The sequence below is a fragment of the Talpa europaea genome, assembly GCF_964194135.1.
Source record: "Talpa europaea genome assembly, chromosome: 4".
NCBI lineage: Eukaryota > Metazoa > Chordata > Mammalia > Eulipotyphla > Talpidae > Talpa > Talpa europaea.
In genome coordinates, this window is record NC_140070.1 from 100,761,775 (window position 1) to 100,879,037 (window position 117,263).

Consider the following 117,263-nt stretch of genomic DNA (forward strand, 5'->3'; position numbering starts at 1 on the left):
TGTCATTTCTTCTGACAAAATAACTACATAGTTTTCCTTTAAAATATGTTAAAAATTAGGGGCCTCCCTGGTGGCACAAGGGACTAAGCACACCACTATGAAGCTATCCACAGCCTCTGCAGCACCAGCCTGATCCCTCCTCCAGCCAGGGAGCTACCTCTCCTGTCTCACCGGTTGCTCCCCTTGGCAGTGTATTTCACTCAGTCTACCTGTTCTGTTCCCCACTCTGACTCTGGTGAATCCTCTGGAGTACAGCACCTCTGGCCTGTACTCCAGTTCTTGTATGCATAAATAAATATTTAAAAAATAAAATATGTTAAAAATTAGAGATAACAGGCAGGAATTGACTTCTAGTTACATAAGTTGGCAACAATTCCTCATGTCACCTTTAAGGAAATCTGTTCTCAGCAGACCCCAACATAATGGATGTTAACTGGCTTAATTATGATCATTTTGTAATATATACATCTATGGAATTATTATGTTGTACACCTGCAAATGAAATAATTGTATATGTCAACAATATCTCATTAAAAGATAAATAAATAAGTAGGTCTCAACAAGCCTAATCTCAAAGAAAAAACTCAGAGATTGACAGTCATTTCAATACCAGAAAATCTTAGGGTCTCTATTTGAAATTCCTACCCGTAGGCTCCCCCAACTAGAGATTTTTATTTCAAAGGCCTGAGATGGAGCCAGGGAATCCACATTTTCAATAGTAACCCAGGTAAGTTTGAGAAACGACCGTTCACTGATGGCTTAAACAATAAAAGGCAAATCACATTGACTTGCTGTGTAAGTCCCCACTTCGAATAAAAAATCTTCAAAGAGATATGGTTAGTTCTCAAATCATTTACAAGCATCTTTGGGAAAAGCACACCTTAGCTCAGCTTAATATTATTCCAAATACTTGTATCAAGTGCCATATAATATAAAGTTTTGCTGTCTCTCCCCCCATATTCCTTAGTCAAGAGTTCCGTTCTCTTTAGCAGGTGACTTCATCTGATCAATAGGTAGCTCTCCTCTCTTTGCATGGGGTTTAAAGGTTAACCCTGTTCTAGAAGATAAAGAGATAAAACCGTGGTACACTAACGCGTTATCTCCTCCGCCTAGATTCAGTTTCCAAGAATCCTGACCAGCCCGGTCTGCCTACAGCATACTCCACTCCTCTTTTATGATCCTCTTCCGCTACTACTTCCCCAAAGAGGTGGGGAGGTCACCTGGTGCCCAGGCAGCCTTCAGGTCCTCCTCCCTCACCTGCTTTCACACACTTTGCAACCTGGCTCACGCCCACTCCTCGTTGATTAACCTTTCGCGTGTGCCTGCAGTAGAGCATTGATAAGTCCTTTTAAGCGCGCGGGTGAGGACCCACAGTCAGGCACCCCGTTTTGTATCGGGGCTGCCCCATAACAATCTCTTCTGAGACTACCAACCCACAGCCTTTTTCTCAATCCCAATTCTCTACAGATAATAATCAACAGACACTGGCTTCTTTCTAAAGCCCCCTCAAGACAGGTGTCCCAGAAGTTCTTTCAGATCCAGGTGACTCTCACAACTTGTCAGGCCCCGCAGGCCAAGCCCCCAGGCTGGGATGAGGTGGTCAGTTTCCTAGCAGAAACCTCGGGCCCAGACGGCATCAGGAGGAAGGTCTTTCTTCACGTCGCAGCGCCCGGCGGGGAGAAAGGTACTGGGGTGGGGGGAGGGCGTCAAGAGGCCTCAGGGGTGACCCCAGGATCTCTCCCTACGTGGCAGCAGCTCGCCCGGCTCCCCCACGGGCAGCAGGGGGTGCGCCGCGGTGGCGCCGGCACCTGGGCCGGTGTCTCCCGCCAGCACGGCCTTCGCAGGCCCCTAGCCCTGCCGCTCGGTTCGGGCAGGACCGCTCCACCGAGGCCGGCTGCGTCGGCCCCACGCGCGCCGGGCCCCAGCCCAGGGGCAGACCCAGAATTGAAAGGCCGGGGCGCCGACACCGCCAGGCCGGGCGTACTCACCCAGGCGCAGCGGCGGCGAGCCCCGCCGGGAGAAAGTGAAGGCAGCAAGAAGTGGTCGCCGGGCCCGCCCCTGCCGCCCGGAGGCCCCCAAGGGCCGGCTCCGCCCCCCGCCCACCCCGCGGTCTCCTCGGCTCCGCCCTGGGGCGGGTCCGCCGGTGGCTGCGCAGCCTGGAGCTCAGCCCCGGGCCAGAGCGACCCACCCGCGCGAGGAGGCGGCGCCCGGAGGGGCAGGACGCGTGGACAGCGTGGCCTAGGGAAGGTCTTAGCTGCGTGTCAGCACTGCGCGAGGGGCTGGGCTCTTTCCAAACTCATGCCATTGGCAGCAACGTGGATGGAGCTGGAAGGGGTCATGCTCAGTAAAATAAGCCAGAAAAAAAAAAGAAAAATACCGGATGGTTTTACTTATAGGAGGAATGTAGAGGATCCAAATAAGGGATCAGGGGGGAAAAAAAGTAATTATTAATAAAGTAAAAATCAAAATCAACAGGCAACTATAAACCAGAGACATTTTGAGGATCAAAACCGGCGTTGCAGGGGCTCCCTGGTGGCACAAGGGGTTAAGACGCAACCTATGAAGCTACCCACAGCCACTGCAGCATGAGTTCGATCCCAGGCCGGCCAGGGAGCTACCCACATGGCGCAGCAGACCTCTCCTGACTAGCCCGCTGCTCCTCTCAGCAGTGTACATTGGTCAGTCTGCCTGTTCTGATCCCCGCTCTGTCTCTGGGGAATCCTCTCAATCCCCGCATCTCTGGCCTGTACCCCAGCTCTTGTATGCATAGATAAATAAATCTTTAAAATAATAAAAAAAAAAACAAGCGTGGCAAGAACACAGACTATGGTGATGGTACGCGGGTGAATTGGTGGTGGGAATTTCACGGAGACAATAACCGAAATGAGAAAGCACAAATTGTACAAAAATGAAGAACAATGTGAAAAATATATAAATAAAAAAATCTATATATATTAAAAAAATCCAAATTGCATCCCCGTAAATGCTCACAAATATTTGTGAAGAAGATACAATCCTTCCCGTTTGGCGCAGTAGAAAACCGAGGCTTTAGAGGGCGATAAACTTACCTTACATCACCCTGTGAGGTTTTCAGCTTTCTCAACCCCATAATGCACCAAGTTACCGGGCTTCCTCACTTCGCCAGACTACTGAAAATACTGGCCGAAAAACTGTGACAAAGCCGTTTTTCTTTAAAGGTGTGTTTACAGAGAGTCAAGACAGAATCATACATTAAAATTTAAGTGAAAAATCATGGCGGGCTCTGCTTAGCACGCAAGGTAGATAGCTCCACCCACGGGGTAGTAATAGATTTCCAAGAACCACCCCATCTGAAAAGGGGCAAACCATAGGAAGAACAGGTGCTGGGGTTATGAAGCACTAAGCAAGAGTCTGGGCTGTGCTGAGGTTAGCGGAAGGTCTGTGCTGGCACTGCGATCTAAGATCAAAGCAGACAGCAAACCTGAGCTCTCCGCATCAAACCCTCAGCAAACCCGAAAGCCAGAAGAGCACAAAACAGGTGCTATGTCACCAGCATCTGAGCAAAAGCACAGAAACTCACTCTGGAGAAGAGTCTCACTGTAGTCCCAAGGAAAATGAAATTTAAAAATAAAAACTATCAATCACAGGAGGCCACACAAAAAATGATAGCAGGAATAATACCTAACAGATTTAAACCCTCGAGGATATCAGAAGTTGGAAGTGTTTGACACAAAATACAGAATTTTTTTTTAATTTTTAAAGAAAAATAAATGTCTCTAGAGGTTACCTACCAATTAGGAGAAAGGATAGGAGAAAGGATATCTTTATATTGGAGAAATCTGGCAGACACCACATTCACCAAGTACTCAGTTAATCTCACCTGTATACATATTGATACCACATCTGAGGTGATCCTCTGAGCGCATGACATGGTCGTTACCGTTTTCCTCCCAAGAATGCATACTTGGAATTTAATCATGAGGAAACAACCAAACAAGTCAAAATTAAGGGACATTCTTCAAAAGCAATCCGCTTCAAAAATGTCAATGTCATGAAAGACAAAGAAAAATGGGCAAAAGTTTCTCATTAAAGAAGACTAAGGAGGGTGACCATCTCAGTTCTGGCACTGGTGAAAAGATTGCTCTGAAGTATATTATTGACACAATTAGAAATGAATGTGTACATTGTGGTACATTTAAAAACAACCTTGAATTCTTTGACCTTCTTCTGACTGAGAATGGGTATATATTTCCCTCCATTTGAACCTGGACAGGCTGTGGCTATTGTGACAAATAGCAGAGACTGGAAGTGATGCTATGCTGATTCTGTGTCCAATCTTCCAAGGACAATTTCCACTTCCTCTTCCACAGCACTCCATTTCGTTAAAGCTATTATATGCCTGTTCAGATTTATAGGTAGGGGAAATATATCCCCATTTCATGGTGAGAGGAAAGACAAAGAATTTGAGGCTATTTCTAATCTACTGCATTGTACATATTCATTTTCAATGGTCTCAATAATTGAGAGCATACTATAACCTATTCCCAATCTCAGATCATACATGAAAGAATTTCCTTAGTCTTTGTGCAGGGGTGTCTTTCCCCACCCCCATTCATATGTTGAAGGCATAATTCCCAGAACCTCAGAAATGACAGCATTTGGAGACTGGGCCTTTGAAGAGGTAATTATGTTAAATTAGGATTGTTGTGTTAGTCCTGAATACAATATAACTGCTGACTTTATAAAGAAGGGGAAATTAGGAAACACAACAAAGACAGAAGGATGAGCATGTGAGGGCCTCAGGAGAAGATGGTCTCCTGCAAACCCAGGAGAGAAGCCATAAAGGAACCAAATCTGTTGACACCTTGAATTTATAGCCTCCAGATTGTGAGAAAACAAATTTCTGTTACTTAAATCTTGCAATCTGTGGTATTTTGTTATGGCACCCTTAACAGACTATTACAGTCTCCTTTAATCTGACAGAGTCACCCATAGCTGAGGCTTCAGACATCTTAGAGGAGAGATGAGCCCTCCCCACCGTGCCATATCTGAATTCCTGAATTCCATACCAGAATCATATAATATGATGGTGATAAACTATCATTCCAAGCCTCTGAATTTTGATGTCATTTATAACTTAGCAGTAATCAAAGCAAACTATGTATTATATGGTAATACTCTATTGATCTTAAATTTTTTAAATTCGATCATTATATTAGTTTTATAAAGGCAAATGACTTTGTACTTAAGAATTATTTAATGATGAAGTATCATGATGTTCATAATTTATTTCAAATGATTCAGTTAAAATGTGTGTGGGGCGAGAGATGACACGCACAAATGTGGCAAAACGTTACAGTGGATGAATCTAGACAAAGCATATACAGGTGTTCCTCAAATAATTTTTAAACTTTCCTAAATCTTGACATTTTTCAAAAAAAAGTTGAAATAAAAAAGAGAAAGTATTAAATCCCAGAAAGGAAAAAGCAATGACTAGATTTCCCCTTCTGATAAAGATGAAATCACAGGGATAGATGCACCTCTCCACCTGGAAGGGCTTAAGAAAACAGAGAAAATATATAAAACAACAGTTTTCAAGATAGTCTATATCAGGCAAAAAAGGACAGTGATCTCTGAGAGACAAACAAACATGGTGAGTCCTACAATTGCCCCAGTTTCCTACCTTAAAAGAGTTTCCGAACTATGGCAGGGTGAGGGGTGGAATCAGATAGAGCCTGGCAGATGCCCTGAGTTGAGGAGACAGACCTTGGAATCCACAGAGACTTCTAGACACAGAGGAACTAAGTTAAAAATCAATAAATGAAACATTCTTGGAAAGTCTCCAAATATTTCAAAACTAAACAACACCCTTCTAAATAGCCAAAAGATCAAAGAAGAAATGAAGAGAAATTGAAAAGAATTTTGAACTGGATGAAAATGAAAACAACATATCAAAATTTGTAGATGTTATTAACATAGAACTTAAGTGAGTGCTACATATCTATATTAGAAAATACGTTCTATAATCAATGATTTTGGCCTATTCCCTACAAAATTAGAAAAAGAGGAGCAAATTAAAAGTAAGCAGAAAAAGGAGAACATGATGATCAAAGCAGAAATCAATGAAGTAAGAAAAAAATCAAATAAAGCAAAAGCTGGCTCTTTGAGAAGATCAATAAAATGGATTTTTCTCTGGCTAGACTAATCAGGAAAAAGAGAAAAGACACAAATTATCAATAGCAAGAATTAGAGAGGTGACATCATCACAGATTCTTTAGGCACAAATACAACACATTGAAGAAGAGACTAATATGAATAACTTTTATGCCAATAAATTTCACAATTTAGATAAAATGGACAAAGTCCTTGAAACATATAAATTACCACTGCTCACGCAAGATAAATAGCTCTATACTAAGAAAATTTAAATTATCGTTAAAAGTCTTTTCACACAGAAAACTCCAGGCACAGCTACCAGCAGAAACAATACTAGCTTTACACAAATTAACATTTGTACTAGTACTAATTCTACATAAAGAGAAAGATATTAATTCTATGTAAGATATTTCCAAAAGAAATTGAAGAGGAAGGAGCACTTCCCAACTCATTCGATGAGATCAGCATTACCCCAATACCACGCCCGCACAGAGATTTTACAAGAAATGAAACTATAGACCAATCTCTCTCACAGATGCAAAAGTTCCAAAGAAAATTTTAACAAGGTGAATCCAAGAGTATAAAACAGCATAATACAACATGGCCAAGTAGGGTTCATCTCAAGCATGCAGGGTTAATTAAACATTCAAAAATCAAACCAGGGCCTCCCCGGTGGCGCAGCAGGTTGAGCGCAGCCCTGTGAAGGTGTCCGCATCCTCTGCAGTGCCTCTTCGATTCCCGGCTGGCCAGGGAGATACCCACATGGTGTGGCAGACCTCTCCTGTCTTGCCCACTGCTCCCCTCAGCAGTGTATTTCGGTCCTTCTGCCTGTTCTGCTCCCTGCTCTGTCTCTGGTGAATTCTCTCACCCTCCCTCGCCTCTGGCTTATACCCCAGTGCTTGTATAAATAAATAAATAAATCTTTAAAAAAAAAAATCAAACCATATTAGCAACCCAAAGGAAAAAAAACAGAATCATCTCCAATAGACATAGAAATTTCATTTGACAAAAGCCAATCTCCAATCCTAATAAAAATTCTCAGCAAACATAGAATACAAAGAACCTCCTCAACTTGAGAAAAGACACCGGTGGTTGCTTCTAAAAAGAACTGAATGCCTAAAGGACAAGTGTGAAAGGAAAATTAATACCTTGCTGTGTATCTACTAGTTCCTTTTTAAAGTTACATAGTGTGTCAGTACATTTATGACCTCTTCACACATAAATAAAATACCATATAGCCAAGATCTTTAAGTTCTTACTGATATAGTGAGAAAACCACATGTTGGTTACTTTGAAAGGGAAATTAAAAACTCTAAATGAAACGAAAAAACTGTTTAAGAAACAGCCCTGAAATATGAAATAAACTATAAAATTGATTTGAGCAAGTTATAAACTTGATTTGAGCTAGTTAGAAAGTATAAGAAAGAAGAATCTAGTTGTGTTTGATGCTTGTTTCAGTCTCCTAATAGCTTGGGTTTAGACATGGTAGATTAGTTAATCTTCTGAGCCAATCACTGTATGCTGCAGCAAATAATATCTGCATAAACATAAACAGCAAGCCATAAAAGAATTTGCTAATTTCAATTTTTAGAGTCCATTAATAGATAAAAAGCAGAAAAATTAGTTATAGTTACAGGACAAAATGTAAGTACTATGGGCTTCCAACTCTGCGGCACAAGATCCATCCCTGGCCAGGGAGCAACCCACATGGTGCAGCAGACCTCTCCTGACTCGCCCACTGCTCCCCTCAGCAGTGTATTTTAGTCAATCTGCCCGTTCTGTTCCCTGCTCTGTCTCCGGCGAATCCTCTCACGCTCCCCACACCTCTGGCCAGTACCCAAGCTCTTGTATCCATAAATAAATAAATCTCACCAAATAAAATGTAAGTACTATGGACACTAATATTGTAAATGTGAAGGGAGAGAAGACAGAAATTGGAAGGTAGAGGGGACTAGTAGGTGAAAGAGAGAAAGAGAGGAGAATCTAGGGAGAGGTCAAAAGTATTATGAGGAGGACTCCCCTGGTGGCGCAGGGGGTTGAGCGCCATGCTGTGAAGCTGTCTGCAGCCTCTGTGCGGGGAGGGTCCCACATAGCGCTGCAGACTTCTCCTGTCGCGCCTGCTGCTCCCCTCAGCAGTGTATTTCGTCAGTCTGCCTGTTGTGTTCCCTGCTCTGTCTCTGGTGAATCCTCTCACCCTCCCACACATCTGGCTCATACCCCAGTTCTTGTATAAATGAATAAATAAATCTTTAGAATAAAAGGTATTATGAGGGCTTTATTTTTCTCATACTATTAAGAGTAGTGGGGAATCAAGAGTTACTACCTACATTGATGGAACAAGAATTCAAAGTTTAAGGATAGAAATTAATGATACCCCAAAGAAGAATGGCAAATGTTATCATTAACAAAGCACACGAAGGAGGAAAGAAAGGAAAAGTCGCCCCATGAGATATATTGCTCATCACTTACAGGACAGGGTTAACAGACACTGAATAAGGTAGACACATCCAGAAACAGTGGTATAAGTGTAGAGTTTATAATTATAGTTCTAATCACCAAAAAAAAATTAAAAATCAAATCTTAAAGGTGATTTCCTTAGGGTGGTAAGACAGGTGGGTGAGGGAGAGGTTTGATGAATGAAGCAGGAGACTGACTTTTTTCCTTTTCCATTTAATATCATTTTGTACCTTTTGATTTTTTAAACCAAGTACATATATTACTTTTATAATAGGATTTCTTATCCAGTTTTATAATTTTAGTTTTGCTTCATTTTAGGTTTAAAGCACATGAGGAGAATATAACATGTCTATTTTTAAAGTTTTATGATCTGAGCATTTATGTTTTCCAGATAAAGCTAAGCCACTTCACAGCCTGTCTCTGCACGGTGTTATTTTCCAAAAAAACACTAACCCACATCCAAAAATAACAGAAAGGCAATTTAAATCTTTACTGTAATGCCATGAAAACATCAAAGAGGGATTCCATTCATAATACATAACAAAACCTCTTAAAATCTTCTTTTGCTGCCCCTCTCCCAATATTTCACATCATGTGGTAGCTGCTCCCAAGTGTCTCTCCTCCCTTTCTACAAACTTCTACAAAACATCATCCCTACTCTCCTTAATTCTCCACTTCCCTCTCTTTCCTTGCTGGTCTTTTCTAAGTCTCTGCCCTTTCAAATTTAAATCAAGTTGCCCCTGATGTTCACTTTGTTCCTTACCAGAAGGATATTTCTTCTCAGTCTAGCCTTATTGTAAAGTTATATCTAAAACAAAACCTAATTTCAAAAAAATCTACCCCTAAAATTTGAGGCATATTTCGTGACAAAGCTGCAAACTTCTCTATGTACGCTCCTGAAGAGAGGAGCCAGGTTTTACTCATCTTTGTATTTGCTGAGTCAAAGACATGCTTCACATAGAGTAATGCTTCACACACCAAATGCACATTGTACTGCTGAATTGTAACTCAGAGTAGCTTTTATGGAAGAAAGTGGGGGAGAAGAGGAAGAAAACTCATGTTTATTGGATATCTACCATGGACCTGGCACTAAGCCTTTATGGGGGTGCTATATTAATCAGTGATTCTCAAACAGGAGCAAGAAAAGCAGATATGGAGGAGTGCATGTAGTTTGAAAGACCAACCCCCCCTCCGCCCTCCCCATGTGAAGCAGAGATCCTGTCCATGAGTGCAAGCACAAACATTATGAAACATTCTCATTTTCCTTACCCATAAACACTTTCACAAACAGCAATGTTTCAGAAATACCGCTTGAATTTGAAGTGTGGAGGATTGGGGAGAAAGAGTAAGACTCGTTGCCTGAAATTCTCTGTGTGTGTGTGTGTGTGTGTGTGTGTGTGTGTGTGTGTAAGAGAGAGGGAGAGAAATGAACCTATAATGCATACACACTCCAAGATGCCCACTAGATGGCAAACCCACATCTCAAATGTTAATGATTCCTGGGATGCCCCTTCTGGAAGGCTGAAGCATTTTAATAATTCATGCCAAATTCCTATAAGGCCAAGATATTATACACAGTTTAAGGATTTGTAAATGAAGTCTGTGGTAATGATCTTATAGATAATCTCTAGGGATAGAGTCTTACAGCTTCACAGTTTCTAGAATCTATTATGACTTATTTTCCATGCAAAATGTAGTATTGATACAAATTAATTAAATTCCATTACTAAACCATCTGATTTCATAGGTAAACTTCAAAACTAACTGTGGGACCAAAGTAAGTGACAAGGTCAGGATTTGACTCCACGTGGTTTAACTCCACAAGCTAGGCATTCGGTATTCAGGATGCATTTCCACCTCTCATTGAGGTGAGAGGGAAGAAGTCCAAGAGGAATGCTGGTCTCCTGCCCCTTTGTTTGCTGCCTCCTCTCTGCCCTTCCTTAACCCCCTTCATCACTACCAGACTTAGCTGACACTGCCCTGCTCAAAATCCTCCAGTGGCTCCCCACTCTGCAGTCTCAGCTGTGGACTGGCACAAGCTAGATAGCCCCCAATCTCCTCTGTGCTCAGCCACCTGGACTAACTTCCCATCTCTAAAGAAATTCTGCTCTCACACACCTCTGTGTCTCCAGAAATGCTGTCCTTAGGCCTCCCTTGTGGCGCAGGGATTAACGACAGCGGGCGCCATCAAGCCATTGCAGCACCAGTTTGATTCCCAGCCAGCCAGGGAGCAACCCACATGGCACAGCAGGACATACAGTAAATTTAACTCACTGAGTGTAGTCAGATTTCGCAGACTCTTAAAGATTTCAGCTTTCAGGCCCTGAGGTATAAAAGGGAGAGAACTCCGTCACCAAACTTCTTGCAGAGGTGTGGGAAGGTACGGGGGAGAAGGGGCTTAAACCAAAGAGGGCAACTCAGGGTGCTGCAGGGCTACTACAGCGATGCCACAGAGTTTCCCTTCTCTGGTGCTCCAAGGAAAATCCTTCAGAACATTTGAGTACCTAAGCAGGAGATCCCCAACATCCCATCTTACTATCTTCCTTCATCAGCTGAATTCTCAGTCATTTTTGTAGCTATTTTCCTTGGCCTCCGTCGGCGTTCCTTAATGAAATGAATATTTTTGTATAAAAATGCTTAATGTCCATGCCAGCTAGAGATATAGGCATTTTCTGGGTACTTCACCAAGAGAAACTACTGAAATTATGTAGACTGTTACCAATTTGATCACAAGCAAAAGGGCCTAATACAGGATGAGGAGCTAATAATACTGTGTCTTTTTTTTTTTTAAGATTTATTTATTTATACATACAAGAATTGCGGTACGAGCCAGAGTTGTAGGGGGTGAGAGGATTCACCAGAGACAGAGTGGGGAACAGAACAGGCAGATTGACTGAAATACACTACTGAGGGAAGCAGCAGGCCAGTCAGGAGAGGTCTGCTGTGACATGTGGGTAGCTCCCTGGGCAGAGATTGAACTCGTGCTGCAGTGACTGTGGATAGCTTCATAGGTTGTGTCTTAACCCCTTGCTCCACCAGGGAGGCCCAATAATACTGTGTCTTAACTATGCTGGCTGCATTAGTTTGCTAAGGGTACCCTGACAAAGCATCAAAAACTGGGTGGCTTAAACAATAGAAATTTATTATTTTACAGTCCTGGGAGTGGAAGTCCATGATCAAAGGGTTGGCACGGCTGGTTCCTTTTGAGAGCCCTGAGGAAGAATCTGTTCCAGGCTTCCCTCATGGCTTCTGGCAGTTTCCTGGCAATCCTTGGCATTCCTTGGCTGGTAGAAGTATCACTCCAATCTCTGCAACAGTCTTCACATGGTTTGTCCCTGTGTGTATGTCTGTGTCGAAATTTCCCTTTTTTATGAGGCCACTGTCATATTGGGTCAGGGCCAGCCTGCTCTAGTTTGAACATATCTTCATTAATTACAGCCCAACCCCCTACTTCTAAAAAAGGTCACGTTCTGAAGTACTGGGGGTTAGAACTTGAAAATATGCATTTTAAGGGATACATTCCACTCATAACATTGGCCCTATTTTCTAAAGAAAAATCAGAACACATGCTTTGGCATAATGATTGGCAATGGGGCAGATAGTTTGAAATTAAGACTGGCAAATGTGAAGTTTTAGGGAGGGTCATTTGACAGAGTAAATCCAGGCATATGCATGTTAATCCAAAAAGCTTTAAAACTTCTCTAGGTAGACACCAAATTGAATTAGAACAGAAAACTGAAGCTTTTAAATGTCAGAAGTCAGAGAGGACTTTTCACAAACTTAAAAATGAATGTGAAAAAGATGATAGAGATATATACATCTTATTTTGAAAAAGCGTGCAAGTAAATGAGATTTCTGTATATTTGACTGGACCTTTTAGAATGAGTATGATGAACGTGTATTGAGGATTGAAAAAAGCCAAATGTTCCCTGATATAGATGAGGTTTTTCAAGTGTGATTTTATTACAACGGTACAATTTTCCCACTACCCCCCAGTCACTACAGTCTTGGAAACATATATCCAAAATGTATAACAAGAGAGTCTGCGGTGGCACAATGGGTTTCGTGCCGCCCTGTGAAGTTGTCTGCATCCTCTGCATTGCAGGTTTGATTCCCGGCTGGCCAGGGAGATACCCCCATGGCGCCACAGACCTCTCTTGCCTTGCCCGCTGCTCCCCTCAGCAGTGTCTTTGGTCCATCTGCCTGTTCTGCTCCCCCTTCTGTCTCTGGTGAATTCTCTCACCCTCCCACGCCTCTGGCCTGTACCCCAGTTCATGTATAAATAAATAAATCTTTTAAAAATGTATAACAAAACCAAGAGGAATATATTACCCAATTTGCAAATACTCACGATTTTTAGGGGTATAATTATATATATTGAGGATAGCATATCTGTAACTTATTAAACTCCTGTTTCCAAAATAATTTCTGTATCCTGTATTCCCAAGATAAGAATAAAAGCAGGTTCTGGGATACCTTGCAGAGATGTAAGAAAACGTGAGCCACAATCAGAACTATGTCACAAACGACTCACAGAAGACAATATCTCTTCCATGTTAGAAAACTATGTTTAATAAGAGGCCACCTTACCCTTTCTCAAAAATATTCTAGGTTCTAAGCACTTTAAATATAAAGTAATTCACCTCAAACCAAGTTGGAAGTAGGAAAAATATAAATAAATAAATGAAAATAAAATAAACTTAACATCTTATAAATGTTTTATATGAAACAGGACCAGGTTGAAAAAATGGGAGAAAAAAAAAAAACAACTTAAGAAACTGGATAATGATGGAGGAAACAGGAGAATTGATCAGTAAGAAGATAATAAAAATCATTCTCATTTAGTTATTGGGCACCAACCGAGACGAGGGGGCAAATAAGGGCAGAAGCAGATGAGGAACCCACCAGGTCAGCCTGAGCCACACGGGAGTGGCCAGAGCTGGGGTTCGCCTGGAGCTGCTGGTTCCACCAAACCTGGTTACAACAAATCCAAGGGAGAGAGAGACTGCAGCAGGAAGCCCAGGCACACAGGAGGAGCTGGAATGGAAGGGGAGGAGCTTGCTGAGGTAGATTACCTTGAGGTCTAACAACAACTGGGTATTGGGAAAACAATTTTGTTCAAGAGGGCTATTTATAGGGATGTTTTTCCTCAGCACTCCCTTCCCCCATCTCCTCCCTTTTGTGTTAAAAGGCGCCTGGCAGATTGGTAAAGGGTTACAGGCAATGCACAGGAAACTCTGGAACACAATGAACGGGGAGGGGACAGATCCCCACCCACCTAAGAAAATTACTAGCTCTAGTGTTCAGAGCTTCTGGGGGAGACTGATGGAGCTCAGAAACTATCTCTACTTCTTTTAGTGGTCCTTCTTTCAACCAGAAAGAAGGCAGCCAGCTCCCAGCGGTGCAGAACAGAATAAAATTGGACAGAGAGGCAGAATGAAAGGCAGCAAAACAAAATATGGAGGTTATTGAATCAAATCAGTCAAGTAGCCATCTTTTTTTTTTAGGTTTTTTTTTAAGATTAATTTATTCATGCATACAAGAGCTGGGGTACAGGCCAGAGATGCAGGGAATGAGAGGATTCACCATAGACAGAGTGGGTAGCAGAACAGGTGGATCTATTGAAATACACTGCTGAGGGGAGCAGCAGGCGAGACAGGAGAGGTCTGCTACGCCATTTGGGTTTCTCCCTGGCCGGCCAGGGATTGAACTTGTGCTGCAGAGGCTGTGGATTGCTTCACAGTGGGGTACTTAACCCCTGCGCCACAAGGGAGGTCCCAGCCAAGTCATCTTTTATCCTGAAGACTCTCCTATTCATGAAGAATTCAGATTTTTCTACCCAAAGTGTTAGTCAGTTCAGCTTGGGAAAAAAGATACCGGGTAGGGAATGAGAAAAGAGATCCCAATTGCATTTGCAGAGAGGGGCCTGGGAATCACCTGCTAGGTGCTCAGGACAGACCCAGCCAGGTTTGGGGTGTGCGTGGAGGCGGCCCGATGCTTAAGGACCAGGGCAGCATCTTTCCTTCTGCATCTCTAGACAGAGGCTTCAAGCAAAATGGATCCAAATTCAGCCTCAGAGGCGAAGGCTAGACCTGCACTGATTCAGATGTCCGCATAATAGTGATTCAACTCCTGGCTCTTGGCTCTCCCTCCAGCCTTGTGAAGTCTCTTCTCTAAGAGACTCTAGGAAGGAAGTTCCCGCTGCTGCTTGGCAGCGTCCAGTGTGCCGGTGGAGCGGGACAAGGGGGTGTTGTGCTGCCTCGCTTTGTTCATGGTGTCTGAAATACTGAGGACTCATTTCATGCTGCACTGTGTACTATGGGTCAAATGTCATGACAGTTTTAATAACATCCTGCAGAATACAAATGATCTCCACACTTTCTGAGTTATTGTTCTATGTCTATTGAGGCAAGCTTGGTTTACAACACACTGTATCTTTTAGGGGGATAGGTTTACATCTCCACAGATGTGTGTTACCAAACCACTCCCACCACCACCAATAAATCCTCCACGATGGTCCATTGGACTTCACCTCTCCTCCCCTTCTGGTAGCTTCAGTTCTGCAGTCAATTTTCAAAGAAATCAGAATATAACTGAAGAATTGGTGGGGAGAACCTTATTTCTTAAATCATTTCAAACACTTGTATAGATGCCTCGTGTAATCTCTAGTCCTAATCTCGCAACTTCTACTCAGTCCTACATTTTATGCTATCAAAGCACATTGCCTTCTGAAAGCTTATTTGTAGCTATTAACATATAGAGAAACATGTCTTATATTTCTCCAAAAGTTAGCTTTTAAGCTTACCCTCAATTTTATCAGCTGGAATCATCATGGGTTCTACTCACATCCAGTCTTTTAAATAGTCTGAGGTTCTGAAATAACTGGTAGGATCCCCAATCAGTGCAATATTATTAGAAAAAGTAAGATTTCATTCTTATAATCAAGTCTTTTTCATTTCTACAATCCTCTCACCTTTGACTTTTTCTTCCCCAAAATGCCTACTTAATGGTTGTATGAAGCAACTGAATCACATTCTTAGCTGGGGAGGGAGGCTATAAAGCAGTGTTTCCCAGCAACACATTTATTTAATTACACATTTTTTTGTGCCCTGAGTTATACAGTTTTGCAACTCTAGGCACTGAGAAGGAACTAAAATGTATACACACACACACACAGAGCGAATGAGAGAGAGAGAGAGAGAGAGAGAGAGAGAGAGAGAGAGAGAGAGAGAGAGAGAGAGAGAGAATATATTTATATATAATAATTATGCAATGTCTGTTCTACAACTTTTAAGCTGGGAGTGTGGTCATTAAAGCACCCTTCCACCTCCATTCTTATCACAACTGCTTGCTCTTGGAAGCCCGCTTAGAAACAAAACTGGCTTTTATGGTAGTAGAGATGGTAGAGAAACGGGAAGTCAGCTGATAGTTTCAGGAGTACTGCTGGCAAGGTAATTGCTGTCCCTGCATCTAGGATAGGGAGACTGATTCTGGTTCATCATCCTTTTTTCCCAATCAAGTTGACTCTCTTCCACTCTGTTATGTTCGATTAGATTAGTAATACGGATCTCCCCTAGCCCCACGAGGGATGTTTATTCAACTTCATTTGGACATTGAGAAGCAACAATTTGCAGCATAATTTAAATCGGGGAAAAAAGCACAGGGAAATGCAATACTGGAGCTTGGGATAGAACTTCCTGGAAGCCCTTTTTCTCTCTTATGGTTTTGTAAGCTACAAGCCCAAGGTCAAGATGTCAGCAGGTTTGGCTTCTCCTGAGGTCTCTCTTTGCCTTGCAGGTGGCCACTTTCTTGCATGATTCACATGTTCCTTTCTCTATGGTATATACGCCTAGTGTCTCTGTATTCAAAGCTCCTCTTCACACAAGGCCATCAGTTACACAGGGTTACAACCCATTCTAATATCCTCATTTAATCACTTCTTTAAAGGCCTTATCTCCAAATACAGTTATATTCTGAGGTACTGGAGGTCAGGACTTCATCATATAAATGGAGTGGGGGACACAATCAACCCATAACACCCAACAAGTAGTGACAGCAGTAGCATCTTTAAGTTGGGAGAGGGGTGGCGAGAGCTCAAGAAGAGCTTGAGCTGACACTCTAGTACCCCAGAACATAGTAACCAGGAGGAAGAATATTTAATTAGTCAGGCACTAGGAGAGGAGGGAGAATTCTAAAATTGCTGATTTGCTAACTCTAGTTTTATAGATAAACTGGGTAAAAAAGAAGCGTAGATCACAGTGACATTTACATCCCCCAATACCCCCTTCTCTTTTCTGGCTCTACTTATTTACAGCAGAGATGACTGCTACATCTTGGTGAGTCAGAGAGGCAGATGGCACAATTTGATAGGCAGATAAGATAGATAAGATAGATCATAGGCATCAACTGAACTCTTCTGTAGTAGCACCATAGAGCAAAGTGCTTTTTAGAAAATTTGCACATTGACAATCTGTTAACGGGGTAATTTATGTCATCACCATTAGTCCTCCTGATAATATTCCTGCACTAACTCCAGAAATCCTTGTTTCCTTGGAAATCTTAAGCCTACTGGAAAAACCCTTTGGGACCCAAATATGATTTTCTGCCACAAAAGAAAAAGATACCTTCCAGAAAAAGGTAGACACGTTAGAGTAAGCAAGGAGAAAAAGAAAAAATGATAAGGGAAAGAGATAAGTAGAAAAAGAGAAAGAGAAATAGAAAAAAAGTGTCCAGAACAAAGGCTAGATTTAAGTTCAGCACCTATCACAGGGCATGCTCAGCAAAGAGAAGGGGCGGGGAGCAAATGGGAAAGAGGATGGTTTTCTAGCCTATGTCAGGCTGTCACCATGAATCTTCATTATGTGGCCTGATAAACTGAGCTCTTCCCACCTTCAGGTGTCAATAATTGAGAATTATCAAATAGAGACAAAGAACCACCATGTACAGATTTCAAATAAGTTTTGTTCAATTTATCCAGGCATAATGAATGCCAGTTGGGTGCTCATTATTACCTTGATCCTGAATCCTAAACAAATTTGACCCCAAATTATCATGAAGCAGGGACCAGAAAATCTCAGGCTATTCCAGGTTGAAATTTCTGTAGTTGTTGAGAATATGGGGGATCCTCAGTAAAGCATAGAAGAATCTCAGGGCTGTGTCACTAGTTTTACTGATTCAACTAGGTGGCCCAGTTCACCTCCTGGGTGTGATGGTGCTCAAGGGGTCTGGTACATAGCTAATGTTATACTGTGAAGTGTTTTGAGAATAACAGGTAAATTATTTTTTTCACACTTATCTGGTGGGCTTTATTGTAAGGAAGATTATATTTAATAAAAAATTTATGTAATGCTCTAATTCATATTTGAGTTAGACCTACTGATTACTTAATAGCAATATAAATTTCCTAGATTTTGGTTATTATAATATTCTGGTTACATAAGATACCAACATTTAGGAGAAGGGTATAACAGGAATTCTTTAACTATTTTTTGCAATTTTTTAATAAGCTGTCCTTAGTCAAAATGAAACATTAAAAAGAATATTTTTAAGGATTTAAAAAGGTAATGCACAAGGTTGACAATTTATCCATAATTTGTGCCCTGAGAGCTTGAACCCCAGAAAAAAAAAGTGCTCCTTCAGTCTCTCTCCTTTGCTGACCGAGTGGTGAAACTCACTGTAAGTCAGACGAAATGACAAATATGAATGCTGTTGCCAAAGTAAACTCTTCAAGTTAATAGTAATAATTACAGTCTCATATGGGAATCCTTCTCTGCAAATGGAGCAAGCCAGTATACTAAATACCCCACTGAGTATTCACCAAGTAACTTAGAAATTGTTTTCCTGGCAGTAGGAAAGGAGTCATTGAGGAGTTCTGAGCAAGCCTGCAACAACACGAGCGCTTCACAAAGTTTGATCAGGGCTTGAGCACATAGAATGGAAGAAGTAGGAAGAGAGGGGACTCAGCAAGCCCTAGTAGGTGTTAGTCTAAGAACTGAGTGACTGATCCTCACTGGAGGGGCCTGAAAAGAAAGAAACCCCAAAGAGAGGCATTTTGAAGGGCTCACCAGGCTGGGCGGGACTAGCCTGGAGGTGTGGGAGGAAGGAGAGAAATGAGTCAGTGGTTACTTGAGGATGTCTCGCCAAGATGACTGGGGCAATGTTAGTGTCACTGAGACAGACCGAAAATGGAAGGAAGGTGACATAAAGCATGGGCCACAAACTCAAGTGGCTTCTGAGGCCTGACAGGTGCAAAGGAGGGAGGACAGGCCACGGGGACTGTGAAGCTGGAGGACTTATGTCTTTTCCAGAGGGTGCCTCCAAGGGGGCTGCCACAACTTGGCGCCAGGAGCCCTTCCCATGTGGAAAAGCACTTTCAGTGTTACTAGATCATCTTTTTTTTTTTTCAAGAGAAGCCAGAAATCCAGATTTCTTATGAGAAATCTCTTAACACTTTAATGTTGGCAATTAATTTTTTAAATAATTTAAAGCATGGGCTGTGCCAAACCAACACATCTGTGGCCCAGATTCAACAGGCAGGTCATCAGTTGTAACCTCTGACAAAGAAAGATGGTCAAGGTCAAAGTTCATAAATCACAGATAATGCAGAGGGTGATAAGTGATGATAAAGGGATTCAGTAATTAAAATACAATACATAAGGTTTTTGCCAGCAATTCTGAGCTGTAGGAATGTCCTTATTCTTCAAGCCTACATATGGATTTGAATTTATACAGGAAGTATAATCTAATCCTCAAATGGTTAAATCACAAGAATTTGTGTGCTTATTGTGTGCTGAGTACACAGAAGTCAAGGAATTTCAAATCTAACTGAAGAAGAAAAAACATGCTCTCTTGAAAATTTGAAGCAAGTTATGAACATTCTGTGAGACTCCTTTCTCCACACTACGCTGCAGCAGAATATCAGATCACTTCAATTCGTGGATTCTCCCCCCAAAATTTCTTCCATTGGGCAAACTCCTCAATAGTGTGTGCGTGTGTGTGTGTGCGTGTGTGTGTATGTGTGTGTGCGCGCGTGCTAGAATCTGTAACCAGAAATCTGATTTCCTGGGCATTGAGTCCAAAGAGGCCATCTGTATCTCGGTTTGGGGTACCTGCCCCCACCCCCAAGAGGAGGTGGGGAGTGGCCAGAGAGTAAAACCTCTCCCCATCAGATTTCTCTGTTGGAATTCCTGTCTTTGTTTCTGTCACCCTCTTTAAGTGTTTGTGTAGCACAAGACAGGCACCGAAATAGAAAGTGTCAAAGAGACGATGACAATGAGCATTAAAAACAAGGCAGGACTTTTTTTTTTCAGTCCCACCTAGCACCCTCCATCCCAAAAGCAGCGCGCCTAAACCTTTGGCCTCTTCAAAGAGCTGTCGGTGGGGCAGGAAGCTGGCGGCTGGGACTGTGGGTCTCCCCGCCCCCCAACCCCCCAGAAGAGCCGCGATTTCCTCCCGAGCTGCCCAGTTATCTCTAGAGTCTCAGAACAACTCTCCCAAGAGCGCCTTCTCTCCCCCACCCCGCACTCCTCAACCCACCCACCTACTTCCTCCGGCTCCATACACACACGAGCACAGAGCTGCCAAAAATTTCCACCCTCCGCCCCCCTCCCTGGCTAACTTCCTTCCAGCATTTCCTGAGCTGGATGATCCTAGGATTTGTAAGACAGGAAAAAAAGGAAGGCGTGAGGGCGGGCGGAGAGACAGGATGCTTGTTTTTCGCTTTACCAAAGCCGTCTGAAGGCAGGACCGCGGGCGCTGGGAGACGACCCGCCGCCGCCGCTGGGCTGTCCCCGCGCCCCTCGCAGCTGCCGGTGCCCTGCGCTCTCGTCCCACCCCGGGGCATCTGGAAAGGCAGAAGGGAGAGCTCGCCCTCCCTCTGAAGCAGAGGAAAACACCCGAAGACGCCGCGGGAGCCTGTGAAAGTCCCTGGGACTCCAAGTGAGGAAGTGACACTCCCAAGCCGGGCGCCCGCAGCCGCCAGCTCTGCACGGCCTCCGGCACCGCGGCCCTGGAGCAGCGCGCGGTGGATTCCAGGCTCCGCGCCCGCGCCGGGCTCAGCGCCCCGCGGGGTCCATGCGCACTGCCCCGGGCCCAAGTTCTTCTGGACGCCCATGCGGCCCCCCAGAGCGGCTCTGCAACCAGTGAGCTAACCCGGGAGACCGTCTTCGGCGCGGTGCCAAGCAGAGGGGTGGGGGAGACAGAGGGGCGACCTCTTTGGGACTAACTCATGAAGAACAAGGGTGCCAAGCAGAAGCTGAAACGAAAGGGAGCCGCCAGTGCCTTTGGATGTGACCTGACCGAGTATCTGGAAAGCTCCGGACAGGATGGTAATGTGGCTTCGTCTCTCTCTGGCCCCCCACCCACCCCACCCCCCCCTTTCTTTTTGTTTGAGTGAGAGATGGATTCTCTTGGGATGTGTTAGATTCGGTTCACAAGTTAATGTACTCCAGGCCTGTGAGCGCACTGCACTTTATATAAAAGCACCCACACGATTCCTAAGGTGCACAGCGCTGCCATCTCAACGAGTGTCAGTCAGCCCTTCTGTGGGTCGCACCAGCCGTTAATGGGCGGCGTTGCACAAGTTTAACCGGCTGCCTCTGGAGGGTGGGGGTGGGAGCTCGAGAGGTCGGGATCCTAAACTTTGGCTGTTACAGGGGAGGGATCCTGAATTTTGGATATTGGCTATTGGCTGGACTTGTGGGAGGGTGATCAGGACTTCCCTGGGTACATAATTATGACCGCCTTAGGTGTCCCTTCGGGCTCTCCAATTTCATCTGCTCACATCTTTTTTTATTAATGTGCTGGAAGGCAGGGGGTGCGGTGGATCCTGGCTGGGGGAGTGGTTGCACAAACATTTTCTGAATTTCTGAACAGATGCCAAATATATAGTACCTCCCTCCCTCCCCTTCCCAACCCCCCAGACCCTTTACCTCCTCTTGGCTTTCAGATTAGCATTTGGCTGTCAGACAAGAAGAGTGTTGTAAAAAGGTCAGAGGGCCCCGAATTTTAAATAGTTTAGGGTATGTAAAAAAGCAAAGGAGAGCAGCTCTGTTTTCAAGGTCAGATTGGGGGAATAAAGGAGGGGGGGTGAACTCCTGCAGAGTAGACACAACTTAAACATTTACTGGGTGTAGGGGAAAGAAAACAATTTAGAACACTATAACTGGGTTTGAGGCTAAAAGTTTTTAATCATAGGAAAGTTGAGGAAATTGAGCATTAAATGACTCCTTTTGTAAGGTTGACTGGCCCTGCACTTACCCTGACAAAAAGGCCTTGTCTTCAGAAACTTCAGTGAGAGAGAAAATAGTCCACTATATGGGCTGGGTGTTTATACATAGATCTATATTACAAAGGGGGAAGCTGAAGGGCTGTTTAACTGTGCAGAATAATTCTGCCTCCAGGAAAATAATCTGAAAAACTATTTGATTAGCTCATATCAAATGTGTATCTCAAAAAACAGTACAGTGCTTTTGTTTCATTCCATTTTTTTTTTTTAAAGATTCAGCACCACCTAGTAATTTGCAGTGTGTGATAGTCCTGCAGTGTTGTAGAGTTCAGAGTCTGCTGTATCCTTAAGGACAAATGGGTTGTTATTTCAGAACCTGGAGGACCACAGATTTTAAAACTGCCTCTTTCAAAATTGTGGCAAAACTCAGTCAGTTCATTTAATCTTGTCCGACAATCTGGAGAGGTAGATTTGAAATAAAGATCAATTGAAACGAATTTATCTTGAATGTGAGAGAACTTCAAGTATGCATCTTAAGCATACCTTCAGAAGTTCAGAATGAAATGTTTTCCTCCACCTGTTTTTGCAGGGACTTCAGGTTAGTGAACATTCAGGTTCACTAGGAATGCTTCAGGCTGCCACTTTCCACCATGTGGGTGTCATTCTGGGCCCTCCCTCCCTAGCTACGAGAGTGCACAGGGGCACTTGCCAGCCCTGCCTCATTCTTACAATGTCATAGATCATAGGATGAGTCAAGAATCCCAGGGTTCAGTAAAAGCACCTAAAAGGCAGCCTTAGGCAGCTCTTCTTTTACAACATTTATAGTTTGGCCTTCCTAACAAGTATTTTTTTTAAAGATTTATTTATTTATGCATACAAGTACTGGGGTATAGGCCAGAGGTGTGGGGGGTGAGAGGATTCACCAGAGACAGAGTGGGAAATAGAACATGCAGACTGACTGAAATACACTGCTGAGAGGAGCAGCGGGCAAGACAGGTGAGGTCTCCTGCACTATGTGGATAGCTCCCTGGCTAGGGATCGAACTCGAGCTACAGTGGCTGCACATAACTTCATAGTATGCAGCTTATCCCCTTGCTTCACCAGGGAGGCTCCCTAATAGGTTTGTATGTACATATTTATTGCCATAACACTGGTTTATAACTTCAATGTAAGTGTAAGGTGTACAGCATCGAAACTCAGCTTTTGTGTGCACTACATCATGATCGCTATTCCAAGTCACCATAGAGTTGACACCGTTAGCCATTCTACCCTTCCGCCATATGTTTCATTTGGGGGCAAAAAGGGTTACTGCTCAAAGAAAAAAAAGTTGAAAACCAGTATCCAGTGCTCCCTACCCTAGGGAAGAAGAGAGGAAGCTCAGAGAAGTAAATTGACTGGCTTAAGGTTACACTGTTGATCATGAAGGATGCAGAGGGCCTGGCCTAGCAGGCTCTTCTTCCCTCCCTGACTTCCCTATCTATGTTAACAATCCCCTCTAATGTTTTTTCCCCTAAATTGAAAGCAGACAGCCCTGCACAGGATCAGCAAAGTTTCAAAACTGACATACCTGAATAGTGTTCAGTTTTGAAACGAAAGGAAACTGACCCACTTAGTGATCCACACCCCATTACTGTGCGGTGGGAAGATTAGGCACATATATCCAGCAGCTTATATAAGTGAGAGTAATTAGGATTTCTTTCCCCCACATTTAAAAGTAGTTAGGTAGTTATCTCTCATTTTTGTTTTCATGTAGTATCAATATACAAAGTCAGTGCTATAACAATGTATCCTCCTTATGGACTTTCTAAAAGATGCTCTTAATAGCCAAGGACAGGACTCTACTGCAAGGGAGGAAAAGCCTTTGTCAGCCACTTAGGAAGAGCAGCCCAAAACTCTGCAGGTGACAAGTCAGCATGGTAACCAGGATCCAGAAGCCTGGGGAGGACCTCATAACACTCACATCATGGTTACTAAATTACGAGGTCTAGGCTATTGGGAATGGACTTGAATAGAGAAAGAAAATAGATTCAGGTCTGGGAGCACCAGGGCAGATTTTAGGGAAGCCAAGAGAATCCTGTGCTTGGACAAGAAGTTAAAGTCCAGAGCTACAGTGGAAGAAAAAGCTGGTGACAATCTAAACATGGAGATGCTACATCCCTGAGACTGCACGTAGAAGACCAACGTTGTTCTGTTATTTGCTGTGGCCCAGCCCTCCACCTCTAGTTGGGCAAATCTGACAGGGCAGGGTGTTCAGGTGACAAATAGCTATTCAGTTGAAAGCAGACATTGTTCAGGGCCAGTCGTCATCCTTAATCTTTAGGAAGTTGATAAAAACAGAAGTCCTTTCCCTTAGAAAACACATACACGCACACGTCTTCTATACAGCTTCTGGGGGCATCCACATACATGCTAAGTTCAGAGATGGTCCTCAGCTGCACAGCAGACTGGGGTAAAGGACCACTTTCTTCTTTTGCTTCTTTGACCACTTTTCTCCGGGCTGGTGAGAATACCCATGAAAGGCATGAAGTTGTTTTCTGGCTGGAGTTCCTTCCCTTCCCCTCCAGCACAGTGGTCCCCAGTCCCAGCTCTCCCCTGGGGGCCAGATTACTTTCTCTTCCTGCCTGGAATAGAGGGAGAGGATCATCCCTTCCTCACTGCTGATGCTGGAAATAGTAGTTTTCTTTTTCTTCCTTTTGACCACTAACTGTGAAGGCCCTTGCTTGCAGCTATGTAATGAAAACCACATCATTTTGTCGCTTGCAGTTGGAAGGCTGTGGGTGAGGGCCTGTGAGGCCAGAATGCGCCATGGGCATTTCCTACCTCTCCCGTCTGAGCCCAGAACTCTGAGTCTTCCCACAATATTTACAGTATTTGGAGATGCGGGCCAGGAGTCAAGGACAAGTAAGAGAATGTCACAGGGAAAGCTACATTCTTTCTCTGTGCCCGCCCCAGTTTAAAGGTTGAGGGCTTTCTCACCCTTCTGAACAGTCTTTGTCATTTTGCTCACTCCCGGGTAAAAAGTCATGTTTGCTCCGGCCCAGTGGTTCTCCAAGATGTGGCACGTTTGGATTGCCTGGGGAGTTTTACAAAAAAGGTGATGCCCAGGATCCCTCTCAGACCAATTAAATCAGAATCTCTTGGTGCCTGGGCATGGATATATTTTATAAGCTTCCTAGCTGGTTTTGCTATGTGGGTAGAGATGAAAACCACAGCTTGCAGGGCAGAGGGTTAGGGACCATTCCCCACCCCCACCCCCAATTAAGCAGCCTTGACCATTCAGAATGATCCTCTGAATGTTTGTGAGAACTCTAAGTCTCTTTATCCCTGAAGATTTTTGTCTAGTTCTTATAAGTAAAAAAAAAAATTATATATGTATATGTACATATATGCATAGGTATATATGTATATGATTTGAGGGATCACAGAAGGTTCAGAACAAATAAATGTCCATTACCAAATAGACTTTTAAGCTTGAGAGTAAGATAGCCCTAGCATTTCAAAGCAAAGATAAAGCAATGTAGCTCTTTTAAATTTCTGAGGCTAAGCTGTTCTCTCACTTTGTTGATTCAATTATTTAGCAAATATGGATTAAGGCACCGTGTAGGTGAAACATGCACCCCAGACTCCAGAAATTTACAGCCTAAGGGATGTGAGCAACTTTCAGAAGCCAGTGGTTCAAAATTTAGCTTTGAAGTTAGCTGTCTTAACTGAAGAGTTAACTAAAGGAGAAAATGTGAAAGCTTTTATCTACAATAGAGGAGATACCCAAACATAAATAGAAGCAAAGTCTTAGCAAGGAAAGTAAATATTTTTCTGTTCAAGATAAGAGTTAACACTGAATGGAGAACCAGGACCAGAGCATTCTCTGTGGCTTAGTTATTTCCTTCCCAGAATCTTGCCTGCCACATCGTTATCACACCTTCCCTGGCTAACTCTTGATCCTTTGGACCTCAGCTCCTTCTGGAAACCTTCCCTGATCCTTTGATGGCAGGTGCCTCTGGTACAGGCTCCCATTAGGAGTTCTGGAACCTTAATAGGTAATAGATAGGTATCCTCTATATATATATCCAGCTTCGCTTGTTCTTTGGAGCAAGTTATTTACCACCTCTGGGTCTAATTTCCTCGTTTGTGAAGCAGTTAAGAGGACTGAAATGAAAATAAATGAGTTAATATGAACAAAGCACCTAAGAGAGGGCATGCATTTGGTAAGCTATAGCATAGCTGTTACTATCATGACGCTCTGAACTTGCCCAAGCATCACCACATACCATCCATGACTGAATGAACGAGGCGCCAAGAAGTCAGTAAATGATATGGTCACCAAGTGGGATGGGAGGATTGGTCACCCCACTTTATGGACAGACCAGTTCAGGCATTTCCCAGAGCCAATGGGGAACAGACCATCCCTGTATAGTTGTGAAGAGCAACCTCTCAACCTGAAACTGAAGGGCCCAAAGAAAGATCTGAGAAAGAGACCCAGCCACTCCTGACCAAGAGGGAAGTAAAGAGAAGCCAGGTCCTGGAGGGGGAGTTTGTGCAGATGGAACAGCAACTCCAGGGACTTGAGTTTAAAGGGGCATCCTGCATTCCGGGCTCCAGAGTGAAACAGAATGAATCAAAAGAGGAGAATTAAGACTTTATTTTTTTTAAGATTTATTAAGACTTTTTTTTAAAGATTTATTTATGCATACAAGAACTGGGGTACAGGCCAGAGGTGTGGGGGGTGAGAAGATTCACCAGAGACAGGGTGGGGAACAGAACAGGTAGACTGACTGAAATACACTGCTGAGGGGAGCAGGGGGCTAGACAGGAGAGGTCTGCTGTACCATGTGGGTAGCTCCCTGGTGGAGATTGAACTCATGCTGCAGTGGCTGCAGATAGCTTCATAGGTTGCATTTTAACCCCTTGTGACACCAGGGAGGCCCGAGCATTAAGATTTTAAAGCTGGAATAAACTGACTAGAGGATTTGAAGCTGAACTGTAACTTACTCTGTGTACTCCGGATATGACAAACAGTCCACAAGAGAAGAGAAACTGCTACTTCTACCTACCCATACCCCTCCCTCCTGCCCACTTGCCAGACCTCTGTCAGGCATCCCTTGACCACAGGCAGATCCTCACCCTTCCTTTACCCCTCCCCATTGCCACTGGCAGCTACCTAGTTGCCTTCCAGCCTCAGAAGCCCTGGTGGGGTTGGGACTGCAGAGGAAGCCCACTGCCCTATTGCCCCAGACCTGCATTCGAGTCAAGTGGACCATCTGCTAGGGCAGGAGGGAGCTGGAGGTCTGGCCTCACCCAATTCAGAGAATAGATACTAGCTCTAGATTTTTACTTAAGAGCAACTTTTGATTAAAAACACACACACAGAAAACAAAACGATGAGAACATTAGGTTGCTGGGGGGCAAACGGAAGGCAGAGAGATAAGAGGTCCCTTGGAAGGAGAGGAGGGACCCAGAAATAAGCACTGAGTCCCAAAGCAAAGGGAACTGTGTTGAAACCAAAACACAATTTCCTATAGATGATGCTGAAAACGATGGATAAGTTCCTGATACCTTGGAACTGTAATTTGTTGCTTTAGATACATTCTCTTATTTCCCCCTTAATCCATTCGGCACCTGTGGGCTAGCCTGGAAATCTTTTCTTTGGGAATGGGAAGGAGGGGAGAGGTCCAGAAGTTGATTGACCAAGATAGTTCTGAAGCACTTGCTGGGGACTGTGTGTTCCTGAAAAATCACCTCACTCAGAACATTTCCTGGGATTTTGGAGCTGTGTGTGCGGCTGTGCAGCAGCAGGTGGGAACCGGGAATAGACTGAAAGGTCTAAGACTCAGTTGGGAGCTAGGAAGTGCCCTCAACTCCATTTCCAGTAGATATTGTGGCTAATTATTTTTTCCTTTTTTTTTAAGATTTATTTTATTTATTTATGCATACAAGAGCTGGGGTGTAGTCTAGAGGTGCAGGGGAGATGAGAGGATTCACTAGAAACAGAGTGGGGAACAGAACAGGCAGATCTACTGAAATACACTGCTGAGGGGAGCAGCAGGTGAGACAGGAGAGGTCTGCTGTGCCATGTGGGTATCTCCCTAGCTGGGGATTGAACTTGTGCTGCAGTGGCTGCTGATAAGCTTCGTAGTGCTGAGACTTAACCCCTTGCGCCACCAGGGAGGCCCATGGCTAATTATTTCTTGAACAAAGTCAAACAAAGTCTTGAACAAAGACAGATCTAGTGATCTGTCACTAGACAGATCATTCATGTTGAGCCTACCTGGCTCATTCGAGAACAGACTGATTGAGCTGAGCTGTCTTCCCACCCCTCTTGGGTCTCTGGGTTCAAGGCACTCTGTCCCTTGTGGATCCTTCATAGTGACCTGGAGGCCCAGGAACAGGGAACTACTTGCTTTTATGATTTTTTGTTTTCTATTACTTTTAATTTATTGCTTGCCCTATATTTAAGCCAATATAAGATGATTTCCCACTTATCCCCACCCTTCAAATTTTCTTTTGACCTTCGGGTGCTTAGCTCATCCAGTTTTCTGTGCTATTTCTCCCTATGCTCCAACACAAATGCCACACTTGAATTTCACTGGTCTTGATGTTCTTCCCTCAAAGATTGGCTTCAAGTCGTGCCTGATGACACTTCAGGAATCCAGATAGTGCCCCTAGCCCTCTAATCCCCCATTACTCCTCACCTCAAAAGACAATTCAAGTTAGGGCTTAAAATAAAAAAGTCCTGGAGGAAACAGAATGGATACTGGCTCTAGATTTTTGCTTAAGAGCAATAAAAAAAACCATGACACCATTAGGTTGCTGAGGAGCTAAAAGAAGGAGAGCAGGAAGACAAGCTCTCTAAGGAGAGACGGGACCCAGAAATAATTACTGCTGTCCCAAATCAAGGCCACTTGTTTTTTTTCCTTTTTTTTTTTTTAAAGATTTATTTATTTATGCATACAAAAACTGGGGTACAGGCCAGAGGTGCAGGGAGTGAAAGGATTCACCAGAGACAGAGTGGGGAACAAAACAGGCAGAGTGACTGAAATACACTGCTGAGGGGAGCAGCGGGCAAGACAAGAAAGGTCTACTGCGCCATGTAGGTTGTTCCCTGGCAGGCCAGGGATCAAACTCGTGCTGCAGAGTCTGACGATTGCTTCATAGTGCCATGTTTAACCCCTTGTGCCACCAGGGAGGCCCTGAGAGGGAGGCAATTTAATCTTCATTCTACTTGTTATTCTAACTGACTTTTGTATGTAAATTGATGACAAGATCCAATGAAGAGAAGAGTCTTTGGGTGGCTCAGCAGATTTGGTAGTTCCTCACCCCATGGCCAACACACAGCAGCTGATTGATTGACCCCATTCTCTCCTCAGGAAAGTAATGTTAGCTCCCTTCTAGGAAGCTCAGGACAGGGACATTGCTGATGTGCTGGGATATCAGGAATCCAAGATTGCTTCAGTTCTGCATTAGGGTTCGTAGCTACTCTAGATAGAAACTGACCCAGACTCTGTGCAGGAGTCCAGAAACACGTCTTTTCCCAGAGCCTCACCAGTTACTCCTTGGTATGAACCACATTCTTGGCGGAGCCCCAGAACCAACTGAGTTTCTGGGATCGAGTCTCAGGCACTCTTTGTTCTAGTTCAAGCTTGGCTGATGCATACCAGGCCCTGGTACCACGCCCAGGGCCTGATGCTGGCTCAGAAAGCCTTGGGGGCCCCCCTTCCCTCTTTCCCTGGAGGAAAGGGGTGAATGCCACCCCTCCCCAAAGCAACGTTTATCCACTCTCACTGCTACAGACACCAGAAAACTGTTTGACATATAAATTTGGATTTTGGCAAACTATAAATCTATAGCCTTCGAGTAAAGCAATGAGTTAATTTGTGTAATTATGCATATTTCTTTCCTGGGATTTTTTTCATGTTTTTGCACAGTAGTCATTTTGTTTGGGGCTTTCAATTCCATGAAATATATTTCATGAGTCTAAAAGATGCTAGACACCTTTGAGTTTACAAAGATGCTCTCGAGTTGCTCTGGGTCTAATGGGGACGTAGGGCAGAAAACATCTCAAAGATGCACACAGAAGACCGAACTGAGAGGGTTCTAGAGCACGTGTTAGCAGGATCCTTAACTTGTGGGGCAGCTGAGTGAAAGAGAACCGTCACACAGAGTGCGTTGTTTGTAAATAGGGAAAATCAATGAAACAAAATCATCTGACTGTGAGGAATGACTGAGATATGGGAGAGGAGGCAGCTGGTTCATGCAGACGGGAAACCACATGGTTTTCCCTGACACTTGTAATCGGTCACACCCTCTTGCACCCTGAGGGAGAAGCCACGTAAAATATGGGAAAAGCAGTTGAGAGTGACTTCTACTGGCTTCAGGGTTGTGGATGACAAGTGGGGAGAGCAGGGGCGGGGGGTGACAGAAGCTGTCTTTAGTGTCAGAAGAGTCAGCCAACTCCCAGAGAAAGCAGAAAGGTTGACTCTGACAAGAGTGGCAATTGGTTTGTCTGTGTCTGTGTCTGTGTCTCAGCTGGGGCCTGCAAATGGGGGATTTTGTTAAAAGATATAAATTTAAAATGCTGTTAACTAACAACCCTAATTATGTTTCTCAATTACATCTAGCCATGCAACATAAATGCACCTCCCTGATTTCTCTCCATTAGGTATAGAAAGTTCTGTTTTGTCCATTTTATAAATTAAGACCAACTTAGAGAGGTTAAGTAACTTGCCTAATGCAGCCCAGTCAGGAACTGGGAGAGGCAGGACTCAAACTATGTATGACATTAAATTCCCCTTCCATGGTGTTGTCTCCTCTGGACCCAAACTGCTGTAACTATCTATGGTGGCAATAAAGTCAGGGTCTGCCTGACTTTACCATGCCAAGGAGATAGCATTTAGTAAGACTTAAATAAAACTTCTAGCAATGGAATTCCCATCCCCAGCTTTTCAAAGTAGTGCAACATGTAGTTTCCAAATGGCAGGATTCTAAGCAGAGAGCATGCTCTGTTACCATAAGTAGCCCCTTCCACCACTTCTTTCCCATCTGTTTCCTGCATGCTGAGTATTACTGGGAAACAATGATGTCAACTCTTCCATATAAATCTACACCTCCCTGCTTGTCCCTCCCCTACTACAATGCATATTTTTGTTCCTCTTTCTGGCTTTTGTCTTGCTGTTCTGCTCTTTAAAAGCTCGCGCTTTTGGCGTCAATTGTTGGCTTTCTTTTTAATAAGTTTTAGCTATTTAAGTTTCATTGTGGCCTTCAAAGTGCACATTTTTTTTTGGGTCCATATTTGGAAAATCCTTTGTTTGGCTAATAGCTAGAACATGGGCTCAGTGTGAATGGAGAGGAGCCATTTTATTTCTGGAAAAAGTCAAGCTAGATGTAGGACTCTGAATCAGGCTCAGAGCCACAGACACACACCCTGCTTAAGGGCCCTCAGGGCCTGCATTAAAGCTGTTGGATCCTGGGTACACCTGTTGCTGAAGTTCAAGGATATACACCATCGAGTAATCCATTTCCCTCACCCAAGCCTGGATTTCAAGTGGGGCCTGGTTTCCTCAGTTCCCCTTTCTTTACTACCTCTAAAGACAATTTGATTTTATATGCTGGGTCCAAGAATTCTGGATTTCTCTTTTAAAGCCTGGGGCAGTGAAACACGACTTTTATTGGCCATAAGATTGATTAAAAATGTAATTTTTATGCTTACATTAAATTTCAGAATTCTTAGTTAAATTCAGGGTACTAGTAGAAATACTCCTTGAATTCCATTTTGGACTCCTGGAAACAAAATGCAGCTAATAAAAGATTCAAATGGGCCTTTGCATGGGTCCTGTGGTATCTGGGGCTGTCGAGAATGTGTGATTCTACTAAAGTTGCTCTACAGTTTATAGGCCTGCAAGCTTCAAAGTGTGCCTGTGTGTCAGTATTCTCAGGTCAGTCCTTCAGAGACTCAGCTCTTGTAAGTCTGAGGCAGAGTCCAGAAGCTCATATTTTTAAGATGTGCTCCAGGTGATTCTGAAATCTTGGTCTAGAGATCTCACTTTGAGAAATACCAATTTAGCCCATAGCAAGAACTGCTAAATGAAAACACATGATTTTAATTGTTGTTGTTATACTTTTATATTGCCCAGTTTTTTAACAGTGAATATGTATTTTTACTACTTAAATTGAAAAAATACCTTTAAAAATTGGTATAGAAATGGGGTATCTTGCTTCATTGTATTTTTCATAAGGTGCTTTTGTTCCAATCATATATTTTTTTATTTTTTTAAAGATTTATTTATTTATGCATACAAGAGCTGGGGTACAGGCCAGAGATGCAGGGGGGTGAGAGGATTCACCAGAAACAGTGGGGAGCAGAACAGGCAGACTGACGAAATACACTTCTGAGGGGAGCAGCAGGTGAGACAGGAAAGGTGTGCTTCGCCATATGGGTTTCTCCCTGGCCAGCCAGGGATGGAACTTGTGCTGCAGAGGCTGAGGATTGCTTCACAGTGTGGTGCTTAACCCCTTGTGCCACCAGGAAGGCCCTCCAATTATATTTTTAAAGAAAAATCTTCATAAAGTGTGTTAGTTAACTTTCCTGCCTTAATAGATGAGGTCAGTTAACCTTTCTCACAAGAAGGGAAGGTATCATATGGTTTTTGCTGGTGGACTGCCTGGATTCAAATCCCAGTTTTACCCCATGCTAGTTTTGTGATAATATACAAAACTAACTTTCTTTATCTATAAAGTGGGGATTATGATCATAATAGTACCTATTGCATAGGGCTTGCTATGAGGATTAGATAAATGAGTGCACTCTCTGGAACAGAGTAAACCTTCTATAGTGCTAGCTACAATTATTGTTTCCTTGGTGACTGGAAACCTTACACTGTTTCAGTCTCATTACTCAGAATGTGGTTCCTGAGTCATGCATGCTACAGATGTGGAAGTTGAGAGCGCCTAGAACAAATATTCCATATATCCCTAGGGGCTTCTTTTTTTAAAAAAAATTCTCCTATATACACACAATTGTTAGTTCTCTTTGGTTGAATGCATTAAAATGCTAGTTTTAAGAGCTCTGTTGACAAATGTGTGGTACTGTGGCAAACTTTAAGTTTACATTTTTTTAGTCATTAGAAAAAGCAAAAAACCTAAAAGTAAAACTAAATAGATAAAAATTGGGTAAAAGGTGGTAAAAGGTCATAGTGACAGTCATTCAACCTTCTAATTTCCATCTATATTTCAGGAGAGTTATAAATCTGAAAAAGGAGCCTGTTTCCATCACTGTGGGAACAATATCAAAGTTTTAACAGCCTTTATGACATTTTACACATGTCTATTTCTTTGCTCCATAATCACATTTTGACAGTTGACTGAAAAGGATAGATCTGGCTCAACCTTGACTGTATGAATAGAATCATAAGCTATAGAAAGAGGACAGATCAAGGGATCCACATTATGCTTTGCAGAGGTTGATTCAAGTATGGAAACTCAGTACATTTCCCAGTGCTCCATTTGAAGATGGAAGCATGGCACACAAGTATATTTAGGAAGGTGATGAAGGTGGTGAAGTTGAGACCATTGTTATCTCTCACCTCCAACCGCTGTCATGTGATAGTCACATGACCATCATCAACTTCCTTGAGTAGAAAGAAAATGAATTCCTTGAAGACTGGCACGACCTTCGTTCACCTGTGTGTCTGGTGTCTGTAGAGCTAGTTCCTTTCTGGAGGCCATCTTGTTCCTTGGCTCATGGCCCCTCATCACATCACATTGCTTCTTTTGCTTCCATCCTCACATGGCCTTCTCCTCTCTGATCTACTGCCCCCATAATTACACCACACAATCCAAGATAGTCTCCTCATTTCAAGATCCTGAGTTTGATCACATTTGCAATATCTCTTTTGTCACATAAGGCAACATTCACAAATTCCAGGAATAAGGACATGGGGCTCTTGGGGGCACCATTATTCAACCTATGGAATCTGCTTTCCCCACAATACATGGTTGGTTCAATAAATATTGTTAAATGTGAATGAAGGGAATAGAGTGGTGATTATGGGAACGGAGGCAGAGGGGACATCAACATTTACTTACCATGCACCATGCGAGGGTTGGGACACAGGGATAAACAGGCATTGTCTGTCCCTGTGTGACTCACAATCCCAAGCAGGAGATCACCTCAGTTGATCTTTACACAAACCACAACAGGAAACGAAATACACTAATTATGACTTGGAGGATTGGGATCATGTAAGATCACTGGGATCTAAACTAGGGAAGGGAATATAGTCCAGACAGAGGGAACAGCATAAGCAAAGGCATGGAGGCATATAAAACCATATGGCAGCATCAGCATTCTCAAAAGAACGAAGAGAACAAGGATGAGGTGTGGACTAGACAACCTACTTGCCTGGACTAGGTTTATTTATTTATTTATTTTTAGAACTGGGATACAGGCCAGAGGTGTGGAGAGTGAGAGGATTCACCAGAGACAGAGTGGGGAACAGAATAGGCAGACTGACTGAAATACATTGCTGAGGGGAGCAGCGGGTGAGTCAGGAGGGGTCTGCTGCACCATGTGGGTTGCTCCCTGGCCGGTGATCGAACTCATGCTGCAGTGGCTGTGGATAGCTTCATAGTGCTGCATATTAACCCCTTGCGCGATCAGGGAGGCCCTGGACAAGGTTTAAAGAAACAAATGGGGCCTCCCCTTGTGGTGCAGCAGTTGAGCGCTGGGCTGCGAAGCTGCCCGCAGCCTCTGCGGCGCCAGTTCAATCCCCGGCTGCTGGCAAGGGTCCCACGTGGCACAATGGACCTCTCCTGCTGCCCGCTGCTCTCCTCAGCAGTGTATTTCATCGGTCTGTCTGTTCTGCATCCCGCTCTGGCTCTGGTGAGTTCTCTCACCCTCCCGCGCTTTTGACTGTACCCAGTGCTTGTACAGATAAATAAATAAATCTTTTTTTTCTTTAAAAAGAAATAAATGGTTTATTAATAACCACTCTTAAGTCTTCTAGAGAGGAAAGTGTGATAAAGACAAATATGCCAGTTTAAATTCAAGATTGATAAGGGCAAAAAAGTTTTGAGCCACATTTAAAGCTACTGTGTCCTTTTTGCTATTTTTATTGAGGAAAAAAATTGGACAGAAGTTTAGAAATAAGCTTCCTCCAGGTGGAGAGAAAATGCAGTATCCTGAACAGCTATAACCCAGAGTTTCAGTTTCTTTGATCTATTAATAATGCTAGGAAATTTCATTTTTCTCTGTCTTGTTGATGTTTAATATTTCAAATCTAAGTTTTATTTGAGGAGAAAAAAATCTGCATTGTTCCTTCCTACCTGCCTCCTGGTCATGCTTCTACTCCATCCCATTGCTTTTTCTTCCAGCTTTCTCTTCATCGATGTCATTCCTCCAATTTGAAAAATCACAGAGCAGATACCAGATCCATCGTTTTTGTCAAATCTACTTCTAGGTGCCATTTTGAGCTTGCCTGTGTATACTCCCATTCCACCAGGATGGCTATCCCCACACCAGAACAGCTATTTCCCTAAGCTCCATCTCCTAGGAGAACCTAGGGTTCCTTGGAAATGGGCATCCCTGTCTTGTGCCCACTCTGCTCCTACCAGATTCCAGAACTCACTCCAAGAACTGGAAGTATTTCAGTCTCTGCCTCTCCCCATGCTGATAGGAACTCAAACTGACTGAAAGGCCCAGAAAGGAGCAGGACTGGGGTGCTGGTCAGCTGCTGAGGGGCCCTCCCAAACTTATGTTCACTCTGGACAGTGGTCATCTCCATTATCCCCTCACCAGAATAGCTCTGCTGGCAATACTCTGTCATCCCTTGGTTCTGGGGTGGAAATGACAGGCCTCATGAAAAAACAGTGCAGGACGTGACTTTAAATGAGGAATAAATATCAGCCACAGGTGCAAGCCACCCTCTTATAAAATTATAAGAGTAATTGTAAAGAAAAATTCAAACAATACAAACATTAATAAAGTACAGAGGCCCTTCCCACATCCTTACATCTTTATTTGTCTGGACTGGTTTCATCTAGACCAGTTCTGTCTGGCAGAACTTTCATCAAAGGAGGAAATTTGCTCATCTGCACAGTCCAGTATGGCAGTTAAAAAGCCTTATATGGCTTAAGCTCTTCATGTAGCTAGTGCTAGTGGGGAACTTAACTCTAAACTTCAATTAATTTAAATGTTTACATAGGCACATGTGGCTCATGGTTATTGTCTTGAATAGCACAAAGACCTTTCTCTGTATATATACTAAAAAATATACACATCAAATTATTTTCTTCATTTTTTTCCCTCACAGAGATAAAGCTGTAACTATGTATGTCCTAAAATATGCTGTTTAAAATAATAGTACAGGGGCCTCCCTAGTGGTGCAAGGGGTTAATATCCAGCACTATGGAGCTATCTGCAGCCACTGCAGCATGAGTTCGATCCCCAACCAAGTAGGTGACACACATGGCGTAGCAGACCTCTCCTGACTCCGCTGCTCCCCTCAGCAGTGTATTTCAGTCAATCCACCTGTTCTGTTCCCCACTCTGTCTCTGGTGAATCCTCTCACCGCCCCCCCCCCCCACACCTCTGGCCTGTACCCTAGTTCTTGTATGCATACTAAATAAATCTTTAAAAATTAAAATCAAATAATAGTGTATGCTAGGAAACAATCCATTTTTGTAATTATAGCTCCATCTCACTTTTTAATCTCTGTTAATAGATTTTTTTAAAGTTTAATATTAGATTTTTTTTAAGTTTAATGTTAGATTTTTTTAAAGTTTAATATTATTTTTAAAATCGATACCATAGGGCCTCCCCTGGTGGTGCAGCGGTTGAGCACTGGGCTGTGAAGCTGCTTGCAGCCTCTGCAGCGCCGGTTCGATCCCCGGCCACCGGCGAGGGTCCCACATGGTGCGAGGGACCTCTCCTGCTACGCCCGCTGCTCCCCTCAGCAGTGTACTTCATCACTCTGCCTGTTCCCTGCTCTGGCTCTGGTGAATTCTCTCACCCTCCCGCACTTCTGACTGTACCCAGTGCTTGTATAAATAAATAAATCTTTAAAAAAAATCAGATACCACAGTCCTGTGGTTCAAAAGGTAAAAAGACTAGTGAGCATTTTAAAAAAACTCCTTCCCATCCCTGTGCCCAGCCTCCCTGGTCCTCACCCCAGTAGCATCTAGTGTTAATTTTCTTAGAAATCTTTCCATAGATACTCTGTGTATATACAAGCAAATATATATACTGACCTCCTTATAATACTTTTTATATAGAAATCTTTCCCTTTTCACAAGTTTCTATAAGTCTTCTCTTATTATATAAACACTGATCAGCAGATCTGGTGTTTATAGGCTATGCTGCTTAAGTCAGGCATCATTTTGGCGATTTCTATTATTTGCAACTTACTGAAATAGCAATACTGCTTCCTTTTATTTCTGATGATGGTAGAACTTGCAAGTCCACATGTTCTAATTATACTTTAAACTTATCTGCTAGTCCTCCTGTGGGATGAGGACTAGTCAGTCCATATTATCAGGTGCAGTCTCAACTCTGGACTAAGGCTGAGTCTGGGGGCAGGAGACAGCTAGGATCTGTCTGGCCCACATGTTGGCATATCTGTGGCATCTTGATCACAGAACTGTAGTCATCTGTGCCAATCCTGGCACTGGCCACAGTGGCCCAGGAAGAAAAGCAGGTGAAATGGAGGTGGCAACTTAAACTGGAAAATTATCCTGAAGTTGAACATTGTAAATTTACAGAAACTGTAGCCAGAGAATTATCTTAAAGTAGGATCAGAAACCAGTTTTAGATTCTTGCAGTGGGCAAAAGGAGAATTTTTTTTAAAGATTTATTTATTTATGCATACAAGAACTGGAGTACAGGCCAGAGGTGTGGAGGGTGAGAGGATTCATCAGAGACAGAGTGGGGAACAGAACAGGTGGATTGACTGATATACACTTCTGAGGGGAGCAGCAGGTGAGACAGGAGAGGTCTGCTGCACCATGTGCGTCACCTCCCTGGCTGGGGATCGAACATGTGCTGCAGAGGCTGTGGGTAGTTTCATAGTGCTGTGTCTTAACCCCTTGCACCACCAGGGAGGCCCAAAAGGAGAATTTTTTGATAAGAACATGTTACCAATGTCACTAAGCCCTTCCCTTCAATGACTTCTCAGTGACCTCAAGACAAACATCCACTCCATAAATACCAACAAGGTTTACCATCCTGTCGCACTTATACACCTGCCTCTCCTGCATCCTCACCAGTCAAGCTCTCCCGGCATTTCCCTCATCACACTATCCTCCTTGTAGTTGGTCCAAAGTATTGTGCTCTGTTTGCCTCCAAGCATTTGTACTTGCTCTTCTTTCTGTGAAGATCATTCCCCTTCTTTTTTTTTAGCTCTACCTCCACGTGCCAACTGCAACCCAGCCTTGATGTCTCATCCTCCAGGCAGCTTCCCCAAGCCCTCAGAGGATGGATTAGGTGGCCTCCTGTGCATGCCATTCTACCCTGAATTGTGCCAACCCAGCTCTTTTCACACTAGATGTCCCCTCTTCATCCCTTCCTTAGCCCTGCCTCACGCTCTACTCTAGACGACTCTGGGGAAACGCTGAGACCAGGAACTAACTCTGTCTTCTGGTTCATCACTTTGTCCCTAGCACAATGCTCATAAATATGTGTTGAGTGAGCAGATGGGTCCAGGGATGGACTATACTGTCTTGGGTCTGTGTATGGAGGGGGGAGGGGGACGGGCATGTTCAGCATGAATATTATGCACATGTATGTGCATCCATCATGTATCTGTATTCAATGTGGAGGCTGTGGAGGCCTGAGAGGAATCCACTGGTGGAACTTAGGGTTGAATATTCATTCTATAAATAATCATCATCTGGTCTTAAGTAATTCATCACACTCTCTGAACCTTAATTTCCTTATGTGAAAAATAGGAATGAGAAATGATATAGAATATATGCAACAGGGATTTTAAAATGAGGGATACTGTAATTATCCTGCAGTTTGGACACCTGTGCTCAGGATGGGCTACGTGACCCCAACGGTTGTGTTTACCAATAGCTGTGAATCTGATACCTCCTGGCACTTCCTTGTATACATCACCCACTGCTACACTGTGAGGAAATCAGGAGAGCTGTTTCTTTACCCTCCCACATACCCTGTGCCTCCCCAGCCCTGCCAGCTTCAACCATCCACTACCAGTAGAGCTTGCACAGGGCCTGTAAGCACAGCATGCAGGTACATAGCTGGGGGTCCCCATGGCAACCCCTCTTACTTGTGCCAGTAGCACCTGTGCTAAGGAAAACACAGAGACATTAACTAGAAGGTAATGCGTCACTTTAGAATTAGAAGAATCATTATCCAAATCTCTCATTTAACTCATGGAGAAACTGGGGCTCTGGAGAATAAAGTAATTTGCCTGAGAAGATGCAGCTGGATGACTGGAGTTTTTTTGGCTGTTGGTGGGTGTTGGCCAGAAATAACAGGTCAAAGTGTTTCTCAGAATCTTACAGCATCAGGGATCCCTAAGAGGAAAGAAGAGGCTCAGATGATGGTGCCTTTAGGAGAGAAGGATTCATAGGACTAACTCACAGCTTGCAAGAATTTCTTTTATTATACGACTGGTTAAAAGGATGACATGCATTTACCGGCACAGAAAGATGTCCAACATCAAGTTAAAATGTTTACAAAGCAGCATGCAGAGTATAATTCCTTTTTGGCAACTACATGTATAAGGAAAAGTCAGGAAGAATATCAATGTTTTGTAAATTTACAAGTTTCTCTGGATGGATGTTTTTCTGTATACTTTGCTTGTTTTCTGTATAGTAAGCATATATAATGTTTACCTTTGGGGAAGAGGATAAAATATTTTCAACTTGTAAAAAAAGCACACCTATTTGCTAAATTATTACCATTCTGATTTTATTTTCATCAAACAACTTTTGTCATCTGCAACTTGCTTTCCCAAGCAAGGCCCAGACCCAATTATGAGTTCTATAAACAAATGATTGCATTGCCATTTGACTTGACTTTATAGTCTTCCCCCAGAACTCAATTGTAGAAAACAGATCTTCTCAGATGAACTTGCCAAATTTAGGTTCTGGTTTCACCAACGAGAAGACAAAACCCCACCTGTGATGACTCCACAGAGGCCCAACTTCCCCAACACCCACATCCCTTGAAGTCCTCCTTAAGTCATTAGCTGGGCCCATTAGTCTTTATGGCCACCCCTTGGGGCTTAGGGTAAAGCAGTCTTGGGAACCTTTGACTGTGCATCCTGGAATCTCCAACTTGGGGGGAAAGAGCACTTTGGTTGGAGGTTGTGCAAAAGCTGGCTGGCTGCCCTGGCCACTGAAAGATACCAATAGAGGTGAGAAAGAAATATTTTGGTTTGTGAAAGTCCAAGTTAACAGCAGGACAAAGAACCTGCCAAGAACGGAGAAGGGAGAGAAGAAAGGCACTTAGAGGGAAGAGGTGGGAAAGAAAGGTACTTAGATGGCACCTTACAAAGTGCTTCACCAAATCATCTCATTTGTTTTCCTCAAGTCTGTGAGTTAGAGGAAGCAGGTAATTATCACACTTACTGTACAATGAGGACAGTACTGAGGTTTCCCAAGGCCACAATATCTGTGGCCTTTACTTACTACTCTCTAGGAAACAAGTATGATTAACTTCTCAGTGCAGTGCTGATATGTGTTTGCGAATAATTTTCTCTAAACAGAGTTGTTATTTTAGGACTGGATAAACTTAATACAGCCCATGACAGCCCAACAACCCCCTGTCAGTTCCCTAGGAACCTAAACCTTCTATTTTCACACCCACTGTCCTGCTTCAGCTAGATTCTCAGCTTTGAAGATAAGTAATCAAGTTTCTAGGAAAGAGAGGCATCCCTGACCAGCTGCTGCTTTTCTCTACAACCCCAGGGTTGCAGCGGGCTCCATCAGGGCTCTTGAAATAGTTGCTTGGGGGGGGGCCCATACTTCAATCCTAAGATATTGGACTTGCCTACTTATTCTGAGGGATATTTAAGTACAAATAATCTTAAATCTGTGCTATGCTTTTCCCATAGCAGCAGCTTCTAGAGTAGCCTAGAGGGAGGGCTTTGGATTCCCCCACTCCACTTAAACCAGAACACTCTGCTTTTTTCAGTGCCATTTGTTTTATTCTTTGGGTGAAGTGTATTTAAACAAAAGACTTCATGTTTACCAAAAAAGTTTGAAAACCACTGCTGCTTTTATCAGCCAACCTTCTTTTTGTGTGAACGTTGACCACTCACCCAGCTTTGCCCCTTCCTGACCTCACCGATTCCTCCTTGCTGAGAGCTGTTGCCCTTAGGTTTGCTTGGAAACTTTCCTCTGGGTCATCCAGCTCTTATGTGAGTGTTGTTGTTTGGGGCATCACAAAATGCCTACAGAATAGCACATGCAAAGTTGGTTCTGCGGGAAAAAAAAAAAAAAAAGATAAGCACTGATACATAATGTACTGTTTTATGTTTTATGTGATATATGAAGTTTTCATTTTCAATAGCCACAGAAAAGAAACAAGGCAGAGGTGAAGGTTTGGCATTAACCCAGCTTCTCTAGACCAGTCTGAATAGCTCTTAGAGTTTGGCCATTGTGGGTATATGAGTAACATAGAATAATTTCTGGCATTGTGAGATGCATCCTGATTAGTATGGAAGAGAGGTAAAGAGAAAGGAAGGTGGGTAGGAAGAAAAAGTGGAATTGCAAACTGGTAGAGAAAATAAGTTAGAATTTTTGAAGTATTGCCTTTGCCAATGGCATTTTGTGAGAGTGAGAAAGAAGCCTCAATTTCTTTATCTGTTCTATGAGAATACAAATATTTGCATTCTGGACCTCACAACGATGTTGTGAGGATCAGTTGAAACAATGAACAGGAAAGGGACTTATAGATTTTATTGTTGTTCCCCAGCTGAAGACTGTGTCATCATTTTTTCACTGTTCTTTGAACAGATGGTCTGAGGGATTAGGATCTTTCCCTCTTTCAATTTAATTTTGGAGCTTTGAAACTAAACCCAGCTGTTTTTCTACTACAAAGCTTTCAAATGCTAGGTTTCAGTGGCTTCTCACTGAGTACAATTCAGAAACTATATAAGTTATTTCCACTGGCATTCCTAAGTAACAACTCTTGCTATTAGAATAATTTCAACGTAGCACTAATGACTGAGGGGTTGTACTATTATCTTTATAAAAATATAATCTAATACTTTGAACTTTGCCTTAAATATAACTGTTACTCTGTGCAAATGCAGGTCACAATTGATTTTTCTTGACTCTGACATTACGTAGTAAAATGAGATCAACTACTGATGAACTAATTTAACCCAGTTGCACAGCATCTAAAGAAATGTAGCATCCTCTTTTCTTGGCGATGGCAGCACATTTCCAAATGAGACAGACACTAACTCTACAGATTTAGATATTTTACTTAGACTTTCTAAGACAATTATAATATTTTTACTCTTTCATACTCTTCATTGAATACTGCAGAATCAGTCTCACTTATGATTGTTTTGTGTTAAACAGTCAAATTTCTGTGCAAAAATTAAAAAGTTAAGCTCAGCTTGTATGGAATGTAATAATTCAATGAGCACATATTTCTGGAAAAAACATTTGAGAAGCAGTGAAAACAAGCTGAACTACATTCCAGTACTGGATGGACATCCATCTGTTGGTCCAATGACCTGCCCCCCCCACACACCCTTTTTTCTTTTTACATACAGGTCAGATTGCGCTCAAAAAATGCCATTTCAAAATAAGCAATACTGTAGATCTAGTCTATCCTGGGACTCACTGTTAAAAATTCTTCCCTTCTGCTGCCTTCTTTTGGGCAATACCAAACAAACTTTAACAACTGTGGAACAGATGTTCTGACTAGAGAAGATTCCAAAGTAGGGCTTAAACGTATCCCCAGTGAGAACAAGACAGAGACCACAGAGATTAATCTTCTGGTATGGGTGTTAGAGATAAAAGTACCTTCTGGATTTCATCACATATTTTTTATTAAATGGTCTCTAGAGGTTTTAGTGTTTTGGTTTTTTTCTTTTGTAACAACAGATTCAGAAAGTTGTATTTTGTGAATCCAAGTGCAGTACAAATGCATATATTTGGTGTTTGGATTTTAGGCAAAGTGAACAAAAATGCTTTTTATCCAGCCATTATAATTTTTATTTTTTAAAGATTTATTTTTATTTATTTATTTATACAAGCACTGGGTACAGTCAGAAGCGTGGGAGGGTGAGAGAATTCACCAGAGTCAGAACGGAGAGCAGAGCAGGCAGAATGACGAAGTACACTGCTGAGGGGAGCAGCGGGCGGCAGGAGAGGTCTGCGTGCCATGTGGGACCCTCCCCCGGAGGCTGGGGATCGAACTGGCAATGCAGAGGCTGCGGGCAGCTTTGCAACCCAGCGCTCAATGGCTGCACCACCAGGGAGGCCCAGCCATTATAATTTTTAATGATACCTCTGCTGCCTTTGATTTTGATAGAAGGTATTAAGAAATAGCTGCACATTGTAGACAATGGAAGAAGGTAACATTTCACTGCATTCTACTAGATGCAGAGTACTAAGCAAGACAGTTCCTACCTTCCATCTAGGCACAATGCAGACCTGAACATTGTGCTCCCTATTTCTTTATATAACCAAATATCAGTAGAAACCCAAACCTTGCCCTAGTGCTGAAACATCCTAGTTGGCCTTTAATTAAAAGTCTTGAAAGAATCATAAGTGATCCTAGCGTTCCATCTAGCCCCTGCCATAATTTTTTCAGTGACTAGAAAACAGAGTGATGAGGTTGGGGAGACTAAAGTGTTGTTGGGGGTAGGCAGTAAATCCATGAAGTTCCAGGGTCTAACCCTTAACTTAGTGGGACTTCCCACCTTTCAATAGTCAATAGGAGGGAAAATAACAAAAAGTCCACACATGGTGAGATCACCAAGAGAGGTGAAATCAGCAGAGGTTCTTCCCAAGCAGGGGAAGAGTCCACAGAAGGGAACTGGAAGTACCCAAGACATCCTTAATCCCTGACATAGCTCTGTGTATAATTTCGTAAATTCCACCAATTCACCATCCAGAGAATCCCTTCAATAGATTTCAATCCTGGAACAAGTGCTTTGCCTTCTACTTCACTGTAGGTTTTTATCATAGTTTATGCTCCATAGTTTATGTTTTCCTACTGTATCAGGCATTAGATTATTGGAGGATGCTGCTGGATTTTTCATCCTACCAGGTCCTCACACAACACTAGACAGTTCTCAAACCAGGAGAAATCTGCTTTTGTTAAATAATATATATTTTCTGCTGTCCTGAAGCATCTCCAGGAACACACAGCATGTAGACATGAGGCTTTCTGGATTGTCTCCTCTTCCCTTCCTATAGAATAGGTGAATATCATCATCAAGAGCATGGGTTGAGATGCAAAATACCTTCATCAATAACCTTGGGCCAAACATGAACATGTCAAGTTCGTTTTGCACATCTAAATCTTCATGATTAGAAAATGTTCTCCTCATAAATACAATATATTTCTTGTAAAAGAAATTTTTTCATGATGCCATTACCTCCCCCACTGCTCCCTTACCACTTTCCTAAGAAATTTTATTTATGAATATATTCTTTCTTTTGTCATTGAAAGTTCCATTCCAATCTTCTTCCTTTCCACTCCTGAATCGGCATGACTTTGCCAATCAGTAATCACTTATGATCACATCATTTCCTTTTTGTGTATTCTAAAACTCAGCTATTTTTTCCTCTTCTGGCCCACAGGGGCAAGCCCTTCCCTTTCATTAATATCTTAGACACATAAAAATTGTCCCATCCCCTTTAACTTCCACATACCTTTGTAAATTATGGAAAATTTTTCATTTAATGAAAACCTTTTTCAAGTACATCTTATTTCACTCAAGCCTGATAACTTCCTGTCCAGTGATTTCATATGGTGTCAATATACGTAAATATATAGGTACAGTTTTGGAGTAAATGTTCTATTTAGGAATACAAGCTTAACTTCATTATAGAGAAATTGGGAAATGTGTGTTTTATTTCTATTTTTATTTTTTAAATTTTTAAAAAAGATTTATTTTTTATTTATGCAATAGCTGGGGTACAGGCCAGAGGCGCAGGAGGGTGAGAGGATTCACCAGAGACAGAGCGGGCAGCAGAACAGGCAGATGACCAAAATACATTACTGAGAGGAGCAGCAGGCGAGACCGGAGAGGTCTGCCGCGCCATGTGGGAATCTTCACCGCCAGCCGGGAATCAAACCGGCGCTGCAGAGGCTGCTGACAGCTTCACAGCACAGCGCTCAACCCGCTGCACTACTGGGGAGGCCCAGAAAAGGTGTGTTTTAGAAAGAAAAAAAATACTTGGGGTAATTCTACCACCAAAGATGTTCTTTTTAAATGCTTATTTCTATGTATATTTTCCACATAATAGTGATCGTCACTTAACATTATGACCTCCTCCTCATTACTGAACATTTGAATTGTCTGTCATTTTTTAATATTATAAATAAGGCCACAGTCAATGTTTGAAGGTGTATGGCTCTTTTATTATGCTATTATAGTTCTTGGGATAGTTTTCAGAAATAAAATTACTAGGTTAACGAGTGTACTATTAGGATTTTTTTGGTTGAGAGTGAAGGAGACCTCCATAAGAAGTAAAGAAGGTGGGGCCTCCCTGGTGGCACAAGGGGTTATCTGCAGGCTCTGCAGCATGAGTTTGATCCCCAGCCAGGGAGCTGCCCACATGGTGCAGCGGACCTCTCCTGACTCGCCCGCTGCTTCCCACAGCAGTGTACTGCAGTCAGTCTGCCTGTTCTTTTCCCCACTCTATCTCTGGTGAATCCTCTTCCCTTCCCCCGCATCTCTGGCCTGTACCCCAGCTCTTGTATGCATACCCCAGCTCTTGAATGCATAAATAAATAAATCTTTTTTTTAAATAAAGAAATAAAGAAGGTGGAGGTTATTGATTCATATAAATTAACTTCAGCAAAGGCTAGGAGGGGACTGGCACTGGCTTTAGGAAGCTGAGATCAGAGACTGAAATCTTAACTGTTATTTCCCCTTGTTTCTAGAACGGGGTAATAGCATTTATCTTACAGAGATAAATGGAAGAGGATTCCAAGTGCTGACCCACAGCGACAGTCCTGCACTATCTTACATCTTTTACTTGGAGCCAAGATTTTGTTTATGAACTCGCCTTCCCCAGTGGTTGAGCTTTTCACCCCATTACTCATGGAGGCACCTTTTCTCCTTCTGGCCAACCTGTGTTCCGCATGGGTTTGCGCTCCTCCATTCCACACCCACGCTTGTTTCCACCCCCCTGGCTCTGCCGGACCCTCTCCCACCACAGCCTCCCACCACAGTGCTGAGAGGCCAAGAGGAAAACAAAGGCATCTCTGATGGAGAGAGCGGTCTGGAAGGGCTGGCTGAGAAGGGGAGGTGGGCGGGGGCTCTTCTGCTGAACCCCTCTCTTCACCCCGTTCCCCTCAAAGCCTCTTTGTCAGGGGCCGGGTGTCCTCAGCTTGCACCGCTGTCATTTGCTTGCTGGACTGGGCGCAGGTCAGACCCTGCACCGAGCTGCATGTCTGGGGTGGGGGAGTAACTTGGGGTTCACGCCAAACGCACCGCACTGAGACGGCAGGGGCCGCCCCAATAACCCACTCCTTCATCTGCCCCTCCCTTCCCTTTCCCTCCTCCAGTTCCCATTCCCAGCCCTGCCCCCCTACCCTGGAGGCCTCCCTTTTAGCAAGAGGGACCGAGCACTTGGGTGTCACTGGACCCACTCCGCGGCTTGGTGTCTTCAGCTTGACTATTTTCAAGGCCGCGTTCCCGCTGATCCCTCTCAAAAGAAACGTGACGCCTGCGAGTTTCTCATCCCCTTTTTGACGACGGGAACCCGACACCCTGCGGCTGCGGGAGAGCCCGGGGCCTCCACACTTCCCGGAACGCCCGGGGCAGGTCTGAGTCACCGCGAGCCCGGGCGGACCCCTGGGCTCAGACCGCCCCCACCGTCACCGCAAGCCCGGTCTGGCGCTCACGCTTTTCCCCCGGAGTTGGGGAAGCCCCAGGAGCAGCTAGACGCCCCGACTGCTGGCAGCAGTTCAGGTTGCAGGACACCTGGGAGAAAGTGGGTCCTCACACCCCAGGGCGATGGGTCAGACCCGGCCCACACTGAGCAAGAACAGAGGACAGAGGATCACCCCTGGACACCAAACGGGGGTTTTGTTTGTTTATTAATCACGTCCAGGAAGAAGGGAGACCTGTCTGATAACAGCAAAGGAAGAAAAGAGAGCATACACGGGAAATTGTTTTAGTTGCCTCGTGCAACATACAGTATCAATCAAGAGAGCAAAGCTGGGGGAAACCCCGGTGCTGCCGAGGGCAGGCCTTGCCATCTGGGGTGGGCCACCGCCCTGCATCCCGCCATCCTGGATGGTCTTGGGCAGGTTCTCTGGCAAAAAGGATCTAATCGTTAACAGAAAATGTTCCTAACATCTGTGGGCCATGCCCTTACTTTGACAGTGGTGGTGGGGCAGCTAGAAAGGGGGTGGTTTCGGGGGAGATTAGTTTCACTGTGAAAGGGCTGTTTGTGTTCCCTTCCAGTGTCTTGGCCACATTCTAGTTTATGTTCTGGCTGTAAATACTGTTCACCCCTTCCTTCCAGGGAGGGAGTCAGAGGAGACAGAGAGGGTACACATGAAGGAAAAAGAAAAGTCAGCACCAGGACCCTTTGCACCTGATGCTCTCTTCCTTCAGGTATAAAGTGTGGTGCTCCCTGCCATCCCTGCTTTGTTACCAGGGGATGAAGTGCTTTGGAGTCTAACATGGCAGGACTCTGCTGTCTGTCTCTCTGTGTAATCCTAGGCAAGCTTACTGCTAGAGAGCTTTCCTCTCTTCTTTCTCCCTTTGTAGAATATGGATTCTTCTTTAGCCCCCACCCATCTCCAGGACACTGAATAGCTCTCAACTCATTTCAAACCCTTCTAGCTTTCTAGAATAGTGGCTCATGGATACAGAGACATAGGAAAAATCAGGGCCATATAATATACTTATCCGTATAGGTCATCATAATTTTAAGTTTACATCTGGACTTTCTTGAAAGAAAAAAAACACTTTATACCGATACAATGTTTTTCATGATTTCTCCCCAGCTGTCCATGTTATTATAAATTGATAGTTACTGTTGTTAGTCGATGTTTCCTCTAAGAAAAAATGAAAAAACAATTCTATGTGAGTCCCCCCCCCAAATCTTTTTAAATTGATTTATGAAATCCCAAAATCCTGGGTACCTTTACATCATTGAACATCTCATTCACACTAAGGTCAGTGCCAGGACCTTCTAGTTGCTCCTTGAAAGGGCATTGGTATCTACTCAAAAAACAAAACAAACAAACAAAAAACCTGCCAAAATGAGAACCTCAAAGAATTTCTAAGGAGAGATTAGGGAAAATAGGTTTAGGTAAAGGGGTATGTCTATATTCTCTCTCTATCCAGTGTTTGGACTAAATAAAGGCAGCAGAGTTGTAGCTATTCTTAACTTGTGGAGTTTCGCATTTAGGGTGACTTTTGATGACTACTCTTTTTAGTCAAACAGTGCTCTTGTTTTAGTAAAACAGAGAATTAAGTCTCTTGGACTTTCAGTTTGCAGATCAGCAGAAAGGCTAAATGAAAATGTACTTTTCCTTAAAAAGTAACAAGTTGGTCATATGCGTAAGTGATAAGGACGACTCCTGTCAATAGTGGCATGGTGTGGTGGCTTCCATGGCGCCGTCTTAAATGAGGCCTCATTGATTAATGCTTATTGAATACTCACAGTGTATTTGGTGCTAATCAAAATATTCTCAAGTCAAAGAAAAACACTGCTTTCTGGTAACCAATGGTACAGCAAAGTGTAACTTGAACCATGCCAATCAGCATGGATAAATGTTAGACAGGCATTTTCATCCTTTTGAATGCTAAGATAAAATTATGCTTAAGATTCTTGCTCAGACAGGGGACTGAAGTGATGGTGCACGGGTGCGTTGGTGAAGGAAACTCTATGGGGACTACACCTGAGGGGGGGGGGAAGCAATATTGTTTAAAAATGAACAATGATGTAAAAAAAATTAAAAAATTAAATTTTAAGAAACAATAGCCAAAAAAAAAAAAAAAAGATTCTTGCTCAGATATAGGACTCAGCCTTAGGAAATAAGTATCCTGAGACTACTGAACGGGAAGTCACCTTGGCTTCCATGCACATTAAAACCCTACTATTTTAAAAGCATTTCCACATATGACCTGTTACCATCCCCAAGATACTGTGACTCCACAAGCAGACTGGAGTGATACTGTTGTTCCCCTTTGACAGAGATTTAAGTGGCTAGCCCAAGGCAGCTTACCCGAAGGCCAAAGGCCTTACCATGGGGAAGGGAGTCAGCTCTGTCCGCCTTCTCCCACCTAGCTGTTACCTATTCCTTGCTTTTGGTCTTCGTGACATGAAAGCCTCTAGGAGGCTAAGCACACAGTCCTTGAGCAAAGAGAGGAAAGAGGGAAGGACAGTGTCTTCTTTTGGTGCCACAGGACTAAGAACCCACCTCTAGAAAAAAAATGACCGGGCCTGAGAGCAGGCTGTGTGACAACTAGGGCAAAGCAGTGGGGAGAAGCACTTGAAGGAAATCAGAGAGGCGTGAACAGTAATTCTCAAATTTTGCTGCATGTCAGAATCACCTGGGAAATTTAAAAAAATCTCAGGCTGGTCAGCTCTCACCCCACACTGATTAAATCAGAATCCCTGAGGTGGAACTAGGCACTGGTGTTTTTAAAGGCTCACAGGGTTCTGTGGTATGCAGCCACAGGAGATGTGTGCCTAGACTCAGACTTCAGCATGCATATGAACCTCCTGTGGATCTTGTTGAGATGTGGCTTCCGAGTCAGTAGGCCAAAAGTGAGGCCTGCTACCATTTAGGCTCCAAAATAGAAACCAGTGGATGTTGGTGGTCAGGAAGAGCTCATGAAGAACAGGTTTGGGCTGGGCATAGAAGGCTGTGTCAGCTCTAATACAGAGAAACAGGGGAGAGCATCTGGCCTGTGTGGTGGCTAGAGACATGGAGGTGGGAAGGAACATGTAGGTTGTATGTGGGAGATATTGGCTGGTCCAGTATCACTAAAGAGAAGTTTGCAATGATCTGATGTACAAAATTGAGCTGCTCGGGTTTGACTGCCTGTTGTTTTGAGTGCCCATGTCATCTTTCTTCTTTAAGATCCTATGTGCAGAGTCCTATCTTTTACATCTTTTCTTCACACATTAAGCTAAGCACTCCACAGGTTTTCCAATATGACCGAGGGCTTGCATTTGTACTTGCTATTCCTCTGCTTGGAGTTTTCTTCTGATAGATACTTAGCCTTTGTGACTTTAAACTCAATGGTTACCTACTTAGAGGGGCTAGCACTACTTAATAAAATGTAAAGGGACTTGACCACTTCATTTATTTTTCTTATTTAAATTTTATTTTTATATTCCCCATAGAATTACAACCCCCTTATTTTGACCCCAAGCCCTCCTTTCCCTGCCCCCCCACCCCCCATAGAGTGTCTCTGGTTCACAGTTATTTGTTAATTTTGATTCTTTCTTATAGTTATTCTTTTTCCTAGTCCCTTATTTAGGTTTTCTAGATTCCTGCTATGAGTGAGACCATCTAGTATTTTTCTTTTTCTTTCTGACTTATTTCGCTGAGCATGATCCCTTCCAGCTCCATCCATGTTGCTGCAAATTGCATGTGTTTATCTTTTCTGAAAGCTGAGTGATATTCCATGGTGTCTATGTACCACATCTTCTTGATCCAGTCATCTATTTTTGGGCATTTGGGTTGTTTCCAAAGCTTAGCTATTGTAAACAGTGCTGCTATAAACATAGGGGTGCAGGTGCTCTTTGGAATTGATGTTTCTGTGTCCTTTGGGTAAATACCTAGGAGTGGAATTGCTGGATCATATGGAAGCTCTATGTTTAGTAGGTCCAGAAATTTCCACACAGCTCTCCATAGTGGTTGGACCAGTTTGCACTCCCAGCAACAGTGCAGGAGAGTTCCTTTTTCTCCACAACCTCGCCAACATTTGTTGTTGCTAGTTTTTTTAATATGTGCCATTCTCACTGGTGTGAGATGGTATCTCATTATAGTTTTGATTTGCATTTCCCTGATTGCAAGTGATGTTAAACATTTTTTCATATGCCTGTTGGCCATTTGCATTTCCTCTTCAGAGAAGTTTCTTTTTAGCTCTTCTGCCCATTTTTTTTTACTGGCTTATTTTCTTTGTTTTTTGTTGAGTCTCATCAGCTCTTCGTAGATTTTTGTGATCAGTCCTTTATCATTAGTGTTGTGTGCAAAAATGTTCTCCCAGTCGGTGGGGTTTCTCTTTGTTTTTGTTATTGTCTCTTTTGCTGTGCAGAAGCTCTTTAATTTGATGTCATCCCAGCTGTTGATCTTTGCCTTCACTATCACTGCTTTGGGTGATGTGTCTGTAAAGATGTCTTTGATGTGCATATCATGTAGTGTTTCGCCTATATTTCCTTCTATGTATTTTATGGTTTCAGGTCTTATATCTAGTTCTTTAATCCATTTTGAGTTGGTTTTTGTGTATGGTGTTAGGTAGTAGTCAAACTTCATTCTTTTGCATGTAGCGACTGAGTTTCCCCAGCACCATTTATTGAACAAACTTTGTTTGCTCCAATGCATATTCTTTGCTCCTTTGTCAAAGATTAGTTGACCATAAATCTGTGGGTTTATTTCTGGATTTTCTATTCGATTCCATTTGACCACTTCATTTAAATTAAAACATCCTCTTTCTCTCCCTCACCCTTCCCACACACTTCTTCCTGCTCTATTCTCTTTAATACATGTCACCCTCTGATACATATTTTTGTTTATGTTGTCTGTATTTACTTTTTTATCTTGCTTATGGTCTGTCTTCTCCATTAAAACGCAGCTCCACAGGAGCAGAGGATTTTGTTTGTGTTAGTCACTGCTGCTTCCTCAGTGCCTGAAACAGTATTGGATATATCACAAATATTTATTGAATGAGTGAATGAATGAATGGAATTGAATGTGTATACAATACTATTTCCAAACACAAGTAAATTCAACATTCAGGGGTGGGAGAAACCAAGGGAACCTGTCTAGCTACTGTTCCATTTTAGAAGAGGAAATGATGATAATATTTGATCATTAGGTAGGAAAATTTGGAATAACGTGTTCATAAAAATAAATTACCCTCCCCCATGTCCAACAGATTTGCTATAAAAGCCCTATATAGAAATCTGGGATGATCAAAAAGATTAAATATCTAAAACATTTCCTTTCTTCATGGAAAACTCATAAACCATCAGTGATTAACTTAATATGAAATATTTTTAAATAGAATTGATTCAAGTGAAGGGGAAGTGTCAAGTTCACCAAGTATAGCAGTTTAGATACACACGAGATAGTAGAAAGGGGAAATATAGAATCTGAGAGGACATTTATGATGGTAAATTTATAGATAGATGTGGAAATTGGAGGATGGAAGAGACTTTAAAGGTCATGAGTCCTGATATTTGACTCTTCCTTTGTCACATGAACTCCAGATCCTCCAGTGACGGGAAACCTCACAAAGCAGACCATTCCACCTGTGAGCAGGTCCACACATTGGAAAGCCCTTCTTTCTGTCGAACTATACTTATACTAGCTCTAGAAGTATATATCACCACACTGGGGAATTGTATTTTTCTTCTAGACAGCTTTTCAAATTTTGAAAATATCTATTATATTCCTTCTCCCCATTCACCCCAAATCCTACATGTCACCAGAAACTCCAATTCTTCTCCAAGCCAAATAATCTCAGTTCTTCAGCTTTCCTGACAAGGAAACAAGACATTGTTTAGGTTCAGTTGTCTTCTACGTCAGACTTTTCTGAACATTCCCCTGTTGGTCTGTGCCCCTCTTAAACTGTGTTCCCAAAAGTAGGACATAGTGTTCAGGGGTCAACTATGGAGTACAGAGTGATGTTGTCCTCCTCCTTTCTAGACACTGTACTTCTTGTAATGGAGCCTGAGATATAGCGCCATCTTTGTCAGTTACATCACATTTTTGGACACAAAATATTTCCTGCCTGGTATAATTGGCAAGACAATAAGTTTTGTACCCTTGGAGAAGAAAAAGTGAAAACTGAATGCACATTGTATGGCAATGAAACATTTATAAACTATTTAAAAACTGAACACAGTGCTTCTTTACTACTTTCTTATCTATATTTATTACTGTAATCCTCTGTGTTCTCATTTAGTAAAGGAGATAATAACACCCAATTTTTGGAATAGTTGGGCAGAAAAAGTGAAATGTAAATAGATATCTAGCATGGAATAGATGGCTTAAGTGCTAGCATCTGGGTATAAATAATAATCATTATTATTCCAAGAAATATTTGCTGGACAATTAAATCACCCATGATGTGATTTTGAGGTGATAGCCACCTCGTGTGTCTTGGAAGAAACCTGAAAGTCCTTTGGGAAGGTGGTCTGTCTGAGAATGCAAGTGAATCCAGCATGCAGAGTCCTAAAGGATACCGTGCACTAGAAACTTTAAGGGCCCCTGCCACCTCACTGCCTTTTTGATAGTAGTGGTAGATGGTCAGCAAGCTCATCTTTCTCCACTGCTTACTGTCCAGTGCCACAGCCTGTTGTCATAGTCAGCATGACCAGAGCCACATGCGTGTGCCACATAAACAGCACTGCTGGTCAGTCATCCTGTGTAAAACCCTCACAGCCCACGTGAGTGGGGGAAGCTAAAAGGGAACTTTGGAGAGGTGTTGAATAGGAGAGTAGAACACAGAGAACTTACTGCAATCCTGCTATGCTGGACTGGTTTCTTTCTTTGTGGCCCTCCATGGAGCAAGCAGTTCTGCTCTCTCCAATTCTTTCCCTTCCTTCTCTGCCAGGATCAGAACCTAGCTCCTTCTAGGGGGTCTCCAGTGACAAACAAAGGTCCCTCTCAGAGTTTTCTCCGCCCCCATCCAGCTGTAGCCATGGTTATGGTGGGGAACTTGGAAACAGGACTTGGCCCTCAGACAGAGGATGCCCTGCGCGCCGCGAGCGTGTGCTCATTCCACAGTGGTCGGTGAAAGGACGAACTGTTCTGTGACTGAACCATGAGCGCATTGAGAGGCGCGCTGCAGCGTCCCGGCCGCAGCCAGGGCCAAGCCTCATTGCGAGGGTCCTCATAGGAGCTGAGAAGATGGTAAATGAAGACCCTGTCTGGGTAAACAGAGACACTGATGAAGCTGCAATGGGGAAGAGAAGGAGACTGTGTCAAGGCAAAGAGGTTCTTTGACGATCATCAATGACTCAATCAGCCAGTGGCTTCATAAAGCCGACTGGCATGGTGGATATTTCCATTCAATTGACTGACTGTTCGAACTGATCTACTCTCTCAGTTGGTATTGTGATATACTGAGATAAAAGACAAGAGCTACCAGTAGGGGAAATGTCGGAGATGGGATTGTGTATTTTCCCATTTGCCTCTTCCTATGCTAAATCATTAGAAAAGCAATTGTAGACTTGCAGGACTGCACGAGGGTGGAGCATGGTGTGGCTGGTTCTACTCTTTGCAGGCAGTGCGATGCCAGTAGCTCAGCCCCCTGGCTTTGTAGCTTGACCAGGCGTCTTGCATTCCCTTCCGGAGGCATGACTGTTCTGTGACCCAGTGCAAGCAATGGTCTGTGTTATAGCGGCCAGAAATGGGCAGGGTGTGCCTTCCTTTGCTGGAATAAAAACCAGTGCTCCCGGCCCCCCAGTGGCTTTGACCCTTTTTAGAACTGTTTTGTGGTTTACAGTGTGGCTATGTTCTTTCCACGCTGTCATATTAAACTCTAGTTGTGGAATCAAAAACCGGGATTCTAGGCCTAACTTTCTAAAGCAAGTCACCTCCCCTCGTGGCCGTCCAGTTTCCTTCTCAGCACAGGAAAAAGATGGAGATAGTCTGGAAGTGTCTGGCAGATAGGGCCTCCCATGGATTCTGTGGGGAGAGGCCTTGCTTTCTTTATTTCTTTATCTTTCACCCCTCAGCATGTAGGAGAAACCATTACTAAATGGGCTTTGAAATGCTTTTAAATAGATGGTCGTGCATACAGGTCATGCAGAAACAGATCTGGGCTCTCTATGTACAACATATTTATAAAGTGTGTGCCTTTGAAAGCATCAAAAATAATCTTGACTGTCAAAGTCTCGGCTCACCAGGGCACTTTAAAACTGCTCTGCTTATCAATGGCTCCTTCAGATCCGCCACACTGCACATTCCTGAAGAGGTGGTAGGGCTGGTGGTGGGAGTGAGGTTGTTTATAATTTTTCAGATTAAAATGTCATTGGGTGCGCCTCAGAAACTGCTGACATGTTTCAAATGTCCACTTCTGATGGTCTGCACTTGGTCAAAAGAGTTCAAGGGGGTGCTCAGTTAGGACTTTGGGGTCCACAAATTCTTAGTCTCAGGGTCGCCTTGCTGAATCATTGAATATTATATGAACAGTCCATAGTGGAGATGGGATAAAGATTATAGATTTACCTGGATGATTCTGGAGGAAATTGACCCTTTAATCAGTTTCCTTCCTTGTATATATAGTATTTCTGTTCAAATGTGTTCTGAACTTCGGAACAACTTGAATGAATAAATATGATAGAGGTTAAGGAAAGTGATATTAACTATATTAAGACTTTAAGTTAAAAGATACTTTTACTTTTGGACCTAGCAGCAACAGAGAGGACTCTGACTCCAGGTTGAGTTGGGGGTGGGAGGAGCAGGGAATATGTATATGTACACAATGCCAGGGAACCCTTATAAATAATCCTTAATTCTAGACCAGAGTGAAAATCATCAGAAGCATTCTGAATCTACTGGAAAAAGGAAAACAATTCTAACATAGTCACTATTTCTCCTGGCTCTGTATCTGTCTTTAGGCATAATCACCTTAATTAACCATTTTGAAGAATTTGAGATTTATAAAATATAATTTAATAAAGACCCCAAAATTATAACTGGGTTATAAAAACCAGGATTCTGTTAAGGGTTAATTGACCCCGAAGGGACCTCACAGGGCAGCTAATCTCAGCTGGAATCAGGCAGAAAACCTGGCCTCAGGGGCTCGCCTGGTGACATTCCCTTCCCTGGAGAGTTCCACTTGATGGAGAGACTTCCTGCTGTTGAGTCAAACAGCACTTCTGTCATTTCTATCTCTGGGTCCTGATTTGTTTTCTAGAGCCATGAAGAATATGTATTCACCTCCTTATGCATGAAGCCCTTCAGCTACTTGGAAACAGTCCTTACTTTGCCCCAAGACCTCTTTTCCAGGTTAAACTCCCCTCCTACACCCTCCCCAGCTCCTTCAACCACTTTTCAAATAAGGTGATATTCAGACCCTCTGGCCTCCTCCTCATCCTCTTCTGAGTTCCCTGTATTTTAAGATGAGTTTCCATATTTTTACCCAGCCCTCCAGATATGGTCTGTTTGGGGACCGTACACACACACACGCTCACGCACACACACGTGCCTACATACAATTTCCAGACCCCATGTTTCCATGCACAAGGCCTGGAGGGTTAGCTGGATTGCAGCCTTTTCTCAGTGCTTACTCACATTGTCGAGTAGCAGGCAATTGCCAAGATCTTTGCCTCCAGCTGCCTGGCAGTACAAGGTGCCTTCATAGTGACAATAAGAACCCTTTCACTAGTACCTTCCTCTGTACCAGGAACTGCATTTGAAGTGTGGCAGATGCTATTTAATTCAATCCTCATAGCAACTCGATGAGGCAGATACTGCCATCTTCATTTTCTGCATGAGAACACCGAGGCTCAGTGAAGATAAATAACTTGCCTAAAGTCAGATAGAGAAAGACTAACGGCCAACTTGGAAAGGAGTGTGGGCTCATCAGATTTCCAAGCCCACACTTCCATAACACTATACTGCCTTATCAGAGGTGCTGTTGTTCTATCTTTAAATACTGGACCAAAATAGCCCAACTTAGCATTCTATTTCAAACCAGGAGAGTTTGTTAGAAAGAAAAGACAGTCTTTCCTCCTGCACGAGGGGACTCTATATCCATTAATATTAATATTCCACTTAGGATCTATATATCCACGTCTCTGTCCTAGCTTTTTGGGAAGATATTTATGCTTTTGGGCCTCAGATATTTATGCTTTTGGACTTTTGGCGGTGGCGCAGCGGTTGAGCACTGGGTTGTGAAGCTGCCCGCAGCCTCTGCAGCGCTGGTTCGATCCCCGGCTGCTCCCCGGCCACCGGAGGAGGGTCCCACATGGCGCGCAGACCTCTCCTGCTGCCCACTGCTCCCCTCAGCAGTGTACTTTGGTCCTTCTGCCTGCTCTGCTCCCCGCTCTGGCTCTGGTGAATTCTCTCACCCTCCCGAGCTTCTGACTGTACCCAGTGCTTGTATAAATAAATAATAAATAAATAAATCTTAAAAAAAAAAGATATTTATGCTTTCTAACTACTGTATGTTTCCGTAGCGAGGTGAGGTCAGCAAGTTTTACTGACACATGAAAGGCTCATGTAAAGTGTTTGAAGTTGTCCTGATTCTAATAGACTGGAATTTGGTCACTGTATATATACAAGCTATATTATGTTTTAAATATAATGCTATTTTTTCTGAGCTTTTGTCTTAATACAGTTGATTAGTATTTGCTTTAGAAAATACTGCTACTTCATTATTATTTTGCTGCTATGTCTACCTTTGTAATGCAGCATGCCCGCACTCAATCTTTACCTTTCCAATAATTAGTATCTCTGTTGAGGAAAATGAGCTCAGCGAGGTGAAGCGACTTAGCTCAAGATTCAGAGCCAGAAAGAAGCAGAGCCAGCAGAGGACCTGATTCTGACTCCGACCCCAATGTGCCTCTTTTTTTTTTTTTCTTTCCCCCAATGTGCCTCTTGATAAATAGGGCTTTCCATCAGATCATTACATGTCATTTGTGAGAAGTGGCTTGTGACAGATCTTTTGTGAGGAGTTCAGTATTCAGATAAGGTTGAAATAAACTACCAGTTCTGTTTATTGAAGGTGGAAAACTGACATGGGCAGGTGGAGGAAACATTGCCTCAGGAGGTTTAAATGGCACTGCCTACGTCCCGGTGCGTCCTTGCTATCACTGGCACCCTTCTGGAAGTCAGTGATCAACCTTGGCACATATGAAGCATCGCAGAGAATGCAACCCGGATGGGCCCTAGACAGTGGCAGTACCCAATCTCTTTAAAGACAAGGAAGGATGGAGCCAGATGCCGTGGGGGACTGATGCCCAGCACCCCCTCCCCCACACAGAGTTCGATCGCCCTTCCGGCACCTTGCTGACCTTTCTTACTGGTGTCCCTGACACCTTGTCTCCTGGCTCACCCTCACCTCCTGTTTGGCTTGTCATCTTGGCCCTTTCTCCAGCCCCCACCCTGCCCTTGTGGCCTGGCTCCTTGGCAGTACTCCTGGCAGAACAGACACTTGCGTGACTATTGGTTCCTTTGGCTGGCCTCCCTAATCCCTGCAAGCTCTCTTCCTGAATTCAGACCCTCAACGGAACCCAGACTCCGTTTCTGGAAATATCCAAACAGTAGCTCTCAGTTCCCTGGTGAGATACTCTTGACAAAGGCCAGATTTTCCTATGATTAGGGAGCTTCAGCTTTAGGGTGGTGTGATCTCCTGAAATCATAATTTCTGGGTCCTGCCAACCAGCCAGCTGTAGGTAGGAGGGCTGTATAATTTATCATCCACATTAGAGCACCTTAAGGGGGGGGTGCCTAATAATTTCACCTGCACAACAGGAACAAACAAGGGCCACGCCTGGTCACTTAGAAAACATTTGAGGTTGTAGACAGCCTGACTGTTCACTTAAGACCACAGCATTACAGGGGGCCTCCCCGGTGGCGCAGCGGGTTGAGCGCCACACTGTGAAGCTGTCCACAGCCTCTGCAGTGCAGGTTCGATTCCCAGCCAGCCAGGGAGAAACCCACAGGGCGCAGCAGACCTCTCCTGTCTCGCCCGCTGCTCCCTTCAGCAATGTCTTCGGTCTATCTGCCTGTTCTGCTCCCTGCTCTGTCTCTGGTGAATTCTCTCACTCTCCCGCGCCTCTGACTGTTCCCCAGTTCTTGTATAAATAAATAAATCTTAAAAAAAAAAAGACCACAGCATTACATATACATTTACTGTGGACTGCACCAAGCATGGATTGTATGTGAATTAATTTAATTCTAACAATAATCCTATAGGTATGTTGACCTCATTTTATAGAGGAAGAAACTGAAGCTCAGAGAGTTTAAATAATTCGCTTGAAGCCATACCTAGCAAGTGGTAAGTTTAAACCTCACTTGAAAGCCTTTGTTTTTAATCTCCCTTGGAATCCTGACCATTGTAATAATGGAATCAATAAAAATGAAATCTTTGGTAAAGATAAGGTAAATTTTGTCCCCAAATTAAAAATACGTTATGTTCCTGAGGAACATTGTACATTGATTGCTCGCAAATGCATTTTCCCGAGGAAAAAAACTAAAATGGTGGTTAGGCTGCAAGACCAACCAATAAAAGCCTATGCACTATAATTTCAGATTATAATTTACTCCTCTATGTAATACTGAACTGGAATAGGAGGAAGAAACCACAGGTTTCTACCATAAATCCTTTCACTATTGACTTTGTAACTTGGGGCAAGTTACTTAACCTCTCTGAGCCTCAGTTTCATCAGCAAAATTGAGAAAAATGTGTAGCTTCTAAAGATTGCAAGAATCATCTGATCTCTTGTAAATGCTATACTTCAATAACTACAAAATATATTTAATCTCAAAAAAAAAATAAAGATTGCAAGAATCACAGGAGATAATGTATATAAAAGTCCTTTGAAAATAGCACTTGTAACATTACAAAAACTGACCAGCATTTATAATATTGCCAGAAGGCAAGTCAGATTCCCAAGAACACTAACCCCGGCCCTCAAAGTGGAGACAAAAATCTCTTCGGGGCTGGATGGAGCAGTGGGAGGATGGGTGAGTTTGTCAGGTTTGGCCTATGGGCCTCTGGGGAAACATGCATCCACTCTGTAGCTGGTGGCACTGCAAATGGGGCAAGAGGGAAACAAGGTTGCTGGGGGGAGAAGAGCACATAGGCTCCTGGAGAGAAAAGAAGCATCCATGGCTATAGTTAGAGCTGAACTCTGAGTAGGAGGGGTGTTGAGATAACCTCAGTGACCCACAACTGTGTAATAGGGGCTCTGACTGCTTTTGGGGTTGGAAAGGTCAGCAAACATTCATAGCTGTTGATTTATACTTAACTTATATCTGTGAATTATTCATAGCTTATCAGTTACAGGGCATTCTATATTGGTCAAGTGCACAGAGAATTAGATCCTGTAAAAATAATGGTTTATGAATAAAGTCTATGAAAGATCATTTCTATTGCATTTTTAACGGCTCCCAACCTCCTTCCAAATAGTATCACTTTACTTTTCTATTTACTTTTTTAAATTTAAATTTTATTTTTATATTCCCCATACAATTGCAACCCCCTTATTTTAACCCCAATCCCTCATTTCCCCGTCCCCCACCCCCCCATAGAGTGTCTCTGGTTCATAGTTTTTTGTTGATTTTGATTTTCACTTTCTTATAGTTATTCATTTTCCTGGTCCCTTATTTAAGTTTTCTAGATTCCTGCTATGAGTGAGACCATCCGGTATTTTTCTTTTTCTTTCTGGCTTATTTCGCTGAGCATGATCCCTTCCAGCTCCATCCATGTTGCTGCAAATTGCATGTGTTTATCTTTTTTGAATGCTGAGTAATATTCCATGGTGTATATGTACCACATCTTCTTGATCCAGTCATCTATTTTTGGGCATTTGGGTTGTTTCCAAAGCTTAGCTATTGCAAACAGTGCTGCTATAACATAGGGGTGCAGGTGCTCTTTGGAATTGATGTTTCTGTGTCCTTTGGGTAAATACCTAGGAGTGGAATTGTTGGATCATATGGAAGCTCTATGTTTAGTAGGTCCAGAAATCTCCACACAGCTCTCCATAGTGGTTGGACCAGTTTGCACTCCCACCAACAGTGCAGAAGAGTTCCTTTTTCTCCACAACCTCGCCAACATTTGTTGTTGCTATTTTTTTTAATATGTGCCATTCTCACTGGTGTAAGATGGTATCTCATGGTAGTTTTGATTTGCATTTCCCTGATTACAAGTGATGTTGAACATTTTTTCATATGCCTGTTGGCCATTTGCCTTTCCTCTTCAGAGAAGTTTCTTTTTAGCTCTTCTGCCCATTTTTTGACTGGCTTATTTTCTTTGTTTTGTTGAGTTTCATCGGCTCTTTGTAGATTTTTGTGATCAGTCCTTTATCATTAGTGTTGTGCGCAAAAATGTTCTCCCAGTTGGTGGGGTTTCTCTTTGTTTTGGTTATTGTCTCTTTTGCTGTTTTACTTTTCTATTTAAAATTACATTTAAGTCCCAAATTAAACTTTTCTCTGCACCAAAGCAATTTATAATAGCCAATTGCTAGTAACTTGTGGTGTCAACAGTGATGTTCCCAGTAGGAGAGGCCACCTCGTAAGTCCTAAGTCAGGAGTACAGTGTCTGCAGAGAAGGTAAGCAGAACTATAAAACCAGCCAAGAGTGGGCCTGCTTTTCTTAATCACTATTTGCTGGTAATTCCAACAATGCCAGTGATAAAATATTCTTCCCCTTAAAAAGTCTTTTACTCGGGGCCTCCCTGGTGGTGCAAGGGGTTAAGTACCACACTATGAAGCAATCTTCAGCTTCTGCAGCATGAGTTCAATCCCCAGTTGGCCAGGGCGCAACCCACATGGCACAGTAGACCTCTCCTGTTTTACCCGCTGCTCCCCTCAGCAGTGTATTTCAGTCAGTCTGCCTGTTCTGTTCCTCACTCTGTCTCTGGTGAATCCTCTCACCCCCTGCAACTCTGGCCTGTACCCCAGATCTAGTATGCATAAATAAATAAATCTTAAAAAAAAAAACTTTTACTGGCCTAAGTTCTAAACAACTGCTGCATTTATTGTTGTTTTTTTTAAAAAAGTTTTATGTTCATGTGCCATACAATCCACTTACTTAAAGTGTACAAATCAATGGGTTTTAGTATATCCACAAAGTCGTATAACTCACAATCAATTTTAGAACATTTTGTCACCCTATAAAGAAGCATTGTGCCTACTAGGTGTCACTTCCTATCCTCCCATCTCCCTGCTAGCCCCTCTAGTGCAAGGTAGCCACTAATCTTCTGTCTTTTTAGATTTGCCTATTCTGAATATGTCATAGGAATGAAATCATACAATGTGTGATTTTTTGCGTCTGATTTCTTGCACTTAACAAAGTGCTTTCAAGTCCATCTGTGGCATAGCATGTGTCAGTCAGTCCTTTCTTTTTTATTGTTAGGTAATATTTCATTGTTTGCTTATTCATCAGGAATGCAGGGTTGAGTTGTCTATTTTTTGGCTATTATGAATAACGCTGGTAAGATCGTTCATGTAGATGTTTTTGTGCAGATGTATGTATTTATTTCCCTTGGGTATATATACCTAGGAGTGGAATTCTTGGATCGTGTGTTATGCTGTTATTATGGGTAACAATTTGAAGAACAGTGAATTTTAACAATCTGTACGCAAATATATTTAATATAGTCATACATTTTTACTACTTTTCCTTTAGTAAAAAAACATATTGGTACCATTTTATTACTGATCCTTTAATAAACCTGGTTTTCCACATGGACTTTGACCTGGAGACCTCCACTTGTACAGCTATCCCCAGGTAGATGTTGACCCAACTGCAAATGTTCATTTTAATAATTATTTCATACTGTTTTGAATGATTTGAGTTTTCAAATCATTTCAAATCATTTTCAGCTTCAGTTTGTTTCCAATCCCTGTGATATTACATACTCCCCACATTTATAAAGTAGCTATGAAGAAAGCAATGATAACATACAGGATTACAAACAGGATTTTAGTTATTTATTATATGACTACTTGAGGCTTCTATTTGTGGTTAAAATGTAAAATAATGAAACAATGTATTCACTGCAAGGTATAATATTTTTGTTTCGTAAATGTTCACCCATCTATTATTTACTGAATTTGAATCTTTTTTTAGTAGCTTTTTGATTTGTTTTTTTTTGTTTTTTTTTTTTTACTGGGGTTGCATTGGCTTACAATTATGTGTATGTGATTTAGAGGACTAGATTCACATGTCCTCAGATATTCCACACCTACCATACCACCAAAGCATATTACTTTACATATGAATTTGAAATTTCTTAAAATATACTTTACTTTTCCTTTTAAAGTAAATTGATTTAAAACTACAGAACAAAAAAAAAAAAAAACAAACCCACAATTGTTGTATAACCTTAACATTGTATGCTTATCACTGAAATAATTTCTATTATATAAAGGAAAATTACAAGTTATCTGCTTCAAGAGTCAGATATGGTAGGCATGCCCCTTGTATGACCATGTGCAAGGTGACCAGGTTATACAGGAAATGTTTTTTTTTGTATGCAATGAGCTTGAATTGGTAGAAGAAAATGGGATCAGGCTGGTTTGTCAGTGTGGAAGGAATTTGTGGCTTAGTTATAGGAATACAGAAAGGCCCAGAGTCATAATTTACCTGGGTATGTCAAAACAGAGAAGTGGGAGTTTGGTGAGTTTGAAGAGAAGGATCAACCTGGCCATGGGTCTGGAATAGATATCTATTTAAGACTCCCAAACAAGAACTTTGTGGAGGAGGGTTTAAGTTTCATTATTTCTGCAGCAATATGCAAGATGAATGGGATAACAGAAGATCTCAATCCAAAGCCAAATTTTAAAGTTGTTCAAGTACTTAGACACAAAGCTAATGACATTCTCCTTCAGATGGCAGTTACAGGAATGGAGAGAGAATAAATCAATAGTATATGTGCTGCCAAGGTGAGCACACAAATCCAAAGGGCCGTGTAAAAGCAACATGTGAAATATGTCAATCTTCCCCTAAACTGGCCTATAAATTTAATACAATCTCTTTATAAATCCCAGCAAGGCTTTTTTGTTGACACAGAAAAACTTATTCTAAAGTGTATATGGAAAGGCACAGGCCCTAAAATAGCTAGAATGATCTTGAAAAAGAAGATAGGAAGAATCACTCTGCCCCAAATTAAGGCTTAGTACATAACTATAGTATAACTGCAGTGTGGAATTGGCAAAGGAATAGACACAGATGAGACTGAACAGAGAACTCAGTAGTAGCCCCATGCAAATAATACCCAACTGATTTATTTGACAGAGGTGCTAAAGCAATGCAATGTAGGAAGAACAGCCTTTTCATAAAATGGTGCTGAAGTAACTGGATATCCAAAGGCAAAAAAATGAAACTCAACCTAGACCTCATGCAAAAATTTAACTCAAAATTTGGACTAAAATTCAAACAACAGTATTTTTAGGGGGGGGGAAACAAAGAAAATCTTTGAGATCTGGGAATAGGCAAAGAGTTCTTAGATGTTACATCAAAAGTGTAATTCATAAAGGGAAAACTAATAAATTAGACCTCAACAAAAATAAAAACTTTTGGTTTGCAAAAGACCCTACTGAAGAGGTTAAAAAGACAAGCTACAGAGGGAGAGGATATATTTGTAAACAACATATCTGACTAGTATATAAAGAACTTTCAAACCTCAGCAGTAAAAAACAAAACAAATAGTCCAATTAGAAAATGGGCTAAAGACATGAGCAGATATTTCATTAAGAGGATGTAGAAATGGAGAGGCACCTGAAAAGATATTCACCATCTTTAACCATTAGAAAAATGCAAATTAAAACACAATAAGATACATATCACATGATCCTTTCCAATTTTGATGAGCCACACATTTATGGCACACATTGAGGGTCTAGTGACAACTGAATAGCTTAGTCAGCTACTTCTTAAAGGTGAATTGTTCTCATTCTATTATATAAATTAAGAGTTCTAGCAGTACTCTCCAAATTTGGGGATCCACAAAGGTCTCCAGAGGCATCTCTCCCAAATGCCACATATAATTCTAGTAGGATTTAGTGACCAATTAAATACTGAAGTAGCCCTAATATCTATGAAAACTGGCACCGCATGACCCTATTGGGAGTTAAGCAGCAGCAGCTACATGGGTGAACAGAGCCTGGGTCACTTACTGGCCATGTGATAAGACAAGAGACCTCTTTTTTTGAGACTCATTTTCCTCCTGGAAATGATAATGATAATTCTTACCTTACAGGATCCTGTGAAGATCAGCCCAAAAACCATGGTTGTGAGGTACCCAGTGAGTTCTCAGAGGGGGTATAGATGTTGTTTTAGCACACAAGTCAAGGCTGCCATCCCTAGGAAGAATTTAAGTGTCTTTTTTCTGGAGCAGTTTAATTCTGTTTACTGTAAGGCCAAGAATATCAGAGGCAATCCCCAAATTATTATTCTGCCTTGCTTTCCTCTTAGGTTCTAATGCTTATCCAAGCACATATCTCAGTTGAAAACCCCATTCCTGATATTATGTAACAACCAGAAATCTGTGCACAAGATGGTCCTGCAACCTCTCAAGGGTGTCCCAGATGTCCTCTCACTTTCTGACATGAGAAAGGAGTTCTGGGCACTACTGGAATGTTTACCTAATCCATACCAGACCGCACATCACAGCTTATACCCAACCTGATCCTCACCACTTTTTTCTTAAGATGGTGATTATTTCATTTTTTTTTTTTCATATTCATTGTCACAATCCTCAAAATAAAGTCCCTCTATGTTTCACAGCCTGATGTGCTGTGGGGTGTGTGTGTGTGTGTGTGTGTGTACCAGAATGTGTTGTAACTGTATGTCCTTTGAAAAAGCAGTTCTCTCCTAGGCCAGCAACTTTAAGGATTTTCAGTGCATCCTCATCCAGCTCAAGCAATGCTCTGCTAAAAACAGACTGAGGTCATTCATGTGTAAATGGAAACACACCAAAAAAAAAAAAAATTAATACCAAATGTACATCAAGATCAAAAGAAAAAATAAATTTCTCAATGGAATACTCAGAGCTATGCAGAGATCGTTGGTTACTGCTGGTTCACATAAAATTGAAGGTCAGGGAATGTTTCAGTAAGGTTCTTAAAAAGGCAGGGACCAGTCAGAGGCTCTGATTTGAGAATCCCACAAAGATGATTTCCCAAAAAGCCAGCTGAATCCTGAATTACGCTGGGAATATATTCACCCAAACACTGTAATAATTGTAAAATACAAATAGAAGCACAAAGCCTGTGGAAATTGGGACATGTAACCCAAACATTGTCATTTAAAAACATAGAAAATTGGGCCTCCGCGGTGGCGCAGTGGTTGAGCGCTGGGTTGCGAAGCTGCCCGCAGCCTCTGCAGCACCGGTTCGATCCCCGGCTGCTCCCCGGCCACTGGAGGAGGGTCTCACATGGCGCGCAGACCTCTCCTGCCGCCCGCTGCTCCCCTCAGCAGTGTACTTCGGTCCTTCTGCCTGTTCTGTTCCCTGCTCTGGCTCTGGTGAATTCTCTCACACTCCCGCGCTTCTGACTGTACCCAGTGCTTGTATAAATAAATATATAAATCTTTAAAAAAAAAAAAAGAATATTATTAAAAAAATAAAAAATAAAAACATAGAAAATTTTGTAATGAAATAAATAGCCATAAAATATTGATTGCAAGTTACATTTTGATGAATTTTAAAAATCAAAAGAATTATGAAAATATGATTGTCCTGATAACTATTGTCAAGCAGGTCTATGGAGGTGTGGCTCCTATGGTCTACACAGATTTCACACAATCAGTCATGCAACCATTCAGAAAGTAGTTATCAAGCGCCTAGTAAAGTCAAGGTGAATTCTAAAGAATAACAGCATAGTGAACTGGTTAAGAATGAGATTACCACAGTAGGGATATACAAAATGTTCATCTTTGATTTTAATATGGGTTGAAATGACAATGAGATATCATCTCATATATGTGAGAATACCACACATTAAAAAGACCCCCAACAGTAAGTGCTGGAGAGGATGTGGAGAAAGAGGAACCATGTGTAGTGCCAGGAATTGGGTACCAATATGGAATTTTATCTTTCAAAGAGATACTGTGTCTCGAAAAATCTGCAACTGAAGGGGAAGCTGGAAGCTACATAGAATAATTAGAAAAGACTACATTATTTGGGTAGTTTTTAGAGTTTATGACATGGAACTATAAATGTCAGTGTCCCTGGGTTTCATGGGAAATCACATATGGGGTGTGATTTAAGGTGACCAGACATTGTGGTGACAGGCTGGACATGACCCCCTACCCTTTTAAGGGAAGGCTGGAGAAGAAGCTGCATTGAATGAGATTTAAAATGCAATGTTTTATTCTTAAGCAATCTATCTCTCATTGCAGGCTCTTTGGCAGCTAGTTAAAATTCCATGCAAATCATTTTAAAATAAAGAGGGCTGGTGTGCTCTCCAACTGGAGTGTGCAGGCTTCTGAATATAACTCAGTGTCATTTTCTAATAAGATGAGTGAGAATTGGTGCTGACCAAACTCTGGGGTTTAAAAGAATTCAGAAATAGTAGTTGATCCATCCCTATGACAGGTAATGTGTCACCTTTGAAAACAAATTCACTCCAAGCAGATGTGCTCATGGTATAAAGAAACTCTACTATTACAATATATAATCATCTTAGCTTTCTTCTAAATGTATGCGGAGCATGATAAATTAGTGAATGAAGATAGTTAAATGTTTATTGAAAACATCTATCTTTACTTATTTTATTTTTTAAATAAAGATTTATTTATTTATGCATACAAGAGCTGGGGTATAGGCCAGAGATGCAGGGGGTGAGAGGATCCACCAGAGACAGAGTGGGGAACAGAACAGGCAGATTGACTGAAATACACTGCTGAGGGGAGCAGCGGGGAGAGGTCTGCTGTGCCATGTAGATTTCTCCCTGGCCAGCCGGGGATCGAACACGTGCAGAGGCTGTGGATTGCTTCATAGTGCGGTGCTTAATCTCTTGCACCACCAGGGAGGCCCTATCATTATTTATTTTATGGTATGTTGAATGGTTTATTGCCTTGTGACTTCTGTTAATACTGAGGTAGATCAACTATGGTTCCTTTCCCCAGAAGTTGACAATCTACTCAGGAGAGAGCAAGGGAAAGTTTACATAGCAATGTTATAACTGGTATGTTAAAGAAAAACTCCATTGTTCAGGGCATGGTGCTGGGAACTAGGAACAGGACAGCAGTCAAACAATACTGGACATAAGGATCCAGACATGATAGAGGACCAAAGTCCATTGGGACAATAATCACAATAAAAAAACACCCACGGGAAATAATTCCTCTACATTGGGAGAAACTTTCTTGGGTGGTCAAATTTTTTAGGTGACATAGAAATTGTCTATTGATTTTAAAAGTACTTTTATGTATCTCCCACCAAAAGTACATTGTTGGGATAATTTCTGAAGTATCAAAAAAAGCACAAACAAGTATCTATTGACTAGCAGGTTATTGTTTAAATGGATAATATGGAATTTACTTCACCGAGAAAGACTTATTTGCTGCAACTAATATATAATATGTGCTCAATAAAATCCAGCTGTTTGGTTTTTAAAAAAGAATGGGATTACCAGTTTTAGAGACTCAGTTTAAATATGGGCTCCACCACTTGCTAACTGAATAATGTTCTGCAAGAGGAAGTAGACCTCTCTCAACCCTGGGTTACCAAGGTGACTCTGTCAATAGAGAATGAATCCTCCCTGTAAGTCCCCCAAGTCTCCTCAACCAGTCCAGCCTGCATACCTGTCTGTTCCACCAGGACCCCTAGCCCAAGGTCACCCCCAGTTCTCTCTGCATGTCCCCAGTGTCTGCTACTTCCATCTCTCTTCGGGGAATTTAAGCTGGGACAATCAATTGCAAGCCTGCACCCTCTTTAAGTAAGAGCCATGAGGTCTTTAAAACAAATAAAGCCCTCCTCCTTGCTGAAGATCAGCTACTCACTTTTTAGAAGAAGAAAGCAAAATTGTAGATGAGAATTAGCCTCTGGCAGCTGATTCTCTCTTCTCTCTCTCCAGAAAGGTATTAAACTTAACAGCCTGGCAGCTGTAGAATGAACAAGAAAAAGCTCTTCCTGACATTTTTGTTCTACCCACAATTTAACTACATGGAATTGAACTAACTAGATTGTAAGCTGAGGTCATGGGCAGTGCTTATAAGTATATGATACTTCTTTGAATTCCAAAAGTATGGTAAGGTGTTCTACATATGGGATCTAGTAAACATACTTAATTGGATTTGACTGCTTAAGGGCATGCCTCAGCTTAAATACTTTAAATTACTTCTGACACCAACATGTTAGTCTGGGACAGAGAAAGAAATCCTAGGTGCTTCAACTGTAATCTTCAAAATTGGACAGACAGGAAATCTCATCACTTTCCAGTTACTTCTGTTCCATTTTTTCAGTCTATCTCCAACTCCAAGGCTTTATCACTGTCAACTGGGTGACCTTGGGTAGGTCCTAGAACTTCCTGGAGACAATTTCCTGACACTGAATCAAGCAGATTTAACAAGATGACCTTAAGTACCCTTCTCCTTCTGCCATTCCAGAATTCCATCATTCTGGTTGCTCAACCAGTGGAGAGAAGGAATAGAGTATTGAGTAAATGTTTGGGTGTGGGGATGGGACAGCTGGGAAGGAGAAAATAGATATGGAGTTGGGAAGGAAAAGAGCAGTGGAGACAAAAGATACACTTTGCAGTCCCTCCAAAGGCTTGCTTTGTCCTCAATAAGATGACATCCTCTTGTGAGATCCTATATGGGATCCAGTTGTGGCCCGCACATCTGACCAGCTTTTCCTTTCGCTCACACATCCATGGGACAAATGCTAGATTGTAAGCTGAGTTCTTGGGCACTATCTATAAACTGAGTAAGATAGACATAGCTTCTAGTGGAAAAAAGCAGATGTTTAGAAACACAAAAACAAAAGCCACTCCATTACTCATTAACTGTGTGCTGTTATAACAAGTGCTCTCTGTAACTGTGTTCCTATGTAACAAGTACTCTCTCCTCTGTGGGTCAGGGAAAGCTTTCCAAAAGAAGGGATATGTGTCTCCCCAGTGCCTCCCAGAAGGAGGCACAGTTTTTCCCAGAAGGTCCCTCTGTCTCTTGTTGCCTCCTCCATATAATTGATTCTGACATATCTTTGAAAACAATTTCTTGCCATCACTTACCTCATGGAAGCTTTGCAGTGGCCTTCTTGTGTGAAAGCTTTAGTAGAGGTTCAGTCTCCATTCAGAGATGCTTCTAGGCTGCTGCTTCCAGAACAAGCTGTTGCTTTCTGGTACCCAGAGTGCACAGGGATATTCCTGACTCCTTCCCGACTCCTCCTGTGTAACCAAGAGAAGGGGTCAGAGCTTGAGATTTACCATTTAAAAGCTGCCCATCCCTAGGTTACCCTTGGATTGAATCTGGCCATCGACATTTTCTATTGCAAACAGCACACAGCCAGAAAATTCCAATTCTGAAACGGATAAGGAAAAGCCTAGGAGAATAAAAGTTAGAAATCAAAAGCAAAAGTGAGCTGTTTGACAACCCAAATGCCCAAAAATAGATGACTGGATCAAGAAGATGTGGTACATATACACAATGGAATATTACTCAGGAATCAAAAAAGATAAACTAATGCCATTTGCAGCAACATGGATGGAGCTAGAAGGGATCATCATCAGCGAAATAAGCCAGAAAGAAAAAGAAAAATACCGGATGGTCTTACTCATAGCAGGAATTTAGAAAACCTAAATAAGGATCAGGAAAAAGACTAATTATAATAAAATCAAAATCAAATTCAACAAGCAACTATAAACGAGAGATACACTATGGGGGTGAGAAGGGAGTAGGATCAAAACAAGGGTGGTGGGAATTTTACAGGGACTATAACCAAGATGAAAATGCATACATTGTACAAAAATGAAAAATGATGTAAAAAAAATTTTTTTTAAAAAGTGAGCTGTTTGATACTTAGCTCCTCTAACCCTAGAAATAAGGTGTCTAAGCAGTAAACTAGCATTTCTTTACTAGTTGTTTATATCCTTTATATTATTTATGTCTGTCTTCTCCTCTTAAAAAGTTCCAAAAATTTGACAATAATCCTTTGTGCTATTAACCTAAAAATTTAGAAGGCCAGCCATTAAAAAAGGTAAAGCACATTTATTTGGGATCAAAAAATTGCATTTCGAGGAGCACAGATTTGGGTAGAAATACAAAACGTGTCCCGAGAAGGGACAAAGTCAGAGTTGTTTTTTTTATCATAATGTGAAATGGTCAGGTGGAGGCGGTCACAAGGTTAAAGTTCACTTTTATTAGTCCTTTCATACAATATATTCTCTTTCCCTGGGCTTCTTGGAAAGTTGGCAGTTTAACCAAGTTCCCTTAAGGTAATTGCCTGAAAATGACTTCTGGTTCCATTTTTAAATGCCCCCATTCATGCCAACTTTTCACAGTGCCATCTTCAGCATGGAGCCTTAGTCCTGGTGGTGAAAATTATTTGTAGAGACTGCATTGAGAACAGGGGTGTAATAGTTGTGAGAGTGAACAGGTTTGGATAATTACAATATCCGCCTTTGAGAGAATCCTGATTTTTCTTGGGAGACACTTCAGAAAAATCTAAGTCATTTTTGAGCTGAAAGACCTCATGATAAAAGCTTGAATATCATTATCCCTTGCTGTTTTAACAAACCCCACATTGCTACTAGTTTTTGCCTGATTTGACAAAAAGGATAGTATATTCCTACAAAGGTAAAGGAGAAGTCTCTCTGTAATAGCATATCTTTTCGTTGGGGTGTGTCAGTGATTCAGAGAGAAAGCTGGGGGAGCAGGGAGTGTTACTCTCCAAAGTATTCTGCATCATATCCCTCAACTGTGTTCCCTGGGGCTGCAAAACAAACTCACAGAAATTAGGATATCTTAATTTGCATCATAAAAATAGTGTCCAGAATTCTAGACAAATCAGCAGAGCTCTGTGCCTTGCTGGGAATTTATTCTATTTGAGGTTACAGGAAAAGTGCTGGGAGTGGTGCATTTCAGTTGGAAGGAGAAAGCAAAAGCATGAGAGGTAGTCTTCAGGGAATGGTGGGGAGTTTGATGGAACTAGGGAGCTGGTGTTGGGGGAGTGATCGGTCACAAAGAACCCAGCGTGCCTTGCTAGGGACCTGGATTCTGCATTTTCCTTAAGCTGCTGGGAACCTTACACCAATATTTGAGAGCCTCCAAGAGGCAGTTTTCCAGGCAAGCCTCCCTGTGTTGATTTCAGCCATTGAAAATGGTCATCTCTTCAAGCCCCAGGTCCACTGGTAAATTCTGTGTATGTAGCTGTGTAGTTTTTTTGTTTGTTTGTTTGTTTGTTTGTTGAAGATTTATTTATTTATTTATTTATTTATTTATTTATTTATTTATTTATTATGTCTGAACTGGGGTACAGGCCAGAGATTTGGGGAGGGTGAGAGGATTCACCAGAGACAGAGTGGGGAACAGAACAGGCAGACTGACCAAAGTACACTGCTGAGGGGAGCAGCGGGCGAGTCAGGAGAGGTCTGTGGGCCATGTGGGTAGCTCCCTGGCCGGGGATTGAACTCATGCTGCAGCGGCTGCGGATAGCTTCATAGGTTGTGTCTTAACTCCTTGTGCCACCAGGGAGGCCCGGTAGCTGTATGGTCTTAAAGCATGAACACCAAAGAGGTTTCAAGTGCTTGTAGACAGAGTGAGATTTGATGACTTTTTTCCTTTTGTTCATCTATATTTAATTTTGTTTTTACTTGCAGTACATGTATAATAAGAAAAAAAAAAGTTAACCAAATATATTTAGTGAGCACCCAGCACTTGAAGCACTGAATGAGCTCATGGAAGAAATGAGTTACCCAAAAAGGGTTACATACTGCAGGGAAGTGCTGTTGTTTTCAGCAGGAAAAAGAGGCCTTGTAACAACAGGAAGCGTTGGGAGGCCACATGGTACCCAGGCTTCCAAGCAAAGCGATTCTGGAAACAATGGCTGCCTGTGGCTCGGGAATATTGGGCAGGAAATGAAAGGATGCTGGGGGCGGGGGTGCAGTGAGGAGCTGATAAGAGCTACCTGGCTGTTCTTCGAATTGACCCAGCCAGCCACGGAAGAAGTTGCTTTTTCTAAATGCTCCTCATCTTTCATCAACAAAATTGATTTAAAAAAAAAACAAAACAGTAAAATGAAAAGGACCCATGGTGCCATAGGTCTGGAAACCATTAGGAAACTGAGCTGCCTGGGGAACCCAGAGGGTACAATAAGCAAAAGAAGGTTATTTCTCACTCTAAGGGCATGGTCACATCAGTCGGGGGAACTGCAGATGAACTCAGCACCAGTCAAAGCTAAGTCCCTGGAGGACTCCAGCCTCCATAATAATAAAAATAGCATTGGGGTTAATAGAAGTCCAGCCATACCAAAGGACATGTATAAACCTTCTGAGACTGAAGTTTATATTTATTTAATACAAATTTCCGTTCATCAGGGTGGGGCAAGTTGTGGAGTCATTAGCAAAAACAAAACTAACAAACAAGAAATAATGCTCATGTTTTGCTTTGGAGGACCTAGATGCAAAGCAGAACCAGTAGGAGTGAGGGCCTCAACATGTGCAGGTAGAATTCACACCTTCCTTCTTAGCTTCAAGAGAGGCTTTACCTCCCCCAATTCATCCAGGAAGTTGACAGGTTATGGGCTATTACACCTGGAAGAAACATTAGCAATCCTTTAGATCCATAACTGCTTCTAGCACATGGCCTTTTTTTTTTTTTTTTTTTTTTTTTGCTTGAGAACACATAGCTCCTGTTGCTTTAACTCACAGGTACATAGCACTTTGCACCTGTGAGATAGCTGAGGAATTCCAAGAGAACAGTTCCTCTCCTCAAGGGTCTGAAATCTAATACCTGGGGGTCAGGACTAGAACTTCGGTTTCTTAACTCCTTGTCTCCATTCTCTCTCATCAAGTTGCTATTAGACAAGAAATCTTCTCTACTTTCTGCTGCTTTCTGGCTGCTCTATGCCTCAGTCTCCCTAGTTTAGAGGTTATGTTTAATGTATGGGAAAGTGCATCCCAGCTTTCCTACAAGCTGACCTTGAGCAACTCATCTAGCCACATTGAACCTCATATTCCCATGTATTATGTAGGAATCGTAAAACCTATACTTCAGTGCTGTGAGAATTTAATTAAATCGTGATTGGTGAACATGGGACAGACACACACATAGCATTTGGTTAGTGCACCTCATGATCACCCATTAGGTGGGCAAAAAATAGGTGGCCCGCACACACTCCAACATGAAAAAATTTTGAAATCATTTTGAAATGATTTGTGTTAGTAAAGCCTACAATTTCATCTTTGTTTATCTCTCAGCTGCCTGTTCAGCACACATCTTTTGTCTCTTCACACCCTTCTGACTCTCTGGGGACACACAGAGCTCTCCTTTCATCTGCTACTGTGGAACAGCCTCCTCTGGGTGGCATCCCAAGGAGCTGGTGACAGGGAAGAGTGCTGCTAGTTCAGGAAATAAAGTCTTCATCAGGTGATCCAAGCTAACTGTGGTCTTTATGCTGTTAAATTGAGGGCTTAAATGACTTGTTGGCAATGAGAAGGAAATTGATGCTCACAAGTTGGGCCTGGGTGGATGGATGCAGGGGATGATGGACATATCTTTCTGTCATTGAGGAGCAGCCCCATGCAGTGAGTGATTCCACCTTACAGAGTCGTCTGAGAACAAAGTCAGACAGTAGGAGGGATGAGCCAAAAAAAAAAAAATCTTCATAAGCTAGGCAAAGCCTAGCGGACTCCATTTTCAGCAAGGCCACAAAACCCTTCTGCAAAGCCCCTGAGTTAAGGTGAACAGGGTCAGCTCTAAATCCAAGGCCACAAACCAAGTTTCTCTGAGGTTTCTGTTTCACCCGGTCATACCCACCCCTTTTCTGTACTCAACACTGCCCTTTCTCACTGCCACAACCACCTCCCTCCCCCAGACACACACTCCAGGGGCGCCCTGTGACAGTCCCTCCTTGGCTGTTTCCACTTGCTCATTAACTAGATGATGATATGTGGTCCAGATATTCCACCCCCTTCCACCAGCCTTTAATCTCTGAGCCAGAATAACCACTTAACCTTTCTTAAAGAAATTTCAAGCAACGCCTAGAATTGAATGAGCCTTCTCACTTCTCTTTGGCAAAGAAAAAAGGTTCTCTCCATAGACCCTAAAGGGGCACCTTATGTTTCTATCCAGAGTGATATGTTTGAGGCAAGTCTTTTTCTTCATATTATCCCCTACACCCACCCATTTTTCTCTAAGGCCTTGTCCCTTAAAAGGAAGAATTCCTTGGTTAGGTCTAATGATGCAGCTGAAGGTCTAGTCCTCGAGCTGTCTGGACTGGACATTATTCTACAGGCAATAAAGGACCACTAATATTTTAGAGGAGGGGAGCTTTATCATCAAGGTCAAGTTTTTGAAAAACTTATCTAGCAGTGGAGATCAAGATAGAGTGTAATCTTCCTAAGTCCATTAAAAACACCCCCTATTTACTTGAATGCTTCTCCTCCACTAGACTGGTCTAGTCAACATTCCTGGAATTCAGCACATTATTTCTTTCCTATCTTGTTTGTAGTCATGCCTTGCTTGAGGATACATCTGAGAAATGCGTCATTAGCAATTTTGTTGTGCAAACGTCATGGAATATAATCACACACCGAAGTGGTCTAGCCCACTACACAACTAGGCTGTATGATATTGTAGATCGAGCCTGTTGGGACCAATGTCATGTATGTGATTCATCATTGACCAAAACATGGCTAAGACTCTCATGACTGCATATGATTCCTGCTCCAGCCCCACTGGAGACCACTAACATGCCAGGCATGTATTGATATACTCTGCATGTATTATAGTCTATATCACACAGTATCATTTACATCGTATCACATCATAACATCTCAAATCACCCTGTGAACCAGTGTCAGAGTTCTTATTGGCCAGCCTCGATTTGTTCTTCTTTATCCACTTATCTCACTGTCTCAGCTTTCTCTAACATAGTCCCCCTCATTCGGCTCTCTATAATTGCACCCTATTTCCTGTTCTTGCTTAGCAGCCAAAAGTCCTGCCTGACTTCATCCACCAGGTGCAATCTTTTTAGAAGAACTTCTATCACATTTCTTTGCCTCTTTAAGGCCCTTCACATATTTTGCTTGGTATTTCCATACTAGCTAAGTTACTTAAGACCTCTGAGCTTCAGTTTCCTTTTGTCAAAGCAGGGATTAATAGCTCCCTCATAAGGTGGTTATGAGGGGTGTATCAAGTACAAATAAAGGCTGATGGTAGAGAGTTCAAGGATTGGAGCCTAGTGGGTTGTCCTCAACATATCTGCTTTGGTAGGAGGAGAATCTTGGTCATCTGGAAGAGTGGGTGTGATGAGAGTGGAGCTTTAAGTGCCTAGATGGGATAAGGCAGGATAACGACCAGAGGGAGGATTTGATACTTCTAGAGGCAAGAGCTAACTTGATTTGGCCTCTGACTCCCTGGTGCCTCTGAGACCCCGGAAGTGAAGAGGAGAGGGGACTCCAGCATGGTATCTGCCATCAGAAGCCCTGCGCAGCTGTGGAGCAGAACTAGGTCTTGCTTACATCACACCAGCAGGTTAGGTAAATACCTCTATTTAACAAGGGGTAAAAAGACTTCAACAGAGTCATTAGAAAGGGCTTGAACAAACATCTAGAAATTGTCTCACTGACTTTAGAAACCCCCCTGGCTTCTTTAGTAAACTTGTTTTTCAAAAAACCCTTTCTTTAAAGAAAAAAAATCTTTTTTCACTATAATCCTATTAGAGAAAATTCAGGAAAAAAGCAAAATAAAAAATATAGAAGAGCAAAAATCATTTCAACCATTGTATAATAATGATTATTATTTTTTATTTTAAAGTGGTTTTTTTGTTGTTGTTGTTTATTTATTTATTTATACAAGCACTGGGTACAATCAGAGGTGCGGGAGGGTGAGAGAATTCACCAGAGCCGGAGCGGGGAGCAGAGCAGGCAGAAGGACCGAAGTACACTGCTGAGGGGAGCAGCGGGCTGCAGAAGAGGTCTGCGCACCATGTGGGAACCTCCTCCGGTGGCCGGGGAGCAGCCGGGGATAGAACCGGCACTGCAGAGGCTGCAGGCAGCTTCGCAACCCAGCGCTCAACCGCTGCGCCACCGGGGAGGCCCAATAATGACTATTATTATATTTCAGTGTGTGTCATCTTTTTGTCATTTAAAGAAAGGTGGTATAACAGGGAGACAATCCTCCATACTCTTTATACTTGTGTATCTTTTTCATTATTATTAATCAATATACATTGCTTTTGTAACTTTTTCAAAAAGAATTTAAAATTAGATATCAACCACAGGTATTGAATTCTTAAAAGCTATTACCACCTTAGCGTAGGGACTACAGTGGTAGAATTGCAGGCATTGGGGGAGTCACAGGCAAGGGACCTAGGAGTTCTCAAGGGCAAGGGACCGAGGGGTTCTCTCAAATAGCACCTCCAGAATTGGCCACCAACTCATAGGACCCACTCTCCTGATAGGGAGGGTGCAAGGCAGGTAGACATGGGATGTTTTCTATTCATCCTCATGTGTGGTTATCGTGAGAAAAGCACAGGTTTGGAGTCAAACAAATCTGGGTTTGGAGTCAACTCCTACATTCACTAGCAGTGTGACATTGGGCAACTTAGTGAAATATTTCTGAATATCAGTTTTCAAAATGGAGATAATTTTATCTGTTATATGCGTTTGGTATGACTGTAAAATAGAGATGTTAAAAAATAGCACCTAGTGCACTAACTGACACATAAGTGATTTCTTCCTTGAGGGATCCAGTATCAATGGCGCATGGAAAATTCACCTGGTGAAAAATGACTAATATCCTGTTCAGCAAAAACACCTCAAGTGTTTTTCTTCAAGGCTATTCTAGATGACTGAGACATAGTACTGTCCTCATTGTCCATAAGGAGCTCACAATTTAGTGATGAACATGAGATAGAAATAGGCAATACCTGGTACCTAGTGCTGGATAGGGGCAAATTTGCAATAAATATTTGTTGAGTTAAATTTTTATGAAAATGTTTTGGAAAAAGTAATACAGTCTTATAGTTCAGAATTTAAAAGTACAAAAGCATATACAGTGAGAACTCTCTCTCACACTCTTAGCCTTGACCCTAGTCCCTTCCCTACTATTTCCTGTAGCTAACATTAACACTTTGTGTACTTCTATAGATATTTAGTGCACATACAAACTGCATATCTATTTTTTCTTTCTTTTTTAAAAGCACATGCTAGCATAACATAATGTTGGGCTGAAGTTTGTTATGTTTGCTTAACAATATATATTGGAAAGCACTCCATATCAGTTCATTGAAGTTTATGTATTATATTTAATGACTATATAGTATTCCACTATGTGAATGTTCCATTATTTAAATAAGCAACTTCTTATTGTTGAGCAATCTTGTGCATGGTTATAAAAATCGTTACAATTTTATAACCTTGTACATATGAAACTATTCTGGAATTATGGTAATGAAAATATTCTAAAATATGATGGCCTACTTAATTCTGTAAATATACTAAAAGCTACTTAAGTGTGCACTTAAAAAGCATGAATTTTATTTGAATTGCATCTCAATTTTTTTAAGTTAAAAAAATGTAAACAAAACCAGAAAATGATTTATTTTGTGCTCAGGCTAAATTTGATGTTTAAGGTCACTGATATAAGGTTAAAAAAAGGGGGGGGGACTTAGAGAACCATCAGTTAAACAATTAAAAGATGTCATGAAATTATATCATAATCAGCAACTGTATGTACCTCTGTAGGAGGGGAGAGTTCTTTGGGTCCAGGATAAATCCCACAGAACTAGCTCTGTGACTCCAACCTCCAACCTCTCTTTCCCATGCCTAACTTGACAATGAAAGCTTTCTTTCCATCTGTAACTAATCAGCTATTTTGTATCAAGCTTCTATACTGTCCACATCTTAGGGTGTCCCCAGTTTGGTTGGACCCCAGATACAATAGTCTAAAGAATTCTGAGACATTGAGCGTAAACTTAGTAGCGTCTACCATATTATCTACCAGCATCACTATGTGTGGGCTGCAGATGTGCAAAATCCTCATCACCTGGGAATTTGTTACAAATCCAAGTTTACTGACATTCTTCCTATTTTCTTAAACTGAAATCTGCATGTTAACAAGATGCCAGTGATTTGTACACACATGAAAGTATGAGAAGCTCTGTCCTAGCCCAACGGTCTTCATCTTTAGCCACCTCAGAATTATCTGGAGGCATGTGTCTGCTTCCAGACTTGATCTGGAAACCACAGTCAGAGAACCACTGCTATGGCTTCTGGAGCTGGACAATTACAGAGACTAAGAGGCTCCTTTCCCATTTATTGAGTATAAAGGAGAATTTCCGCACCTTCCAACTTGGCCCTAGACAAGAATCCAAAAAAGCTAACACTCCTCAGGGATTAAGACCATGTTCTTCCCTTGGGTTATTTTAATGTTGTCTCCTATTTAAACAGAGCTGTGGACAAGAGTTTCTAGGGCCTCTGTACCAAAGCCAGAGTAAATTTATGATGGGGTTCCATCCGGGGAATGTGTTTTCCCCACCTTTAATACAAACAGAGCCTGAGGATCCATAGCAGAAAGCTATGGTATTGGGAGGTCCCTGTCTGAGAACAAGAGAAGACAGTTTGATGACCCTGTACTGCCCCTATTGTGGGGTTCTTTATAAAGGCACTTTAGGATGGAGGCTTTTGTCTTTGTGTCCTCCTTATGAATGCTCAGAACTTTTACGTCTGCTTTGCCCTGCAGGCCACAATAGCCATACACCTTAGAAAAAACTCAGAGTTTGGAATACCCCAAGGACAAACAGCTCTGGGCCTTAAAATCCATACACAGTTGGATCCTACTACCTTTGTGTCATGAAGACACAACTCAGTACCTAGAAGAGACCTCATTGAGTCAAATCACATTTAAGTAGAAACATTTAAACAGAAAAGGATGCAAAGTAGAGATGAATGCTGACTGGTAAGAGGTTGGTCATCTCTGCTCCAAGAGCTCATTGGATGGGAGGAGGCAAGCTCCATTTTCACCAAGATTGCATCTCACTAAATTATAAATTTACATAGATAAACGACAAATAGAAATAATGACTGTCATTGTGGATTGCTTCTTATATGTTATGGTCTGTGCTAAATGTTTATAGTGATTACTTTGATTCTAGCTGTTGCCCTCATAGCTAGACTTAGTTCATCGAGTTCCCACACAACCTCTATGCCTGAAGACATTAGCATTTGAGACTTGAGTAGTTCCATGCAAATCACTGCTCATAGCACTCCCCTATGGACCTCAGGTGGATGTGGATCTGTCCAGGGATCAAAGTGACAAGTGACTCCACGTTTTACAGATGTGGAAACCGAGAAACAAATATTACATATTTTTCCCAAACTTACCAAAGCAGTTTGGTGTCCAACTCTGTGTTAACCATAAACCACCAATAGCTTGGGTGAGATGGGGAAAGAGTCAACTATTCTTGTGCAAACAGGGATTAAACAAACAAACAAACACAAATAAGGCAAAATTATTTTTTGTTTGTTTATAGGCATGAGACCATCTACAAAGAGTGTCTCATAGGAGTGGGAGACAAGCATCTCACCAAGAACCTTATTTCATAAAACAGAGCAGAGTAGAGCTCTTCTAGTTGAAGCCAGGCAGAAACTCAGGATCCCTGCTCACACTCACAGTCCCTTCCCATCACACTCACTCCCAAACTCTATTCACATAGTAAGTGGATCTACCTCTGTTCTGTCCTCAAGATTTCCGATCCCAAGTCCACCCCCTGCCCTCTTCTCAGCTAAGCTTCTCCTCAATTCTAGAGGATAGGAGCAAAAAACATGGATGTGTCTTAGAAGGGAATACTCTGGGGGTGGAAGACCTTTGACAGACAAGTGGAATATTTAAGTATGAGGAATTTTAGTGACCATGTATGTGTAGTTAGTAGCTAAAGGAAATGGGGGTGGGAGGTTTAGACAGTATTGTCATACAGAATCCAGGAAGAACATAGAATCTGAACACCCAGTGTCACCATGGAAAGTCTAGTCCAACTTGGAACTGGGTGTAGGCATGATCATGTGCATTGACATGATCATGGGTTGACATTAGTGGGTTGACATTAGTCTACTGGGTCATTCATGGATTGGGTATGTTTTGGGGGAATGAGCACACTGCTAACCCAAGAACTAATTCATGGAGTTCCCACGTCACTTCTCTGCCTGACTTTAGCATTAGAAACTTGAGTAGTTCCATGCAAGTCACTGCTCATAGCGCTCTCCCAAGGACCTCTGGTGGATCTGTCCTGGGACCAAAGTGACAAGTGACTTGCTGCTCTCTCCTTACCATCCAGAAAACCAGTGGCTGCCTTTTCTTAGTCACTGAGCTGTTTGAGCAGTTCTGGCTCAGCCCTGGAAAGAAAAGTGTAGCCAGACTCTTCCATGACTTTTCACGGCAGGAATTTGAGAGGCCATGTCGGTCTTTTACTTGTGATCCTTTCAATCAATGCCTGACCCATTTGGTGATGGTGGGAGGGTTGGTTCTCACCTTAAAAAAAAGAAAACACTTCTTTAGCACTTTAAACTTTAAATCACCTTTAACATTCTGGCAGATTTTCTTCTAGTCATTTTCCTTTGTAATTTTTTGTTAACATAGCTAAATTCACAATGTAGATTTGACTTTGTGTTTTGTTTTTCTTCTACCTATCTATATATTAAGACTTGTCTCATGTGTTAATAACTTTTCATAAGCAACAAGTAATCCTGAGTAAGGTACACAAATTTACCTGTGCCCTGGGTCTTAATGTATAAAATAGACAGTGGGTCTCTAATTTTAGTGGGTAACAGTCACCTAGAAGGCTTTTGCAAACAGACTGCTGGGCCCCACCTCCAGAATTTCTGATTCAGTGGGTCTGGAGACCAGCCTGGGAATTTGCATTCCCATCAAGTTCCCAGGAGATGCTGGTCAGGAGACCACACTTGAAGAACCAGTAAAATGAGGTGGTTGAGTTGTGGGTTTTCAAGGTCATTGCTGGTTTCAAAATCTAAGTTTTTGCATATTTTTCACATTCTTAAAAAAACAACTCAAGACACATGAGTTTTCTGAACTTTAACAAAACCCTACAAAAGAACATTATCTACTACTTACAAGTAATTATTTCCACTTGTAACTCACATGGTTCCATACTCACTTCTTGAAGTTACCTGGATTTTTTTAAAAAGAGTTTCTTTAATGGGCAGTCAGATTTATACTAATACTTCTTTTTGTTTTCCTTTACATAGTTCCATATGTACTGAAGAGCTGTGCAGAATTTATAGAGACTCACGGCATTGTGGATGGAATTTATCGGCTGTCAGGAGTCACCTCAAACATACAACGGCTAAGGTAAGCGAAAAGAATCATCCCCACAAGAATTCTCCCATCTTTCCTCTGGCCACCCCTCTGGCCACAGGTATCGGGAGTATTAAAAACCTAAAGGGAGTAGGGAAAGATGGCAGGGTTTAAAATCAAGTGCTGATGTTTTCAGATGCCTAACTGTCCTTAATCTAATCAGGAAGTTCTCTAGTCTGATGTAATTCTTTCCAACAAAAGCTCCTGAGGGCTTTTATTAATCTGCTTCTTAGTCTTGCACCAGATTGCTCCTTCTTAGGTGGATCTGATTTAACTCAAATGATTTAAATTACAAGTTAGGAAAACATACTTTATTATTATTTACTCACCTAGCCAGAGCTCAGTGAGATCCCTGTTACATAGAGTTCAGAACTTGGATTTGGATGAGAGTTTTTTTGTTGGCACACTCAACATTTGATATTTCATCTGGGTGGGAAATCAGAAGTCTACATGACCATGCATTTGCCTAATTGATGCTGGTATTTTAAAAAGTATGGATAGATGAACCTATTTCTAATCCTATGGATTTATCTTAAACGTTTGGAAGAAATTTCTATCACATTTAATTATGAGGACAATAACCTTCACAGAAAACACAGATATGTTTTATATGTTATATATAAAATAATAAAACAAATAAATATACACATATATATGGAGTATAGTATATATAAATACAGGGTATATATATGTATAGTATGTATATAGAGTATATCAAGAGTATATATATATAAATGCATATACATACATTGGTATATTTCAGAGCTAAGCATTAGTAATACATATACTTTTTAATGACTAAAACAATAGGTTTATATATTTTGCATATTGTTCTTTAACACCAAAAATAACTTTTGTGTCATTTTAATATATTTATTGTGTATTCTTTAGGTATAAGTGTACAATTTGAAAATAATAAAAAATAGCCTTAATATAAAATATATAAAATTTAATAAATAATATAGTAATTCATTTTTTGTCTTTTTACTCCTATTTGATTTTCTGCCCCTCCCTTCCAAGTCTCAACAAACTTATACCAAAGTAATAAAACATTCTTTTTACTCCTGGAGAAGTGATGCCTGTTAAAAATAACTTTTTTTTGCAGCCATGGACTTTAATGGATTTATGTGTTAACATAATTTCACTAATTTACTAGTATGTCATTTTTTAAGAGTTTCCCAGCAAATGCTTTTTGATGGCTAGCACTTAGCTCTGAAATATGCTGCACAGTAGTTGGTACGGTGGAATGACACTTGGGTTATGGCTAACTCTTTTTCATTTCAGGATCAGTCATAGCCTTGACAAGAGAAAATTTTAGCTAAATAAATGAGTAAGCTATAGATTGTTCTTGCTTTGCCCTCTTAAAAAAACACACACCAATGAATTTATGTGACCATGGCATGGTTTTCTTTTCAAGGCCCCATTCAGTTTCTTTCAGGCTCTGGAAGCATGGGGGACTTCCTTGTCCTTTATTTAAAGAGGCAGAACCAGATTCTAAGTGAGTGGGCAGCCAGCTGTTTTAAAATACTGGTTCTGAGATTCCCATGGACTTTGTCACTGCTTTTGCTGACCAAGTAAATACCTTGGAGGAGTCTAACTTCTCTTCTATATTAAAATGCAAATACAGCATTTTAAAAAACAGATTTTTATACTTGTAAGTACACATTACTGAGGTTATATATTCATGTAACCTTGTTAAGAAATATTTTTAAATTAGATATGAGACTTGAAATCAGATGGTGTTCCCAGACAACCCTCTACAGATTGTGTAAGAAGATAGTTTGAACTCATCTATCCTGTTGGAATCACTACTAGGCAGCCTAAAAGGTTCCATTCAGCATCAAAGAGATATGTGGTTAAAGTTCTCAAACCGTGAATTTGGTCCTCCAGATAAAACAAGTTTGTTGACAAGAATATATGGAGATGAATGATAACAATCTGACTCACCCTGGTTTTGGTCTTTCCTCCAAGAAAGAGCAGCTCATTTAGAACAATATTTTGGAAAAACTGAATTCTCAACAGGCTGTTTTCCCAAATTGCTTTCATATTTCCCCACTGTTCATAATGGAGACTGTGGACATAATGCCATGAGAAATCTATTTGTAAATGGGCATTATGTCTTTCTAATCCCAGCAGCTTTTATAGGGAAGATCCAGACCTGGAGTGGAAGTTTTCTCATAGCTTCTCTGGGCCTGCAGTAGGTCTTTTCGAATAAAAGTCAAAAATATAGTCAGATCAGCAGTTTAGGGTCTTTTTATCCCTAAGCAGCCAAGCAGCTGCTGACATGGAACACATGCTCCCTGGGATTGTTATGTCTCTGTCTGTGTTGTTTCAGGCAAGAGTTTGGCTCAGATCAATGTCCAGATCTGACAAGAGAAGTGTACCTCCAGGACATCCACTGTGTGGGCTCACTCTGCAAGTTATACTTTAGGGAGCTGCCCAACCCCCTCCTGACTTATGAGCTCTATGAGAAATTCACGGTGAGTGTTTGGATTTCCATTATGGCTACCCAGTGGGACTCATGGATGGGCCAAGGACAGTTTCAGCACAAAAATAACAATATTCTCCAGATGGTCGACGTTATCTTAGCTTGGTGATGGAAGTAGGATGGTATGGTGAGGAAAGTAGGGTAGTGGGACTGTTAAAGTTTTCCTTTCTTAAGTTTTCAGAACCATGTTTGTTTTAAGAGCTGGATTAAATTATCTCCATGTTTATTTAACCAAATGTTGTATAGGGAAGAAACTAAGAACCAGAGAAGTGAAGCGACTGACCCAAGGTCACACAGCAGGACAGGAATCTGAGCCTCTAGATGCTACACCCACTGTGCTAGTTCATTTTCATCATACTATTCCTTCTGTTTCTTTGGGGAGCTGTGGAAAGAGGGGAGTGGGTGGGAAGGGAGAGAGAACAAAAGAAAGTCAAGAGAGAGGTCAGATAGTTGAGAAAAGAATCTAAGAGAAGCTGCCTCAAGGGAGTACAGGATTGGCCAATGAGTTGTGCTAGTGGAGGATGGATGGGCAGACTCCTAAGTAGCAGCTGTATGACCACCACGCAGGGCAGTCATAGGAAAAGTAAAAAGGGGAATAAATGCATCAAGGATGTCTGCAGAGACAGCATTAAAAAGTAGGACCTGAACATCTGGCTGCAGGTGGAGGTGCAGAGATGGCAGAGTTGGGTTTAACTGAAGTTGAGATTCAGCTAGCACAAGTAGATTGAGTGGGTGAGTTGTGTGCAAGAGAATGACTGAAATAATTGACGGCAGAATTTTGTCTAGTTAAGGAAGAAAATGAGGGCATAAGGCAGATTATTAAGAGCAAAAATGTAAGTCAGTGGATTTTTTTAATACTTGTGAGGACAAGAGAGTGCTGGAGTAGGGTGGTCAGAAGGGGTGCTTGATTGGGAAGAGCTGCTATTATTGGGAAGGACTAGATCTAGGGACTAGCCATGGAGAGGAATCTTTCTCATGGATCCTGCAACAAACTTGCTTTGATCTTATAAAAAAGTTTTTCAATTTGAAATCATACAGGAATAAATGATACATCTAAAAAATTGGGCTTGGGCCATTCAACATATATTTAAGAGTTTTCAATGATACAGGAAAACACTAGAAATGGTAATCAAAAAAAAAGATATGCAATAGTATATTAAGGAATTCAAAATTGTATTATTAAGAAATTAGGAAATGTATATTAAGAAATTAAGATTAAAAAGATGTCAAAGGATTAACATTTATTTCAATGATGGAAGTATAATTTTCCCTGCTTCTTTATATTTTAGCTTTCAAAACTTAACCACTGAAAATACATTAATTTTTAATTTAAAAAAATTAGTGGGCCTCCTTGGTGGCACACGGGGTTAAATCTCAGCACTATGAAACTATCAGCAGCCACTGCAGCATGAGTTTGATTCCCAGCCAGGGAATTACCCACATGGTGCGGCAGACCTCTCCTGTCTCGCCTGCTGCTCCCTTCAGCAGTGTATTTCAGTCAATCTGCTTGTTCTGCTCCCCACTCTGTTTCTGGTGAATCCTCTCACCCTCCGCACCTCTGGCCTATACCCCAGTTCTTGTATGCATAAATAACATAAATCCTTAAAAAAAATTAGTCCAGAACATACAACCCAAGAATGAATGCTGAAACTAGAGAAGCCATCACATGCCAGCTGATATGGAAGTGTCAGGGGGTAGGACCCTTCCCTTGAGATCTAAGGCAAAAGGGAAAGAACCGCCATTGTGAGTGACCAACTAAGTCATCACTTGGCCATTGAACCACAGAGGAGTCTTTCCCAGGAACCAGGTAGAAAGGTTGTGGGCTTCCTGTGGGCCTGAAGGATTATAATAACCATCACTGCATATGATTATTTCCTCATTTTAAAAGTAATTATGCTCAGTAAAAGACAATTTGGAAAATGGAGCAAAGTAGAAAAGAACATTGGCCTCTACTTTTAAAGACTAAAGAAAACTACAGTTAACATGTGGATATTTTCATCAGCCTTATTCTTCACATAATGTTATTGTTGTGTTTCGTTTTCCCAAGTGAAAACAAAATATTATTGTAAAAATTAAGGCAATACAGAAAAGTGTAAAGGAGAAAATATAAATTACCTGAAATTTTACACGTCAGGCATATCTGCTATTAACATTTCAGGAAATATCCTTAGATCACTCATGTGCGCACTCGCTTTCTCTCAATTTTCACTTCTAAGCACTATATATTTCTGTGTTAGAATGTTTTAAATTCAACAATATGGCAATCTTTCCATGTAAGTAAATTTAGAGAGAGACATTATTTTTAGAGTATTCTTTCAAATGTACCCTGATTTCTGAAACCAGTTTCAACTGATGGACACTCAGAATTTTTGTTCTCAACACTTTGCTTTTGGAAATGTTGTTTGCTAAAGTAAACAACATTATAATAAATAATCTTGTACATATATCTTTATACTTTTATATGCTTATATCCTTAAGGAAAAAAGTCACAGAAGTAGATTTACTGAGTAAAATGTTCTTATTTAAAATTTTGCTATGTATTACCAACTTGTCCTCCAGAAAGACAAAAATGTTCTTTTTTCTTCAGTCTCCCCAACACTGGCTATTTTCAGTTTGTTATTTATCTTGTTGTTTTAATTCATGCATAAGACTCTTGTTTGTTTTCTACATAGTTGCAATCTTCTCATCAGTATAATAGTATCACCTTGAGGGTGTTAGACTAGAATATCATCCTCTTCGTGAACTGAAATGAGCTTGATTTATCAAAACTAAAATTCGTTCTGTGATACTTGGGATAGATAGGAATTTTTATCTAGAAACTTCAGAAATAAAGTTTCTTCTTAGATCTTGTTTACAGGCTTAGAACAAACCCATATTTGTCACTCCATCTCCTGTTCCCTGACTTTGCTATTTATTCTGTTCTCCCACAGCAACAGAAAAGTACGAAAACAGTATTATTAGCAACTTGTCATCCAATTTCAAGAAATCTAACCCTGAATAGATTTCTTGATCACAAAATGAATTATGATAATAAAAGCAAACCTTCAAGAGCATGGAACTAGCTCTGCTACATTGTTAGGCATTCTTATAATGATTTAGTTAAGCCAACCTGCATAACTAAGGTAGAATAATATCACAATGGAATAATAACAGAATTAGAAAAAGTAATGGATTAATATCAATAAATGATAATAGCTACCATTTATTGAGTACTTACTGTATGCTTTGTTACAAATACAATTTTATCTCATTTTCAAAATCAGTCTATGAAGTAGCTTTTGTCTTTTTTACAGATGAGTGAGTTGAGGCTCATGTTACATTAAAATAAAGTTAACAGTTCTGAGGGGCACAAGTATTAAAATGAGGTGAAGAAAGCATCCCAAACGAATGAAGGAACTATTCAATGAGCAAATTGGAAAGGGGGAAAAATCAAATAATATTCTTATCATTTAGCAGATCTGGAGTGGAGAGGACTTTTTTTTTTTTTTAAAGCTTTATTTATTTTATTTATACCAGCACTGGGTACAGTCAGAAGTGCGGGAGGGTAAGAGAATTCACCAGAGCCAGAGCGGGGAACAGAACAGGCAGACTGACAAAATACACTGCTGAGGGGAGCAGCGGGCGGCAGGAGAGGTCTGCGCACCATGTGGGACCCTCGCCCAGCAGCCGGGGATCAAACCAGCACTGCAGAAGCTGCGGGCAGCTTCGCAACCCAGCGCTCAACTGCTGCGCCACTGGGAGGCCCTGGAGAGGACTTTTTGAGAATAAAACCAAAGGAAAAAAAATCACCAAACACAAATTGAACCCCAAAACTATATATAAATTATTTTTCCATAAAACATACTTCCAAAAGTAAAAGGCAAGTAATCAACTATGTAAAAACAAATGAACAAAGAACCTCAACAGACAATTCATCAAAGAAAGAGAATTATTTTTAAATTATAAATGTATAAGAAAAACATATTTGACTATAAAAGAAACATTATTTAATATTACCATTTCATGCTGGTGAGCCTATGGTGAGATTGACTCAGCTTTCTATTGAAAGTGTAAGTTGGCTGGGTAGCCCAGAAAGTCCTTTCAAATTGCTATCAACAGTCCTAAAGTGCTGTTATTTTTTAATATGTCACTAAGACAATAATCAGATGTACACACAGATCATTATTTTTTTAAGGTTTATTTATTGTTTATACAAGAACTGGGGTGCAGGCCAGAAGCGCGGGAGGGTGAGAGAATTCACCAGAGACAGAGTGGGAGGCAGAACAGGCAGACAGACCGAAAACACTGCTGAGGGGAGCAGCGGGCAAGACAGGAGAGGTCTGCGGCGCCATGTGGGTTTCTCCCTGGCCGGCCGGGAATCGAACCTGCACTACAGAGGCTTTGGACAGCTTCACAGTGCTGCGCTCAGCCCACTGTGCCACTGGGGAGGCCCCACAGATCATTATTTTATAGATATTTCATTGCAGTGTTATTATCACTTCAAAAGTTGGGAAGTAACTACATCTCTGAACATTGAGAAATGGGTTAAATGATAATAAATCTATTGTTTTCAGTCCTGTGTAGCTGATGAAAAGACACATATCTGAAGACCATAAACTGGCCACAATATTAAGTTACATGCAAAACAGTATATTAAGTTACATACAAAACAGTATATGCAACCAAATAGGAAATGACACCAATGTTCATAATGGCTGCTGCAAAGTGTGGGCAGTTGCTTCTCTCAAGCTTCCCTTGTGAGTAGGTTACTAGTGGTTATTTTAATTTTGAGTATATGCATTAGCTGCCTGTGTCTGCTGTGGTATGGATACTATGTATGCCTGGCAGACACAATTCTAGGTGTGGGGATTTAAGGGTGAACAAAACTGATAAAAATTCTTATTTGCATAAAACATATTTTAGTGAAGGAGATAGCTGATAAATTTAAAGCATAGTTCTATCATGAGAATGGTTAGCAAGCACTATGAAGAAAATTAATGCAAAATACAAGGGAAAGAATGACAGAGACTGCTATTTTGGGTAGGATAAATCAAAGTTCTCTCTATGAGATGATATTTGAACAGAGGCAAGGATGAAGCGAGAGAACAAACTGTGCAGATATCTGGGAGAAGAAGGTGCCCAGAAGAAATAGCAGATGCACAGGCTCTCATGAGGGACATGCTGAGCTTGTTAGAGGGGAACATGTGGAGGTTGGCATGGCCTGTGTGGAGCTAGACTGCAGGAGAATAATGGGTGCCGGGGAATTTACTCATGGGTCAGGTTCCATAGTGGTTTGGCTTCCACTGACCAAGAGAGAGAAGTGTAAGGACTGTGGGTCTGCAGTTGCAAGGAAAACTAACTTCGTCCTGTGTATACCTTTGGATACTTTGCATTTTTTAAATCATGTGCAAGATTACTTTTTAATTGAGTTATTTTAAGATAATTTAATATAATAAGCGACTTCATAATAATTTTTAAATAATTAATGAAAAATAAAAGGCAAAGACTGAGTCACATCTGAAGGGAGAGTACTAGGGTGTTCACTCTGGAGAGAGGTGCCTGATGGCACGACTTGGGCTTCAGGGATGTCAGCTGTGATTGGTTAAACAGGAGGGAGGGGGGCCTCCCTGGTAGCGCAGAGTTAAGTTTCAGCACTATCTAGCTACGGCTAGCCACTGTGGCAGGAGTTTGAGCCCCATCTAGGGAGCTGACCCACATGATGCAGCAGACCTCTTCTGTCTCCCCAGCTGCCCCCCAGCTGCTCCCCTCCACAGTGTATTTTTGTGGATCCATCTATTCTGCTCTCTGGTGAATCCTCTGGCTTATACCCCAGGTCTTGTACGCATAAGTAAATAAAAATAGATCTTAAAAAAAGTTAAATAAAAAAATAAACAGGAGGGAGGAGCCTGCCTGAAGTGGTTGAGAGCCCAGCCTTCACCGGAGTCCTCAAAGGTCAGGAAACCAGACTTATTGAAACTAATCAAAAGAGAACAAATAGTCATGGATTCATCCTGAATGGTTTGAGATTTAATCATTAACCATGGCTTGGCTAATATTGAATAAAATTCTCTTTCAGGCAAAGTTATTGCTACCTTCCTCAATTTCCCAATGATGGGTTCTGCTATCTTAATGGGAGAACATAAAGAAAACTAAAAATAACACTTGCAGTGACAGGATGAAAGGAAAAGGAGGATCTAAAGAGCTTCTGAATAGGATTGGGGTGTGATGGGGAGAGATTATGAATAATGAAATAAACACCAATCCCAAATGGGACTATCCGGGGTGAGCTGCCTGGCTTCCCAGAGAACAAAAATGACTAATATCTTCCTAAAATATTAAGGGAACTTTCCATGAAGGCTGTTAAATTGACCTACACCGTTATTCCTCAGACACATTTTTATTAAGGGTGGGAGGAGGTGGGGAGTGTGTGCAAAGCTTTGCAAAGTTCATTCCAGCTCTGCAGAGAAAGGAAGAGAACCCCCCTCCACCAGATCACCACCTTTGCAAGACAGAATGTGGGAGGGTCCACACAGCATTCCTGGGCCTCTCCTTCCCCTGAGCTTCTCTCCCTAGCTCCCTTTATGAGACTCTCCCTGTCTTGGAAGCCAGAGACCTCTCCACAAATCTGTTTCTCAATGACAGCTCCTGGGAAGAGAGCAGAGATGCCCCCCTCTCTCATACACCCAATTCTTGCTCCCCGCCTCTGCATCCTGCATATCTCAAAAAGCTAGAATTATAGCAGAGATCTTGCTTATGCTGGCTCTAGTGTCAGACTTACAAGCCTACCAGAGTGTGACTGTGACCGTCATCCTCACCTCAAATTTCACCCCACCTCTGCTTAGAAAATGAAACCTCAAGTTTTCCCATGCAGAGAAATTTGATTGCCTTCAAAACCAGGGGCCTTCTGTATGTATGTTTTACTTCCATTAAATAAATAAATAAGCAAACAGACAAGCAGTGGGCAAAGTCCTTGCACGATGTGCCAAATAAGGAAATGGAGTATTGCCAGTCAGTAAATAAAGGGGGTGCCTATTGTGTGCCAGACACTGTGCCAGGCTCCGGGACTCATCACAACCATACTGCTACACCTTCTTTATCAGATCCTTGACAACCACTCGAGGATGCACAGAGACCCTGACAGTCTTGGCACCCCTGTGTGCACATACTGTTAGAGACTTCATACCATGAATCCCCAGAAATGCTAGCAGTTGGTTTTTACTAAAATAGCATGCCTTTTGAAATGGTGATCTCAAGGCATCGCTGGGCGGCTGGAATACCAGGGGCCTAAATGAAACCAGAATGCAGCTGGGTGTCCACCCTCTCAGTCACTCACTGGGTCTCTTCTTGTTCTTCACAGGAAGCAGTGTCACACTGTCCAGAAGAAGGCCAACTGGCCAGAATCCAAAATGTTATCCAGGAGCTTCCCCCATCCCATTATAGGTAAGAACCCTTGGTAAAATAAATTTATAGCCTCTCAATGTGGTGTCATACCAAAGAGGCAGGCTGGCTTCATGAAAGGGACAAATTCAGTGGACAGTGGCTTTCTTGGGGCATTTTGAGATGGGTGAACTGGTCACATTTATCAGAGTGAGTTGTTGCCTGCTCAGGGACATTGGTGGGAAGCAGAGGCCCATGTCCAAGTCACTTGCAGGCTCCCCTCAGTGTCCCACAGGAAGTCATTCCCATCACAGAAGCCAGCCTCATGGTGAACCCTTGCTCTTAGGTTCACGGCGTAACCAAATCTATGTAAACCAAGAGGATTTTGTAGCTCTTGAGCATGTGGCTGGACTAATATTTGCTTATTAGCATCAACTCTTACATCATCCTATCCTTACATTTCATTCTCATTGTTTAGCTCCCAAGTTTGCCACCTTTCTGAGTATTCCCTAAACCTGCCCATCTTTTAGAAGGGGGCAGATTTTGATGTGATATAAACTTCCTAGCATTAATAGATGTTACTCATCCATGAAATGAGCTGCTAACAAGTACCAAGTTACCCTTTATAGGTATATAATTACCCAAAAGGCCATGATAAGAGCCAGTTTTAAGACCCTGTTGAGGCAGTTTTGCTCTGTGAAAGGACTGGGTAATCACTAAAAACCTCAGGCATTGGGGTGCTGTGGCTCCCTGCTTCTGTCTTTGAGTGGTGCTGCAAGAGCCCCAGATGATTCTGACAAGATCTTGCCCATTCCACCCTGGACCAGCATGCCTAAGGCCAAGAAAATAACTTCCATCAATCTCGATATCTTCCTGATATTCCTCCAAAATTCACAAGATAGAAATATTTAGTCTTTTGAATCCAAACTTAGAAATTATCTCCAGATGTCAGGCTTCACATAGGCACTGAAGTTTCCTACTTTGTCCAAAATATCTATCCGCATGAACACTACAGGACCTTGGAATACCTGATTCGACACCTGGCCCACATTGCCTCCTTCAGCAGCAAGACCAACATGCACGCCAGGAACCTGGCCCTTGTGTGGGCACCAAACCTCCTCAGGTAATTACCCCAGTGGGCTGCTTTCAGCCAACACTGGAGTCTTCAAAATTGAAGCCACCTTCAGACCAATCTGTAGTGAAATGGTCATTAGTAGCAGGTATGACTTAATGGTGATTTTAATACCCTATGCCCTTTGCCTGCCAACCTGGAACTCTAGGTTCCGAACAAGTGTTTTATGGCTCCTGCTGAGATCTGGTCAATGTTACGGTCTTTATGTTAGAATCTCTTGAAAAGGCTTTTATTGTCTTGGGAGCTCATTGGCTTTTGTTGGTTTGGGTGGGATCACAACTGGTTGCAACCTGAATCAACTGCTTAGTAAATGATGACCTGCCCCATGAAACAGTTGGATGGGAATGGAAAGAGGAGAGCCTTTGTAGAAAAAAAAATCAATTCCTGTATATTTACTGATATAGTCTTTGTGGTATTACAATGTATAGCACCTGGTAATTTTTAAATTGGTTCAGTATGTTGGGCTTCACAATTTTGGTAAGTCCCTGCAACTGATCTTAATAGTTAAAATAGTCTACAGATTAACAAATTTGTATGAAAGGCCCACTGGCTCCCCCTTCTGCTTCAGGTTATAGGGCTGACTTGCTCACTGAATGTTTTTCTTCCACAATTTAGGTCCAAAGAAATTGAAGCCTCTGGTTGCAATGGAGATGCAGCCTTCCTTGCAGTCCGGGTCCAGCAGGTGGTGATTGAGTTCATATTGAATCATGTGGATCAGATCTTTAACAGCGGCGCACCAGGGTCTCTGGAGAATGATGGTAACAGCTCTTCCTGGCATGCACTCCTCTAGCCCACCCTTCTTTCGTGCCTTAGGCCTGAGACCCCAGAGTAAATTAGGGTGGTCTTGGCTCTTGCTCTGTGTGTGCGTGCTGACTACTCTCTGTGCCCAGGTCTGTGTATGTGCAGCTAAGGTACGTGTGTGTTTGTGTGTGTCTTTAGCGTGTTACTGATCAGTTGTATACATAGACCATTCCATGAATATGGTGTGGTGAGATGGAATAATATTGAATGGCTTATGTGAGTACTGAAACTCTTTGAGTTATTATCTAAAGGGACTGGCAACATTCCTTTCTTCAACTACTAGATCTCATCTTTACTTTTAGTATATTTCAGAAGACCCTTTTGCCTTCAACTTGAAGTCTTAAGTGAAGGAGTTAAGACACACCATGTTCATACTCAGAATGCATTCTCTTTGCAATCACTTCTTTCCTTCTTATTTTTTTCCTTTGATCTGATTAGTTTTGTGTTAATAAACTCAATAAGCATCTATTGAATACCTTCAGTATACTAGACACTGTCTAAAGTGTTGCAAGGAATAAAAAAAGTCAAGCTATCAAGGCATGAAAGGACATGGAGATAAGGTAAATGTCTGATACTCAGTGAAAGAAGGCAATCTGAAAAGGCAATGTATCACATGATTACAACTATAGGACATTCTTGAAAGCATTTCTTGAGTGTTTTACTTTGTTCAGCCCTGCACCAGGCACTAGGCACACAGAAATGAGTGTGTGTTTTTCTGTTTGTGGGCATGTATATGCAGAGACTAGTTAGCATTGAAACCCACTATAGCCATAGTGGTGAGAAAGATATAGCTATTTCTAGCTGGAAATTATGAGATGCAAGATCTGTTCTTTCAGTTCTGTGGCTATCATAATAACAACTGTTTTTATGCTGCTTGAATTCATGTGCACCTAGCTCATAAAAACCCAAAATCTAGTTGATCAAGAAACCTGGTAACTACCATTTGTGTGAAAATGCTTTTCCAACATTGGTTATATATTAAGATTACCTGGAGGGCTAGTTAAAGCCTGGATTGCAGAATATCATTAGCATGATACACCTGATTAAAACATTATTTTCTAGTTTTGCTAATATATGTGCAAAAATCAAGTATATTCATCAGAATAATCAACTGCAGTTAACCTCAAGTTTTGATTGCTGCTACAATTGTTCCCACTCCTATTCTCTGTGACCTTTCTTAAAAATTTTTTTTATTATGATAAAGATCACAGAACATAAGATTCACATTTTAATCATATTGTGCGCACAATTCAGTAGTATAGTCACACAGTTGTGTAACCATACCACTATCTAATTCTAGATCATATTCATCATTCTAAAAAGAAATTCCATATCCATTATGCAGTCATTCCATATAACCCCCTGTCCCCTAGACTCTGGCAACAATTTATTGACTTCTGGTTTCTATAAATCTGCCACTTCTGAACATCTCATATAAATGGAATCATATGACATGTGGTCTTTTGTGTCTGACTTCTTCCACTTATCATATGTTCTCAAGATTTATCCATATCGTCACATGTACCAGTACTTCATTCTTTTTCATGGCTGAGTAAAGTTCTATTGTGTGGATATACCACGTTTTGTTCATTCATGATCAGTTGAAGGACATAAATTTTGTTTCTACTTTCTGGTTATTAAGAAAAATGCTCCATGAAGATTCATGTACAAGTTTTTATGAGAACATGTGTTTTCAATTCCCTTGGTTATATACCTAGGAGTGGCTGACCTATTATCTTTACTTTAACTCTCCTACTATAAATGTGTTTTTAATTGTAAGCTATATAGCAAATCCTTTTTGAGAGTAAATGGAAGTAATATGCACTCATTCATTTATCCTTTTGAGTCAACCAACAATTTGCTGGGGGTTTATTCTATGCCAGGAACTATTGCAGGCACCCCCAAATCACCATCTCACTGACTTACCACAACAACCGTCAGAGTTATCAACCATATTTTACACATAAAGAACCAGAAAAGCTGAGTGGCTGCAAAGCCACACAACAAGTAACTGGTAGGACCATATGCTGCACTTAAATCTTTCAGCTTATCCATTTTCCTTAGTTCTATGCTGCCTCTATGAGGAAGAAAAACAGCAAAATAGATAAATAAACCACTGTGGAAAATTAACGACTTTTGAGAAATGTTTTTCTAGACAGAAAATCCCATCCATGACAATTAGTGTTAGTGTATTTCTAATTCCAGCTTTGGAAAGGCCTACTCTCTTGATCTTTGCCCCAGGCATCTTTTGTCCTGCACATAGACACCCAATTTACTCTTTAGCTTTCCACTCTTCATTGCCTCCAGTATGTATTATTCAGTGCCTTTCTATTTAAATGTTCTTGTCATCAATCATACTCACTTTCATTGGCAATGTACCATAGTTAATGTTTAAATAAAATGAACTATCAGTCTGGAATTTCAGATTTGGAAATAGGGTACTGTTTCATACCAGAAAGATTCTCGAACTCACTGAATCTATATTGTGAATTGACAGATGAAAGGAATGATCCAGAGAGATTGTAATATACCAAGATTCATTAAAACATAAATATGGGGCCTCCCCGGTGGCGCAGAGGTTGAGCACTGGGTTGTGAAGCTGCCTACAGCCTCTGCAGCACTGGTTCCATCCCCAGCTGCTGGGCAAGGGTCCCACATGGTGTGCAGACCTCTCCTGCCTCCCGCTGCTCCCCTCAGCAGTGTATTTCATCACTCTGCCTGTTCTGCTCCCCGCTCTGGCTCTGGTGAATTATCTCACCATCCCGTGCTTCTGACTGTACCCAGTGCTTGTATAAATAAATAAATAAATCTTTAAAAAAAAAACATAAATATGTATGAAGCACCTCTTATGTGCCAGGCACTGTCCTAGACACAGACTATCTCAATATACAAAATGGCAAGACCTTGCCCTGCAGAGAGCCATGGTCTGGTTGGAAAGACAGGCAATAAATATGTTTAAAAATAAATACATTATCACTTCAAAGACAATAAACACCATGAAGAAAATATATAAGGGTAATGTGATGGCCAGCAACCAGGGGATATGATTTTAGTGCAAAGAGGTTATGGTGTCTGAGGAAGTGATCTTTGAACTGAGACCTGAATGATAAAAGGAACCGTTATGGGAGGATCTGCGGGACAAATGTTCCAAACTCAGAGAACAAGGAGGAAAAAAGCTCTGAGTTGGAAAGGACCTCAGCATTGCAGAAAGCAGACTAACGCCAGTGTGATCTCCAAAGTGGGGTGTCACACCCTGGTTGGTACCAAAGATCAGTTCTGAAGTATGGAAGAAACTTTAGAATTTTGTTTGTTTGTTTTTATTGTATACTTTGTAATTTCTATGATTTTGCATATATTTTATCTTACACATAATATAAACAATAGTGTGTATATCTACTTTACAAATATATACATTTTCTAATGGGAGTGAAGATGCAAAACATTTTTACTGTATACTGTATACTACCAGCAGATCAGTAGGTCGGTGGGCAAAGAGGAGAGAAAAAGCAAATGGAAGGTCCCAGTAGGTCATGCTCAGAGTTGGGTTTGTTCTCAGTGCTCTGGGAAAGCACTGAAGGATTTGAGCAGGTGAGGTGGGGGTGGGGGTTGTGAAGGATCTAAGCATTCTGGCTGCTGTGTGAAGGAGAGACTGAAAGGCAGCAAAACAGGAAGCAGAGGGCCAGCTCAGGCACTATGGCAGAAACCAGGTGGGAAGTCATGATAGCTTGGACTAGCATGTCAGTGGTGGAAAGGAGCAAAGTGACTAGATCCAGGATATATTTTAGAGGTACAGTTACAGGACTTGCTTATGGGTTTGATGGGGGTGAGGAGTACATCAAAGAAAGGAATGACAGTACGGTTTTGAGTTGGAGAAGATGGAAGACCTAGCTTAGAGGTGAGGAGCAGAAATCACTGTATTGAAATGTAAAACTAGAGCTGTCTATGAGACATCTAAGTAGAGATGATGTGCAGGCTTTCGGATACTAGGGCCTGGAATTTGGGAAACAGTAGGTGCTAAGGTGAAGTCTCCTGACCCTCCAGTGGATATTTTTACTAGTTGCTCCACAGTGATTTAATTTTTTAAATAAATAGATAACAAAATCATCAATAATCCAGAATCTTGAACAAATACTGAGAGTAAATTAAATTTAAATATATTAACCTCTTTTGGATTAAGTCAGAAAACTCAGTTAAAGTTAGAAACTTAATAAAAAGTTCTCAGGATGGCAGATTTACTTTATGGCCATCCTGCTGATTTATGAACATTCCATCCTCCCAGGAAACAACCCAGTGTCACTTACTGTCTCTGTTTTCTACAAGGTCATTTTTCAGTGGTTTTAGTTCTCTCCACCTGGAAAGGGTCCATGCTCTGTAGGGAAATAATGCCATCAAGGCAAGTTCTGTGCCACAAATGATTTCCTAGTCTCAGCTGGTCCAGATTATCCTTGAGTCTCCTCACATCTGAAGTTACAGAAAACTGGCAAGGTTGCCAAAGACTAAGACAAAAATTTAGCTCTCTTCTTTTTTTATTTATAAAATCAGGGATTCTCAACCTTGGACTGCTGAAATTTTTTGCTACATGATTCTTGTTGTGGATGCTGGCCTGTGCATTGTAGGGTATTTAGCAGCACCCTTAACTTCATTAGAAGCTAAGTACACTCACATACTTGTGTGTCTCCAGACATTGTCAAATGTCTCCAACCGGGTATATGTGTGCGTGTATGTATGAGGTGTATGAGGTGGAAAGGACCTCAGCACTGTCAAGCTATCACCAGCACTGCAGAATGGATTCAATTCTCGGCCAGGAAGCTGACCCATATGGTGTAGCAGACCTCTCCTGTCTCGCCCCCTGCTCCCCTCAGCAGTATATTTCAGAAAATCCACCTGTTCTGCTCCCCACTCTGTCTCTGGTGAATCCTCTCACCCCCACGCCTCTGGCCTACCTCCCGTTCTTGTATGCATAAATAAATAAAAATAAATCTTTAAAAAAAATCCAGAAGGAAGGGATTGGCTTATATATACTAGAAGACAACTGGGCTATGAGTAAAAAGTCACTTATCTTTAAGGAAACAGTATAGGCTGTAAAATGTCTTTTTACTGCAGAGACATAAGCTTACATGAAGTCTGAAAAGTACAGGTGCCAACCCTAAAATGTCTTGGAGCTTTTAAGAAGAGGGACAGTCTCCTGTTTTACCTAGCTGAATGAGGCTGCCTCTACAGCTCAACATACATTCCCCCTGACCAAAGCACTAGACAGATTTCTAGGACTGAAGACCCAGTGCTGTTCCTCTGGCCTATAGTAACTGCTCAGTAAATGTTTGATGAGTGAATGAGTGAGTGGAGTGAATGGTCTCTCTCTGAAAAGTACAAGAAGTGCAGGTTGCCTCCTACAGCTCTGTGTGCCTCCCGGTTAGTCTAGCCAAGAGGGTGGTCAGTTTTCGGTGTGCAGCCTCCACCCCAGAGCCCACCATGCCCAAGAGAAGCCCTCTGTGAGGAGGTCAAGAGCAGAAATAATGTGGTTGGGGGATCTGATTGGACCTGCTACACAATCTCCTCCCATGACTGAGCTCTTCTCTTCTCTTTATAGGAAACCGGCCCATCATGAAGAGTCTGACCTTGCCAGCCCTCTCCCTGCCCATGAAGCTGGTAAGCCTGGAGGAAGCTCAGGCCCGGAGCTTGGCTACTAACCATCCAGCTCGGAAGGAAAGACGGGAGAACAGCCTGCCTGAGATCGTCCCTCCCATGGGCACCCTTTTCCACACTGTCCTTGAGTTACCAGACAGCAAGTAGGTGACATTCGTTTAAGTTCTGGGAGATGTTTGGACGAAGGGGGACAAAGGAGGAAGTCATGTTCTCTCAGGCCATGGTGGCAGCATGGCTCAGTGGTTCAGTCTGGGTGGGATGTAAGGAAACATTCCAGAAGAGAAGGGAACTCTCTCTACCACTGCCCTCACCAGAGATCGATGACTTTGCTCACCACCCCAAAGTTATTAAGACCCTGATCCCCCATTTGAGATCTCTAGTACCATGATGGGGGTGAGGCTTGTAGGGTCAAGAGTCATGACTAAAATCCTTTATTACTTAGTTTAGACAAATAGGCTTGACATTTTCAAAAGGAAGTTTGCTAAAAACAAAACTTTGACCTCTACCCTTTCCTCTACCCCCATGGGACATTACCAAAAGAGGACAGAAGTGAATGGAGGACTGGGTGACAAATAATGCCATTCTAGAATGAGCACCTACGACATGCAGCACTGGGGACATACATCCCTAGTTTTCGTTCCTTCTTTCATGCTGGCCAGAGACCTCTGCCCTGCAGAACAATCCAAATGTCATTTTCATTCGTACAATACTTTCTTTGCTCATTTCTCCCTTTCACTTCCTCACACCCACCATAAAGAGGAGACAATGATCAAAGGAGGAGGCAGAGGTGGAGGAGCTGGGAGGCATCTCTCTATCGGAAAACATCATCCTTGCTGCTTGGTCAGTGAAAGATGCATAAAAACAGGTCCTCAGGGGCCTCCCTGGTGGCGCAAGGGGTTAAGACGCAACCTATGAAGCTATCTGCAGCCACTGCAGCATGAGTTCGATCCCCGGCCAGGGAGCAACCCACATGGCGCAACAGATCTCTCCTGACTCACCCACTGCTCCCCTCAGCAATGTATTTCAGTCAGTCTGCCTGTTCTGCTCCCCACTCCGTCTCTGGTGAATCCTCTCACCCTCCACACCTCTGGCCTGTACCCCAGTCCTTATGTACGTAAGTAAATAAATCTTAAAAAAAAAAAAAAAAAAAAAAAACCGGTCCTCAGAACTATGCCCGTGTCCTGACATGCTGGCTTCCTTTTGGGAGAGAGGAAGAATGCTGCCACATTGTGTAGCGATAGGGGCCGCCTGTCATGCTATGAGAGTGGTACAGCTGGAACTCATTTGGTGAGAAACCCCTTCATTTCCTGGAGTGTATGGATCACACTGTCATGAGACTGAACGGATTGTCCCACTCCTTAAATCCCTGGAAAGTAATTTCTACCCAGGGTTCAGTAAGAAGAGCACCTTGGGAGGATCATCAAGTACAGTTTCTCTATGCCTGCAATCACATCTGGGCTGTACCGTACTCGACGATATACTAGCTGCAAAATATACTTTAAGGCCAAGGGATTGAAATAAAGAGGCTAGATCCAAAAGAAACCACCAAGCACTGTAGATCTGTCTCTGATCACAAAAACACATGAGCTTGAGATGAGTATGCTCTGTGAGAAGTCTACAGAGAAGGTCCTTTGTGGAACCCACCCGTTGCAGGGTTTCATTCTGGATCTTTGTGGAAGCCAATGGCTAGGCCAAGCCGGAGAAGGGAAAGGCCTCTGTGGTGACCCCTGGTGGCACCAGGCTCTTTCCAGCCCCATCTAGCAATCTCCTGCTCCCGCCTCCTACTGAAAAAGCCTGGTACCAGAGCCACACCGACTGCCAACTGCCGTCTGTGTTTCTCCTCAATGATCACTGACCACACCCAGCGGCCTCCAATTCTCCCAAGCCACAATGTTTCCCAAGTTGCTTTCTCATCTATCTCCTCTGCCATCTATGAAAGTCTTCACCAGTCCTTTCCTGGCCTATGAATGTCTCAGCAGTGTGGCCGAAGTGCAAAGAACATAACTGGACTGAGGTCTATGGTCTTTTGTGTTTACTTTTGCAAAAAAAAATTGTTGTTTTTGAAAACCCAGGACTACAGTGCTTACCAGAATTCCCAGAATTATGTGGTTCCTTGTGGTCTGAGTCTCCCCACCGACCTCAATCCCTGCCCCATCCCTGCTTCTGTTTGCCCCCAACTCCCACCTCTAATAGCATATTTTTGCCCCTTCTCTGGGAAATGTGGCCCTTTGCTCTCACTTGTGGAAGCCTAGCTTAGCCAGCCCCAGCCTGGGTGAGAGACGGGCTCATCTTGGATTTTAGAGAGAAGGTTCTTCAAATGTCAGAGCCACTCATAACTAAGAACATGACTGAGGTATTCCTTCTCAATTTAAAAGTCCCAATGAAACAACTAGCTACCAAACTAATCCCTCGTTGCTTTGTTCTTTTAGAAGAAAGCTCTCCAGTAAATCAAAGAAGTGGAAATCAATATTCAACCTGGGACGTTCTGGATCAGACTCGAAATCAAAGCTAAGTAGAAATGGCAGCGTGTTTGTGAGAGGACAAAGGCTCTCAGGTAAGAATCAACAGAATAAAAAAAAAAATTTTTCCCCCAACTCTACTTCCTAAGTCTTTGATTTGGTCACATCAGACTCACTAGGTAGTTTTTATTTTAGATATCTAAAAAAGGTGGCAAAAATCTTACACAGAGAACCTTAAGCGCTTCACATGCTTCCCTAAATGTTAACATTTTACACAACAGTAATATGATGATCAAAGTCAGAAAATTAACAGACCATACTCATCTCTGACCAGTGGCCCCACTAATATCCATCTCTGGTCCAGTATCCGGTCTAGGAACCCACATTACATTTAGTAGTCCTGCCTCCTTCGTCACTGCCAACCTAGCACAGTTCCTCAGCCTTCTTTTTTTTTTTTTTTTTTTTAAGATTTATTTATTTATTTATTTATACAAGCACTGGGTACTGTCAGAAGCGCGGGAGGGTGAGAGAATTCACTAGAGCCAGAGCAGGGAGTAGAACAGGCAGAGTGACGAAATACACTGCTGAGGGGAGCAGCGGGCGGCAGGAGAGGTCTGTGCGCCATGTGGGACCCTCGCCCCGGGGTCGGGAATCAAATCAGCGCTGCAGAGGCTGTGGGCAGCTTCGCAGCCCAGCGCTCAACCGCTGTGCCACCAGGGGAGGCCCTTCCTCAGCCTTTTTGACCATGACACTTTGGAAGAGTACTGGCCATTTATTTCCTAGAGTATATTGCTCATTTGTCTGATGTTTTCTCATGATCAGATTGAGGTTATGAGTGTTTTGCTGCCAGTATCTTACTGCTGGTGATGTTAACTTTGATTACTTGCTTGTAGTGCTGTCTACAAGGTTTTGCCCTTGTGAAATCACTATTTCTTCCTTTACAACTATTAAGTATCTTGAGGGAAATATTTGGAGACAATGCAAATATCCTGTTGCTCATCATACTTTCATCCATGGATTGCAGCACCCATCAGTGCTTCCTGCCATTGTATTACTGTGGTGTTTGCCAGGGAATCATTTTCTATTTCCATCATTCTCTCTACATTTATCAATTGAACTCCACTATAAACAAGTATGTCCCTGGGGCCTCCCCTGGTGACTCAGGAGGTTGAGCGCAGCACTGTGAAGCTGTCCACAGTCTCTGCAGTGCCGGTTCGATCCCGGCTGGCCTGCATGGGTCCCACATGGCGAGCAGACCTCTCCTGTCTCGCCCACTGCTCCCCTCAGCAGTGTATTTCATCAGTCTGCCTGTTCTGTTTCCCGCTGTCTCTGGTGAATCCTCTCACCCTCCCACACATCTGGCCTGTACCCTGGTTCTTGTATAAATAAGTAAATAAATCTTTAAAAAAAAAAAAAAAGAAGTTATGTTCCTTCTTCCCCACAGTCATGGTCATGATTTTTAAATGAGAATGGTGTCCTGTGGAAATTATATCTGCATATTAATAGCAACTTATGCTAGAAGGAATTGAGGGTAACACTGCACAATGGGGAATATAACATTGCAACAGAAAGGGAAACCCAAAGAAATATACCACAATGACCTAATGTTATAGATTGAAGCATGATTTTTGAAAGGGGAAGTAGTTACGAAAACAGTTGTAAGAGGTAAATGTACAAATGCAATGAGAAAATCTTGATTGGATCCTACTTTAGGGGAAAAAAAGGGGAGAATTTGAGGTGAGTCATAGCTGGCAAGAAACTCCTGATATGGTAATAACAGATTTGCTTAAGCACAACAAAGAGAGAATTTAAATTACAGAATCAGTGATACAACAAAAGAGCTTCACCAAGTAATGAAAAATCAAAAACAATAGAACAAAGCAAATCAGAAAAAATGAAATAAATGATCTGCCGTGGTCTTAATTTAGGAAGATTTCCACCCCCATGTGGTTTTCCAAGGTGCGGGATCAAAAGGCAGTAAACTCACAGCCTGCACAGGGTGTTCCTGGCCAGAGTTTCTGAGCAAGGATGTACCACCAAATTGCCCACAGAGCAGTTCAAACCCACAGCAACTTTGCCTCAGGATGTCTGTGGTGAAGTGTGGGTTTTCAAAACTCCCCAGGTGATATGCAGTCAGGGTTAAAAACCACTGGTCTAAGGCCTTGTGAGTAAACTAATTATAGATCACCAAACTGGCTAAACATTGATGGGACACAGAAGTGAAATGAAAGAACCATCGGAGGCAATACCAGTGATTCTCTGTGACCTTGACTGTTGCTTGAGTGGTTGTTTTTCACTAGGAGAGAACAGCTGGAACCCTAGACAAAATGGCAATTTACTTTTATCTGTAGTATGTTAAATAAAACTGATCTACAGATGTCCTGGTTTTATAAGATTAATCCCATTAAGAAAGTAAAAACATTCAGGGTGGAGTGGGGGGATAGTTTCCAAGGGGAAGATTATAAATATTTGAAAAACTTTTCCTAAAGTTTTTGTATATTTACAGCCTGACCTATGTTCTGAACACTTACTCTCAATATGCATTCATCAGGGATTGTTTTTTCTTTCGTCTCTAGTGGAAAAGGCGACTATCCGACCAGCGAAAAGCATGGATTCACTGTGCTCAGTTCCTGTGGAAGGTGAGATTTTAATTAGGTTCCGAATTGGGTAGTACAATTGTAGACAGCTCCCTCACCAGATTTGTCTTCATAGAAAACTGACAGGTCTTCATATTGCCACTCATTACCACACACCATCCCCCAGGCCCACATCTCTCCCTAATCTTTCCTGAACTCAAGAGTTTCACTAGGCCCCCACATTAACCTCCCTTACTTTACTGCAGATTGAGGTGTCTTTCTCCAGTCTTCCCCTAACTACAGCAGGAAGCAACAGCTACTTTACCTTCAAACCTGAACCAGGTAAAAGATCAACACCAGAAAACCAAGGCAAAAGAGACTTCCCTCTTGAGCATCAAAAAGAGTCTAACACTCTTTTTGGTTTATACCTCAGAGTTTTGAGCCTAGAGGCTTGTGTGTCTTGAATTTGGGTGTTCCCATAGGTATTAGCTTCATAGTACTTATCAAGGCATGATTGGGGTTGGTAAGATCCATACATGTATCCATCCATCCATTCATCAATAAACAGTGGCCAGTAACTCCATGCCAGGCATGTGTAAACTACAACATCCCATGTCAGAGTTGATGTGCGTATATATGCATGCAGGTGACACCTGCCACCAAAATCAAACCCCACCACGTTGGTTCTCATAGCTTTGACCTTCAAGCTGACATGCCTGAACCTCTTGCTTCTATTTTTGTTAAACAACCAACAAGCACTGTTATAAGATACAGGGCTTCCATATCAGCATATTTTATCCCAAGCCTTTCTAACTCTTTTAATACAAAACATTTTTTTTTCCTTTGATAAATGAGCCAGCCAGAAACAATGTAGAAGTCTTTAGAACAACCTTTTAAAAACCTGTAAAATACTCAGTGAGCACTTTTTTTAAGCAAACTCAGAATTTTTTTTTTTTTTGCATTTTCTCATCTTTATATTCATCTTTTTGTTTTGGTTTTGAAACCCTTGGGAGAGTTCCTGCCCAGTTTTGCAGGATTTAATACTTCAAAATCTAGGTCACAATCTCCATGGGTGTTGAGGAGGGAATTTTAATGTTTCTGAGTCTCTGTTTCCTCATGTGTTAAAGAACCTAATTACACTTCCTCTACAATGATCATAAGATTTTAAACATCATGTCACATAAAATGCCCAGCATCATGCTTAGTACCTAGATGGAAATTCTTCTCCAGACCCCTGACAACTCATTTGTCACCTCTCAGCTGTTTCATGGAAATTTCCTTTTGTTTCTTTTCTCAAACAGATTTTTCTCTTTTTTGCCTTCACTTCTAAGTCAGTCAGGAACTTGTTCTTCAGAATTATCTTTTCTGACATTTAGTTAATTTACATTTCTAGTTCCTCATCCTCTGAATCAGCAGGAAGAAGCCTGGGAAAAGAGAAAGGTCTAACTGAGAACAGCATTTGTTTCCCTGCTGGAAAATCAAAACCCGATTTGGGTTTATCTGCCAAAGAAGACTTAAAACACTAAGTTTAAAACAAAATTCTGTTACTTTGCCCTTTCTGTCTTTTTCATTTTGAGCAAATATCATTCTACCCTCTCTCATCCACCTTTTATTTTTTTATGATCTGTATTTAATGCTTGGAGGATGGCAGCTCTATTGAACAATCTTAGGAGTGGCCTTCTTTTAGAAAATGCTCTACCTGCAAAGTTGCAAATGGATACATATGACACAACAGCAGTTGATCCTACCAAGGCATCATGACAAATTCTGTGCACATGAGAAGATGCTTCAAATGTTCATCAAATGTTCACGTTCCTGTCTTTTTTATGACCATGGTCTTATTAGAATGCTAAGCCTTTCTAATCATCAAGCATGCGTGCCTGCCCATATTGGGAGGCTGTGAGTTGTGTGACTTCCCAGGCTGCTGACCATGTGATTGTTTACTTTTTCCTTAGGAAAAGAAACAAAAGGAAATTTCAATCGAACAGTCACCACGGGTGGATTTTTTATTCCAGCTGGGAAAATGCACTCAGCCAGTACTGGCAGTTCTTGTGACCTCAGCAAGCAGGAGGTTGAATGGGGTCCACAGGGGATGCCGGCAGGGGCTGAGGGAGGCTTTGACATGAGCAGTGACCGAAACCAACTCCAGGGCACTCAGGCCCGGCCCCCACCTGAGCAGCTGAAGGTTTTCCGACCCATTGAGGATCCCGAAGGCGAGCAAACAGCCCCGAAGATGCTGGGCATGTTCTACACCTCCAATGACAGTTCTAGCAAATCTGTATTCACCAGCAGCCTCTTCCAGATGGAGCCCTCGCCCCGTCACCAACGCAAGGCCCTGAACATCTCCGAGCCCTTTGCTGTGTCCGTGCCACTCCGTGTGTCAGCTGTCATCAGCACCAACAGTACCCCATGCAGAACACCCCCAAAGGAACTGCAGTCTCTTTCCAGCCTAGAAGAGTTTTCTTTCCAAGGGCCAGAGAGTGGAGGTTGGCCTGAAGAGGAGAAGCCACCAGTAGCTGAGACTTCAGGTAAAGCAAGAGAGAAAAGGTTTCTGTCCTTTGCAAGAGATGAAAAACCAGACTTAGACTTGCTTCCCTTGAGTCTGTAAGACAGTGTAGGGATGTGGCTAAGACTGGGTTCAGGAGCCAGACTTCCTGGGTACAAGTCCAGGCTCAGCCATTTTTCTGTACAATTGCGCCTTCTTCATGTTTGTTGTGAATATTATGTTAATACATGTAAAGCTCCCAGAACAGTATCCAATACATAGTAAGTACTTAGTAAATGTTATCATTAATTTATTATTACTCACACAGTGAGGGCAAAGGAGGAAAAGCACACAGAATGAAATGCAGAGCTGCAATTGGTGATTCAAATTTTCCAGACACAACTTCTCTCCATCCATTCAGCCTTCATTTCAATCTCCCATCTGCAGAGAGTATGGCTAGCAGCCCTAGCGTGAAAAAGAGCATCTTTTTCCCAAAGTCTTTGTCAAATGCAGTGAGGTCTCTGATTGGACCTCCTTTGGTCACATGTTCAGCCTTCAGCCATTATTGCCAGGCTAATAGGCTTCTAAGATGGGCTAAATTTGAGTCTTTGAGCAATTTCTAGAGTGAGGTTCTGTGGTTGGTTTTGTTTTTTTTTTTTAAGATTTATTTATTCATTTATACAAGAGCTGGGGTACAGGCCAGATTCGCAGGAGGGTGAGAGACAGAGCAGGGAACAGAACAGGCAGACTGACGAAATACACTGCTGAGGGGAGCAATGGGCGAGACAGGAGAGGTCTGCTGCGCCATGTAATACCCTCACCAGCCAGCCGAGATCGAACCAGCACTGCAGAGGCTGTGGACAGCTTCACAGCACTGCGCTCAATCGCCTGTGCCACCAGGGGAGGCCCAGTTCTGTGGGCCCAGTTCTTAACCTCTGGTGGCCCAAGGGGTTAAGCACCACACTGTGAAGCAATCCGAAGCCTCTGCAGCACGAGTTCAATCCCCGGTCGGTCAGGGAGCAACCCACATGGCGCAGCAGCAGACCTCTCCTGTCTCACCTGCTGCTCCCCTCAGCAGTGTATTTCACTCAGTCTGTCTGTTCTCTTCCCTACTCTGTCACTGGTGAGTCCTGTCACCCTCCACATCTTTGGCCTGCACCCCAGCTCTTGTATGCATAAATAAATAAATCTTTAAAAAATAAAAGTAGAGAGAACCAACCTCAAAGAAAAGGATAACTGACAAACTATAGGAAATATGAATCTACCTGTAAAAATTGGTTTTGTCCTGTTATTTCTATAACCAGGAGCAAACTTATCTCACAAACCAATGTTTCTACTAGTTAAGGTATAGACCAAGCTACTGTAACAGAGAACAAAAACCCAATAAATCAACAAGACGGAAGCTGATTTCTATCTTAAATAGCCATCCACAGGTAGGTATCTGTGCTCTGGGAGAACCTCTGGGGCCACAGGTTCCTTCAGCCGCCCTCCAGAGGTGTTCCTTCCTGCATGGTCAAAGCGGATTCAAAACTTCCGTAGCCACATTCCTGCCTGTAGGAAGGGGACCAGGGAAGGCAGCCAAGCAACTGCCCCTTAAGGATGGACCCATTTATCCTAAATAAATAGCTGCACAAGTGCAACATGTGTAAGTATATCACGGCATTATTCGTACTAGCAAAAGACTGGAAACCCAAATATGTGTCTTTAGGAGACAGACCGAATCCCTAGGATGCAGCCACACGATTGAATCCCTGGCATCTATAGCCCTATGTGCCTTTAAACTCAGTATTGCCTTAAATTCCGTATTTCCTTAAACTTCAGAGCATTTCTGGGGAAGCTAGTGGGGGGCAGTTTCTGTATGCACAGAAAGCCTCCTATCTCAAGTGTCTGCCTTGTGTTTCTGATTTTCTGCCTCAGGGCTTTTCTGAAAAGAGGCTCTCACAGAGCCCTTGCTCAGGCTAGCCCAAAAGTGTGGAAATTTACTAGATCAGCCCTCCACTTATAGGAGATGGGGATCATTGATTAGTGACCCAGCCTCCCACCATTTGGAGAAATAGTTGTGGAACTATTGTTACTCATGGTTCCTCAGAGGTTCACCAGGGATTTAGTTCTGGTGTTTCACTCTAACCAGCTCAGTAAATATTCTTTATTGAATTTTCCTCCATCACTGTCTCTCCTTCTCACCTGCATCCTGAAACCACCTTCCACAAAACACACCTGCTTCTAGAACCTTGGCTCAGCTCTACTTTGAGAGAAACTCAAACTAGGGCACATGCTAAAGAATATTAATCTCTGTATATACTAATTTGGCATAAATTTCAAGATAAATTGTTGAGTGAAGAATTGCAAAGTATACAACAGTATATATCATATGTTATATTTTCTGTAATAAAGATGAGAAATAAATACATATAATTATCTGCTTGTGCATGCAAAAATGAACAATGGCAGAATAAACCAGAAATTAACAGAGTAATTATCCATTAGGGACAATACGAATGTGGAACAGAATGGAAACAACTGGGAAGAAAGCAGTTGCTTTCTGAGTTTTTCATACACTTTTAACTTTTGAACCCTGTGTATCCTATGTATTTAGAATAATCTCTACATATTTAAAAATTAAATTAAATTTCAAAATTATCCTGCTAAGTAATGGGCAAAGGAAGATAATCAATTCTGAGTTGTTAATAGTTCAGACATCCCTGGGCCCAACGGATTTAGAAGATCAGCATCATTGTGAGACTCTTTGATTTAAACCACCAGCAGAGCCAGTGGTGGTGAGCAGTACTCATTCTTAATAACTTTTCTGAGTTTGCAGCGAAATAAGACAGAAAGAAAAAGAAAAATACCGTATGGTCTCACTCATAGCAGGAATCTAGAAAACCTAAATAAGGGACCAGGAAAAAGAATAGCTATAACAAAGAAAAAAATAAAAATCAACAAACAACTATGAACCAGAGACACACTATGGGGGGGAGGGGATAGGAGGGATTGGGGTCAAAATAAGGGGGTTGCAATTGTATGGGGAATATAAAAATAAAAATTTAAATAAAAAAATAAATGTTCTGAGTTTGTACTGTATGTCAGGCACCTTACTGCTTTGCCTCCATTATCTACCGTGTCCTCACAATATTCCTATATTATTACATATCATTTAATACTGTGGTACCAAGATTATAAGATTAAGAAACTAGAATTTGAATTCAGGTTTTATTAATTCCATTATAATTAACTATAATTAATTTTAATCTGCTATGCACCAATCACTATCTTAGGTCCTAAGTCTTTATTCTATACTGTGGAAACAGCCTTATACAATGTAATGGGGCCTCTTTGTACAAAGCGGTAGAGGCCAAACTTGAGGTTGGCTTCCCTCTCTCCTGCCAGGTAGATGCTTAAGATTAGAGGTTTATCACTTTAGACATATCCAAGTTAATGTGTAGATAACCTTTGGGAAGATTCATACAGGAAGTTGTCAATCATAATCAAAATACAACCGGAGGCAATAAGCTTGACTTTTCAGGGTCTGAATTTATTTACTTATCTGTGAAGTGAAAGAATGGATTAAAGTAAGTTTTCTCAGTCTTCACATTATTGACATTTTGGGCTGGGTAATTCTTTACTGTGGGGAGTTACATGATGCTTTGTTAGATATCTAGCAGTATCTCTGGCTTCTACCTACAGCATGCCAGTAGCCACCACCACCTCCACTCCCACCTCCACCCAGCTGTGATGCCAAAAATGCCTCCAGACATTGGCAGATGTCTTCTGTGAAGGGAAGGAGCAATATGTCCCCCAGTTAAGAAACAATGAACAAGATGGGCCTCCCCGGTGGCGCAGCGGTTGAGCACTGGGTTGCGAAGCTGCCCGCGGCCTCTGCGGCGCCGGTTCAATCCCCGGCTGCTCCCCAGCCACCAGAGGAGGGTCCCGCATGGCGCGCAAACCTCTCCTGCTGCCCGCTGCTCCCCTCAGCAGTGTACTTTGGTCCTTCTGCCTGCTCTGCTCCCAGCTCTGGCTCTGGTGAATTCTCTCACCCTCCCACGCTTCTGACTGTACCCAGTGCATGTATAAACAAACAAACAAACAAACAAATAAATAAATTACATGCCTCTATAAAAAAAAAAAAAAGAAAGAAAGAAAAAGAAACAATGAACAAGATGGTGTTCAGGGTCTCTCTCATCTCTGAAATTCTATGACTCTGGGATCTGAGGACGGGGCATTGCTAGGATTGCTAGAGTAAAGAATGTGAAGGGGCAACAAACTGGGAGGGTTCTCTCCCTCTTTGTGAAGCAGGACTACTCATTATAGTTATCCTGCTGGGAAGGGAGTGCATGGAGCACAGTGGAATCTCCTTCAATTTATCACTCTCATCCTCATTGCAGCATCTGCACCTAAGAAGGTGTCTCCAGAAGATGCCAAACCAGTATCTGAAGCAGTGAGGACAGTGGAATGCAGCAAAGGCCTTCCTTTGGAGCCAGACACCCAACTGGAGAAGAAAACCTCAGAAATCCTCATGGACTCTCAACATTCAACTGAATTAGAAAAGAGGCTGAATCCAGAGAAGGCGGTGAAGGAGGGAGGAGAGGCTGACCAGACAGAGTCCGGTGCTCCACAGGAGAGCCCCAAGGCCAGAACTGAAGCAGTGTTTCCCCATGAGATGGTAAGATTGACTCGTTACCCAGAGCAGCCAGCAAAGTCCTTTTTTCCCCAAGAGCTCTTGGTACATCTTCTGGTAGATTATTTTTGCTTTTTAATAACCAGTTTCTGCTACAGAAAAGTTAAGAGACAACATTTTAATCAGATCTGGGATTTATCTTGCAGTAGACTTTTCAGAGGTCTTGGTAATAGGAAGGAACTGTCTAGCTCAGATTCCTTAGACAGACTCAACTCTAAATATCTCTGACCTGAATTCACATGCCCTTGGAATATAATGACATTCAATCCTAGAAGCAGCACAAAACATACATATTATGCACTAGTCCCAAATAGAATGACCATTTATGAAATCCAGGTCTCTTCCAAATATCCTGGATAGACAATTATCTGTGTTTGTTTGTTAAATTTCTGAAAGCTATCCAGGATCCAATCTTTCCTCCTATGGTTTCTAGAGAAGTTAAAATGTGGTGTGAGAGTTCACTTCCCCTCTTCTACTTTTTAGAGGTGGAATTAATTGTTCAAGATTTTATGAGATGTATTTGCATAGGATGAAGGTGTGAGGAGGTTTTCTAGGGATATCCAGAGAAGTAGCTAACATTTGTGAGGCAGCTCTGTGACCTGGAGGAGTGTGCCAAATGGGAAATGGAAGATTTTGTCTCTAACTTGCTTCCAAGGCCTTGGTTTCCAGAATATGCACAAAATACCCAAAAGACCCAGGAGTTAGAACAATGCATGGGTGCCACAGTGTCCTCAGGAACACTGAATAAAGGCTCCTGTAAGACTTTTGCATTATAACTTCCAGTAAGAGAATTCATAGTAAAGCCACAATGAGACAGCATTTCACAACCAATGACACGGTACTTTAAAAAACCTAGTGGACATATTAAAAAGACCTCCAACAAGAAGTGCTGGAGATAAAAAAGGAACTCTGTTGCACTGTTAGTATAGATGTAAATTGGTGTAAGTAACCATTATGGAAAACAATCTGGATTTGCCTTAAAAAAGTAAAAATGGAAATACTGTATGACCCAGCAATCCCACTCTTGGGCATCTATCTAAACAACATGAAATGATCACCACAAAAAAAGTCTACGTTTCACAATGTTCACAGCAACATTATTTGCAATAAGTAGGATACAGAAGCAGCTTAAATATCTACCAGCAGATGATCAGATGAAGAGGATAGAGTATTTCCATACTATAGAATACTACTCCGCCATAAGATAAGTGAAATGCAGCCATTTTCAACAAAATGGATGAAGAGTGGAGAATTTTGTGTAATAAAGCAAATCAGAACCACATAAACAAATACCGGACATTTACACGGCACACAATTCGGTAATGTGAAATACTTTCAACAACTAGGAGGCATCAACAAACACGAGGCCTCTGAGGTTAAGAGGGAGGAGAGAAGGAAACAGACAAGGGACATAGGAATGGTGGTGGTGGGGAAATAATAAAGAAAAGGAAAAAAATGGTTGTTGTAAAAAAGTAGACAAGGAAAAAATTAATTTTTAATTGTCCCATCCAAATCATTAACAGAACCCCTGTTTTGTGCAATTTATTTTTTAAAAACGTGAAGATGAAAAAATGAAAGTTATCAGATTCATGCATTTGTTCCTTATGTAACAAAAAGTGTGAGTAGGTGTGGAGAGAAAGAATAGAACAGAAAAGAAAAAAACAACACCTACTTCGTGCCAAGCACTCTGCTGAGCACTCTATCGCTGTGTGTGCAAGAAGGTCACTGTTCCAGGCTTCTTGGAGGCTGGCAAGAAATGATGCTAAGTTGGCAGCAGGTCACACTTCTCAGAAAAGCCTGCACACCATTTTCAGATGTTGAGTATTTTTTCCTTTGGTCATAAGAAAATGCTGTATTTATTTATTTAGAAAGCAGATGGCAGGGCAACATTTTCATGCCTTGGGGAGGCTCTCATTCTTGTGAGCCACCCATAAAGATGAGGTTAAGTGAGACCAGGGGGTTTGTTTGTTTTATGAGGCAACAGTGCACAGGGATTAAGTACTTATGTTCTGGTGTAGACAGAGATGGATTTCAAGCCTGGTCTGTTGCTATGTGACTTGGATAAAAATTTAAATCTGTTTGAACACAGGTCTCCTCATTTCTAAAATGAAAGTTAATTATAGTATTTATCTCTTAGGGTTGGTGGAAAAATTAAACAAGAAAACAGAGTTTGAGTATGTTTTGCCACATGGTAAACACTGAATACACACCCAGTTATAAATGCAGAATTCCTTATTTGCAGGGTAGTGCAGCCTAGTACAGCTCCTTTTTCTTCATTCCCACTGCAAAGCAGTGCAGATGCGAGCACTGAAAAAGTCTTTGGTACTAATACAATCAGTTTTTTTTTTCTTTTCTTTTTTCAGGATGAAGATGATCTAGCTAATGCCCTGATCTGGCCTGAGATTCAACAGGAGCTGAAAATCATTGAATCTGAGGAGGAGCTCTCCTCGGTACCACCGCCTCCTGTAAAGACCAGCCCAACGCAGACCCCTGAGCCCAGTCCTGGGACCTTGGTTTCCCCAGGGGCGCCCGGACACTTGCCTTGCGGCTCCGCCCCAGCTCCAGCCTCCGCCCTGCAGGGTGAGCGGGCGAGGGATCCTGCCCATCAGAGCACACAGGGGCCTTCTTCGGAGACCACCTGTGGCCTCCCCACCCCCGAACCGGACAAGGGCCGGCGCCCAGATCCCAGCTGCCTGGCTCCCTTGGAAATAGTTCCCTTTGAGACGGCCTCGCCACACGCAAGGGTGCAGGTGGGGGACCCAGGGAATCTCTCTCCTCTGCTCCCGCCTGCTCCTCCCCCTCCAACTCCCCTGGAGGAGGCACCCGCAGTCCTGCCTCCCAAGGACAGCCCTGAGAGAGAAGATGATGCTTCCAAGAACTTGAGGACAGACCCATCTATCGATCAGCTTAAGTGCAAAGGCAGCCCTGGGGTCCCCAGCCTTTGCCAGGGAGAAGACCCCTCTCCAGGACCAAGTGAAAAGCAAAATTCAAAGAATGCAGCTCCAGATGGAAAAGACTCTGGTTTTCCAAGCCCAACAAGGGTGGGCGACACCCGGCGACAAGGAGAGGGGGATGTGGCCCATTCAGTACAGGAGCCCTCCGACTGTGATGAAGACGACACTGTGACAGACATTGCCCAGCACGGCCTGGAGATGGTGGAACCCTGGGAGGAGCCCCAGTGGGTGACCAGTCCCCTTCACTCCCCCACCCTGAAGGATGTGCAAGAGGCCCAGATGCATAGCCTCCAGGGTCACCGATTAGAGAAGAGGCTTTCCCACAGGCCCAGCCTACGCCAGAGCCATTCCCTAGACAGCAAAACCACTGTCAATGACCAGTGGACTCTTGGGGGCCCGTCTTCTAGCAGCTGTGCTAATCTTGACACACAGAGGAATTCTGACCCTCTGCAGCCCTTGGCACCCAACAGGGAGATTACTGGATGCGATGAGAAAGTCTTGAGGTCCTTCAGGGAGTTCTCTGGCCTGAAAGGGACAGAAGCTCTTCCCTTCCAGAAGGGATCAGATGGTTTGCAGCCCAAACCAGCAGAAACCAGCCCTGTCAACCTAGCAGAGGGTAAGGAATCAGGCACGCACCTGGGGCACAGCAACCTTCAGATTGAGCAAGGTAGTGTACCGCAACCAGAGAGCAGCAAGGTGAGTTTACCTACCACACAGGACAGCACCTCGCCTGGAGCGCACCCCCCGAAGTTACAGCTGAAGAGCACTGAGTGTGGGCCCCTAAAAGGAAAAAACAGGCCTTCTTCCCTCAACTTGGACGCTGCCATCCCCATTACTGACCTCTTTCGGTTTGAGAATGTGGCCTCATTTGCTTCACCTGGAATGCAGCTCGCTGAGGCAGGAGACCCAAAGTTCACGTGGATGGCCTCACCTCACTGCAGAGTAGACCCCTGGAGGGTTTACTCCCAGGACACTCAGGACCTGGACATTGTTGCTCACGCCCTGACAGGCCGCCGTAACTCAGCTCCTGTGAGTGTGTCAGCTGTGAGAACCTCCTTCATGGTCAAAATGTGCCAGGCCAGGGCAGTGCCAGTCATCCCACCCAAGATTCAGTACACACAGATCCCACAGCCTCTACCCTCTCAGAGCACGGGGGAGAGTGGTGCTCAACCTCCGGACAGGGGCCAGGAGGAACCCAGCTCCACTAGTGGCACCTCTCGGAAACCTGCCAAAGACGATTCTGTCTCCTCCTTGGACAGCCCGAAGGAAGAGAAACCAAAGCAAGATATGGGAGCCCACGAGTCCTCGCCAATGGATGCCTCTGCACGCCACAAGTGCGAGGGGCCCATCCTTGCTCCAGACCCAGGACTGGCTAACTTGTCCACCCAGGATGCAGCAGTGCAATGCAGGAAGCGCACATCAGAGACAGAACCATTCGGGGACAACCTTTTTTCTTCAAAAATAGAACGACCATCAGGGGGTTCTAAGCCTTTCCACAGGTCAAGGCCAGGAAGACCTCAGAGCCTAATCTTATTTAGTCCTCCCTTCCCCATTATGGACCACCCACCCACCTCATCCACAGATTCCAAGGTCCTGCTGTCCCCTATCAGAAGTCCCACCCAAACAGTTTCCCCTGGTCTTCTTTGTGGGGAATTAGCTGAAAACACATGGGTCACACCAGAAGGAGTTACTCTTAGGAATAAAATGACCATCCCTAAGAATGGTCAGAGACTAGAGACCTCAACCAGCTGTTTTTACCAGCCCCAGCGGAGATCAGTGATTCTGGATGGAAGAAGTGGGAGGCAAATAGAATGACATCAGTTCACCTGCTGGTGTTTGACAGAAAGTCATGATTCATCTGGAAACTGTCACAGGGCCAACTTGTTATTATTCCAGACGCAAGTTATCCAAGTTTGGGCTTATTTTGACCTCTTCTTTCTTCGGCCTTTTGACCAATTATTAATTAGTTCATCTGTCAGAAGAAAGGTCAAGGGAAGCTCTCAGAGATGGAATTGAGTTGTATTTAGAGCAGGCAGAAGATCAGGCAAGGGAAGAAGATGCAGGGCTTGGGTTCAGTGAGATTTGGGGCTTATCCGTGAGTTGTGTTATTCCCCCATTACCGTTACCTATTACTGATGAGTATTGGCTATGATGTCTCCTGAAAGGAAAAGGCATCCTTTGCGCCTGTTGGAAACTGTCGCTATTGAGGTTGGAAGACTTCCTGTTTACTACATGCTTTCTGATGCTCTTTAAAGCATGTGTTCTTTTAGACCAGTTTTCTGACAAGCTTTGTAAAGGTGTACTATCC

At 42.3% G+C, this 117,263-nt stretch overlaps 1 protein-coding gene across 1 annotated transcript; it reads left to right on the forward strand.

The window, feature by feature from the left end:
* Positions 1–20,818: 20,818 nt before the first annotated feature.
* ARHGAP31 (Rho GTPase activating protein 31) lies at positions 20,819–116,770 on the forward strand (the record flags this gene model as incomplete). The annotated part of the gene is made up of 12 exons (XM_084232244.1): positions 20,819–20,918; positions 82,278–82,380; positions 84,722–84,866; positions 92,211–92,293; positions 93,246–93,353; positions 93,978–94,120; positions 99,751–99,949; positions 102,236–102,360; positions 104,842–104,904; positions 106,797–107,369; positions 111,709–111,986; positions 114,365–116,770. 12 exons carry the CDS (start codon positions 20,819–20,821, stop codon positions 116,768–116,770), a joined length of 4,326 nt encoding a protein of 1,441 aa, XP_084088370.1.
* Positions 116,771–117,263: the final 493 nt, after the last annotated feature.